We start from the raw sequence: 144,179 nt of genomic DNA on the forward strand, positions 1-144,179 counted from the left end.
CTATTTTTATTGTATGCCTAAAAAAATACTGCAGTCCTAAGTGAATGGAAGGGCTTCCCAGCAGGCACAGTGTTAAAGAATCAGTCTGCCAATGCAGGAGATGCAAGAGAGGTGCTTGATCCCTGGGTCAGGATGATCCCCTAGAGGAGGAAGTGGCAACCCACTCCAGCATTCTTTCCTGGAGAATTATATGAGCAGAGGAGCCTGGGGGCCATAGTCCCAGGGGTCGCAAAGGGTCAGACATGACTGAGCAAGTGCATCCACACATGCAAGCGAGAGGAAAACAACAAAGTGTAGTGCGAGGGTGCATGCAGAGAGAGGCACATGGATCTGTTACGCACGCCACTTGGTGACAACAATATAAAAAAAGCCTAAATAGTTAGTAGTTTTTCTTCCAGTTACCTCAAGACACACTTCACACTAAAACAGCTGCTTTAAGGTTGCTACGTCAACACGGCACACGTGTTCCCATACTGCTCCCCGCATTTGCCCACTGCCCGTGTCAGTTAAGAACGTCTTATGATGTAACAAGAAGCAACTAGCAGAGCTTCAGCAGGAGAGACGTTTCTGACCTTACATCACAAGAAGTCTGCAAGTAGATGCTTTCTGGTACTGACCGAGGCGCTCCGCCAAGCTGACAAGGAGCCAGCCTCTCACTGTGTTTCTTCTACCATCCTTGGCAGGCTGGCTGTCAATCCTCACGCTCATCACCTCATGGTCACAGGACGGCTGCCATAGTTCCACACATCATATCCTCATGCAAGGCGGGAATAAAGTGAAAAGGGCAGTAGTTAAGAGGTTGTTACAGCTGAATTAAGAACTGAACCATAACCAACCTAGTGGTAGCTGAGATGAAAGGCAACACATTTGAGACATGTTTAGAAGGTAAAATTGACATGACCGTGGTGGCAATGATGAGGAAGATGGACAGAGGTTTCTAGTTTGGGTGACTAGGTAGGTGATGGTGGTGGCGACTTCAGTGGAAGCAAAGGGTACAGAAAAAACAGATTTGGTATAAAAGAAGAATAATGACCTTGGTTTTTTTTTAGTTTGATCTACTCTAGGGCCATCAAGGTTATATAGATGTTTTATGGGAAACTTAAAACTGCATCCACGGCTCAGACAAGATGTGGCATTAACTATGTAATTATGTACTTGTCACACAGGTGATGCTGAAGCCATGGAGAGTGTGTAGAAAGGCGGTGGAGGGGAGGTGATGGAGCCACGGAGCTCTGCAGAGTGGAGAAGTAAAGGACACCCAAAAGCACGGTGTTAAGGAAAACCCCTCAGGGAGGACAGAGCTTCAAAGAGCAGGGAGAGACCTGCACTGTCCAGTGACCTAGAGATCAAGTAAGACCAGGGCTATGAAATATACCCGCTGTTTCTGGCAATGAGGTAATTGATGACCTCACTGAAAGCAGTTTATGGGAGGGAGGCACTGACTGTGCTTTATCGAGGTTTGAAGAGCCTTAGGAAATTAGGAAGTGGAGAAAATTCCCTCAGGAAACATGTTGCGAGGTGTGGCCATATGACTCATTCTGGCCCAGGAGTGATAAGATTGGTCTTACTGGGGGCCTGGAGATGAGATTTTCCTCTCTGTAAAAGGCAAGAGTGAGGACAGCCTGCAACTTCTGTTGTGCTTTTCTGTGTGAATATGTGATGGCTGGATCTGGGGCAGTGATCTTGTGGCCAGGAGGGGAGACATCATTAATACACTGAGGCTTAGCAGAGCAGTAGGATGGGATGAGCTTGGCCCTTGGCCTTCACTGAGCTGGTAAACTATCTCTGCAGCCACCTACCTCTCAACTTCATTTTAGATAAGAAAAATAAATCCTTGTTGCTTAAGCCACTTTTATTCTGCTTATAACTGGCATGTTGAACACACTGTTGATGAGATATAATAAAAAATGAACTCTATTATTGCTTCCCAACATCCCTGGAAACTATAAAGACTCGGGTTTGACCCCTGGGTCAGGACAATACCCTGGAGGAGGAAACGGCAATTCATTCCAGTATCCTTGCCTGGAGAATCCCTGATAGGCTGCTGCTGCTGCTGCTGCTAAGTCACTTCAGTCGTGTGCGACTCTGTGCGACCCCATAGACGGCAGCCCACCAGGCTCCGCCGTCCCTAGGATTCTCCAGGCAAGAACACTGGAGTGGGTTGCCAATTCCTTCTCCAATGCATGAAAGTGAAAAGTAAAAGTGAAGTTGTTCAGTCGTGTCCGACTCCTAGCGACCCCATGGACTGCAACCTACCCTGGTAGGCTCCAGTCCATCAAAACTGAGCGGCTAACACACACACACACTGGAAACTATGCACTGGGGATAATACCTCCCTGCTGCTGCTGCTGCTAAGTTGCTTCAGTTGTGTCCGACTCTGTGAAACCCCAGAGACGGCAGCCCACCAGGCTCCGCCGTCCCTGGGATTCTCCAGGCAAGAACACTGGAGTGGGTTGCCCTTTCCTTCTCCAATGCATGAAAGTGAAAAGTGAAAGTGAAGTCGCTCAGTCATGTCCGACCCTTAGCGACTCCATGGACTGCAGCCTACCAGGCTCCTCCGCCCATGGGATTTTCCAGGCAAGAGTACTGGAGTGGGGTGCCATTGCCCTACTCCTAGATAAAAGCTCTGGCAGACCCATTACTTTTGTCCTCACACTTAGGTAAAAGTATAAATTCTCCTCTAGCAGCAAACATGGTTGCAATTTTGTAATTAAAATGGTCCAAGACTAATAAACACACTGAACCTAATTTTGGATCAAATGTCGCCTCATCAGGCCTGGGTTAGGTTCAAAGCCCAAGGTGAAAAGAGCCGCAAGGCTGGATTCTTTCTGTCCATCTCATGCTCCTCCTCTTTCCCCTGGAGCTTACCTCTCACCTGCATGCTAGGGTGCATTTGACCCTTTAGGTCAGGGTCAGGGTACAGGGTCATGAACACTCAAGCCATGGGGTAGATCTTCCTTGACCAAGTCTTCTAGAAGCTGGCTGTGGCTCTACAGTCTCAGCAGAAGTGAAGGTGACATTCTCATGGGTGCTGCTGTGGGCTCTTAGAAGCTTCCCATCCTTGAGGATCATCATTCCCTGCAGCACCCTTGACTTGAGGGGATGCAAAAGGCAATGCCAAAGAATGCTCAAACTACCGCACAACTGCACTCATTTCACATGCTAGCAAAGTAATGCTCAAAATTCTCCAAGCCAGGCTTCAGCAGTACATGAACCATGAACTCCCAGATGTGCAAGCTGGAGTTAGAAAAGGCAGAGGAACCAGAGATCAAATTGCCAACGTTCGTTGGATCACAGAAAAAGCAAGAGAATTCCAGAAAAACATCTACTTCTGCTTCACTGACTACGCTAAAGCCTTTGACTGTGTGGCTCACTACAAACTGTGGAATATTCTTTAAGAGATGAGAATACCAGACCACCTTACCTGCCTCCTGAGAAATCTGTATGAAGGTCAAGAAGCAACAGTTAGAACCAGACATGGAACAATGGACTGGTTCCAAATTGGGAAAGGAGTATGTCAAGGTTGTATACTGTCACCCTGCTTATTTAACTTATATGCAGAGTGTATCATGAGAAATGCTGGGCTGGATGAAGCACAAGCTGGAATCAAGTTTGCTGGGAGAAATATCAATAACCTCAGATATGCAGATACCACTCTTATGGCAGAAAGCAAAGAGGAACTAGAGAGCCTTTTGATGAAAGTGAAAGAGGAGAGAGAAAAGCTGGTTTAGAACTCAACCTTCAAAAAACTAAGATCATGATATCCAGTCCCATCACTTCATAACAAATAGATGGGGAAACAAAGGAAACAATTTTCTTGGGCTCCAAAAGCACTGCAGATGGTAACTGCAGCCATGAAATTAAAAGAGCTTGCTTCTTGAAAGGAAAGCTATGACCAACCTAGATGGCATATTAAAAAGCAGAGACATTATGACTCAGCTGGTAAATAATCCGCCTGAAATGTGAGAGACCTGGGTTCAATCCCTGGGTTGGGGAGATCCCCTGGAGAAGGGAAGGGCTACCCACTCCAGTATTCTGGCCTGGAGAATTTCATGGACTGTATAGTCCATGGGGTCGCAAAGAGTCGGACACAACTGAGTGACTTTCACTTCACACCACATTATTTTGCAGACAAAGGTTTGTATAGTCAAAGCTATCATTTTTCCAGTAGTCATGTATGGATGGAGAATTGGACCATAAAGAAGGCTGAGTGTCAAAGAACTGATGCTTTTGAACTGTGGTGTTGGAGAAGACTCTTAAGAGTCCCTTGAACTACAAGGAGATCCAACCAGTCATTCCTAAAGGAAATCAATCCTAAATATTCATTGGAAGGACTGATGATGAAGCGGAAGCTCCAATACTTTGGCCACCTGATGCAAAGAACTGACTCATTGGAAAAGACCCTGATACTAGGAAAGATTGAAGGCAGGAGGAGAAGGGGACGACAGAGAATGACGTGGTTGGATGGCATCACTGACTTGATGGACGTGAGTTTGAGCAAGCTCTGGGAGTTGGTGATGGACAGGGAAGCCTGGCGTGCTGCAGTCCATGGGGTCGCAGAGTTGGACCTGACTGAGCGACTGGACTGAACCTGTCCTAGGGGCTCCTTCCTCAGCCAGAGGAAGGCTGTGCCCACCTCCAGCTTCCTTCTGCTGTGTTGCCCCCTGGCCCCACCCACTGGCTCAACCAAACTCATACCATGCAGATGTCTCTCCTGCGTGGCCCATGGGAAACCAGGCAACCCTGTGGCTGAACCCGACACAGCCCGTGTCTCCCGGGCAGCCACAGGCCGCTTCCCTGTCTCACCTGTCTATCAAAGCTCTCTTGGGGACCTGTTCTCAGGTGAGGGCAGCAGAACCCTCACCCTAGGCCATCTGAAGGCCTGAAATCTGAAGACAGAAATAATTTACAAATATTCTCCTTCTCGGACTTCCCTGCTGGCTCAGACAGTAAAGAATCTGCCTGCAAAGAGGGAGACCCAGGTTCGATCCCTGGATCAGAAAGGTCCCCTGGAGAAGGGAATGGCAACCCACTCCAGTATTCTTGCCTTGGAAATCCCATGGACAGAGGAGCCTGGCAGGCCACAGTCCATAAATAGTCCATAAGGAAAAGAGTCAGATACAACTGATCAACTAACACTTACACTTCTCTTTCTTGCCCCTGTCTCAATCGTTTTCTGTTCTCGAATCAGTGAGAGGCTCCTGATCACCTCCTTTGGAAGTTCTACACGAACGACTTGGCTTTAGAATTTCATCTTTTATATTCTGGTGGTTTCCTCAAAACTTTGGTTTAGCCGCCCACCGTGAATGCTTTTGCCGAGAAAAACAAACCTATGTTGTTTCAGTTCAGTAGTCTTATCACCAGGCATGCAAAGTAGCTCAACCACCTCAGCTGGCTTCATGGGTCTCCTGGCACAATAAAGTTTAAGTCGGTGATTTATAATAGTGAAAAATCAGAAGTGTCCAACCACAAGAAACTCAACAAATGAAACATGCATTTGATGGAAAATTATACAGCCTTTTCAAATGATACTTGGGAAGAATTGAAATATAGGAACATAGAAAAATGTTCATATTTTGTTAAATTATAGAAGAAAATTGACTTCCCTGGTGGCTCAGATGGTAAAGCGTCTGCCTACAATGCAGGAGACCCGGGTTCAATCCACATTCAATGGGTTGGGAAGATCTCCTGGAGAAGGAAATGGCAACCCACTCCAGTATTCTTGCATGGAAAATCCCATGGACGGAGGAGCCTGATAGGCTACAGTCCATGGGGTCGCAAAGAGTCAGATATGACTGAGCGACTTCACTTCACTTCATAGAGGAAAAAGACTAACAGAAAATATGTTAGAAAGATCAAAGTCCAGTTTGGTTGAAAAACCACCACATGCACATTATATATGCATAGAAAACAGCTGGGTGAATACACAAGATACACAGGTATCAGCCTCTGCCTCTGGGGAGGGTCCTGGGATGAAGGAGAAGGGGGGGGGGGTGTGACTTCGGAAGGTATCAATCAGATGCATATATTGCATTTTCAACCAAAGAAACTGATAGTGTAGTTTTTCTTTTTTTAAGTTTGATATTGTAGAGGGAAAAGGATAAAAATAGTTTTCTCTGAATGGAAGATTTAATAGAGATTTTTAAAAATATTTTTCTTCGTTTCTCCTGTATTGCCAAATCATCACGTGTTACTAAAATAAACAGGAAAGGGGACTTTCCTGGCCATCCAGTGGCTAAGATTCCATGCTCTCCATGCTCCCAATGCAGGGGGCCTGGGATCAATCCCTGGTCTAGGAACAGATCCCATAGGCCGCAACTAAGATCTAGCAGACACAAATAAATAAATATTTAAAACAGAAGGAAAGCCACACACCCACAGAAAAATGCCCTCCTTCTCTGTTGCCTGCCTTTCCCTCCCTGAACGGTTTTAAAGCCACAGGTAATAAGTGGGCAAAGATAGTTGGGCTCCATGGGGGGAGTGGATGGTCTCGAGCAGGGTGGTGGAGCTCGAGCTGGGTGGTGGAGCTCGAGCAGGGTGGTGGAGCTCGAGCAGGGGGATAGGACTTGGTGGGGGGACCCTGGGGAAGGCACTCAGAGCCAGGGAGGGGTGAGGAGGGTTTTCTGGTGTGTCAAAGTTGGAGCCGGGTGAGGGGGGCATCCACGCACTGAGATGACCTGGCCAGGGAGACCGAGATTGCAGTGGGGTGAGAAGGGCCGCTTGGCAGAGAGGCAGCCTGGTGCTGAGTGTCGACACCCAAAACCCACCCAAGGCGGGGAGAGGCAGGCAGCAGAGAGAAGGCACTGGCTACACATGGAAGCTGGCAAATGAGGAAGAATATTAGAGACAATGGAAGGCAGTGTTTCACTGTTGGAGCGGGGCTGCAGAGAGGAAGGCAATTTGAATGAATCCGTGGGGTTGGCCTGGGGTCAGAAGTATTGGCTTGCACTCATGGTTTTCAACATACAGCATCCGTGTGTGTGTATGTGTGTGCTCAGTTGCTTCTACCTCTTTGCGACCCCATGGACTGTGGCCCACCAGGGTCCTCTATCCACGGAATTTCCAGGCAAGAATACTGAAGTGGGTTGCCATTTCCTACTCCAGGGAATCTTCCCATCTCAGGGATCAAACACACATCCCTGTGTCTCTTGCACTGGCAGGCAGATTCTTTACCACTGAGCCACCTGGGACACCTTTTCAACATACAGAGAGATACAGAAATAAGCAGAGATCTAAATGTATATTTATGTGAATATATGTGTAAGCAAATATATATGCTGTCTAAGTTCAGTCTGCTATATTAAAATATCATAAACTGAGTGGTTTAAACAATAGCTTTCCCCCACCCCCATAGTTCCAGAAACTAGGAAGTCTGAGATCAAGGGTGCAGGTTTGACTCCTGGTGAGGGAGATTTGACTCCTGGTGAGGGCCCTCTTCCCGGCTTGCCCTGGGTTGGCCACCTCCTCGATGTGTGCTCACCTGGCCTTTCCTCAGTGCACCCTGCTCCTCTGCTTATAAAGCCTCTAATCCCATGGTGGGGAAACCACTCTAATGACCTCAGCACCTCCCAAAGGCCCCACCTCCAAATACCATCACATCGGGTTACGGCTTTAAAATATGAATTAGGGGGACACACACATTCGGTCCATGGCAGGTATATACACAGGTGTATATGTCTCATTCCATGTCACGTCCACATACCCATACACAAACACTGCGTCTATTCCCTACCTCTGTCCATTCAGAGGGCCAGGGAGTGATGACACCCCAATATCAGAGAGCAAAGCTAGCACCCAGATCTTGGCTTTTAAATACTGTTTTCCACTGAAAGGGGCCTGGATTCCTTGCCCAAACTGCCAGTTCCAGGTCTGGGATGAGGAAAGAACAAGATGAAGCTGGAACATCTTGTGCCAAAATGCAAAGGGTGCTCAAAGAATTGTGAGGACACGTCAAAGGGACACAAAGACAGCTCGAATGAGTTCCCGATAGTCAAGCAGGGGACAACATGCCCTTGAGATGAATAACTGTAACCTTTGTAACCTTTGAATAAAACAAAAAGCCATTAACCCCTACTGACAGAAGTAAATCAAAGAATAAATTGAAAGTTTTTGGAGAAAACAGGAGGCGCAAAGTAACTTCCCCTAAAATACTTGTTAATTACCAAGAGGAAAAAATATTTTTATAGTGGTGGAGCCTGGCAGACACCACCTTAATCGAGTGTTCAAAGCAAAAGCATCCGTAACGAGACACAACAAAACTGCAGCCCATCTGATAGGATGCAGTGAGAACACAGCGTCACTTCTGCGATATTCCTGCCAAAGATGGATATGCTAAATCTAATCATGAGGAAACACCAGCTTGGGGGACATAACACAAACAACTGTAATCTTCAAATGCGCCGAGATCAGGAAAGTCAGGGAAAGATTAAGGAACTGTTTCAGACAGGAGACAGAAAAAGAGAACTAAATGCAGCTCATGCTCCTGAACTGGATCCTCCGGCTGCAAAGGACAATACCAGGACAACTGGCGAAATGTGAATGGGGTCTGAGGACTGGACGCCAGTAACATCTCTATTTAATTTTCAGATTTTGATGGCTGCATGGTGGTGATAGAGGAGAATGTCCTTCCTTTCAGGAATCACACAGTAAAGTCTGAGCAGGTGACTGGATTTCACTCCCAAATGGTTCAGGAAAAATAAAATTCTTTGTACTAAACCTCCAACTTTTCTCCAAGTTAGTGATCATTTCAAATCTTTTTTAAAAAAAATCAATAAATTCAATTTACATATATGAGTTAAATATCCCTAAATACAGAATAGGGCTTCCCTGGTGGCTCAGAGGTAAAAAAAAAATCCGCCTGCAATGCAGGAGATATGGTTTGGTCCTTGGATCAGGACGATTCCCTGGAGAAGGAAATGGCAACCCACTCCGGTTTCTTGCCTGGAGGATCCTATAGACAAAGGAGCCTGGTGGGCTACAGTCGACGGGGGTCACCAAAGAATCGGACATGACTTAGTGACTGAACACAACGACGACAAAGACAGAATAGGTATGTTATACACTGCATGTTTGCTTTATTTGTGCATGAACAGAGCATAAGCAGCCATCTGTATACACAGCACGGGGGCCTAGAAGCAGACAGAGACCGCCTTATGCTGAGCCGGGGGTTGCGGCCCCTGGTCTGGAAAGCTGGGCCAGCCTCTGACGGCTTCCTGACTGCAGCTGGAGGCTGGGCCCCTCCCCAGAACATCTAGCTCTACCCCCCACCCTCCCACCTCTGCCAATTCTCAGAGAGCAGCTTCCAAACATCCTAGAAGATTCAGAAATCAGAAATTCACAATTGCTGACCTCAGAAATCATTGAAATCCCAAACATTCTTCTATTTGAGGATCCCCGGGGCATGTCCCAGACAGCCTCATACCCCTGATGGTGACACCTATTGTGACCTGAGGGTTCGGAGTCAGACAGAGGAGGTTCTATGCTCAAGTTTCTCTGAGTCTGTGCCTCAATCACTCCATGCATAAGATAAGAAGTTGGGGGGACTTCCCTGGAGGCCCAGTGTTTGGGACTTTGCCTCCCAATGCAGGGAGGGATGGGTACAAGTTCGATCCCTGGATGGGTAGCTAGGATCCCACATCTTGCAGCCAAGAGGCCAAAACGTAAAATAGAAGCAACGTTGTAACAGATTCAATAGAAGACTTTAAAGATGGTCCACATCAAAAAATTCTTAAAAAGACAAGAAGAGGGCTGTGGTGGGGATGAGGTAACATAATCCATAGGCCCCACGCCTTGTACCGGGTACATGACAAGCTCAGTGAACAGGAACTGTTTCCCTTTATCAGTTAAACATTCATGTTTCCTTTCCTGGACTCCAGAAATGTAGTCACCACTTCAGTAAAAGCTAGAAGTACCAAAAGCCAGTTGGGCTGGGCTCAGATGTGTGCTCTATTTTTAGCCACGTGAACTTGGGACCCTAGTGAGGTTTTATGAGACCTGCTTTATGGCTCCAGGCTTCCTTCTGGCACAGGGCGAGAGTGAGGTTACTGGCTAAGGTGACAGACCAGGGAAAGTCAAAGTGAAGGGAAGCTTTTCAGAAGCCACACTGTCCCAGTTAGAGGCCCTCATCCCTTGGCAAAGTGAGGGGTTTCTGGGAGGAGGCTTATGCAGACACTATTTTCCATACTCAGTAATATGTTGTTGTTTAGTTGCTAAGATATGTCTGACTCTTTGTAACCCCATGGACTACAGCCCACCAGGCTCCTCTGTCCATGGGATTTCCCAGGTAAGAATACTGGAGTGGGCTGCCATTCCCTTCTCCAAGGGACCTCAGGGATCAAAGCCACACCTCCTGCATTGGCAGGCAGACTCTTTATAACTGAGCCACCTCGGAAGCCCCAGCAATATGTTTTGAACACCAATTGTCTAAGAACGGCAGATAAAGAAGAAAGGAAACACCCAATGAGGGCAAGATGCTTCAGCCAAGAGGGAGCATCACAGTGGCAAATGACGTAGAAATTAAGTAAAGACACAAGCTGCAAAGTAGGCACCAGAAAAGCAAAGGGGTCACTGGTGACCCCACTGAGAGAAGTTGTCCATCAGTTTGGGGGCTGATACTAGTTTTTGGTGGATTAAGAAGCCTGGGGAGAGCAGAGTGGAGATTATTCCTTTAAGACACATGGTGAAGGGATGAGAAGGAGTAGTGATTGGAGCAAGGGAAGGATGCAAAAAAGTGGGTTCAGGACATTGGCAGTGTGGACAGTGGGGCAGGCTGAAGTGAGTGTGTGGAAAAGCAGGCACGGATGGCCCCGGACTTGATGACAGCAGAGCAAAGTCTCAGGAGAGGTGGGACGGGGAGAAGTGGGCACAGGTGGGTGGGTCATTGTGGATGAGCAGAGCAAAGAAGGGAAGAGGGGAGAACCACCGAGCAAGCCTAGGCCTGATAAGTAGGGGTCTGGGGGCTCTGGGGAGGGAGACCTACTGGGGAAGGGAGTGTCTTCCTCTGTACCGGCTGCAGTCGGGCACACCATGGCCCAGATGGTGAGGATGCTCCTGGTATCCCTGCCCCAGGATTCTAGGGAAGCGGTTTTATCAGCTGCACCCCTGGCTGCAGGTGCAGGGAGCAGCTGGCCTGACTCAGGGTTGTGCCCAAGCAGGGTGACAGGGGCAAGAGCCCGGGGTGAGGGTGCAGAGGCTGCCAGTGAGAAGCCCCTCAGGGATGTGAAGGAGCCAGTGGGGAGCTCTGTGTACGCTCTGAGCCCAGCATCCCGCAGAGGGGTTACTCACTGCTGACTCAGACCCAGGTGCTCATTTGCATGTTATTCATTTCAAGCCAAAAAAAAAAAAAAAAAAGAGCAAGAATACTAAGAGCATCTCATTCTCCCCCTTCCAAAAGAGCCAGCCCAGATCTCCCCAGTGCTCCTGTGCCTGTGCTGTCTCGCTGATGTAGAACTCTTTCCCCCTTGGAGGGCTCCCCTCAATCATGCCCACACCGCTGTCTGTGAAATTTGCAAAGTTCATTTCCTCTCCAAGGATACCAAGGTAAGTTTTCATTCTAAGTTAAATGCTCAGAGCATGGCCCTTACTACTACCAAATATTCCGGTTGTATCATTGTCTCCTCCCACTACAACGTCACCTCCATGAGGAGAGGGGCGTTGTTTCGTATCCCTGTTCCGAGAACAGTGCCTGATACACCGTAGGTGCTCAGAAAACACATTCGATGACTGAAGGCCCTGTTCCAAGCACTTTAACTACACCTTTCCACCCTGGGCATGTTCCAGTTGAGGACACGGAGATTCAGAGAGGCTAAACGTTTTCCCCAGGTTATTCAGATTGCAAGTACAAAGAAAGCCCCGCGTTTCAGGCTGGCCTGCCCACACGTCATGCAATCATTCAGAAGCTGCTTGATGAGTTTATTGGCCAACCACTCCTATGAAGCTGATTCATGCTAACCCAACTCTGACAAGAACATCCCTGACAAGAAAAAGCAAATGTGCTAATTTACATTCAAACAAAAATAAACTACCAAGGAGCTGAAATGCTCTGAGCAGTTGGGTGGCTCAGTCCAGCCCCAGTAGGACACGTGTTGTGGCTAAGGAAGGCAGAGGAACGTCCTCCAGCTTGGCCAGGAGCCAGCTCTGGGAACTGGACACCAGTTGCCCCACTGGGCTGACCGGTCAGGATCCTGCCTCCAGGAGGACCAGCGATACACTGCTGCGTGAGCTCTCCACTTGCAGGGAAAGCCAGCCTCCAGCCTCCTTGGGTCCTCCCAGGTTCTCATTTGGGGAGAAATGCTTGTTGAATAATGAGTGGAACTTCCCCCTTCCAACTCCATATATGGTTTTCGTCAACTCTTCAGTGACTGCTTCTCATTCATAAGGGGAAACCCTACATGTACCAGGAAGTCATACTGTTTAACAACTCTGACCCCACTGTCTAGGGAAGCCCATGTCTGTGAATCCAGGCCTCCACTTGGGTTCCTGCCAGTTTGAGTCACTGAGGGTGTTTATGTCCTGCCTATGGTTTGAATTTTGGGGATCTCTCTTATAATTCTCTGTTCCCTGCAGCTAAGAGGGCATGGGCTTCAAACCACAGGGGAGTATGAGACGGAAGAGCAACCAAAACAACTTCAGAGGGACTTCCCTGGTGGCCCAGTGGCTGAGACTCCACACTCCCAATGCAGGGGGCCCGGGTTCAATCCCTGGTTGGGGAACGAGATCCCACATGCTGCAAGGAAAGATCCCGCAGAACACAGCAAAGATCGAAGAGCCTGTGTGCCACAACTAAGACCCAGCTCAGCTAAAGAAATAAATAGATAAAAAGCAGTTTGGAAAGCAAATTTATAATGTGGGCGGTTGAGAATCAGAGAAGAATCTGGGCCTTTCCAGAAAGAGATTCTTTGGCAAATGGAGTCCCTTAACTGTTAGTGGAAACCAAGGCATGACTTTGCTCCTTTTCTACTACTTAGCAGTTATTTTCAAGCAGAACATTAAAAAAAAAAAAAAAAATTCCCAGTCCCTGGGCCAGAGCAATGTAACCACCACCAACACAGCTGTTAACACAGCTGACGCTCGTTGCGGTCAGCTGCTTTAGTCCAGTTAAAGGCCTGGCAGGGGAGAAATTCTGGCCGGCTCAGCAAGGAGAGGAATCCGAGAGTAGCACCATGGATGGTGGGTGGCAGATGTTAAGAACGCACAGGGCAGAAGCTAAGAGGGACCGCACCGTCTCAGAGCTGAGCAACAAGCTGATGGATACTTGGCCCAGCCAACAGCCCAGGAAGCTCAGGAAGCCGGGGAGGGTGTGGAAGTTTCTTTAGTTGATAGCTTTCCATTCTTTTCAACCACAAATTTGTCAGCCTATGTCTTTTCAAGGAGCAAGTATATCAGCTTCAGATAACCATCCTCACCATAGTATGGCCAAAGAGCAAAGGTGAAAATGCACAGTTTGCAACTGGGCTCCAGGAGAGTCATTTGCCTCGCAGAAGCTGGGAGCTTCCAAGTAACTGGATGCCAATCATTCAGTCCTTCTATTACAGCCCAGGGGGTGGTTAGGAGTGTAGGCTCAGAGTCACACACGCATGCAGCTGACTAACAGACCCACCATACCCATGATAAACTTCAGCCACTTGGAACCGGTTTCCTCAGTTGTTAAGCAAGGATAGAAGTGCCTATGTTCCTGGGTGTTGGTGCGATCATGTTTGATAGCGAATACAAACCATCTGGCACATAGTATGTGGTAGTCATGGTTTAGTCACTAAGTCCTATCTGACTCTTGCGACCCCATGGACTGAGGCCCACCAGGCTCCTCTGCCCATAAAATTCTCCAGGCAAGAATACTGCAGTGGGTAGCCACTCCCTTCTCTAAGGGATCTTCCCGATCCAGGGATTGAACCTGGGTCTCCTGCATCTCCGGTACTGCAGGAGGATTCTTAACTGCTGAGCCCCACCAGGGAAGCCCCAGCACATAGCATGGTACACAGTAAATGCTCAAAGAACCTTAGCTATCACTTCACTGCTATGCAAGTCCAGACGGCTGTTCCATATCGTCACAGACCTGCTGTGTCCCATAAATTCCTCCAGCTCATGGTCATACCTATCAGAAAGTAACTCTGTATGTACGGCAGCAGAGGCGATCTTACGGTTGGAAATTAACAAAAGCTATTATTACCAACTGCTATTACGGACTTAAGCTACTTGGTCAAGTTGTGACTATAGATATTCTCAACTGTCCATGATAACTTCTTCTATTAGGAGTCCAGGTATGATTCAAAAGCAGAAAGCACTGCTTTCCTAGGTAGCAATAGCTTTCATTATTAGCTATAATCCAACTAAACAAATTTTTTTTCCATCTCTCGTTTTAAGGAAATATAGACTTGGTGTTTTCCCTAAAGCAACACTTGGGAATATGCCAGATCAGTCCCACACTTAATATAATTATTTTAATTTTCTGTATGTACATCTTCAGACATCAAATCACAATGGGTGTGCAAAATAACAGCCCTAAGATTTCCAAGAATTCAGATATGCAAATAAACCAGGGCAGGGGAGAAGCTGATGCATTTACCAAAGTCTCCATCCTCTAAATGTTCTAGTTATCATGTTAGTGCAGGGTGGGTGCTGGAATAACCGGAGCAGAAATTGCTCATCACATCGAGCTGAGTGGAAGTAGATAAAAAGGCAGGAGAAGGCAAAGGCAAAGAGAGTCCCAGCTCCCTACTTCACTCGCTGTGACCTTGGTAAACTTGCATGTATCTGAGCTTCAGTTCCACCCACGTACCCGGGGTAGCGATGCCCATGGCATAGGACTGGCTCGGGTGAGTTTCAGTACTAGGAAAACAAAGCGCTTCGTCAGCAGCGAAGCACGGCACAAAAGAGGGACATCACTAAATGCACAGCTTCCGGCAGAGGGTCCGCTCATCCTGCGCCCACGCCCGCCCCGGCGACGCCCTCCTTGTCTTGCTCACTCCAGCCCGGGACGGCTCTGCCCTGTCCTCAGCATCCCACCACACCTCCGCCCACAACACCGGGGACAGCCCCTAGATTTCCAGGTGCTGTGACAAACCACCCTTCTCCCTGCCCCCAGGCTCAAGGAATGGGCACACAGACAACTCTCCCCAGAGTTGAAAGTAGTTGAAAGATTGATGGTCGGGGCGGGTCGGGGGGCGGGGAGGTAGAGGAGACTGGGAGGGATAAAGAGAGGATTTTTAGGGCAGTGAAACAATTCTGTATGGTACTATTAATGTAATTAATGGTGGATGCATGTATACAAGACTGAACCCTAATGTAAACTAGGGACTCTGGGTGATAATGATACATCAATGTAGGTTTGTCAAGTGTCACAAAAGCAGCCCCCAGTGGGCAGTGTTGACAGGAGGGGAGAGTGTGCATGTGTGGGAACAGAGGGGTGTATGGAAATTGTTATACCTTCCAATCAAGCTCTTTGTGAACCTAAAACTGCTCTAAAATAGTCTATTTTAAAAAATGATTCTATACACGCAAAGAGATCTGCTATTGAGATGGGATCTAGCTCTTTATTTAACATCAAAGCCAACATCAAGTGTTTATTTTAAAAAAAAATAATAGCCCCTGCTTTGAATGGGGTGAAGATCTACATAGAATTTATAACTAGGCTAACAGGAAACTATATGATATCCCATTAAGCAGAAATTCTGCAGCAGGCCTCACAATAAGCATTTCCAGTTTCTGCGCTCAGAGCCACTAACTACGGCCTAAAACACATTAAACAGAGAGCTTTGCTGAAACATTTCTCTAAGGACAAATGCAAGAGACATGCTTTAAATAAACCAAAGTTGCAACACATAAATCATTCCTAAAACAATCAAGATATGTTACGTTCAGCTTCTTATAAACAGAGAATTGCATTGACTTTAGAAAATTATAGATCTGCTTTATACCTTCTGGGTTACCACCGTGATTAAATGTACCTTTCTTTTCAGAAAAATGTCTTAACTACTTTTAATATAAATAGGCCAATTTCATTCTTTTCAGTGATTTATCTCTTTAGATCAACTCTTTCCTTAGCATATATGCTAAACTTCTTATAACACCTCTCGCCAGAGAAAGTCCTGAATTTTAAATAATGCCATTTCATCCTACCTCCCCAGTTCCTTAAAATTATGAAAAAAAAATATGCAAAATCAACCATTTAATCATACATGTTCATATTATTAGCAAGTATATTTAAGTGTTTTCCCAAACCAATACAACTGTATTTGGATTCAATGCAAAAATGTTCCATCTGACGCAAAATAACTTGGTATGTTAAAAACAAAGGAAAAGGACCTAAGTAAGTAGTTGCCTAAGAGAACTAGTTCCTCTCGCTATTACTGAACCCACAATTAAACCTGATCCACTAGAAGAATGGCAAGGCGAGAAACATACACAGTGGGGAAATACACTAATGAAAAGCAGAGTGACAGAGCAGGAGGAAGGCTAAAATCACACAGACGCTCACTGATAGGGAGGGAGGGGCAGTAACAGCATTCCGGGCTGTGATGGAGAGGGGAGGAATTCAGACTATCAACAGATCACAGCAACCGTAACAGCTAAACAACTGCACATGCTAGACACTTGGGACTGACCTTCACCGCTCCAAATCAGCAACGGAACATTTTTATTTCCTGCTTCATTGCTGGTTTCATCTTGGTGGGGAGCGGGGAACTGAATGGGAGGATGTTTTGTTTTGACTCAACCATACTCAAAATAAAAGCTGCAATAACCAACTCAAAACCCACAAGAGAGTATTCTTAGGTTTTTCTTTTGTCCTCAGCAGACATCATTATCCTGGTGATCATGAAAATAATATGTCACCAAAAAATCCAGCGCTAGAACCCAATGCCCAGTATCTTCAATCACTTAAGTTCATGGAGGGAGCAGGCACTTACCCATCGCACAGATGGCTTTCATCTCTAGGTATGCAGATGACGCTGACTGCCAGGGAAAGGTGGGGAAAAGGATTCGTTACCTTAAATGTAAATTGAATACCAAATTCCACAATATGTCATAGCAAGATCACTATTTTTATTGTATATTTATAACATTTTATTTAATCTCCTTAGGCAGTGAAAAGCAGCAGCGGCGGGAGAGTTTATTCTTTGAGAAGAGAATAATAAACTGCACAGAGTAAAAGTCTCCTTGGAGGATACCATCTTATTAAAAAGCTTCATGAACTTTCAACGAGACTTGAAAATAAATGCACTCTGTAGGTTGAGCACATCCAAGTGAAAACAAGGTTTCTGAAGTCTAATGAGAATCACTGGAAATAAGAATTCTTAAAAATAAAAATTCACCGTCAGGTGGAGTGACTTAGACCCTACAATATTTCAGAAAAGAGTCAGTTTCGAGCAGCTTCTGTTAACAGCTCCAGGTTGCAGGGGGACGAATCCTGTTGCTGCTAACTTCTCCATCTCTCTCACCGGGGAGGAGAGACACTGATCACACGTCTGGGAAGCATCAAAGCGAAGGTGCCAGGCTGAGCAACGGAGCGGAGTATGGGGGCGTGAGGAGCAGGCTCGAGCCTCCTTGGGTCCTCCCAGAGCTCTTATCTCAAGGGCCAGGGATTGATCTCCTTTCTAAACTACCAGTAGCATCCACACCCACCCCACCCCCTGGTTTGTCCAAAGTGGCCTCAGAAAGGTTCACAGAAATCAAGAGGACCCATCCAGGAGGCAGCTTGATTCAAGGGCGTAAGTTACATCCAGCCCTTACCCACATGGAGACGGAGGCCCGAGGACAACATGGAATGCTGCCCATGAAAACAGAACCAGACTCCTCTGGATCCAGAAGCTGTCTCCATCTCCTGGACTGGATGGATAGAGACCAGGGGAGAGTCTCGCAGTGAAAGGGGACAGAGCCATGAGAAGAGGTAGGACTGTAACTCCCTCTTCCCTGAATGCAAGGTACTTGAAGCCAAAGACTTCATGAAACAATGTTTATTGTTGTAAATAACTCAAGTCTGGAATTAGATGGTAGCCACAGTTGCTTACATGTGAATGGACTAAAACCACTGAATTGTAAACTTAAAAAAAAAATAAAAGCAAGCAAACTTGAGTTGTATACGTCTCACTCACACTGGACTTGTACCAGATGCTCGACGGTTCCGATCTCTCAAACCGTGGCCTATGCCACATTTTTGAAGATTTTCCTAAGAGCGTGCGTGCATGCAAAGTCACTTCAGTTGTGTCCGATTCTTTGCAATCCTATGGACTGTAGTCCGCCAGGCTTCTCTGTCCATGGGATTCTCCAGGAGAGAATACTGGGGTGGGTTGCCATGCCCTTCTCCAGGGGTTCTTCCTGACCCAGGGATCAAACCTGCATCTCCTGCAACTCCTGTACTGCAGGCAGATTCCTTTCTGCTGAGCCACCAGGGAAGCCCTATTTGCAAAAATATTGCACTTAAAATTTAAATCCAGGTCATCTGATGTTTTCTGGAAGATAACATACACTAACACTCTCCTTTTTGTCTTCAGATAACAAAACAGCTGGTGGGAGGAGGGGATGAACCAGTTTCCATTAACGTCTTCTAGAGCTTCTTTTTTGTGACAGAGAAACAGATTTAAAAGACAGTATCATCTTGGCTCAAGAGAGCAAATGACATCCCCCAAATTGGCCAAAGATGTTGACTTCTGCATGCTCCCACCTCAGCAGAGGGTGACCACTCCATCTACTCCCTTAGAACTTATCCTAAGAGACAGAGGGCAACCTTGGCTCGACACCGAATCTAATCTATTTTATTCTTGCAGGTCTTTCAGGGTCTGCCAAGGACCCTCTCAGTCTTCACGCAGGTCACCTGCACCCACTGGTCTAAATGCCACCGCCTTAAACCACATATTCTATTTTCTTCCCTTTTTCCCGTGTTCCCACTTCAGGGCACTTTAGCTTTAGAAAGTATGATCCTGCTATCCTTTCTTGAAGAGAGAGAGAAAAAAAAACAACTCGAAACGTGAGCAGCCTTTTTTATTTACTGAGTACACTTTGCCAGCCGTCACAGACTGAATAAAATGAATCACAGAAAATGAAACACATCCTGAGAGGGGCTGATCACAGTGAAAATTTGCTGGAACACAGATACAGTGCTTTCCGGACCTCAATTAAAGACACAGTTTGAAGAGGGACTGGGGAGCATCTCTATATGCCTGGAAGGTGGTGTGTTCAACAGTCAGTGAAGGTGGAATCAGGACTATGGCTCCCTGGGTGTAAGAAGGCAAGACCCGTTCAGAAATCCTCACGTCTCACCATTTAAGAGCAATGGAATGCCTAGGTTGACTCTTGATGGACTAACAGGTGAACTGCAAGATTCCCATGTGATAGTCACACACAGTTGGCCATGGTGGACACTGGGCACACGGGGGACCGACGGTCAGCAGCGGACAGTGGGACAGATTACACGGGATCTACTGTGCTGTCACAGGCCCCACAGGCTCACAGGGTCACCGTCTGAGCGTCTTCCCCTCCCCAAGTCCTGCCACATCTTCACTGCTTACAAGACTCGAGGGGAAATGTAACCCTAGCAACGGTGAAGCTCAATATTGACAGAGACTTAAGAGAGACTGAAAATCTCTCTTCTTCTGGGTCACTGATTACACCGCATGCTTGGCAACCAGAGGCTGACCGTGCTGAGCTGGGCAGGTGGGCAGGAGACCAGGACTGATTAAGGCAGTGAGCAAGGTGGGGAGAGCCTGGAAACAGATTCACAGAACCACGCACAGGGATCCAGCTGGCGAGTGCCACCGAATGATGAGAACTGTAGTTATTTACAACACACAGCCCCAGTCCTTGTATTTGTCCGTCGGCACAAATGTGCATTTTAAAGTTTGGTAGTATGCACAAAGTTTTCTTTAAAATAAAAACTTGAAAGGATGTGAGGACAGGAACCGGAGACTTCATCTTGGTATTATTATCCTTTCTATGGCACAGAGAATGTGGTCCCAGTTTTTACAAAATATCGCAAAGAGAGTCACAGCGAAGAAGGTGCCGAGGATGTGGAAGCGGCTTTTCATCATGGGCGAGATGAACTTGGCGATGGTGGACACGCACACCAAGATGACGGTCATGAAGGCGAGGACGACATTGATGCACTTGCCCAGCAGGACTTTGGCGTTCACCGTGTCCGTCTGCAGGGCTTGCTGCTCCTGCTGGTGGAGCTCCAGCTTTGAGATGCGAGTCTGACAGGACTCCAGGGCTTCCTGTGGGCGAGAGGGAGAGCGAGGATCAAACGCTGTCAGGGCAACATGGGAGCGTGAGCCAGGACGTGCACAGGGCCTCCCCGCTCAGGACGCTGCTGCTGGGGCAGCTTCACACCGACGCTGACCAGGACGTGCACAGGGCTGCCCCACTCAGGACGCTGGTGCTGGGACAGCTTCACACCGACGCTGACCAGGACCTACAGAGGGCCACCCTGCTCAGGACGCTGCTGCTGGGGCAGCTTCACACCGATGCTGATGATGACAATGGTGGTGATGACAGACAGAGCTGTCAGACAAGAATCCCAGGGCTCGCCTTATCCTGCTATTCATGGATAGAATGAGCATGTATCTACAACCATGAAATACCATGAATAAGGAATTTATGGGCAGGTATTTTGGTTTTTGGCTACACTGCACAGTATGTGGGATCTTAGTTCCCTGACCAGGGATTGAACCCATGCCCTACACTGGAGGCACAGGGTCTTAACCACTGGATCCCCAGGGAAGTGCCACGGTTAGGTATTTTGACTCTGCCTGTATTTAGAATAAAGTGCATAAAATACTGGCATCTGGTGAAACCCTCAGGGACAAACCAGAGGAGGGGGTGGGGTCCCGTTTTGCGACACAGGACTACCTCCAGCAATGGAGGACGTGGCATCTCCAATGGCTGGTCCTCACGCCACTGGTCAGAGTCTGCGCATCCGCTGCTGAGCAGTGGAGGACAGCGGGAGAGACAGGGCCGTGGACGCGGGGCTCCCGTGGATGCTCTCTGAGCGCCGCGTCCCCAGAGCCCTGCCCGAGGCCACGCCTTCTGCCTAGGTCTCGGCCCCGCCAAGCTTTCATTACTTGTACACCAGGTTCACCTCCAGCCCAGCTGTCTCTTCTGAGACCGAGCTGTGTGTCTACATGAGCCCCTGACATTTCCATCAGTGCTGCTGTTCACTCACTAAGTTGTGTCTGACTCTTTTGTGACCCCACAGGCTGTAACTCACCAAGCTCCTCTGTGCATGGGATTTCCTGGGCAAGAATACTGGAGTGGGGTGCAATTTCCTTCTCCAGGGGATCTTCCCGACCCAGGGACTGAACCCACGTCTCTTGCATCTCCTGCACTGGCAGGCAGGTTCCTCACCATTGAGCCACCAGGGAGGCCCTGACATCTCCGTCAGAGCTTCTCAGAAGCACCTCAGATGCAATGTGGCCAGTTCTGTATACATGTCCTCACCACCCTCACTCTTGCCATCAACCCTGTTTCCCCTCCAGTTCCTTTTCTCAGAAAACAGCACTTGGTGAGCCACATTCTCATATGAGAAGCATGAGGGGCATTCCCTGATCCAGCCCCACCCACACAACGTCTGGTATTTATCTTAACTGGTCCATTCCTCTCCCCTCCCACAGTAAACCCCCCACCTAAACCACCAGGGTCTCTGCCTGCAATAACTTTACACTCGTTTCTCTGCACATCCTCTCCATCCTCACCCTCATGAATCCACTTTCCACACAGCAGCCCAGGTGATCTCTGAAAGATGTGTCTCTGGTATGGCTCTTTCTCGTAGAACCTTTTAAATCTTTAACGTGGCCCAGGCCCAGCCACTCTCTCCTGCCAAGCTTACCAGAGTAGCCCGCTTCCTCCCCACCTTCACTGTGTTCTGGCCATCCTGGCTTTATAAAGTGCTGGAAAGGACCACGTTCAGGGCCTTTGCACATGCGCCGTGCTCTGCCCAAAAGGTCTGCCTCCCCACACACCACCCGGCTCCATCTTTCGGGCCCCATGTTGATGGTCACATCCTGAGGGAAGCCTTCCTGGACCCACCAGACTGTCAAGCCCTTCTCCGGGCCTCCCCGCTAACCAGGGGACCAGACCTGCTCTGTGCTGTGCATACCTCCGGCAGCAGGCACAAGCTGGCTGCACACTCCAGAGACCGAATGCCAGTAAGGGGACACGAGGCTTGAAAAGGGGAAGAAACATACACCTCCCAGGAGAAAAAGACCTAGGTGGAGGCAGTACCATGACCCAGTCTGGTTCACCAGCCTATTTTCTAACTCATTTCCCAATATATGTTTGCTCAATTAAAATCCAGTCATGTTCTCAGATTTTAAACAAGCATAATGGTGCCAACATTGATTTACTTTCCTTTTTGTGAACATACGCTATGGGCCAAGGGTTCTCTGTTACTATAGTAACTCTCATCATACAGGCTACAAACAAAGAAGGTAAAACTTCTTCGGATCCTCACAGTCTAAACAATGCTGACTTTCTACAGCAACAGGCAAAGGGCCCCCCAAATCATGTATTCTTTTCAAATGCTTAGGTCCACAGACAGCAACCTCTGTTTTAGGCATGGCATGGAACTAGTGATGGAACGGGACAAAAGATCACCATTTTAGGTAAATGCGTTCACCTGTGATTGGGGAGATGATTTACATATACAGAATAGATTGACTCTAGAAACTGCCTTAGAACTTCTGTCAAATTTTTAACCAAAAGAAAAGGTCAAGAAAATTAAGCAGTCAGCTGTAAGGAATTTTGTCACAGCACCCACTAAGAAATTAAATAGTGGGCCAAAATAAGTACTACACTTACTGGGGATAAGGACAAAGGACACGATTGTCTTTAAACTTTTCATTTCGAATTCAGGATTTAAAAAACTCTTTCTTGCTCTTTAAAACAGCAAGAAAAGCTTTGTAGCGTAACAGGCAACAATTACCCTCATCTATACTACTCCATCACCTTGTATAACCCTGCCTATAAGCACAGAAGAAACAAGAGGAAGCTGAGCAGGCCCAGTCACCAAAGCCCCAAGAAATATAGCTACTCATACATACTAAATAGAAAACTGACCAGCATCTGTTTTTTGTCTGATAATGTGTCAGGTAAAGATTTCAGTATTTTATCTATCTTATCCCATTTAATCCTTCTGACAGACTTCCGAGGCAGAGCTCGTTAATATTTCCATTTTACAGATGAGGAAGCTGAGGCACAGCACTGACTTGTGCAGGGTCACACAGGAAATGACAGGGGCAAGATTCTAACAAGAAAGGCCCTCCAGTCACTCGCACGGACATCCCCTTTGCACTTCTGGGCTACAGGTAAAACTAGAAAACGGTAAAATGAAATCTTCTGAATTTTTAAGCTCTCTCTGAAGTTCACCCCCGCCCTTATCTTACCCCTTTCATCTCTAAAGTATATTTCTTTAAAAAAAGAGTAACAATATAAACCCAAACAATCCCCTAAAGAAGCAAACCATATATAGTATTTAGATATAAGCCAGTGGAATCCCAGATGTATGCTAAACAGCATGCTCTAATAAAACAGACTGTGCTGTTTGCCTGGCAACATGTCACATTTAAACGGGTTCACATCTTTTACACCAGTCAGCAGTAAAGTTCAGTCTCCTAGCCCAGAGCAGAAATCCGCTTGGTGTCTTCTGCACCAAGGTCCTCAGAGGCAAACAAGGCTGATGCTTTCTTTGGCTCCCAGCATCGTCCAAGCAGACAACTGGCATTAGCACAGGCTCAGCCCTTGACAGGAAGGAACAAAACATGGACAGCTGAAACTCGGGACAGCTGAAACTCACACACTGTGGGAGAAATCTGTGTTTCAGCCCCTTGTGAAGTGGGGTTGGAGAAAATAACCACGCCTACAAAGAACATTTGTAAAACTGAAGCTGAGCATGACTTGGATAGTACTCTTTCTTTTCTTAAAAAAGGCAATCTATGGGAATGTAAATCACTGCAGCCACTGTGGAAAACAGCATAGAGGTTCCTCAAAAAATTACAATGAGAATTACCATATGATCCACAAATCCCACTTCTGAGTATATACTGGAAGGGCATGACATTACCATCTAGAAGAGAAATTCACACCCTCACATTTATTATAGCATTACTGACAATAGCCAATCCATGGCAACAACTCAAGTGTCCACTGATGGATCAGTAAAGAAAATGTGGTACCCATACACACACAGGCATACTATGCAGCCACGAGGAAGAAGAGAGCAATGCCATTTACAGCACAGAAGGACCTAACGGGTATTAACGCTAAGTGAAATGAGTCAGACAGCAAACACTGTAGAATCTAACAGGGGAAGGGAGGCAAAATGGGTGAAGAGGGTCAAAAGCACAAACTTTCAGTTATAAGATGAATAAACCCCGGGGAATGCAATGTACAGCTTGGTCACTATAGTTAACAATGTTGTATTGTATATATATATATATATTTTTTAATTTTAAAATCTTTAATTCTTACATGTGTTCCCAAACATGAACCCCCCTCCCACCTCCCTCCATTTGAAAGTTGCTCAGAGTAGACCTTCAAAGCTCTCATCACAAGAGAACAAATTTGTAACTATGTGAGGTGATGAATATTAATTTACTGTAGTGATATTTTTGCAATATGTACACATATGAAATCATTATGTTGTATACTTTAATACAGTTGTATGAAAATTATATCTGAATAAAAACTGGGGGTGCAGGGGAAGGAGGCCTTCTGGAACCCCCAAAAAGGAGCTCAAGAACCCTAGGGCCGCTTCACTACAGCGTTGTTGTTCACTTGCTCAGCTGTGTCTGACTCTTTTGCGATCCTATGGACTGTAGCCCATCAGGCTCCTCTGTCCACGGGATTTCCCAGGCAAGAATACTGGAGTGGGTTGCTATTTCTTCCTCTAGGGGCCTTCCTGAGCCAGGGATTGAACCCAGGTCTCCTGTGTTGCAGGCGGGTTCTTCACCGTCTGAGCCACCAGGGAAGCACCATGACAGCATCAGTCTCACATTATCACTAGAACACACCTTTGTTTATACTGATCCATTTTCCTCCATCCACTGGGATCCCATCCACGCCTTCAAAACCCACCTTCTCCAGGACTTCAATTCAGATTCATTACTCAAGGACTACTTGTAAGACCTTGAACAAGGTCTCTGGGCCTTGGTCTCTACATCTGAGAAATGGGGAGAGTAATCGGAGCTATCACAAACAGAAACAAATGGGCAGACAGACATCTCAAATGCTTCGCCAGTGCCTGCCACAGAGCATGTACTCAAGTGCTTGAAATTCCCACAAATACGAAAGCTATTATTTTACAGATGAGCAAAGAGACTTAAAGCTTGCTCAGGACCAGGTAGCTGGTAAACAGCTGGGATTGAAATCCAGGGTCTGATCACTCTGTGGCCCCCTGCCCCACAAGTCCATAGCTTGCTGGGCACCGCACCCCTGAATTTCTGAGGCTTTCAGAGCCTACAGTCATGTAACTTGGCCCTCGCTCATGTTGTCTTGAGCCCACTGCCAGCTGTGTTCCTCTTGATTTCTCACCTAAGCAAGAATGTTGGAGGCAAGGTTCGTCTCATGTTTTAAAATTTGTAAAAATGTGGTGATGGTGGGGAAAGTAGAGTATAGGTGATAGGCTTGGGGATAGATAAAAAATAATTGTTAACTAATTTAGGCAGAAAGCAAACAGACTATAGCTTAAAGTCTATAACAGGAGCTACTGGGGTCAACAGGGTAAAGATTAAATGTTTGCCCCTCATGCCAGAAATTCTTACAGGCTTGCATGTAATGTATCGGTTGGTTAAATGAATGAACGGCGGTAAGAGCCCGCGAGAGCTTGGTTTGTTAAATGAATGAACAGCAAGGAAGAGCCCGCATGGGCTCTGGTGGTTGGGGGGAAGGTACCTGGATGTCCCGCGAGCGCTCGTGGGCTTGGTAGGCCACCTTCTCCTCGATGCTGGCTAGCTCCTGCTTCAGGTTGGCCGTCTCGTGCTGATGCAGGTCCGTGAGGTCATGGAGCTGGTCCTCCAGTCGCTCGTACCTTTGTAAAGAGATGAATCGATTCTGAGCACGATGTTTCAAAAGTGTACAGACAGCACTTAGAGAATGACATCCTTTGTGCCTGCTGTCACCACTGCCCTGTGGCTTGTGCTCATCCAGGCAGACTGAGCTTCCAAGAGTACATCTGGCTGTAGGGGACATGCTTTTGGATAACGCTGAACTCTAGCTCCAGAAAGGACTGGTCTCTGAAGTCTTAACTCTGTCCTCACTACTGAGGGTTCATGCAAACCAAACTGGGTTTTTCTACGCACACCACACCAGCACCTTGCTGGCTGTGGGGACAACAGGGCAGACCCCATCGGCTCCTCATTTGGGCTGGTCAGGAGACGGGGCTGGCAAGAAGCCTGCTCAAGGCGAGGACCCACTGGCATGCTGGTGCCTCTCCCTCTTGTGACCCCTCAGTGCCTGGTGGCTCACCGCCATAGCTCTCATGCACCAGAGAGGCTATAAAGAAAGGACCAGTTTCTATGTGGGAGCCAATTCCACTGATTTCCCAGTGTACACGGTGATGGTGAATACAGGTCTTAGTTCTTAAGTGCCAATAAAAAAAAATTCAGCTTGTTACAAATTCAAGATGGCTTAACAGGTGGCAGTTCGAAAAGTTCAAATCTAAAGAAGCACAAAGATTCTTATTCCCAATGCCCAGTCCCCTCAGAGAAGGGGAATTTTGTCTTATATCTGAAAACTTATATAATATTTATTTTGAAACAGGAAGCACTATTTGGGGAAAATGCATTAGCCTGGATGACTTTTTGAGTAATGCCAGTTTTAGACACTTCATATAGGTCACTTGAAAAAATCATTTAACACTTTAACACAGATTTAATGATCACTCTCAGGTAGGACCCTGTAGCTGCTCAGTGTTGGGTGTTTGTAAGCAAGCCTTTTAAAGACCTCTTAACAGATGAATGAATAAAGAAGACGTGGTACACACTGACAATGGAATGCTACTCAACCATGAAGAAAGAACGACATGCTGACATTCGCAGGAGCACGGATGGACCTAGAGGTTATCACACTCAGTGAAATAAGTCAGACAGAGACAAACAGCGTGTGAGATCGCTTATCTGCGGAATCTTTAAAACAAAGACACAAATGAACTTATTTAAAAACCAGAAACAGACTCAGAGACTTAGAAAACAAATTGGTGATTGTCAAAGGGAAAGGGGAGGGAAGGGATAAATTAGAAGTCTGATACTAACATGGACACACTGCTATGTATAAAATAGGTAATAAGGACCTACTGTATGGCACAGGGAACTCTACGCAATACTCTGCAAAAGCCTAACTGGGGAAAGAAGCTGAAAAAGAACAGACACATATATACGTACAACAATCACTTTGCTGTACTCCTGAAACTCACACATCATAAATCAGCTATTCTCCAATATAAAATAAAGATCAAAAACAAAGCTCTCCTAAGGTAAGCAATGTAGTGAGAGACTAAACCAGGAGGACCACAGACATAACTATGCAACAACATGAGAACCAGAACTGTCTGAATGGATATTTGTGACTTGAAATAAAATTTGGACCCAAACGGAGGTGCATCCCAAACTACCTGAGTGTAATTAAAGTCAATATTATTTAGAAAACCTGTGACTCAAAAATAGTTCTTATGTGACAAAGAATCCAAAGCCAAAGATGTACACAGTTTAAAAAAAAAAATTGTTTCATAAAATAGCTGAAAAAGCCACATCTCTAAATTAACACTCATATAAATTCATATATCAGATATAAAACAACATGTAAACTAAATTTAAAATTTAAATCTTATAATATGTAACAGGCATTCACTGTTTCATCTATATTTTTAGAAGTTAACCTCACTTGACAAAAAAACCTGATGGGGGGATATTTTTACTGGGAAAATGGTGGAAAATCACTTCATATTTGGGCATGTACACTTTTTAAGCTAGAGGCACCAAAAAGCCAGCCATATATAACACTTGAATTTAAAAATTAGCTAATATAAATCCACAAGATTTGAATTTTTAATATTCCGTTTGAAAGGTTTTCATTTAGGGTGAAGGTTTATTAATAAGCAAAATGTAATCTCACAAAAAAAATACATTATGTAAAGACTTTGAGATTTATGTACCAAATAAAAGTTACCTTGCTGGACCATGAATTTGTTTTTTTACTTGACAGTTATTACGGGGGGAAACCAAATACAGATCTTGAAATTAGTATACTGAGATCTTGTAACAACTGTCTACCGAATCAGGAGCTCAATATGCATGTGAGTCATTGCCTATATGGTGACATTTTAACAGACCCACATGCATAACGTCTTTCTCTAAGCTGTCGGGCTTCAAGTCACAAATTACAATATTTAGAATTGCAAAGTACGGAAGGAACTCTCGGTTCCTAAATGCCTTTTGACCCACATTCACATTAAAAACAAAAATACAACCATTAGCATATCACTTTCAAACAATCTCTCCAACCTTAAAAACTCACGCTCCTAAGAGCAGAGCCTGAAATACCTGTATCTCTCCTCTTGCAGCGTCTGAGAGATGAAGCCGTACTCCCTCTTGAACTGCACCTTGAGGGCCTCGATGTCCTCAGCCAGCTGCGCCTGGGTGTCCTTGATCTCCCGGAGCTCCTCCAGGATGGCCGTGAGTTTGCTTGGGCCGTCCAGGGCGCCCGAGCCCCCAGCCGCGAACGACTGGTTCCCATTGCTGTCGGCGGAGCCGGACGTGCCGCTCGAGCACTCGTCGTCGCTGCCGTATTTGGGCTTGTTCACGATGGTGGCGCTGCCCCCGTAGGCCCTGGCGCTGGCCTCGGGCCGGAACTCCTCCAAGGAGTTCTTCAGGTGGGCAATGTTGTCAGCGCTGCCGAACTTATTCCGGATCAAGTTGGCGAACTCTCTGGACTTGTTGAAGACAAACACGGGTGGGGTGAGGGACACCCCGGGCATGCCCGACTTGCTGCTCTCCAGGCTGTGGGGGGCAGTGCGGGACTTGGCCTGGGCATCCTTCAGAGAGGGCGGGATATCCTTCAGCTGGTCCTTGGCAGTGTCCTTGGCGCTCCGGAGGGCCCCGTTCTGCTCGAGCTCCCGGAGCTTCCGGTGGTACTGATCTAACTTCTTCTGCAGCTGGGCGATGGAGTGAGCCGACTTCTGGTTCTTCTTCTCGAACACCTGCTTGATGCGGCCAGCCTGCTGCTTGTCCGCGCTGCTGACCAGCTTCAAATACTCTGCCACGTTCCCATCACGGGACGTTTGCTCGATTTTTATCTGCTCTGTGACCTTGAGGATTTTCTGTCTCAGGCTGTCCGCATTGAGTTTGACCTTGTGGAAGTCCAGGATGCCATCCGGTACATCGAAGTTGAGGTTGGTGTCTGACCCGCCTCTGCGGATGTTCAGGGGCAGGCTTAGGGTATTCATGTCATGACGTTCTACCTGGAGGAGACAGCGGGTAGGGGGGCGGGAAGCACTATTAGACTGGAAGTCCAAGAGAGGGTCACTGTGACCGACCCTGTACACACAACAACAGACATACTTTATGCCCCAGATTTTCAAACTGCAAGTATTCGCCAGGTAAAAACTCCTTTCTATCCTCTCAAGTTGAATGAAGGACAACCCAACTCCTTCCTGCACTCATGTACAGGGATGATGAGATTCAGCTCCACCAGGATATCCAATGTTCTGTCTGATTAGATAGTTTTAGTCTCTGTCTGATTAGATAGATTTGTTGCCAGGGTAGAAAATCCATCAATCAGTGATGTTATCAGTCCTCATGGTTTCCCAAAGTGCCCAGGTAAGTGGAATGCCTGCCGTGTCCCATTCACAGTGAATTTCACTTCACCATTGTGGGAAATGCACTCAATTCAGAACTCAATCATTTAACAGAAGGACAGAAAAATAAAAATAAAAAAGAAAGCAAAGTTCCAGTAGGTACATTCGTCAACACAAGAATCATTTTCTTAACGGAACCCTGAAACAGATGTGATAGAATAATATGGTACAAGAGTAACTGAGTAATACAACAGCAATGTTTAGATGTGGAAACAAATAACCCAAACCACAACCAAAATGATTAGAAACAACAACAGTGACAATACTATGTGAAACAGCTTTCTCCCTCCAGGGCCACCAGGGGAAAAGAACTGCATCACTAGATCCTGCTCTAAAAGGGACAGGCAAGTGGGATGCACATGGCAGGCATTGGATGATCACAGGGCTGGTCTTGTCTGGGCCTCACCATCACACCAGGCAAAGAACTTGTTACATCCATATAACACGTAGAAACAGACTTAAAGAGCCAGGATTCGAATCCAACACACCCTACCTCTGGTCCTCTTCACACGTCAGGACACTCTTGTCCCCAGAGACTAAACAGAGGTCTTGATAGCATCTGAACACAATCTCTGAACAAAAATCCTTAGGCTCTAAACTGAAGTACCTTACTTGTATAGCTGACAATCTTTTGATTAGAAGAATGACTTAGGAGTCTTGGGAGATGGCATGGGAATCAAGACAATGTTCAGCTCACGTTAGCTTTTTTTTTAAAACGGGAGAAGAGGCTGACACAGCTGAAAACTGCTTTGACAATAACAGACCTCATACTGACAAGTGACCCAGGCTCAAATGTGGACCGTTTCCAATACTTAGCATCAACACTCTGCCATGTGCAAAACCCTACCCAGTGCTTTCTCCATGGAGGGAGCCCAGTAGCCCAGGGGGACACAATCCCAGGTCAGTGGGTCAGTGGGCCTCCTTCACAACTTAAAAAAAGTTTCTTAACTTACTTCTTGGCCCCCTCTCTCCACACACGACTTGGCTGTAAGAGATCCTGGTTGCTTTCTTTGGCAGATGAGCATCACATGGGAAAGGCTGGAAGGAATTAAATGCCAGATCACTATAAGACTATAGAAAAGGATAAAGGAATGGTGACTGCACCTGGTCAAGGCAGAAGGATGGGTGTAGGAACTAAAGAAGGCACATAATGATCACCTTCAAGCCCTGAAGAGATGACCACAGGAAGTTCAAGGAAGCCAAGCACCTATGGCTCACCCCATGGATCCACACAGGAATAGGCTCAAATTACACACAAAGGATGCACTAAGCTGAGGAAATATTTACTTTGGGCAGACAGAGTTAATAACAGTATAACTGCGAGGTTAGAAATTCAGTTTCACTTAAGATAGCCCATCCGATCATGCTGCTCTACTTCTGAGAAAATCTCTATGCCTCTCTCATGCCTTTCAATTTATTTAATACAACCTGGCCACTGTTAAGGGCCCAGCTTATCCGTCAGGCCTCCACTATGCACCTGATGAATGCCAATCATCTTAAGTGAACCATATAAACCAAAGTTCCCAGAATGTGCATACATTTTCTATGGATTTCCTCATATGCACAGTATTTTCAATGGCAGCTACATGCCCACTTCTGCTTATCAAAATTCAGTATATTCTTTATAATCCATTTCAAATGCCACTTTTTTCCTCTGAAGCTTTTCCTAGTCCTGTCAGAAAGCTGCCTGTCCTCCCTGCGACCCTCCACAGTGCTCTTGCTTCACTTTACTCCGCCTCTGAGCACTCACCCACTCCTCCAGGGAAAAGGTGGTGTCGCAACTGCCCCCAGCTCTAGAGCAAGCTCTGTCCGTACTTCACAAGAGGCTGTCACTTACGAGTTTGCTGAACTAAAGTGACCTCATTCTTTATTCCGGAAGAATCTACACTGAAGTCATTTAAGACAGGGGTACCCAACCTCCAGGATCTAATGCCTGATGACCTGAGGTAGAGCTGATATAATAATAATAACAATACAATTAAAGTGCACAATAAATGTAATAAATGTAATGGGTTTGAATCATCCTGAAGCCATCCCCTACCCCCACCCCAGGCCTGGAAAGTGTCCTCTATCCTCTTCCATAAAACCGGTCCCTAGTGCCAAAAAGGATGGGGACCCCTGATTTAAGATATATTTGAAGGGACTTCCCTGGTGGCTAAGAACCAACTTTGCAATGCAAGGGACACAGGTTCAATCCCTGGTCAGGGAAATAAGACCCCACATACCATGGGGTAACCAAGCCCCTGGGCTACAACCACTGAGCTTGTGTACCCCAACAAACAGCCAGTTCAGCCAATAAATAAGTAAATAAAGCTATAAGATACATTTGAAGAGAAAAGAAAAATGGCCTTAGAAGTTCTGTCTAGACAGACCAACAATTTCAGGTAAAGACGTTTTCTTAATACCTAGGTAGTAATTTCTACATCATTTCAACCTGCTTCAACTGATCAGATTTTTCTAAGTATCAACGTGCAACATGAAGCACAAATAAAAACAAGGACTTCTAAACTTTAAGCTTAATTTACACACAGAAAAGAGTGTATTTGAAAAGAATAAAACTTGAATTTTCACAAACTCTAAACTTAGTGTAACCAGGACTCAGTTTAAAAGAAAAAACAAAACACACACACACACTAACACAAGCTCCCCTGTGCCCCCATCAGTCACAACGACATCATCCTCCCTCCAGAGGTAACCATGAGCCTCGCTCCTAACAGCACACATTCGTTCTGGCCAATATATCATGTGGTCCGCTTGTTGTTTTTGCTCCACATCGTGGGAGTCATAAGAACGAAGGCTCCTGTCACTCAGATAAAAGCAGATTAAGTTTTTTTTTTTTTTTTTTTAAAGAAAACAAAACCCTCCTTGACAGTCCCTGTTAAGAAGTCCACCACACCTTGGAGGATACAGGGGCTCTTAATCCTTACCTTACCAAACACAGCAAGAAGTCATCACCTGCTCCTCTTCCTGTAATTCTCAGCCCCACAGCAGCTGCCTATCCAGCTCTGGTGTCTCAGAGGACCGGCCTGGTTCCCTCACAAATGCTGGCCCCGGCTGGCCGCGTACACAGGAATGTTTGCACTCGGACGGCTGGCTGACTTCTGGCTCACTTTAAAGTTACAACAATGCCTGGCACATCCTTGAGAGTTCAGGTGGAGGATAGCAACCCTGTCTAAAGCTCAATGAATGACTCTTTCTGCTGGCTCACCAATCGTAGAAACTTCTGATGAGGGTGGAGAGCTGAAACTTGTGCTGGGCTGCAGCCCTCAGCCTTTTATAGCCCAGGCTCTGCGAGATAATTAAGAGTCAGCAAACCCATACAATCCCTGACCTCAAGCTGGGGCTGCAGGTACCGGCTGGAAGAAAGCTGAGTGAGTCCTCCAGCTACCATATCAGACTTGGCAGTGAGGTCATGGTACAAACGCAGCTGTTTCGGGGCTGGGTTCCAGGGAGGAGGATTAAGGTCCACAGCTGGCCCAGAGCCAATGAGCTTGGGGACCAGGTGGGTCAGGGCACATGCGCTCCGATGCTGGCACTGGCATTCACCAGCTGTGTGTTCTCAGCTGTATCTAATCACCTGTGTGGTCTTTGATTTCCTGATCTATAGAATGAGGAGACAGAACCAGACAACTCAGAGCCAACACTTCAAAACTCCCTGACGCGTCCTCCAAGCTATCTTGACTGTGAGAGGGCAACATGGGATAGTCAAAACCCTGGACTTGAAAGACAGACTGCTTTGGTTCCCACCTTGGCACCGTTCTTGTGAGCTGTGTGGCCCTGGAAAAATGACTTAGCCTCTCTGTGCTTCAGCTTCCTCTTCTGTAAAACGGAGACAGTGATTCTTTGAAGAGTTGTGAGGAATAAATGAGCTAATTCGCATGAAGCACTTAAAAGACTTCCCGGCACAGAAATTAACCATTTTGGTTTCAATAAGATGCCCTATTGTTTATCATCCCTATGTTATTTACAAACGTACCTATGTAAAACTAAAAGAAAAACAAGCTCCAAAGTGCTAACTAACAGTGGTTTTCTTTGTCCTGTGGGGTTATGAGGAGTCATTCTTTTTATGATGCTTCTGTATTTTCCAATCTTTAAAAAACAAGGAACCTGAATTACCATTTTGGTAGAAAAGACGCTGGTTTTAAAAATGACTGCTAAGCTTCAGTTCTCTTGGAGTGATCTGTCTATTATTACCTTACATGAAAGCAGTCCGCCAGCATTCTAGTGAAAAGCCATTCCTCATAATGTTTTCCTTCAGGCAGCAGTAACATGTCCACTGTCTCCTCAGTGTTCTGGAACAAAGGCTAACGAAAAGCTTTAAGCCCTGGACACACGTCAAAACCTGACACTGAATCATCTCTGCTCCAACCCAAGCCTCCAGCACAATTACCCCTGGGAGCTCACCTTCCTCACTGGGATGCCAGGCACATCTCAGTCATTACCAGTGTTGCTCAAACACATTGTTCAGGCTTCAAAAGAGGGCTGTTCCCCAGGACATCTCATGTGTACCCCCTAAAGCTCAGAGAGACATGAACAAAAGGAGCAGCATAGCCAAGCAGAGGCACATGATCCAAACCAAGAGGACTGGAAGGCAGAGTGTGGGCTCCCGTGGACGCAGACCAGCATGGACTTGAGGCAAGAGAGCCTGAGTCTCTAGGGTCACAGGGGGGCCAAAAGCTGCAGGGGCAGAGAGGTCAGAGCCAGGGCAACAAATAACAACCAGCACCTTAGTCCCAAGGCCAAATACGATGAACCTCTACTCGCAGAAAAGCTGCCTGAGCTCGGCCATATTAGGAAAGGGCCAGGTCCTGCAAACAGGCGGCCACTGCCCGGGGCCTGGCGTATTTCAGAGCACACACAAGGGTGGTTTTACAGACACACTCATAAGGGAGCTGCAGGTTCGGGATCCAAAGGTTCTCAGGGTCTCCGTGGCCGAGGTGTCCAAGCCAACACGGCTGACACTCTGTACTATTACTCATTTCAGCCAGAATCTAGCTTTCGGTGTAGCATCGGGGCTGTTTCTCTGGTGTGCTGGTCAGAATGTGCTAGGCTTTGCTGGCGTAACAACCAACATCAAAATTCTAGGGGCTTAAGAAAAAGGGAAAGGTCTCTCTCTCATGCATGCTAACAAGCCTGCTGTGAGTCCGCTGAGGGACCCGGGCTGTGGAGGAGGCCCTGCCTCAGGAATGCTGCTGGAGGCCATGGCGGGGCAGGGTACTCGGTGAACCGTCCCCTGGCTCCTGCAGCCTTCCCCAGAAGTCTCCTGGGCTTCCTGAACTCGATGCACTGGCCCTACCTAACTTCAATCCTGCTACATGCCCGGGAGGAAAAATACCATGCTAGTGATACATACCATATCTTATTGGCTAAAAACGCTGAGACCGGTTCTACTGTTATTACCCTTTTACAAATGAGAAACCTGGATGCTGAGAAGCAAATTGCCTAGTAAACAGCAGAACTAGGACTGAAATCCAGGCCGTCTGTCTCCAGAGCCTGTTTCCCTGACAATCATGATGGAGGGCTCTTATTACGAATCAGGCATTACGCTAAATTTGTTTATATATTCATATATTCTTCACAAATGTATGAACAGAATAATATACAAACACATAAATTGTGGTGCTGGAGAAGACTCTTGAGAGTCCCGTAGATTGCAAGGAGATCAAACCAGTCAATTCTAAAGGAAATCAACCCTGAATATTCATTGAAAGGATTGATGCTGAAGCTCCAGTACTTTGGCCACCTGATGCGAAGATTAGACTCATTGGAAAAGACCCTGATGCTGCGAGAGATTGAGGACAGGAGGAGGTGGCAACAGAGGATGAGATGGTTGGATGGCATCACCGACTCAGGAGACGTGAGTTTGAGCAAACTCCAGGAGATAGCAAAGGACCGGGAAACCTGGTGTGCTGCAGTCCGTAGGCACGCATGGAGTTGGACACAACTGAGCAAATGAACAACCAACCAACCCAATCACTGGACCCTGGACTCAAACACTTGCTTTTCTTGCCGACTAAGCCAATCTGTACTGGAAAAATAATTTTGAAGGTCAATAAGCATCCTTATCAAGATGTAATTACTACATCCATGGGGACACCTATACAGAACATTTAAGACCTATATTCGAGGAGGCCACTTCCCCTCCCATATGCTAGAAATGAAAAATCTGAAAGATGCTCACGTGGTATCCAAAAGGATATGTTATTAGTAAACTGTCTTAGGACAATGTTTGTTCTAATTTGTTCAGACAAAGAACACTTCCTTTCGCAGTTCAAATCTAACAATGGCACATTCTGTTCACGGTGTACAGAACGGGAATTGAGTCACCAGTTGTATCATAAAAGTTTAATTTCTCCCCACCTCTTCCTCTCAGTATCACTGACAAAAGAAAACCTGTAGCGTCAAAAGTTCTATTTCTTGATTGGCAGGTAAAGTAAATCTGGAATCAAGGATCATTTGGAACTGGGGCTGAAATACATGTCCTTTTGAGAGCTCAATCTTTTATTCACAGATCCTGCTAATTAACAGTGTAAGGGAGATTAGGCAAAGTGTTCAGAGATCTCAAAAATAAATTCTTCAAATATCTTCAAGCACTTACAAACACTTAATACTGTAATTAGAAATAATTATCTTCTTGTTAAGCCTCTACCAGGCAACAGTGGTAGGTAACCTACTTTGAGTTACATATACTAGAAAAATACTTATTTCTTCAAAAGAGCTTTCAATTAATGCAAACTAATTTCTTACCAAATTAGTCTGATCTGGTAAAGATTTACTGTATACTTTATAATTTATCTAGGAATTAAAGAGGGGGAGGCCAGATTTTAAAAGACTGTGCCTTGAAGAGCAGAAGAGGAAAGCTATGGTGATGAAAACCAATCTCTGCTGACAAGAGGAGGGAGTCTCTGGGGACCCCGTGCACCTCGAAAACAGGCAAGCTCAGGAAAGGGAAGTGAGCCCCTCACCTCCACCAAGAACTCAGCTTTCTCTTAGGAAGAGTTCACAGTTTCTTTTTTTTTTTTTTAAAGGATTTTTAAGCTTTATTTCACTGAGGTTAAGACTTCTCCTGATTAGGTTTCTTTTGTTCTAAAGTATCTTTTTTTCAGAGTAGCACTGACATATATATATGCTACCGTGTGCAAAACGGACCGCTCGCAGGAAGCTGCTGTGTAGCACAGGGCGCTCAGCACGGCGCTCTGTGCAGACCTAGAGGGTGAGACTGGGGGGCGGGGACAGACACGTACACATGGCTGATCACCACAACGTGCAGCAGAAACCACCACAGTTCCTTCTCGTGGGGAGACGTGGGATGGGGAGCTTTGCAGACGGGGAAACAGGAAGCCCCAGTTAACACAGAATAAACGTCACTGAGGCTTTCAGTTCCTGTACTCAGAACAAACGGAGGGAAGGGGTGAGTGGGAAGCCCCAGGTGCCAACCTAACAACTTCGGAGGGATTCAGGGATCTGTCCCCAGCATGGTTACTCCCGGTCCGTTCCGGGCAGCATCTGTCAGCAAAACAGATCCAGGAAAGGGACCTGAGCACTTATGTTTTGAGGGAGATGGGGGAGGACCATGTTCTGCTGCAGGAGAACCCCCCACCCCCAGGAACTGAGGGAGCAGAGGCAGCTCAGAAGAAGGCAGGTGCCAAGGTCCTGAGCCAGCAGGCAGAGCAGAGCGGTGGCCAGTGGCAGTCTGGGGCAGACAGCCTGGCTCCCGCTAGGCTGGGGCCCAGCCTTCTCCTTTTCCTGGAGCCTTTGTTCACTGCCTCCTCTTCTCAAAACACAGAGGGTGGGTGTTCTCGGGAGGGCCACGTACTTCAGCAAAGCTTCTGAACGCTAACTACAAAGCCAGCCGTGTCCTGGTGTCTTTCAGCACCTCCAATCTGAACAAGGTGAGACAGGGAAACGCATCTCCCTCTCAGACACACAATGATGGATAACTTAACACCAGGGGCAGTGACCTGCAGCAGAAGTTACTCTCAAGAGGGAAGAATCCTTGGAAATCTCATCTGGCCTAATGCCTGTTTTTAAAAGCAGCAGCCTGAGTATGTACCCAACTTACTTTTCATTGCAGTCTGCGCTCTCTTCATCCTAGGGGCCTACACGAAAGGGAAAGTAATTTGTCTTGGATTGATATGTATCACTGCTATACTTAAAACAGATAACCACTTGACTGGGGATCAGAAGGCTGGGTGACAATAACAGCTCTGCTCTTGAGTTGCTGTGTGACCCCCGTGGAAGCTTCAACTCAGGTACTTTAGTTGTATATCGATATCTGGACCACAGGTTCAATGGACCCATCTTACTCTATAATCTTATGAACTCAATTTAAAAAACTTTCAAATAAAGTACTTAAAAAAATTAAATAGATAACCAACAAGGACTTACTGTATACCACAGGGAACTTGCTCAATACTCTGTAATAACCTAAATGGGAAAAGAATCCGAAGAAGAAGAGATACATGTATGTGTATAACTGAATCACTCTGCTGTACACCTGATACTAACACAGTATTGCTAATCAACTATATTCCAACATAAATACATTTTTTAAAAGTACAGCTGCTTGGATCAATACATAAGGTAGATATAATAGTGAATATGATAGGGGTGTCTATCAGACACCAACCATCAAGTTTCCCTTTTTGCTAGGATACTAGGAAGTTTAGAATCAAATTCAGAGTAACTGTTAGATTTGTCAATGAGTCTATTTGCTTTTCCTTTTTTTTTTTTTTAACTTTTGGATATTATTGCTACTCTACCTATCATATTCTGACTCTTAGTGGAGAGAGGTAGGTGAACTTTAATGAATCTGGGTATGTCATCTTGCCAAGAGATGAACACTAGACTCTCACTCCCATATGTGACTGGGGGAATGCGGTTGAACACTGAGCTCACACACTGGCAGTCGCCTCTCTCCCCCTTCCCTAGGGCACCCAGAGAAAGCCACAGGAGTGTCACAACCTGGTCCAAGTCCTTTGAAAAGACACTATATTAAGACTGAGCCAGAAAACACACTCAGGCCCTAAAGCACCTTCCCCAAGGAAACCTAAGCCTTATAACTGAATTATTCCCTGCAGGCCAGGGGTTTAATTTGGTTTTGGTCTTATAACACATGCTGGAGGAGGGGCACAGGTCCTGGATGATCTGCATAGTATATAATTCTGTTTTAAATGAATCAGAACATTACTAGATATCAGACATGGCTTAGAAATAACATACTTAAATTTTGAGGAAGCAAAGGAAAACTAATCTATATTCATTTCTTTCCCTTTGGCAATACGGGAATTACTTCCTTTGAGCAATTTTATTTTTTCTAACATAAGCCAGCATTATTATCACCAAATAGCAATTGGGAATAAAAAGCTGCTTTTGGTTTCACAAAAATTATAAATAACATTACTTAAAAAAAAAAACTTTAATGTCCATGAAAAGTGCACTCAACCAACATTTTTCTATTTATGTAGTATGGAAAAACCATCTGACTGTGAAGTCACGTTGGACCTTCAAATGAGACAATCAAAATAAAAACTCTGACCTCCTTGGACTTAATACAATTACCTTTTTAAAAGATAAAGCAGATCATGTCCTTTTCAAAAAACTCTTCAAGATCCCTAAAGTGTGAAATCCTTAGCAAAGACTTTAAAATTCTTGATCAGAGTCCTCTCAGCCTACACTGCTAGCAGACTCATCCATAACGCAACTGTGAGCACATCCACGCACCGGCACTCAAGTGAGGATAAAGCCTGATACACACTCTCACTTGAATCCCCGCAGCTCCATGACGTAGGGGCCATGACCCATGCTTCACAGATCCAGAAGTGAGGAGCCATCACATAATTTGTGATTACAGCTAATAAGACACAGAACCAACACGTGTACCAAGGTCTAAAGCCTTTAGTGTCCACTGTACTCGGTCAATAGGCTCCTCAATGCTTCATGCACTGGTTCCTCGCCCTAGCACGACCTCTCACATTTCCATCCCAAGGTGTCTTCTGAGGTCTAATCCAAACACTGTCTCTCTCACACAGCCTCCCCCATGCTCCTTTACACTCTCCCCACAAGTACGCCCTTCAGGTGCATACTCTCCAGGTTGGGCAAGCGCGTGTTCTGTTCAGATGTTTTGGGAGAAACATCTGTTCTCCTGCTATCTTAAAGCCTGGAGGAGGAGGGAATGTCTCCTAAGCCACCTGCGTCCTGGCCCACATTCCTTCTTCAACAGGACCTTGTTATCTGCTGGGTGAATCAATGGTTGACACACAGCCAGCTGGGGCAGCCAGTCATCCCACATGCTCACATCCTCTCAGCTGCTTGCATCCGAGATCAAGAAGAACCTGCAGCTGAAGTGCTGCTGAACTGTCTTCAAGACAGACTGGACTGTGGACTGTTAATGGCTCTTGATTCATGTAAGAGGTCAAATATTCAAGAGACTAATGTGTCTCACGGCTCTTTGACGCTCCAAGCGGAATACAGGCGACCGATTATCAATTGATAGATACTAAGACCCTGTCCCATCACTCCATGGGAAATAGACGGGGAAACAGTGGAAACAGTGTCAGACTTTATTTTTGGGGGCTCCAAAATCACTGTAGATGGTGACTGCAGCCATGAAATTAAAAGACACTTACTCCTTGGAAGAAAAGTTATGACCAACCTAGATAGCATTTTCAAAAGCAGAGACATTTCTTTGCCAACTAAGGTCCGTCTAGTCAAGGCTATGGTTTTTCCTGGGGTCATGTATGGATGTGAGAGTTAGACTGTGAAGAAAGCTGAGCGCCGAAGAACTGATGCTTTTGAACTGTGGTGTTGGAGAAGACTCTTGAGAGTCCCTTGGACTGCAAGGAGATCCAACCAGTCCATTCTAATGGAGATCAGTCCTGGGTGTTCATTGGAAGGACTGGATGCTAAAGCTGAAACTCCAGTACTCTGGCCACCTCATGTGAAGAGCTGACTCACTGGAAAAGACCCTGATGCTGGGAGGGATTGGGGGCAGGAGGAGAAGAGGACGACGACAGAGGATGAGATGGCTGGATGGCATCACTGACTCGATGGACGGGAATCTGAGTGAACTCCGGGAGTTGGTGATGGACAGGGAGGCCTGGCGTGCTGCAATTCATGGGGTCGCAAAGAGTCGGACATGACTAAGAGACTGAACTGACTGACTGAAGACCCACAATGTGCAAGAGGTGTACTCTCTTCCTAAGTGACATTTCCCCTGAGGTTACCATCCTAACTGTCACAGAGAATTAGGTGTCTGCTCCTAACATATCCATGTCTCAACTCAATCCATCATTTGTGGTGGCATGTAAGGAAAGAGTCTTGTACTGCATTAAATGAAAACCTTCAAAAAATAATTTATTCAATGTGCCAGCAAGATTATCAAGACTATAGCTGATCCCTGAACAATGTGGATTTTAACTGGGCAGGTCCACTTGCACACAGTTTTTCAATTGATAGTATAGTACCACACAATCTGTGGCTGATCGAATCTGAAGATGCAGGGCAAAGAGGGGCAGAAATGAGAGGGGAGCACGGGGCTTGAGCACCCAAAAGTTTCAGTATCCAAGGTGGAGGGGGGCGGTCCTGGAACCAATGTCCCAGGGACACCAATGTCGACTGTAGCTCCTTGTCCCTTAGGAAGTCACAATTCAATAGAACTGGAACAAAAAAATAAAAGAGCCCTTCTTTCCTCCAAAGCCTAAGAAGGAAATGACTTGATTAAAGGCCAAAAGCAGGGTCCAAGAAAGAACAGAACCTTGGCAAAATAGTTCAAATTTATTTTTAAAAGTTCAGTTCAGTTCAGTTGCTCAGTCGTGTCCGACTCTTTGCGACCCCATGAATCGCAGCACGCCAGGCCTTCCTGTCCATCACCAACTCCTGGAGTTCACTCAGACTCATGTCCATCGAGTCAGTGATGCCATCCAGCCATCTCATCCTCGGTCGTCCCCTTCTCCTCCTGCCCCCAATCCCTCCCAGCATCAGAGTCTTTTCCAATGAGTCAATTCTTCGCATGAGGTGGCCAAAGTACCAGAGTTTCAGCTTTAGCATCATTCCTTCTAAAGAAATCCCAGGGCTGATCTCCTTCAGAATGGACTGGTTGGATCTCCTTGCAGTCTAAGGGACTCTCAAGAGTCTTCTCCCAACACCACAGTTCAAAAGGATCAATTCTTTGGTGCTCAGCCTTCTTCACAGTCCAACTCTCACATCCATACATGACCCCAGGAAAAACCATAGCCTTGACTAGACGGACCTTAGTCGGCAAAGTAATGTCTCTGCTTTTCAATATGCTATCTAGGTTGGTCATAACTTTTCTTCCAAGGAGTAAGCGTCTTTTAATTTCATGGCTGCAGTCACCATCTGCAGTGATTTTGGAGCCCCCCAAAATAAAGTCTGACACTGTTTGCACTGTTTCTCCATCTATTTCCCATGAAGTGATGGGACCGGATGCCATGATCTTTGTTTTCTGAATGTCGAGCTTTAAGCCAACTTTTTCACTCTCCTCTTTCACTTTCATCAAGAGGCTTTTTAGTTCCTCTTCACTTTCTGCCATAAGGGTGGTGTCATCTGCATATCTGAAGTTATTGCTATTTCTCCCGGCAATCTTGACTGCAGCTTAAGAACTTATGAAGCATCATATACTTTTCTAAATGCCTCACATAGATTATTGTATTTTTCCTTTCAAGAATCTGAGATCAGAACAACTATTTTCCATTTTACAGATGGGAAAAGGAACTGACTTTTCTGAAGTCATAAAGCTAGCATGTAGAAGAGCTTTCATTCCAGTTGGCTTCAAGGACTGGGCTCTAGTAATATTCCCACCTGCTACTGAGACCTACGGCATATACCAGACTTTCCTAGACATGAAAGTGTTTCCCATAATCCCTACAACCCCTAAGATTTTGTTTACTTAAGTCACTATGTTACTGTTAAATGTTACAAAGTAAAAAGTATGTATGGTAGAGAAACCAGAAGGGTGAATACTAACAGACGGATTTAGACAGTTCTTGGTGCCACAAGGCAATTACTGGAGATGTTCTGAATCCAACATTTAATAAGTAAGACAAAACAGTATGCTTAAATCCCAAGACACCATGGGTAATAAAAAATGTAGGTTGCTCCTGTTTCAACCATTAAAGATGATTCTCAATGCCAGGGAAACATGCCAGCTTGTGCATCAACTCCCCCTCCTGGCTAAAGCTCCAGTGGATGCTGCAGTCATTAAAGGCTGCGCTACCAAGAAGCAGTTCAGAGGGGGCTTCCTTCTCCCACAAACACAGCAGTTCACAAGCACCAGAGTCACATTTCATAGACAACTGTCCTCTAGGAACTTACTGGTTTGTAATCTCGGAGGAAGGAAACTGCAAAGAAATGAACTGTAGATTGTGATTTTTAAGATAAAGACTATACCATGACCCTTCTTAGAATCCAAGTCTATATTTGGTTTGTATTTCCAAACAGAGGCAACAGCCTTTCAGGGCCACTTATAACACTTGCAGCAACTAGCCAACTCAGATTCAGGGGAAAGCCCTGATTCCAAAGCTGCGTGTCCTAAACAGAGATTTAACTGTGTCAGAGTGGTGGCATAAATTAGTGGTTTAGAAGCAGAGATTCAGAACAGGACTATGTAGGTTCATATCCCAGCTCTGCCATACTAATTGTGTCCCCTTGGGCAAGTAGTTACTTACTCTCTCTATGCCTCAGGCTCCTCATCTGGAAAGGGGGAACAGGTATCGACTTCACAGGCTGACTGTGAGGATTAAATGAATTAATGTTTATAAACTGCTTGGAACAGGGCCTCATACAGAATAACTGCTGTCTAAGTGTAAGCTATCGTTTATTAAACACAACGTACCACAATGGGTACTCCCCTAGGTCAGGAAGATCCCCTGGAAGAGGAAATGGCAACCCATTCCAGAATACCTGCGGGGAAGTCCCAAGCACAGAGGAGCCTGGCAGGCTACAGCCTGCGGGGTTGCAAAGAGCTGGACACGATGGAGCACACACGCACACCCAACCCGCGGGAACTTCAGAAAAGTCCAGAACAAGCACAAAGCAAAGGTGCTGCTGTTGCCATGACTAGGCTCTTCCAGCAGAAGCTGATCACTGCCCCCACCCCATGGAATCTGCTTGTGTCTGCATCTAGCTGCACACAGAGAAGAGAAACGACAAGCAGGGTGTCAAACTCACACCAGGAGGTGCCTTAAGGATCGAGTGTCAATGAGCCTGAATAGTAAAGCTAAGACTTCTTTAAAAATGCCCGCATCACTCATTATTAAAGAAATATAAATCAAAACTACAATGAGGTATCACCTTATACCAGTCAGAATGGCCATCATTAAAAAAAAATCTACGAATAGTAAATGCTGGAGAGGGGGTGGAGAAAAGGGATCCCTCTTGCACTACTGGTGGGAATATAAACTGATACAGCCACTATGGAGAACAGTTTGAAGATTCCTTTAGAAACTAGCAATAAAAGTACCATATGACCCAACAATCCCACTATTAGACATACACCCTGGAGAAACCATAATTGAAGAAGACACATGCACCCCAATACTCACTGCAGCACTATTTTACAATAATTGGGACCTGGAAGCAACCTAGATGTCCATCAACAAATGAATGAAGAAGTTGTGCTGCCTATACACAACAGAATATTACTCAGCCGTAAAAAGGAAAGCATTTGACTCAGTTCTAATAAGAGGGATGAACCTAGAGCCTATTATACAGTGAAGTCAGTCAGAAAGAGAAAGACAAAAATCATGTATTAACTCATATATAGGAATCTAGGAAGATGGTACTGATGAACCCTTGTGCAGGGCCGCGGTGGAGACGCAGACATACAGAACAGACTTGTGGGGACGGTGGGGGAAGTGGGCCACGTTGAGAGAGGAGACTGGAACACACACATTGCCATATGTAAAATCAGACAGCCAGTGGAAGTTTAATCACGCAGGGGGCCCAAATCCGCTGCTCTGTGATAACCCAGAGGGGCAGGATGCGGTGGGAGGCGAGAGGGAGGTTCAAGAGGGAGGGGAGTATGTATACCTATGGCTAATCCATGTTGATATCCGGCAGAAACCAACACAATATGTAAAGCAATTATCCTCCAGTTAGCGGTGTATGGCAAAACCAACAGAGTATTATAAAGTAAAATAAAAATAAAAATTTAAAAAAAAGACCTGATGCAGCCAAATAAATATTAAAAATAAAAAAAATAAATACATTAAAAAATGCCAATCAAAAGCAGATGACCTAGTATATGAGTGATTTAATCTAACTTTTAAAAAGGTTCAGTTCAGCTCAGTTGCTCAGTCGTGTCTGACTCTTTGTGACCCCATGAATCGCAGCACACCAGGCCTCCCTGTCCATCACCATCTCCCGGACTTCACTTAGACTCACGTCCATCAAGTCTGTGATGCCATCCAGCCATCTCATCCTCCGTTGTCCTCTTCTCCTCCTGCCCCCAATCCCTCCCAGCATCAGAGTCTTTTCCAATGAGTCAACTCTTCGCATGAGGTGGCCAAAGTTCTGGAGTTTCAGCTTTAGCATCATTCCTTCCAAAGAAATCCCAGGGCTGATCTCCTTCAGAATGGACTGGTTGGATCTCCTTGCAGTCCAAGGGACTCTCAAGAGTCTTCTCCAACACCACAGTTCAAAAGCATCAATTCTTCGGCACTCAGCCTTCTTCACAGTCCAACTCTCACATCCATACATGACCCCAGGAAAAACCATAGCCTTGACTAGACGGACCTTAGTCAGCAAAGTAATGTCTCTGCTTTTGAAAATGCTATCTAGGTTGGTCATAACTTTCCTTCCAAGGAGTAAGCGTCTTTTAATTTCATGGCTGCAGTCACCATCTGCAGTGATTTTGGAGCCCAAAATAATAAAGTCTGACACTGTTTCTACTGTTTCCTCATCTATTTCCCATGAATTGATGGGACCAGATGCCATACAGTATCTTAAATGATTAAAATTTTAAAGCTCAATATCTGGTCCTTAATTTTTAAATAAATTCATTACTTTTCTATGTTGCTATTTTCGGTAAAACCAGAACTCTAAATTAAGACCTAAAGACAGATATCTAACATTTCCCATCTCTAAGTCTTTAAGCCAAACAAGAGGAAATTGTATTAGATGAGCTTATCTAATGATGATAATTTGCTACTTTTTCTAAAGAGCCTCCCAAATTACTTCTTGAGAGTATAATGTCATGGAAGCTTGTCTTTATAGATAAAGTGTGGAATTTTTTTTCAGCCAGGTTACAGTTAATTCTATGACCTTATCTATCAATGACAACATTCTCTAATTTTGCCTAGGTTCTCTCTCCTTCAACCCTTATTCAAATTGCCACCAAATTCTGTTATTTCTTTGTGCAGTAATTCCTCTCTAGATTGACACTTTCTTGCTATTTCTGGGTCTGTCTTGCTGATTGCAATCCCATCCCTACCTTACCCTACACAAAGGGCAATGGTCTAATTGGTTTTACTGCTTTCAACATTTTACTTTTTGAGTCCTGTCCATAGAGGGTCATCACGCTAATTTTCTAAGCTTCCACTTTCATCACATTATAACAAGATACTCAAGATGTACAATGGTTCTTCCTTTAATACAGAAATTAGGTTCTTCCTCCTCTTGGTACTTAATCTGAGTGTTTTTTCCCATTTCAACTCTTCATTGTCTTCCTCCTTTCTACCAACCACCCACCAGACAGATCCCGATGCCACTGTACACTGAACACATTTTTGTACTTTTTTAACCTTAATACTTATATCATTCCCAGTGGATACACCATTTCAAAAGTCTCTGTCTTACCCCAGTTCTACCACTCTTTCAAGATCTCTTCCATGAGGTCCATGTCCCATCCTTCCCGATTCATTTTGGCTCTTATTTATACGGTCCACTTGGTTCCTACTTGTTTTATCTTTCTTGCTGGATTTTTAGGTTACTAGGAGTATTCTATGGTTTTTCCTATGGTCATGCATGGATGTGAGAGTTGGACTGTGAAGAAGGCTGAGCGCCGAAGAATTGATGCGTTTGAACTGTGGTGTTGGAGAAGACTCTTGAGAGTCCCTTGGACTGCAAGGAGATCCAACCAGTCCATTCTGAAGGAGATCAGCCCTGGGATTTCTTTGGAAGGAATGATGCTGAAGCTGAAGCTCCAGTACTTTGGAGCTCTCCATTCGAAGAGTTGACTTATTGGAAAAGACTCTGATGCTAGGAGTGATTGGGGGCGGGAGGAGAAGGGGATGACCGAGGATGGGATGGCTGGATGGCATCACGAACTCGATGGACATGAGTCTGAGTGAACTCTGGGAGATGGTGATGGACAGGGAGGCCTGGCTTGCTGCGATTCATGGGGTCGCAAAGAGTTGGACACGACTGAGCGACTGCACTGAACTGAACTGAGGAGTATTCACTTTTCAGACGCCACACAATACTCAGCACAGAACTGGCAATATCACTGGGTAGCAAATACTTATTATAACCAACTTCCCTATGCTATAAAGCAATATATTCCTAATTCTGAATGAGACCACAGTAAGAAATACACATGTACCACGACATACATACATATGTGTGCATGTACACACACATACATAACCAAAACACAAATTTTATAAAACAAGTACTTATCTTTATATATGCAATGCAACTATATTTTTAAAAAACATGGCTAACACTTTCAAAACATTTAACATGACACCTGCATATTAGTAAATTATAATTAATTCTGTTAGACATGTTAATTTTATTATGTAGAAAAAGTCCTTGTTTTTAAATACATATCAGAAACAATATAACTTACTTTGAAAAAGATTACACACACACACACACACACACACACACACGAAGGAAATGTGAAAAATTTTAATTGCTGAATCTGATAAGATGGATGGGTGTTTGCTATACTCTTCCTTCTAGCTTCCCATCTAAAAATATAAAATGATAGTTGCTAGCCATTAAATCTATTTCATAACCAACTAATGGGTTTCTATCTTGTTTGAAAAAAGTGTGCTTTATAATTAAGAAAAAGACATAAACCACTTGTTTCTATGTTTACTAATTACATGTAAGGAGACTCTAACATACTGAAGGGAGCTTCCCCTGGTGGCTGGCTCAGTGGCAAACAATCCACCTGCCAGTCTACGGCGTCTCAAGTCAGACATGACTCAGTGATTAAACAACAACATACTGAAGAATGTTCTGTAGTTACTTCCTGGCCAGTAGGTCAATAAGGGATTTAATCTTCCACTGCTATGAGCCACTAATCTCTCCTTTAAAATCCTTTCTATGGAACTTTCTGTGAAACACAACTATCTTAGCAGGAAGGTATAAGATTAAGGACTAATTTTTTACTTGCAGAGATCACAGAATCAGAATTTACCTTAAGACTTCTCATCCTAAGAATAATCTTTGTGGTTTCCATCAAGGCTTGAAAAGAGTAACATCTGGGAATGTTCAAAAGGATGCACTGGAACTGAAACGTTCTAATAAACACGCACATTGGTTAAGACAGTCCCCTTTCTTTCCCTTTAAGCACTGGGTCTAGTAAAAGAGTAAGTTTCACAGTCAGTCAGTAACGCCTCAGTTTAACTGACCGGAAGAGGGAAGCATTATAGATGAGTGACAGAAATTTCCAGGTAACTAGAATTCTTACCATTTATGGGCCAATATATTAAGTCCTGCTGATTGCAGATTTCTAAATTACGAACTTCCCATGACTGCTTTCCTGTTGACTGAGATCACCCATATGACCAAGCCTGAACTGTGACACAGCATCCTGACCTCAGGAAGAAACCTGGTCTAGATCCACGTGGGACCTGGGGTCTAGTTAGCCCTCCAGTCTTAGGTCCCTCATTTGAGAAAATGAAGCGGCTGAACTCTGCAACCTCTATGCCTTTGCAGCTCTTCTTCTCCACAATTCTATTACTACTAGGTCTGTAAAGCTGGCTGCTCTCAGCACATACCAATTAACACACGTTGAATGTTTATACTTCCGCATAATGAATTTTACTCACCAAAATGAAAATCAAGCAAAAAGCAGTTAAAAATAATATGCAGCAAGGAAGAAAAACTAAGAAAGAAAAAGAACAGTTGTTAACATACCACATAAGTGGATCCCAATAACATCATTCTTAATGAAAGAAACTATAAACCAAGAAGGACATGCTCTGTGATTCCAGTGATTGGGATGTCAAACTGGTTATGCGTGTGGGGAAGCAGAGAGGACCCGCCAGAAGGTGGCACAGTGGGGTGCTAGATGCTGACCAGGCCGATGCAAGGGATAGTTACATGGTGCAACACAGGCAGAAGCCGTTCAACTGTACATTCAGATGAAAGCACGTTGCCACAAGTTACTCTTCAAAAGAGTAAAAAAAAATAAATGCAAAAAAAATCATAGAAAATGAAGATTACTGTCAAAATTACTATTTTATCTTTACAGGACCTAAAACATGGCAGGTATTCAATAAATGCATATTGACTAACATATGAAACTGTTCAATTCTAGCAGGAAAGGAATTTTCAGCGGTGTGTCCATTCACACTTTTGGTCAGCCCTTTCACATTTTTAATGTTTCTGAAATTTTCATGATACTCTCTTACAAATATTTGTTTTTAATACCCGGATAAAGAAGAGCAAATGTACCAAATACAGAAAAAGAGTCGAAATCCACGTGATACACTAGCTAGGCACTAATACTTAACGATGTAACTAAATACCTCAGATTTAAACGCAAAAATATTTTATCTTACATTCTGCAAAATGCAGTAAAATCCTAAATACCATGTTGATGCAGATTGAAAATGACCTGGTTCAGTACATGATAGTTATTTAGAAAGCCAGTTTTTCTCAAAGAGGCTGAGAAACCTCTTTGCACACCACACCAAGTACAACTAGGGCTTACTCATTTATAAGACCAAATTATTTTTATGACAGTTAACAGAATTGATTAATTTAGGTTCTAAGCCAGGCCCCCTAAGATACAGAACTCACACTCAAAAAATGTTTTCATGGGCATTTTTGTGAGCCACGCAGTATGCTAAAAGCGCTGGCGTCAGAAAGATGAAATGATAAACTCTACCCTAGGAGTTCACTGTTTAGGCTGGAGACACACAGAGCCACACAACTGTAGAAAAATGTAGTAGGTACTCTAAGAAATAAAAAAGTGGTAATACTGGACACAGAAGGCTTCAGTGAGGCATCTTCCAAGATGCTATCTGACCTGGGCTTGGAAGGGGAGGCTCAAAAATCAGCCGAGAGAGACCACAATGGGTCCACAGAGGCAGACTGCAGAATATTTAGGAAACAAAGTTTCTTCAGATGTCTAGAATTTATAACAACTAAATGGGTCATTCTAAGTCAGGCTAGGGCCGAAAAAAAAAAAGTGCAAGGCAAGAATTTCTAAAGGAAGGAGACATGAAATGCTGAAGAATACAGACAGTCTGTGCCAGGCTCTATGTAAACCATGTTAGACTTGATACTTCATCATGCAGGCAAGGTGAAGCTGGGATTTTTTAAGTGATTGGGAAATTTTTTTAATCATAAAAAATAAGATACTGAGAAATAGAGAAGCTGAAATGTCAAAAAGGGTAGGGGAAAAAAAATCAACCACGCTGCTGCTAAGTCTCTTCAGTCGTGTCCGACTCTGTGCGACCCCAGAGACGGTAGCCCACGAGGCTCCCCGGTCCCTGGAATTCTCCAGGCAAGAACACTGGAGTGGGTTGCCATTTCCTTCTCCAATGCATGAAAGTGAAAAGGGAAAGTGAAGTCGCCCATTCGTATAGCCCCACCCTAAAAACAGACGCTGCTCAGACTCTCAGTAATTTTTTTGAAACATAGAACTATGATTATACTTACTGTACATAAGGATTTCAGACTTGGTTCATGTACTGTTCACATTCACATAAGATTTATTCATGAATTTGTAAGACTCCATCAATACTGTGCCTGTATACTCACTGCACTGCATAGCAACACTACCGGGAAGCAGGGATCAGGCAACCAGATCTATTAAAAAAAAAATTATTTGAAGTTAAGGACAGCTGAATTCTCCCCTAAAATAACAGTGCCCATCACATGATGGGAAATCAGGCATTCTGCCTCAGAAACATGATTGGTGATTTATTCCATCTTTACTCATCTCTTTGCAAGGGATCTGAAATGCTAAACTAATTATCACAGCGGCTGGTGCTTTATCAGAGGGTTTTTTGACAGATTGCAAAGGACAAAATTTTACCTAGGATGAAAGAAAAGGCCAGAATTAAAAATGACTTCCCTGAAGGGTACAATTCCTTTTGTCTTTTATTTACAGACTGAAAAAAGAAATCCTTCAATGTATGCGTGTTACAAATTATATTCTCTTCACTGTAAGCCATGGTTACAAAAACATCTCAGATTCTTCTGCCTGCAGGAAGGCATCACAGTAACCCTGCTCTACAGTATCCATCTATTATGACTCAAATTCTGTAAGAAAAAAATATATAAAAAATCCAAATTAGATTAGTGAAAGAGGGGGGAAAAGGCTGTGAAGGATAGAAGGTAGTTTGGGAAATTTCGATGACAGATGCTTTCATTTCTCTTTACTGGGAACTGAAACCAAATCATAGGCCAGTACCTGGCTCAGAGCCCTAACTTTCCAACAAGACTGTAAAAACTCTGAGACAGGACACCTGCTCTGAGCTTATCACAGAACTGCTTTGTGCAGAATTACCATTGGAATACACATTAACTTTATACCCAAATGGAAGAATGCCTTTCTTAAAAGGCTTTATTCAAGCCTACTTCCCTAAGATATATGAATGGTGGGATATTCTCTTGCCTAATACTGGGAAAGCCCATGAACTTATTAAGACTCTAAAAGGGCGGCTAACTACACACGAATATTCCAAAGTAGTACACTTTATTAATCAGACTCAGTCCATCTACCTTATTCAGCATTCCAAAATGTTAGAGGACCATCTGTTCAAGATTTCACCAACTGAGAAAATTATGAAAACTCATTCAGCCCAAGATGTGATCCTGAATGTGATGAACTGAAACTTCTTTGATTTCTATAGTTGATGATACCTGTGATGTCATTCATTACTTCAGATGCTCATTTGACTCATGTTTTATTACTGAGGCCACTTTAAATATATCCATAAGGACCACAATTCCTGTGTCAGAGAAAATTTTGCTCAACCACTTTTTGTCCTAGATTAACATATAGTCAACAATTACTGAACATATTCTTCATACTACAGGACTGACTCAAAGTGCTCCTACCTAATCAGAGGGATGGGTGTATTTATTTTATTAAGGGGCATATCCTTCAAAGAAGCTGCACTTTATATATAAAAAGGGGGAAAGTGACAAACATAACTGGGCAAGGATTAAACGGCAGACTTGGGCATCATCATTTATTTACCACTAATATAGCATCTGTCATCAAAAGTTTCAATAAGTCTTGCCAAATGTTCTTGACCCAACCTAGGATATAATTATCTGAAAGTGTTCCAAATCACCTCTGAATTTCACACTGAACAAACAGTAGCCATTCAGGCTCGGGGGGAGGGGCTCATTGCTAAGTCTTTTCTCCCCCTTGCCTCACATATCACTAAGTTTCTTTTTTTATCTTCTAACACCTAACCCTTCCTTTCTCTCCGACATCTGATACTTGCTTGTCCAAGTCTTCTATACTGAACCTGCAACCATCTCTTTGCTCATCTCACTGTTTCTAGGCTGCCCCATCAGTGATCACCACAGGCTGTCTACAGCAGGGGTCCCCATCTTCCAGGATCTAACACCTGATGATCTGAGGTGGAGCTGATGTAATAATAATAGAAATGAAGGGCACAGTAAATGGCATGGGCTTAAATGACCCCCAAACCATCCCCTACAACCAGTCCATGGAAAGACTGTCTCCCGTGCAAGGGGTCCCTGGGGACCGATGCTACATTCGGTTAGAAAAGTCAAGGTCCTCCATGTCTTGACCCAAATCTGTCTCTCTCTAGACTTTGTACACCGGAGAAGGCGATGGCACCCCACTCCAGTACTCTTGCCTGGAAAATCCCATGGATGGAGGAGCCTAGTAGGCTGCAATCCATGGGGTCGCTGAGGGTCAGATACGACTAAGCGACTTCACTTTCACTTTTCACTTTCCTGCATTGGAGAAGGACATGGCCACCCACTCCAGTGTTCTTGCCTGGAGAATCCCAGGGATGGTGGAGCCTGGTGGACTGCCGTCTATGGGGTCGCACAGAGTCAGACACGACTGATGCGACTTAGCAGCAGCAGCAGACTTTGTACACACACCCTCTAACCTAGACCAAATGACTTGACTTAGTGATCTCTGACCAGGTCAACATGCCCAGATCACTTCTATTAACTCACTTCACCTGTGCTCAAGAGCACCCCCCAACGTGCTGACCAACCACCCCTTCCACCTCCACCATCTCCTTGGTGCCTGCCACATGCCCAACAGCATGACAGACGTTTGACGTTTCTAATCCTCACCTCAGTCCTACAAGTTATGGTTCATCTATCATGATGAGTATCAAAGAAATCAAAGACTTTGACAAATTCACAAATTGGTGCCAGATGAGCTCAAGCTCGGGGCTTAGTCCATAGCCTATATTCTTTCTAAAGCCTCAGGCTTCCTGGAATACCATCCCCAACTCTCTCCTTACTAAAACCTTGGGGTTCCTTCAGAGTCTGTTTCAATTTAACCTCTTCTACCCAAAGGTGCTTCTCATCACCTCCAGTCTAGTAAACAGTGCTTACTCAGAACCTCTGCTGCTCTTATTGTCTGAGTCTCTCTGGTTGCAGTAAATTCTTTACTACCTCTTATTATTAATTGCCTTATTTTCCCCCTTGTTCATAGGCCCACAGCCTCATGTTGCCTCTTGAACACAGAAGGCGCTCAACTGTCCTATAACTGAGTTGTTCTCTACATTGACAGCACGTCCTATGGGTAAAATTTGATACCAGCAGGATAATTTCAGTAACCAAATAAAAGATTCAATATGATGTCACAAACTAAGAAGATCAGCAGAGAGGGCTAATCTGAAGGCTTAAAAATGTTATCAAAGATCCAAGCTCTTTCCATTTTTTCATTATACCATCTTCAGAGCATCTGCAAGTTCTCTCATGGAGGCAAATGAGCTACTGTGGTTTTAAGAACCACATATAGATAATTTCCAGCTAAAGACAAGTACACTGCTCGTCTTTCATATTCTGTTAGGAAGGAAACTGTTTTCTAGAAACTCCTCAGCAGATTTCCCTTTGGACAGGACTGAGTCCCATGCCCCTGAGCTAGCTGCAAGGGAGGCTGTGGAAGCAGTACCTAACATTTTCAGCCTCTACTGTGCTGGCTCCGCCAGCCAGGGAGAAAGGGAAGAAGATGAGTATTTGGATAGACAACCGACGCTGTTAGAGAAATATCAATGCAATGATAAGCTCTGTATAATGAAAGCCCTTCACAGTTCAAATAGATGAATTATCTTAAGAAAGTTCTGCTAATCAGGTTATAACCAGCAATCCTGTTACAATAGGGTGTTGTTTGCACACTAGGAGAGATGAGAACTGGAATCTCCCAGATCTTTAGCCCATAGGTTGTAAATACACTCCTCTTCCTCACATCCTTAAATATCACAATCTCTTTCACCATCATGACCATCACAAAGAAGGAAAGACAAGCAGGGGGAAAAAAAAAAAATCATCAGGCCTTTTGAGCTTCCACACACTTCTCCAAACACACTAAAACATTAAGAAACACTTTTGAGAGATTTAAAGAACAGAAATGGAAATGAAAGTATTTCCAAGTCTCTGCCTCCCTGTCTTATTCTTTGCTTCTCCTAACAGGACAGTCTGCCTTGTACCACCACCATTACCACTACCCACAGCATTATCTGTTTCTAATTCTGGAATCAGCTTAGACATCCACCAATGGAGAACCACTTAAAAACCAGTACAATGAAGAACAATGCAGTTGCCAAAAGAGAGGTGGATCTGAACAGGCTACTGTGGGAAGCTGTCCAAGCTAAACTGTTAAGGGAGAAAGATACAGAGCTGCATCTGTAGTGCACACTCACTTGAGCTTTAAAAGAGGGGCAGTGGTGGGATTCATATAAATGGGAAACAAGTGTATTTTACTGGTAGAGAAATTTCCAGAAGGATGTCTTAGGAATTGTGGGTGGTAATTACTTCTGGGGAAATGGCAGAGAGAAAGCAAGGGAGCAGATAACACAAATCTTGGGATAACATCACCTCCTAGGAGAGGAGATTTGTGATACAGTGATATGAAATCAGGGAGAAGGTCAGAGGGTTAAGTCTGAATTTTTGCCCTGGGTTTTAGGTACAGGGGTGTCTCATGTTACTTTTTAAAATGGCATATCTCTGTGTGCAATATTTTACAATTTACAAACAGTTAAAAATAAGAACTACAGAACAAGTAGTGTTAGTCACTCAGTCGTGTCTGACTCTTTGTGACCCCATGGATTGTAGCCCACCAGACTCCTCTGTCCATGGGATTCTCCAGATAAGAATACTGGAGTGGCTTGCCATTTCCTTCTCCATAGAACAAATTACACAGTTAAAAAAAAAAAAAAAAACAACCCAGGTGTGAATGTTTAAGGCTTCCCAGGTGAGGCTAGTGGTAAAGAATCCGCCTGCCAATGCAGGAGACATAAGAGACACAGGTTCCATCCCTGGGTCAGAAAGATCCCCTGGAGGAGGGCATGGCCATTCACTCTAGCACTCTTGCCTGGAGAATCCCATGGACAGAGGAGCCTGGTGGGCTACAGTCCAGGAGGTCACACAGAGTCAGACACCACTGAAGCGACTTAGCACGCACTCACCCTTGAATAGGTACCTTGAATATGTTTATGTGATGAATAACAACCTCTTTTAATCCTATCGTTTTATCTCTGAATCTACACTTAACTATTTGGGTATTATCTTAAAATCTAAATTTGAGGCCCCACTTAAATTGTGACCTGGATTTAAAGGCCCTCAGGAGACCCCCTTCAACCGGGCCTGAGTTAATCTCCCTGGGGCATTATCCTCAGTGGCTCACATCCAGGAATTTGAAGGATAAAGCCCCATATTTCCCCCAGGCTACAGGTGGCTGCAAACAACTCAACTGTGTACTTTGGGTAATCCAACTGGACTCCTCAGTGGCTGGAGGAGGGGAACAGAGAGGAGGAAGAGCCTGGGTGGGAGTGGGCCAGCTAGGCTTCCGAGGGCTTCTGAAGAGCCCATCCACCAGCAGCAGCAGGCAAGGAGAGACCCACTCCTACGCCCCTTTGGAGCAGCCTCGCACAGACAGCAGCTACAGTTGTTTCACAAGCTGTGCTCCAGCAGTTCGGGTGGCCATTTCCCCCTTTCACTCCAACAGAAACCCTGCGTGTCAATCTCTGTCAACCACTGTGCTCACAATGCTATGAGACTATTAAAATGCTCTGTTGTTAGAATAGCTAGCCCTCCAGTTTTTTTTTTTATTAACAAATTTAATTTTCAAGATTCAAAGGATTAAGCAATGACTGCAAACTTCTCCAACTCTCCATACCCCTCACCCCCCAACCAAAGCTGTTTTAGCTTCTAAAGATTGGGCGTCATTACCAACAATAAGACCACAGTTGGGAACTTCCCTGTGGTCCAGTTGCTAAGATTCTGGGCTCCCAATGCAGAGGGCCCAGGTTCGATCTCTGTTCACGGAACTAGATTCCACAGGCTGCGACTCAAGAGTTTACAAACCGCAACTAAAAAATCCTGCATGCTGCAACTAAGACCCAGCACAGCCAAGTAAAATAAATAAAAGACTACTTTTGTGACATTCCAGGCAAATATCTAATTCAGAACTAACTGGGGGAAAATGATCTGAATTAATAAATGTGTTCAACATATGTTAATGTCCAAGAAATGAAAGAAAGTTTGTATTTATTTGCAGCGATAGCCCCACGGTTTTCTAGGACATAGATGCAAGAGCACAGCCACAAACTGAACATAGATTCCCCATGAGATTCAGCAGCTCTCAGAAGCAGAGCTCAGGTGAAACAGAACCGTCCCTGCTCCCCACCCACCGCCGTGGGGTGGCCGAGGGCGGCCAGAACAGCCCTGGTGCTTCAGGCCACAGCGCCTCCCCTCCGCTGCTTCCTCCCCCAACCACAGGCACCACACCACACACCCTCACGCAGTCACTTTCCTGCTGTCTCAAGTTTCAAGGGGCGATGTCCACTTGTCAACAGACCGAATGTTAAAAGACAAAGTCAGATGCCAACTCAGTAAGCTCAGACCCAGGATCACTTTCAGAATGACAGGGAAGGAGCAGGACTGGCTCTTTTCCAGCCAGTAGCCGGCACACTCATGCCTAGATGTTTGTTCACCTCCTAAATCACACACATTGGACTTACATTTTTAAAGGACCAAGCAGTAAAGAGTTCGGTGGTTCATAAGGAGTTGCGTCAGTTTAAGGATGTAGAAATCCACTGAGAAATTATGAAAGGTGCAGGGCAAGCAAAAAAAAACAACTATTAAAAGCCCCCAAACAACTTGTATCTCTCTTTCAAGCACCCACACAGCTCTACCGTACATCCTGACACAGCCTGGCTGAAACAGGAGCGCAGGGAAGAGACTTACCAAACACCACACCACACACCAGGGAGCAGAGACCTGGGTCGGCGGCCAGCTCACCCTCCTGCTCGGGAGGCATCTGAGCCTGGAAGGCAGGCAGGCTGGATACTGCAACAGTTCCTACCGTATGACTCACCCTGGACTTTGGAGATACTGCTCACATATCTCTGGGTATTCCCATGTTTGCCTCAGAGAAACTCCACGCCCTGCACCGTAACCAATACTACTGCCAGCCGTAATACACTGTATTCAGCCCACTGCTGACAAATGGGCTCTTTGTGCTGCTAGGAGAAAAGATACAGTTCGGTATTTTCAGAGAGAGGCAGACTAGAACAGAGACCTGTTATCACACCACTCTGGGGGTGCGAGAGGGATTTAGGGGGACGTTCGGACTGGCACTCCCGGTTTACAGACTAGGAAACGGGCTCAATTCAACCAACTTCAGTTGGGCAGAGCCAACACACACCAGCGATCTGAACACAGGAAACCCCAACAAGAACGGAGGCAGGGTGAGCAGCAAGTGGTCAGAGCGCAGAGGGAAGGGCAGTGAGCGGAGTTGGGAGAGCCTTCCTTCTGTTGCTTCACTCATGAGACAGACGCTCGCCAGTGCCTTGGCGTGTCAGGCGCAGCGAGGCGTGCTGCAGTTGCAGAGGGGGCTCCCCCACCCCTGAGCTAGAGACAAGGCCAACAACGGCAGTTGCTGATGAGCCATGGGAGGTTGTACATGGTGCTATAAGGCAGCATATGGGAGGGGCAGCCCAGAGGGAGACAGGCGGGGGAGGGCAGGAGAGGCGACAAGGCTGGTATAAGGCAGGAAGAAAGAGATCTGTCAGTCAAAAGGTGCTTCAGGTGGTGCGTTCTGAATCAGCCAGCCAGACAGCCCGTGAAGATGTGAAGGGTAGTGCGCGGCAAAGGTGGCAGGAGAGGAACTGGGTCAACAGACTGGGATCAGACGTTGAGGATTCCAGTTAAATCATGCTAAGGTGTTTGGATTTCATCTGAGAGGACAGGTGGCGGGAGTTAAAGGGATGAGGGTAATGAGCTCTCTGTTTCAGACAAGTCATTCTGAAAAAGCAGATGAGAAAAGGCATCCCAGTGGCAGGGATTGAAGCCCGCAGTAGTGACCCAAGGCAAGAGCTGGTAGCGGCGGGATGAAGGGGTGGTGCCGGGGAGAACAGAACAGTGTCTGGGGAATACACAGGCTGCTGCTGCTGCTAAGTCGCTTCAGTCGTGTCCGACTCTGTGCGACCCCAGAGATGGCAGCCTACCATTCTGTCCCTGGGATTCTCCAGGCGAGAACACTGGAGTGGGTTGCCATTTCCTTCTGCAAGGCATGAGAGTGAAAAGTGAAAGTGAAGTCGCTCAGTCGTGTCCGACTCTTTGCGACCCCATGGACTGCGGCCCACCAGGCTCCTCCGTCCATGGGATTTTCCAGGCAAGAATACTGGAGTGGGTGCCATTGCTTTCTCCGGGGGAATACAGAAGAGGCAGTGTCAAAAGGACGTGATACCCATCAGATGTGGGGGTGAACAGGGGAGTCAAGGAAAACCCCACTTGTTTCTTTCTGGTGGGCAACACATCATTCATGAGATAGGCAACTGAGGACAGGCAGGACGAGGCAGAGCTCTGCAGGGAATTCAGCATCAGACAAGACGAACTCGAGGTGCCTGCGAACATTTCAGCACAGGCATACAGAGGGATGCTCAAAGAGACAGGGGCTGAAGACAGAGAATGAGAGCCTGTGGGTGACACTGCCTTGGGGCAGCCCACTCACTCAGAGGATGTGCCTGGATTTAGGGTCAGGCAGACCTGGTCAAAACCCCACTCTGCCACTGAGTAGCTGACCCCCAGCAAGTAAATTAATTCTTCTGAGGCTGTAGTCTCATTTGAGGAAATTCCTCCTAGAATGTAATAAGAGCAGCAAAGAATCTGATGTCAGGTCAGACACAAATATTAAATATTTCTCTCTTGCCCTTCTTTAATCATGAATGGCTTTTGCTAATAACAAGTTGAGTACTAATCTCTGCCACAGATTACAAGTTGCCCTGTTGTCAGCCACTTGTCTTCGAATCCTTTTGACCTTCCTTGTATGAAGAGATTCTCAAATATCTGAACTGCTAGCTCAGGTCAGAATCAGTCTAAGAGACCAAGGGTGTTCTGCCCTTGACATTAAATAACTAATGCAAAGATCTCAAAATGGTTATATGGTTTATGTGGTACTGATTTAATTCTGTCTTGGGGGCGTGATGGGATGGGGGCAGAAAAGGGCACTGGGTGTTTGCAGAAGACAGAAAACTGTGTCAGTCTAATAAAGCCTCGTGAAAATAACAGGACTTTTATTTTTTTCGGAAAATTATACTGTAATATTTAAGAGGAAGAGTGTCCCCTGAAGTTGAAGAAAGTGAAAGTGAAGTCACTCAGTCGTGTCTGACTCTTTGGGACCCCATGGACTGTAGCCCACCAGGCTCCTCCCTCCATGGGATTCTCCAGGCAAGAGTACTGGAGTGGGTTGCCATTTCCTTCTCCAGGGGATCTTCCCGACCCAGGGATTGAACCCGGGTCTCCTGCATTCCAGACAGATGCTTTAACCTCTGAGCCACCAGGGAAGTCCATATGAAGTTAGCATTTACATAGCCTCTATCCTCTGCTTCAATTCAAATAAATGTCTTAAATGTTAAATAATGAACTCTAGCAAATGGGTCTTGTCTTAAACCTAACGTTAAGTCAATAGTATACTGTGTATGTAAGAAATACATAGTTTCTTTGTAAGGTTCATTTTGCTTTTTCTATTTATAACTCTTACAATGGACACTTAAAAACTACAGTAAAATTGAAAACTCACATTTGACCGCTAAGGCATACAGAATTCAGTTTTACATAGCCAAGCCTGTTCATTTTTTTCCCCTGGTTTTGCCTTCAAATCTGGGCGCTAATTTGTTTCACCCAGTTTTTATTGGCTGTCTTCCTAGCCTGAAAACCTAGCCTTGGTCCCTGGATATTTTATTGCATTTCCAACTTACTTGCTACAGTCTTACTTGATTGACCCTATTTCCTGATCCCTCCCTAGCTTCATATATTCCCATTCTTTCATCCACAGCCTAGCTTAACATACCTATTTCATGTTCTCTGTCTCAAAATAGCACCAAAAAATTCACAAAAGTTTCTAATATAAATTTGTTTTACAACCGCCTCAAAGCTCTCTTGTTGTTTGGCTTATTTAATTAGTCTGATTAAAGACAGAGAACGATCTAGTTCAGAGCTATGGTCTTTGGGACTTGATTCCTTCCCAGCTGCCTTCAACTTGGCCACAGGTGGTCCAGCTCAAGCATGATCAGTTTCAGAGAGCACTTTGGTCCCTCTGTGCTGAAGGAGAACACGTATCCTCTCCCCAGGATGCCTAACTCTAACCCGAGGTTCTCACGGACTGTCCGGATGTCTCCCTTTAAGCTCACACAACACACCTGGCCCACCCACGTTAGCCAATATCTGAGATTCTCACTCCTCAGTGACTTACAGATCCCCTCAAAGATGCCCCCTAGTTCTTCCCTGCCTTGAATGGACTTGAATTTCCCAGACTTGAATAAACTCAACTAATTTTCTATGTGTAGGAAGATACTCTCCTATCTTGCTGCCACCAGGAGACACAATGAAGGCAGAGAGACAACGGCAGATAGCGTCAGCCGGAATGGGATCTGCCGCTAAACCAGCACGGCCCCATGCTGCACACATCTGACTGAGAGACTGTGTGCTCAGTCGTGTCTGACTCTCTATGATCCCATGGACTGTAGCCTGTTAGGCTCCTCTGTCCATGGGATTCTCCAGGCAAGAATACTGGAATGGGCTGCCATTTCCTCCTCCAGGGGAGAAGCCTATGGGATGTACTTCTTTCCATTTAAACGTTACTCTGGGGCTTCCCTGGTGGCTCAGTGGCAAAGAATCTGCTTGCCAATGGAAGAGACACAGGTTTGATCCCTCATCTGGGAGGGGCCCACATGCTGCAGAGCAACTAAGCCCATGTGCCCCACCTGTTGAGCCCTACAGCCTGGGGGCCACAACTGCGGAGCCCAAAGGCTGAAGCTCGTGGGCCCTAACTCCATGCTCCACAAGAGAGGTCACCGCAATGGAAAGCCTGTGCACCGCGACTAGCGTAGCCCCTGCTCACCACAGCTGAAGAAAAGCTCGCACAGCAGTGAAGACCTAGTACAGCCAAAATACATAAATAAATAATTTTAAAAATACTTTGAAACACACACACATCTAACTACTACACGGTGATTCACATTAGAGGTGTTTGAAGAGCATCGCATCAGCACGACACTTCACCCAAACTGCCCTGTGGCATCCACTAACGGAGCAGGTCAGATCCAAGAAACACTTTACCGTAATCTCGAGCATGATTTTTCTCATCATCACATTCTGCTCCAGGGCTGCCTGACTCTTTTCTGAACCCTGACTTTCACCCGGTTCTGGGACCTTGTGTGACCCAAAGCTTTCTCCTTGCAAATTCAGGATTAGCTACTTGCTTTGCTAAGCCATTCTAATATACTCATCTCCCTCTAAAAACCTAAGATACCTTTTTAATTCTTCCCTTTCTCATGAAAGATCTCATTTCATTCCTTCAAGCAGAGACTCTGGAGACTCAGGTTTTGAGTAAACAAGGAGAGTTAGCTGCTTACTTGCTGCATCAGAACCAACTGGGGCAGGAAAGCCTTTTGAAAAGAAAAGATTTTCCTGATAAACAGGCACAACCCTCTAGAAGGACATTTTGTTCCCATTGATCCTTATTTAAAAGACATATGTCCTTTGACCCAACAATTTTGCTTTAAAAAATTTATCCATATATGGTTACCGAAAAAAAGATATACAAAAATACTCAGTACAGTATTAACAAGTCAAAAGAAACAGGGAAAAAGCACTCTAGAAGGAACTTAAATTGTATTATCAATAGGAGACTAGTTAAATAAGTGACAGACATGGAGGTTGTGTGCAGAGAACTTTTCTGTAAAGATACATAGGAGACGTAATAACACCTATCTCTAGGGATAAAGATGAGACATTGGAAAGAGATTCCATTTTCTAGCATCTGCCTTTTAGTGCTACGGATTTTTCCCCCTATGAACTTGCATTTTTTTGCGTGGACTGTAAATAGGAAAGCAAAGTGCACCTTCATAATTTTCACTTACCTTCATTTAACAATGTCATTCAATCTTTGTAAACAGGAAACAGAACGAGGAACAAACAGAAACTCTACATATTAAAATGTGTTTGCTCCAGCAGGTAATGATCTCATCATTACACATTAGAAACCCTTGTCTCAGAGTCTGAGAAGATCAGGCTTCTTTTCTCTAAAGTAGCTGCTGAATGTGCTACAAACTCTTCCACAATCTAGGTGGCTCAATTTAACCACCTCCCTTGTGCTAATAAATGTGTTCTGACACTTAAACTTAGGTTTATTCTGGAAATTGAGGGGAGATTGGGAGGAGCCCGCAACTTTTGTCAAAACCTCGAAAAAGGAAAAAAACCCTTCAACTTAAAAAAAAGACTGATGCTCAAGCTCCATATAGGACTTACTGAATCTTTGGGTCTGACAGTCCAATTCCTGTATCTTTTAACCAGTTCTCCAGGTAATTTCTACATGGCTGGTCCCACCTCATGCACAGCAGAAATAACCGTGTTTAGCAAACTCTATGTCTTATCTGAACAAAAGCACACACCATAGAGTAGAAAATTCTATAAACAAAGGTGTTCACTACTGCACCACTCCAAGATTTTAAAATTATTATATTTTTGAAACACTGATACAGAGTTTGGAGCTGACGCTGGCTGCAAGCAGAACCACTGGGCACTGCCATCAAAGCTTCTGGCTCATTTATTTTCTCAGATTGTGGCTGCAATCACCTGACCGCATGGCCTCCTTTCTCCTACCCACTCCCACCCTAGTCTCATGTCTGAATATAGTCTGACAACTACTGAGCTCATCTGGTATTTCCTGAACATCTGACTATAAGATCACCTGTGTGTGCTGTGCTTAGTCGCTCAGTCGTGTCTGACTCTTTGGGAACTTATGGACTATATCCCACCAGGCTCCTCTGTCCATGGGAACTGGGGCCCCTTCTATCCTTGTCCCACCCCAGACCTAGTGAATCAGAATCTCTAATAGAGTTTCTGGGTGTTAAACCAGTGACCCAGGTTACTCTAACAAACAGGGAAGTCTGGAAAACACCAATTCAGGTCTCACTCGTTTTAAGATAAGGAAGTCAAGATCTAAGCTGTTAAATAGGTTTTCCAAGGACTCACCAGCTGATCACTGACAGCTGGGACACCCGAAACCTGGTGAGCTAATTCTCGCCTCTTACACCTTGATTACTTGTTATTCTGTTTACCATGAGTATCCATGAAGTTTCTGATTCACCATGATGAGGCCCCACGTAAGTGACTAATGAAGTCTGAAGGCAGAGGGCATGTCACAACATGCCACTCGTTTAGAGAATAACATCACTGTAACGCTGTCCAACATCTAAGCTACCTGCACCTAAAGTTCTTTCACTTTCAGTATCAGCATGAGTGTGTGCGTGTGCATGTGTGTGTGTGCATACACCCAGTCATGTCCAACTCTTTGCAACTCCATGGACTGTAGCCCACCAGGCTCCTCTGTCCACGGGATTTTCCAGGCAAGAATCCTGGAGTGGGTTGCCATTTCCTTCTCCAGGGGACCTTCCCCACCCAGGGATCAAACCTAGTCTCCTGCATCTCCTGCACTGGCAGGCAGGGTCTTTACCACTAGCGCCACCTGGGAATTCCATCAGGATGAGGAGGCACACCAAGTGGAACATGTGATGGGAAAAGACATACAGTTCCACACATTTATAACCAGGTGGGGAAGATCAAAGTCCTCTGATCTCACTATTTCTTGCTCAGATGTTAGAACCTTTACCCAAAGAAATCTAATAACCACACACTTTCATTACAGCAACAGCCCACGCCTTGCTGTTGGGAGACAGAAGCGGACCGCTCCCACCGAGATTCCACAACCTTGCCCTGAAACCAGTATCTCTTAACCCATCGATGAGAAAAACCGATGGGAGACAAAACCCTCAGCTTGGAAAGCACACAGCAAGCTTTAATTCGGGGAGGGTTCCCTGGAGTTATAATTGCCTCTAATTGGCCCTCCCACACGGTCTCACAATTTACAGCTGTAATCAGTTCCACAAAGAATGTGTTAAATTTCTTTTCTACCTTTGAAATCAGAATCATTTCCGGTTAGGTTCTTACAACATTATAGTTTGGTTTTTTTTAATACTAAGATACAGAAAAGGATGAATGAGTGAATAAAAAGCAAAGATGCAGACAGATCTTTTGGAAATCATCACTGAACCCTCCGACTTAATGATAACCCAAAGGGGTTCAAATTTGTAACAGAGACTGATGCCAATTCGGGAAACCTTTCCGTTCCAGGGCACACGGTCCAAAAAAACACATTCATCTGGTCAGACATTTTCCATACTCTGATTTTTATCTTTCTTGGCATGCTCCACTCTCCTTTAATAAAGTCACAACCCGTTGTTGCCATGGAACCCAATCAGACTTGGAGCCTGTTACTATGACTTCCCTGCAGGTCTAAAAAAAGACCAAGTGACCAAAAAGAACAGCCCTTTCTTTAAAAAATAATAATAATAATTTATAAGGCAAAAAGACTCCAAAAAAGACCCAACCCTTCTACATCCACTGAAGTTTAAGCTCTTGTGCTGGCTAATTTGAACGCTGGAGCCAAAGCTAGCCAATGTTTTATAAAAATTTGTCAGCTGAGACATTCCCAAAAGATGGTTTTATAAATAAGTACCTGGCAAAGAGGATAAAAATGTTCTTAGGATTTCTTCCTTTTTTTCCCCCCTTCCAGGCAGTCTTTCTGAAATCTGAGTAGCTGTTTAGCAAACATGTGTCAATCAGCAGCTACCAAATTGCAATATTCATTTCCACCAATACTTAATTTTTGCCAAGAGCTCAAGATCTCTCTGTAAAGAAAAGATAAGCGAAACAGTACAATCCACCCTGTGTTCTCTCATCTCTGGAGCTGGACCAAAGCTGTAGAAAAAAATACCTGAGACAGACAGCAGAGCTACTTACGGAGCTACTTAAGGAAAGAGAATGAACGTGTTGAGTGCCTACCATGAGCTGTGCACTTCGAGGTCATCGTGAGAACCCAGCAACAGATGCATTTCCCTCTCTCTGTTTTGCAGCTAAGAGACCAAGACTCAGAGAGCTTAAAACAGTTTGCTCCAAGCTGCCATGCTAGAATGGTGTCTGGCGCCCAAAGCCAAAGCTATTCATTTGTTCAGCCAACATGAATTTCTGGCCTCACAGGTGCTTTTGCATTTTGTAATGTTTCTTATTCCTTACAACAGAGGACAGTAGAGACTGAAGCTTCTAAAGCCTGTCTGTAAAGAGGGCATGGCATCCATCTTTACTGGCACAAGGGGCCAGTTCTGGCTGTCCCCGCTTATCACAACCACATCTGAACAGCAGCAGCTAACTCTTGGGAGAATCATGAGTAGATGCCCTGGCCTCTTACCTGAGGTGACAGGGGGCCAGACACTCACTACTTCCCTCAAAAGGATGCCCGCTGACAAGGCCTTCCAACTCTGGACCCTGCAGAATAGAGAGGACCAGGAAGCTCTTGGTACCCGTTTTGGTGCAATTTCAGTGGCGAAGTAAAAGCCAAGTCAGGAAAACTCAACAACAATTATTCTATTCAATCCTGGTTGTGGATATCCAGCTTCAAGAAATGAAGAGGAAGGAGGAATGTGGTAAAGCATAGAAGTTAATTTCAAAGTTATACTATTACTCATACCAGCCTTTCGGCTAGATACTTTGTCTGTTTCCCTGTATAACGAAATACAACTGCTTTCATTAAAAGAAATTTCAAAAACCCAAACAAAACCACAATGAGATAGCACTTCGCACCCATTAGGACGATCACAATCAAAAGGCATAAAATAACAAGTGTTAGCAGCAACAGGGAGAATCAGAACCTTCATAACCTGCTGGTGGGAGCAAAAAAATGGTAGATGCTGTAGAAAACACCCAGTTGAGTTCAGTTCAGTCCAGTCGCTCAGTCGTGTCCGACTCTTTGCAACCCCATGAATCGCAGAACACCAGGCCTCCCTGTCCATCATCAACTCCCGGAGTTCACTCAGATTCCCGTCCATCGAGTCCGTGATGCCATCCAGCCATCTCAGCCTCTGTCATCCCCTTCTTCTCCTGCCCCCAATCCCTCCCAGCATCAAAGTCTTTCCCAATGAGTTAACTCTTCGCATGAGGTGGCCAAAGTACTGGAGTTTCAGCTTTAGCATCATTCCTTCCAAAGAAATCCCAGGGCTGATCTCCTTCAGAATGGACTGGTTGGATCTCCTTGCAGTCCAAGGGACTCTCAAGAGTCTTCTCCAACACCACAGTTCAAAAGCATCAATTCTTTGGCGCTCAGGCCTTCTTCACAGTCCAATTCTCACATCCATACATGACCACAGGAAAAACCATAGCCTTGACTAGATGGACCTTAGTCAGCAAAGTAATGTCTCTGCTTTTGAATATGCTATCTAGGTTGGTCATAACTTCTTCCAAGGAGTAAGCGTCTTTTAATTCATGGCTGCAGTCACCATCTGCAGTGATTTTGGAGCCCTAGATTTTGGAGCCCTGAAAAATAAAGTCTGACCCTGTTTCCACTGTTTCCCCATCTATTTCCCATGAAGTGATGGGACTGGATGCCATGATCTTCGTTTTCTGAATGTTGAGCTTTAAGCCAACTTTTTCACTCTCCTCTTTCACTTTCATCAAGAGGCTTTTTAGTTCCTCTTCACTTTCTGCCATAAGGGTGGTGTCATCTGCATATCTGAGGTTATTGATATTCCTCCCGGCAATCTTGATTCCAGCTTGTGTTTCTTCCAGCCCAGCGTTTCTCATGATGTACTCTGCATAGAAGTTAAATAAGCAGGGTGACAATATACAGCCTTGACGTACTCCTTTACCTATTTGGAAGCTGTCAATGGAACAAGGTTTGTGACATTGTACAGGAGACAGGGATCAAGACCATCCCCATGGAAATGAAATGCAAAAAAGCAAAATGGCTGTCTGGGGAGGCCTTACAAATAGCTGTGAAAAGAAGAGAAGCAAAAAGCAAAGGAGAAAAGGAAAGATATAAGCACCTGAATGCAGAGTTCCAAAGAACAGCAAGAAGAGATAGGAAAGCCTTCTTCAGTGATCAATGCAAAGAAATAGAGGGAAAGAACAGAATGGGAAAGAAGAGAGATCTCCTCAAGAAAATTAGAGATACCAAGGGAACATTTCATGCAAAGATGGGCTCGATAAAGGACAGAAATGATATGGACCTAACAGAAGCAGAAGATATTAAGAAGAGGTGGCAAGAATACACTGAAGAACTGTACAAAAAAGATCTTCACAACCCAGATAATCACGATGGTGTGATCACTCATCTAGAGCCAGACATCTTGGAATGTGAAGTCAAGTGGGCCTTAGAAAGCATCACTATGAACAAAGCTAGTGGAGGTGATGGAATTCCAGCTGAGCTATTTCAAATCTTGAAAGATGCTGCTGTGAAAGTGCTGCACTCAATATGCCAGCAAATTTGGAAAACTCAGCAGTGGCCACAGGACTGGAAAAGGTCAGTTTTCATTCCAATCCCAAAGAAAGGCAATGCCAAAGAATGCTCAAACTACTGCACAATTGCATTCATATCACATGCTAACAGAGTAATGCTCAAAATTCTCCAAGCCAGGCTTCAGCAATACATGAACAGTGAACTTCCTGATGTTCAAACTGGTTTTAGAAAAGGCAGAGGAACCAGAGATCAAATTGCCAACATCCGCTGGATCATGGAAAAAGCAAGAGAGTTCCAGAAAAACATCTATTTCTGCTTTATTGACTATGCCAAAGCCTTTGACTGTGTGGATCACAATAAACTGTGGAAAATTCTGAGAGAGATGGGAATACCAGACCACCTGACTTGCCTCTTGAGAAATCTGTATGCAGGTCAGGAAGCAACAGTTAGAAAACACTCTAGCAGTTCCTCAGAAGGTTAAATATAGAATTACCAGGGGCTTCTCCAGTGGTGCAGTGGCTAGGACTCGGTGCTCTTAAAGCAGAGGGCTGAGTTTCAACCCCTGATCAGGGAATTAGATCCCACATGCCACAACTAAGCCCTGGCGCAGCCAAATAAATATTTTTTAAAAGAATTAGCATATAACCCAGCAATTCTACTCTTAGGTATATATCCAAGAGGAACAAAAACTTATGCCTACACAAAAACTCATACACAAATGTGTATAGCAGCTTTAATTATAACAGCCCCCAAATGGAAAGTCCCAAATGTCCATCAGCTGACGAATGGATGATAAGGTGGTGTACATCCATGCAATGAACCACTATTTGGCAAAAGAAGTTAGGTACTGACACGTTACACCATGGAAGAACCCTGACAACAGTATGCTGATTGAAAGAAGCCAGAGACAAAGACTGCATGACAGAAACTCCACCCGTCTACAGAAAATGTCCAAAATAGGGCAAATCCAGAGACAAAAAAGTGAATTAGTGGCTGCCTTGGCCTCGAGTCGGGGAAGGGAGGAAATGGAGAATGACTGCTAATGGATACGGAGCTTCCTTCCGTTCTGGAATTGATTGCTGTGGTGGTGGTTTCACAACTGTGCGTATACAAAAATCATTAAACTGTACACTTACAAACGGGTGAATAGTATGTGAATTATATTTCAATAAAGCTTTTTTTTTTTTTTAAGGAAAAACCAACACAACTCTTTTTTGGTTTTTTGTTGTCCTATTAAATGAAAATTACCCAACTGACAAGACCACCCGACCTGGGACATGTGACTTTGTCTCTGCGGTCTCTGTGTTTTTAAAGAAACACAGCTCAAGCCGGAACCTGGAATTCTCTTCTGCTGCCCCATGAACAAAGGAATCTTGTGACTTTTTATTTGAGGGGGAAAAACCATGTAGATGAACCTCTCAGCCAGTGTTCAAACAAGGGAGTCAGACCCCATCTGCCGGACAGGCTAGGATCTATCCCATTCTCGCTGACTCTCTTTAAGTCCCCTCCTTCGGTTCTTTCCTTCACCCCAGCCGTGAGCCTTAACTGGTTCCTGAACACCTGCCATGCACAAAGTTTGATGCCAGGCAGTTTTCATCACCGCTGTTCTCAATCCCCAGTACAGAGGTATGCTCTTACTCTACAGGTGCGTGACAGGCTCAGGAAGATTATGCAAGGTGATGAGGGGTGCATGGCCGCAGACTGGCAGAGATGAGACTGGAACTTGAAACCAAACTCTGAGCTGCTTTTCTTATTTCTACGCCTGAGTTTTTCAAACTGGGTCCACAGGCATATTCTGGGGTTCCATGATTTTGCTATAAACAATTTAAAAGAATGTATTTAGACAGTGAAAAATATTAAAATTTGGAGGATCACAGAGACAACCATCTGCTAAACAAGTTAACTGGAAACTCTGGGGTTTCAAGGCTTTTTCCACTTCTGCTCATGTGAGGCCAGGTATCTGTACTCCTCTAGTTGCCACGGGTGGACAGGAAACGTGTCAGCTGTCTGTCTTGGTGTGCTGGGGCTGCCATAACAAGGGACCACAAAATGAGTGGCTTAAAACAACAGAAATGTATTGTCTCGCAGCACTGGAAGCCTGAAACCTGAGTGCTGGCAAGGCCATGCTCCTTCTGAAGGTGCTGGGGAAGGGCCTCTCCAGGCCTCTCTCCCAGCTTCTGGTCGCCCCATGCAGTCGTTGACTTGTAATTTCATCCAGTAATCCTGTCTTCACATCATCTTTTCTCTGTGCATGTCTGTCTCCCACTCCCCCATTTTATAAGAACACCAGTCACAGTGGATTAAGGCCCATCCTAACGACTTCCCTTCAACATGTGTGGATGAAGAATGTCACATGCGTAGTGGCCATCGAGCCATCAGTCAGTGCAGACACCTTCAACTGTGCACCCTGAGGGGATGAAAAACAGGATACTGGCCCCAGATGATTAAGGTGCTTATCAAAGGAATGATTTCAGTGAGCCCAGACTCCCGAAGCTTCCTGGAAGCCTGGCGCACAGCAGGTGCTCAATACACATGTGATGAATTAGGCTGAAAGCAGAATCATTACAAGCGTGACTCTTCTGCGTGGAAGTTGGCCTGACATCTCCCATATAAGATGCTGCTGAGCTGGTGAAAAGGACAGGGAGGAGACACTGGGTGGGAGGGGGTTGGAAGAAGCCCCCCTCAGGGACTACAGGGAGCTCATTCTTCAATCAGTGCCATGCCAAGATGCCTGAGTGACTCCTCTTCTCCAGCATGTGTTGAGATGTAGGTACCACCCAGCTGGGCGTGGTGCACATCAGGGCTGCTGTCCATCAAAGCTCTCAATCTCAAGGTGTGGTCCTGGGAGAAGGGGACACCTCAGACCATGAAGCTTGGAAAGTAAAGGGTAGCCTACTTTTCTGCCTTCTCCCAAAGTGCTAATCAATGGAAAGCTCTGCCTGGCCACTCAAGGAGGCCCTTATTCTCCCAAGTTAACCCCCATCTTTTCTCCCAAGGGCTCTGAAACCCCAGGTCCAGGAAGCTCATCAGAGCTCCTAAAAGAAAGCCACAGGGTTCAGTCCTCCAGGAATTCTCACAGCAAAGGTGGCCTCTGAACTTGCCTACAGAATGACTGGCAGGAGTGCGATATTATAAGCATCTCAGAGTCTGCTGAATCTAGACAGCGATGGATGGTGAAGACCCAAGCACAAGAAGACCGCTCAAGGCCAAACAGCAAATGCATTCAAGAGAAGGGAGAGGGAATACTCTTCACCAGGGAGGAGCCTGTGAAGGAATGCATAACGTCTCCCAAACTCCAAACTCAACCTCAGCAAACCCTTTGTGAAAGTCCTGGCCATGTGGATTAGACTGGGGTGGGAGTAGGGTTGGAAATGGGGGGGACACAGTATAATAATGGGAAAATCATTAAGTACTGACTTTATAAAATTCTAAGGCACTTTAAGGGTGCCTTTCATCTCGGAAATTCTACAAAGGAACCAAAATCATCACAAGCCTATTTCCAAAAAGCAAACAAAACCTCACTGAGAGATGGTACTATAATTTCTTGAGTTTGCGTCAGTCTGTTTTCTGTAGTTAGAAAAAAGGTGCCGGGTTTGGGTTATGAAGGCAGTGTTCCACTATAAAAACCTGCTGGTTGCTATGGCAACGAACATCTCTGGTCCTCCCTTTTCTGTAGCATCCTTCTTACATCTGAATCAAATCAAAGGACTATCTGTGATGGCCAGGGTTTAGTGCTTCCTCTGCAGGAGGATATAAAAATGCATATACATACATATGCTCATACCCAAAATACATCATCAAAGGGCTAACCAGGGCCTTCCCTCGGGGCTCAGTGGGAAAGAATCCTCCTGCCAGTGCAGGGGACACAGGTTTGATCCCTGGTCCAGGAATATCCCCCAGGACGGGGGAAAACTAGGCCCATGTGCCACAACTACCGAGCCTGTGTCCTAGAGCCCACGAGCCTTAAGTACAGAGCCCAAGCGCCACAACTACTGAAGCCCGCGTGCCTGCAGCCTGTGCTCCACAACAAGAGAAACTACTCCACTGAGAAACTTGAGCACTGCAACTGCAGAGCAGCCCCTGCTCACCGCAAATAGAGAAAGCCTGTGTGCAGCAACGAAGGGCTGGCACAGCCATACATATATAAATAAATCTTAAAAAAAAAAAAGAAAGGGGTGGGGAATCAGAGGTGAAGGGTACCACTTGTCCTCTCCTTACAAACATCTATCAGGAAATACCCAGGCAGGAGAGCGTGAATATGAAGGGAGGCGAGCTAGGAAGCCTTAGCAGTGGACACTTCTTCCCGCCTAGAGCATCTCAGGGTAGACTCTCGGTCAATTCTTTTCAGAAAGGCTCACATGAGGCCAGGGCTCCCTGGAGCACTGCCATTTTCTGTCTGCAAAACTGTGGACCTGAGCTCCTCCAAGGCAGTGCCCACATCTGAGTGGTCATAGGGCCCAGCACAGCGCCAGGCAGGTTCACAAAGAAGCACTTAGGACAATGAAGCGGGCTCTGGAATAAGGCAGCCACTCCTTACATTTTCTACGAAGATCTCAAGTTAGAACCCGTCCTGCTTCAACTTGTGCCTGCCTGAGAAGAAAGCCAGGGAACTCTAGATCCACGCTCTCGGGTGTACAGCTTGGGACCTGCAGGGGCCTGCAGTGCAGCGCTGCTACTGGTTTCCATCACTGCGGTCCTGAGTCTTGACCACTGACACTTCCCCAGACCTGGGGCAAAACAAAGAGTAAATGAGAAGTTACAGCACTAATGTGGTTTATCGTCTCCTTTCCAGGACTAAGGCTGCTCGTCACTTAGCTAGATTTAATTGCAAAACATGTCTGTTTTAGAAAAGCTACGAAAATACCAAAAAGCCGGTGGAAGAGAAATAGAGCTCCCATCGTTCTGCTTGTCCAGAGGTTGTGTGTGTGCATGCTTAGCTGCTCAGCCGTGTCCAACTCAGGTTCCTCTGTCCGCGGGGATTCTCCAGGCAAGAATACTGCTATGGGTTGCCATGCCCTCCTCCAGGAGATCTTCCGAACCCAGGTCTCCCGCACTGTGGGGGATTCTTCACCATCTGAGCCACCAAGGTAGCCCAAGAATACTAGAGTGAGTAGCCATCCCCTTCTCCAGGGGATCTTCTGACCCAGGGATCGAATCAGGGTCTCCTGCACTGCAGGCAGATTCTTTACCATCTGAGCCACCAGGCTGCCAGTGTCTGTATTTGAATTTCTGTGTCACTACCCTTCCAGGGATTGTGGCCGTTCGCCTAATGGTTAGAGGTAAAGGCTCGGGAAAGCAGACCAATATGGATTCAAGTTAGAGCCTTTCCACTTTTTACTGGTATAATCATGCTAGAGTCATTTGTCCCTGTTTGAGCCTCAGTTCTTCATGCATAAAATGAGGATAACTGCACTTATTTGCTTTCAGGCAAAATTAAAATGCATACAAACTCTGCTGCTAAGCTGCTAAGTCACTTCAGTCGTGTCCGACTCTGTGCGACCCCATAGACGGCAGCCCACCAGGCTCCCCCGTCCCTGAGATTCTCTAGGCAAGAACCCTGGAACAAATACTATTCAACATACACATAGAATCTAACATCACTATGAACATTTTCTATGACAAATATTAAAATATGGCTTTAAAAAATCACTCCTGTAAGTACAGTTATTTGACAAAGTTACTTAAAAATAGACAAAGTTACTTAAAAATAGATGGTACACTTAAAGATATTCTTTTTCCTCTGTCCCAGGAATGTCACTTCAAAGTATCTTTCCTAGAGAAACTCTCCCACAAATATACAGACCTTCTCAGAATCAGCCTGCCTGTCCAGCATTAGGAGTGGCTACAAACACACTCTGGTTTACTCATATACTAAATAATGTACATCAGTATAAATGGGAATGAAGCTGGATAAATTCATAAACATCATGTTCGGAAAAAATAGCCAGTTACAAAAGAGGTGCCATTTATATAAATATCTAATACAAAAAACAGTACTATAAATTGCTGACGGATTCTTTGGTTGGTTGGTTGGTTTTTATTTTCCAGAAGGAGAACTGAGCCTCTGACAGTCTTTATGGATTCTCCTCATGTGTAAAACCATTAAAAGGATGAAACACAACAAATTCAGGTTACGGAGACCTCTGAGAAACTAGAAAGGGAGAAGATGTCAAGGTACTGTGTCTGGAACCACTTATTTCTTAAAAAAAAAAAAAAATCTGAACACGTGTATACCTGTGGTGGATTCATGTTGATGTATGGCAAAACCAATTAAAAAAAAATCTGGTACAAGCATGGCAAAATATTAACATCTGTTAAATCTACGTGGTAGGTCTATGAGTGCCACAACTTAAAAAAAAAAAAGGTTGTAAGCTGCTGTTTCTGATGGGCCATTTCATTACCTTATCATTTTGGAATCTGATGTCACTGCATTTACTTCCATAGGACATTAACTGCAACCTTAAAATCAACAACCACAGTAGGCTTAGGAAAATTAATTTAAGAAAATTAAAATCTACTGAGGGTTTAATAAGCTAGCTGCCCTAGAAAAACATCCAGCCTCATTTTAACTTATTGTTTAAATAAACTAAGGAACAATTGTCCAATGGTAAAGAACCCACTTGCCAACGCTGGAGATGCAAGAGATGTGGGTTCAATCCCTGGGTCAGGAAGACCCCCTGGAGGAGGGTGCAGCAACCCACTCCAGTATTCTTGCCTGGAGAACCCCATGGACAGAGGCGCCTGGCGGGCTACATACAGTCCACAGGATCACAAAGAGTCGGACACAACTGAAACAATTTAGCACAGACCAGCACAGGGAACTAGATCCCACATGCCACCACTACGAGTTTGCACGTCACAACTAAAGATCCTGCATGCTGCCGCTGAGACCCAGAGCAGCCAAAGAGGGGGGAAATTATTTACCAACAAAGTAACTGTGATTTCTGAAACGTTCAAAGTATCAGAAAACATAATCTTTGTGTATAGATTTAATATCTCTCTCAACTGTATATGTATTATTCTTATTAAACAAATCAGCTATCATTAACATCACCCCAAATGTGCAACAAATAATTTTTAAAACTGAAGGCTGAGAAGGCATCAACATTAATTTAAAGGAAACCACATAAATATGTGATTATTTCATTCATCTCTTATTTGCCCAAAGAAAAGTTTCAAAAAATGTTTGTTGAAACAGCAAAACCATCTTTAAACAGCATAAAGCTGAAGAGCTCTCCTTTTAATTCTTTCTTTATAAATAGAGCCTAATTTGAGCCCTGAGTACTTAAAATCATTTTAAATTGCCAAAGTGCGATTATACAGAGTGAAGTAAGCCAGAAAGAAAAACACCAATACAGTATACTAACACATATATATGGAATTTAGAAAGATGGCAATGACGACCCTGTATGCAAGACAGCAAAAAAGACACAGAGGTGTATAACAGACTTTTGGACTCAGAGGAAGAGGGAGAGGGTGGGATGATTTGGGAGAATGGCATTGTAACATGTATACTATCATGTAAGAATCGAATCGCCAGTCTATGTCTGACACAGGATACAGCATGCTTGGGGCTGGTGCACGGGGATGACCCAGAGAGATGTTATGGGGAGGGAGGTGGGAGGGGGGTTCATGTTTGGGAACGCATGTACACCCGTGGTGGATTCATGTCAATGTATGGCAAAACCAATACAGTATTGTAAAGTAAAATAAAGTAAAAATTTAAATTAAAATAAATAAATAAATAAAATAAATTGCCAAAGTGCTAGTTAAGTTTCTCAACAGAATTCAATGCGCTCCCACCTACCCAAACAGTAGGAGCGTGTCTGGGTACTAAAACGGACAAAGATGTGGTATAAATAAGAGCCCTCACGGCTTCCACGGTGGTACAGTACATGAATGAGCCGCTTGAATGAAAGGAGACTCTCACTTTAATTTTGGCGCCCACATATCCAACAGATGATGCCAAGGCAGTGAGTACCTCTAAACTGCTCAGCACATGAGGTTAAACTTTGGCTGGCTCTATAAAAGAAGTATTACTTGATAATTTGCTTAAGTCAGGAGGTTTTGACAAGCACAGTGGCCTTTCCCAAATGAAAACACATGTAATAAAAGCATACTCGTTTCACCATCATAATACACTCGTGGGCCAGCTTACGAAACGTTAAGTGTGAATTTCTGGGTACAACAAACAGTTTCAACTTCCCTCTCTGTCAGACACATGCACTGTAACCCATGTGAACCTCTCGGTAATGAACTTTGGTGCATATAACAACTACTAAATATCTAGTGATATTTAGCAAGCCACAGGAGTAACTTACAAATATGAGTAATTAAGCCACATATAGCAACACCTTATTATCTACAAACACGAAATCTTGTTTTATTATGTTAACATGAGTCATAAACCAACTTAAATTCCTAGTACCAAGGATAGCACAAGGGAGCTATAGATGTTTCCTAAGGAGAGGACCAAGCTTTTCCTAAGCTTGAAAGTGGTCTGCTGAGAGTTATTCCTGTTCTTTCATCTCTGGAGCTAAGACGGTGGACCACAATGATTAAGGCAGTAAGAATACATATTCTTTATACTGTAACAGCTTTTGCAAACATATGAAAGGATAAATGAAAGTGAAAGTGTTAGTTGATCAGTCGTGTCTGACTCTTTGTGACCCCATGAACCGTAGCCCACCAGGCTCCTCTTGTCCATGGAATTCTCCAGGCAAGAATATTTCGAGTGGGTTGCCATTTCCTTCTCCAAGACTTTACATCAAATAGAATTTGTTGAGAGGTAACATCTAGTTCAAAAGGGTTGAAAGCAAATTTTTATTTTTAAATGACAAACTCTACCATCTCTTCTGTTTTACCCTTTGGTCTTTCCTTACCGTAAGTGATACTGGAACTATGCCTGTTGAAAGTTTCTAAACACATGAGCTAGAGTTCTCAAAATGCTCCCTTTGTGGGGAGGAGGAGGAGATGGGGAGGAAGGATATCACTCCAGAAAAAATGAACCAAAGCATAACCTTTGGTTCAATACATTTAAAACCAGAGAAAGAAATTCATGAAAATTAAACTATACATATGGACAGCAGTGTATTTTTAAAGAGAAGTAACTGCAAAAAATGGTGCAGGAATAACTATGGCATTTATGTGCAGACATCTTAAAGAGGATCAAATTCTAACTGGATCAAAGATTAAAATATATAAAAAGAAAAATCATACAATGTATTGTAAAACACCATGGTGTTTATGGTTTTTTAAAGAGTCATTTAAAAGGCTATTCTAAGAATGACACAAACCTTTAATAAGTGCTGAAATTTTTTAAATTTCTTCATGGCAAAGTCTGGTTAGCATATATTCCATGTTTGCTACATGCTACCTCTATAAATATGCGAGGTATCATTAAGTCAGTGTGGAAGGCAGAATTCTAAGAGAGACCCCAAGACTCCTACGCACTGGTGTATACACCTTGTATGATAACCTCTCCTTGTGTGTAAACAAGACCTGTGAGTAAGATGGGATTTTACCTCCATGATTAGGTTACATTATTTGTCAAGGGTAAAAGAATTTTGCAGATATAATTAAGGTCCCTAATCAGCTGACTTTAGTTCATCAAAAGGTGGAATAACTGAGTGGGCCTGGCCTATCAGGTCTCTAGAGGTGGTGCGACAGAGATACTTGTCTGCTGGCCTTGAAGAAACAAACTGCCACATTGTAGAGAGAGCCACGTGGCAGGAACAGCAGGCAGCTGGGCAGCCTGTGAGGGCGGAGGGCCTCAGTTCTACAACTGCAAAGAACTTAACTCCGTAAAGAACAGATGAGCTTAGAAAAGGATCCCAGGCCTCAGACAAGACTGTAATCCTGGCTGACACCTTGATTTTAGGCTGATGAAGCTTAACGAGAAGAGACGCAGGTAAGCTGGGCCTGAACTCTTAGCTCATGGAAACTGTGTGATGATAAATAGGTGTCGCTTTAAGTTGCTAGATTTGCAGGAATTTGTTACATGACAGGGGAAAATTAACAGGCAAAAATGACAAACAGAAAAAAAAAAAACGCAAAAAAACCTATTTAATAAGTAAAAACTCCTAACAATCAATGTGAGATTAACAACCCAATAAATAAATGACCAGAATATATAAATAGGTAATTCACAATAAAGAGAAATGTTTATAAGTGTATAAAAATATGATTAACACATTGTACTATAATCACATAACATGTAACCATTGGGAAAATCTAGGTGGTGGGAGAGGGTAAATGGACACCTTTGTACTACTTTCTGCAACTTCCTCTGCCTCTGAAATTATTTCAAAATATTTAAAAATACAGGTAATCTCATTTGTATCAGGAAAAATATAAATTAAAATGAGGTACCAGTTTTCACCTACCAGATTAGCAAGCATCAAAAAACCTTGCAATACACTATGCGTCAGAAAAATGTGAGCTGAGGCATGTTGATACATTGATGGTTACATAAACTCTAACAGTTTCACTCTCTACTGTACCTTCAGCTCCTAGTTTGACACAGGTAACAGCGTTCAATTTCACAATACCATAACTTAAAAGGCACATACCCTTTGATGAGCAAACCCACGTTTAAGAATTTAGCTTTCAAATGGAAGATCTGCTGGAGAAGGGATAGGCTACCCACTCCAGTATTCTTGGGCTTCCCTTGTGGCTCAGCTGGTAAAGAATCCGCCAGCAATGCAGGAGACCTGGGTTTGATCCCTGGGTTGGGAAGATCCCCTGGAGAAGGGAAAGGCTACCCACTCCAGTATTCTGGCCTAGAGAATTCCATGGACTATACAGTCCATGGGGTTGCAAAGAGTCGGTCACAACTGAGTGACTTTCATATATTCTTCACATGTGCAAAAAGAAGCATGCCCCAGTGTGGTGAGTGAGGTGCCTACAGTAATTAAAGACTGAAAGCAATACATGTTTCCTGTAATAAGGAAATGGTTAAATAAATTATGGACTACCCATAGACTGGAATCCTGTATAGCAATTATAACAAGTTCGATTAATCTGCATTGATAAAGATCAAGAGTAGAATATGTTTTCCAGCTTCTCAAGTCCCACTGAGCAATTTCACAGCATACCCACATTCACTTATTTGGTCAGTATTTACATGTCCCAAGTATGTATCATGCTCCATGTCTGGATAAAAAGGACGTAACTATCCCCATGTGAGAAGATGGAGCAAGCGCCCACAGGCAGAGAGGGGAGGCAGAGAGGGGAGGCAGAGAGGGGAGGCAGAGGAGCCCACAAAGAACAGAGACCAGGGCTCAAGGGACAAGAGGGCATAAAAGACATAGGTCAGATGAAGAGGCTCGGGTGACAGGCTGGGATTCTGTCCTCCTGAAGGATTTAAAGCAAAATCTTGACAAGACACTCAGTGAAGCACACAGTTACTGTAAAAACCAAGCAGGCGTCCAGCTGGAGAAGCTCAGGATCTGGAGACCATGTGTGATTTCATGAGAGATGTCTTAGGGCATCTCAACTTGAGCACTTCAGTAAGCTGCGTCACCCAGGCACAGCCCTGCACCGCATACCTGCTAAGACCTCCAGAACCCTGAGGACAGCATGAAGTCCTCTCGAAACATGCCATCTTGCGTACTGGAGCCAGAGGATATACTCAGCACATTGCCCTCGCTTGGAGACATATTTACAAGCAGATGTCTCAAGCACCTGGACATGCTTCCCTTAACCATGCTCCTTTATTAGTTCTGCATCCAACATTTAAGGATGGAGTCAAAGGAGCAAGCTATTCCGCTGCATTTCTACAACCCTCCTGTCTTCTGAGCTCTTAATGGCTGAAGCTTTCAAGCACCATCCCGGATGCCAACACACAGCCTGAACAGCTCTTACTGAATGGATCTTACATTTTCAGATAAATTAAAATCTATGCCAACTCGCGTTCAGTCTCAAATCGAGGCCACCTGTTCCAATTAGTGAGATTAAAATAGTATACTACTGACTATCTGAAGTCGAGTCCCAAGTCTTCTGGATTATCACAAAATCTTTACAAAAAAACAGAAAAAAAAAAAAAGGAGAGAATTTTGGTCCTAACACACAGTTGCACTCACAGGAGTAAATATATCCAGGTGATGAAATATAGCTTTCACTAAGGACAGACTTTATTTCTGGACAAGTGCTTACATCAAAATTTCTGAAAAAGGCTGCAGCTCAAGGCATCATTTAATTTCCTTACAACAAGCTTACAGATACAGCTTAATTAGATTCAACTTTACTTCAGAAAAACACAGAGCTTAAATTTCTTCTCCACCCATCTTTCTGTCCCTGCCTGAAATTCCCAAAGAACCTGCATCTTCTGGATGTTCCACTGTTTAGCCCCACGCCCTCCATTGTCTCAGTTTTTCTCAGGTCATCAGAAGACTAGAAAGACAGCCTGGAACACAGCTCTCAATTTCCCAACCTCTCCCAAGCATTCCTATCCCAACAAGCCTGCCTTCAACTCACCAGAGTGTGCTTTTGTTCATCCCAAACATTCAATTATTTAAATTTTTGCAATCCATGAGAAGAAGAAAAATCTCTTAGCATTTTCAAGACCAAAGGTCTTAACTGTTTCATAAAGGAAGAGAAATGATGACACATCAAGGCTAGTGTTTTCCTGAATGATTCTGAATCATTTTAGGTGGACAAAATTGAAAGCATTAAATACACACAGAATCAGAGAGAGTGAGCGAGTTCCTTGAAAACAATCCTCAACCCAACACAGCTGTTTGAGGCTGGGAGAGAGTCTGGGTTCTGCGCTAACAGCCCCTTTACCAAGCTCCCACGTTTGCTCATCCCCGTTTTTATCTGGTGCAGAGGCCTCAGAGGCCCAGACAATATTCACCTAGAGTAGTTAACACTGCTGCTGTTTTTTTAGTTGCTCAGTTGTGTCTGACTCTTTGCGACCCCATAGACTGTAGTCCCCCAGGCTCCTCTGTCCTTGGGATTCTCCAGGCAAGAATACTGGAGTGGGCTGCCATTTCCTTCTCCAGGGGATCTTCCCAACCCAGGGATCGAACCCGCATCTCCAGCACTGGCGGGTGGATTCTTTACCACTGAGCTCCCAGGGAAGCCCAAACTGATTTAGAAATATTAAATAAATTAAGTTGCTGGTGGTCTGCGTAGGAGGTGTGGGAATGAGTGAGGTTTGGGGAACTCTGCACTAGACAGAGGATGACTCAGTGTCAGAACAACCCACACTGTGATGGGTCTGCCAACCCCACTTCTCACGGTCATTCACACAAGCAGGCAGGGGGAGGAGCGGCGTCCCAGGTTGACTCCAGACTCTGAACCCTTCGCTCCAACCCTTAAATCTGGAAGCAAACTGAGGGAGTGGTGTTGGGGATGAAGAGGAAAAGGTGGTTGAGAAAATTTAGGAAGCAAACCACTGGATGTGGTGGGTAAGGGGGCTGACTGAGTGGGCTTCCCCGGCATCCAGTTTGGGGACTGTGGGAAAAGTATTCATCAGGAATTGGGGGCGGGGGTGTGAGAAAACAAATTAAGTTTGGCACACAGACTGTGAGGTGCCCGTGGGACATCTGCATAGAAACATGAGCTCACAAATATGAGAGAGAAAGCTGCTCGGGCGTGTCCGACTCTGTGACCCCATGAACTGGAGCCCACCGGGCTCCTCTGTCCATGGGATTTTCCAGGCAAGAATACTGGAGTGGGTTGCCATTTTCTTTCCCAAGGGATCTTCCCAACCAGGGACTGAAACTGGGTCTCCTGCATTGCAGGCAGACTCTTTACCACCTGAGCCACCAGGGAAAGGGTAGAAACATACTATGTAATAAAGCCACACCTAGGTTGAGCTCTCAGGTCAGCTCATGAGGCAGGAAGTACACACACTTTCACGCAGGGAGGCGTGCCCCTCAGGACAGACATGCCAGCTCCCAGAAGGTGACAGACCCCACCCCTGGCTTCCCCCAGGGTGCCAGCGCACGACTGTTTCTTAGGCTAAGAAGCTGATGATGTTGCTGGCTTGTGTTCAGGGGCTGTGTTGTATGGAAATTATATATGCCAAAGACAAAGGGTGCTGGAAGATGCTCTCAAAAGAGACTCACGGGAATGGAGCGCTTCAGAGGTGACAGAAGACCGAGGCTGAAATTCTAAGTTAAATCCGCACGTGATGTATTCTATGACTTTTGCATCTGGTACATGTTTTTTCCCAATACCCTTTCCCAACAGGTAGGAGGTCAAGACAAAGATGAACTCACATCACAAAACTTGATTTTGGGGGAAAAAAAAAAAAAAAAAAGGACCATAAAAGGGACCTCAGAAAAGATTTTTTTAAAAAATTTTCATCACACCCCACAGCATGTGGGACATTAGTTTCCTGCCCAGAGATTGAACCTGTGCCCCTGCAATGGAAGGCAAAGTCTTAACCACTGAACCATACAGGAAGCCCCAGAAAAGAGAATTTTAAAACAGTCACAGCAGATCTAATACAGCTAAGTAGTTTAATATATGAATTGTTACCCCTCCTATTCACTCCAACCCCACCAGAAATCTGGAAATAAATTCAGAAGCATAATGGCCTACCACTAAATTATTCAAATTCACTTTTTTTTACCCCCAAATCACAAAATTTTAAATCTGTTCATTAGTTAATTCTCTACGGAAAATAATTTTTTTTATCAAGTTCAATTTTGAGATGTTTATCACATAACTTAGCAATTAGTATGGTATTTAAAGCGCTTTAAGGACTTCCCTGGTGGCTCAGACGGTAAAAGCGTCTGCCTACAATGTAGGAGTCCTGGGTTCGATCCCTGGGTCGAGAAGATCCCTCTGGAGAAGGAAATGGCAACCTACTCCAGTACTCTTGCCTGGAAAATCCCCTGGATGGACGGAGGAGCCTGGTAGGCTAAAGTCCATGGGGTCACAAAGAGTTGGACACAACTGAGCGACTTCACTTTACTTTGAAGTGTTTTAAGTAGCTTTCTTTTAAGTAAGTCTCTTCTAAGACAGGAGCTGGTACAGTGCTTAGTCCTTAAATCAGTTTGTATTCATTCTATCTGGTTACAGTCTGGTTGGATTTATTCTTGCGAAGTATAAATAGAATGATGTGGAGTTAAATGTCTGAATTCTCTTCCAGTGCTAACACGGTGAAATCTTTAAGTCTAACTTTCCAACCTCTGCCTTAAGGGTTAGAAGGATATGCCCGCCCAGTGAAGCTTGAGTCTTACAAAGAGATCCTGTGAGGCCAGAAAGTGACTCAACTATCACAAGAAACCACCCTTGTTTTGTCCTTCCACTGTTCATCCTTCAGAGAAAACACACCAGGAAGAATATGACTCTTCAACAATGTCTTTAAGTTGTAAGCTTATTCAACAGCCTTGAAGATGTCCCCAACTACTGTCAAAATTCTTACGCCCTAGGCATTATAAGAAGCTTATAAACGATCACTCTAAATTGTTCATCCACCGAATGCTTACTGGGAACAACCACCCACCTGCAGAGTACCAGCAATGTGCAATTTCCTAACAATCTCGAGTGTGCAGTCTGGCGGGCCCCCAGCAGAGGTGGAGCACATTCATCCCCAAGCCCTGAGCAGGTTTCTTAAGACAGAACTGCTCTTCTGCACTCAGCTCAGAGGCAGAAGACTGGGAAGTGGCTAAAATGCCAGCTCTGGAATTAGATCTGGATTCGTCAAACCCAAGCGCCATTATTTCCCAACAGCCACAGGCCTTGGACAAATCACTTAACCCACCTGGGCTTTAACTCCCCCATCTGTAAAACATAAGTATAAATAGGATATCATGAGGATTAAGGAGTGTATTTGAATTGTTTACTATTGGCACCTGGTATATAGTAAGGAACTGGTTCAGTTCAGTTCAGTCGCTCAGTCGTGTCCGACTCTGCAACCCCATGAACTGCAGCACACCAGGCCTCCCTGTCCATCACCAACTCCCGGAGTTCACTCAGACTCACGTCCACTGAGTTGGTGATGCCATCCAGCCATCTCATCCTCTGTCATCCCCTTCTCCTCCTGCCCCCAATCCCTCCCAGCATCAGAGTCTTTTCCAATGAGTCAACTCTCTTTGCATGAGGTGGCCAAAGTACTGGAGTTTCAGCTTCAGCATCATTCCTTCCAAAGAAATCCCAGGGCTGATCTCCTTCAGAATGGACTGGTTGGATCTCCCTGCAGTCCAAGGGACTCTCAAGAGTCTTCTCCAACACCACAGTTCAAAAGCATCAATTCTTTGGCACTCAGCCTTCTTCACAGTCCAACTCTCACATCCATAAATGACTACTGGAAAAACCACAGCCTTGACTAGACGGACCTTTGTTGGCAAAGTAATGTCTCTGCTTTTCAATACGCTATCTAGGTTGGTCATAACTTCTCTTCCAAGGAGTAACCATCTGCAGTGATTTTGGAGCCCCAAAAAATAAAGTCTGACACTGTTTCCCCATCTGTTTGCCATGAAGTGATGGAACCAGATGGGAACTGGTACCTATTGGCTATTATCACTGTTGCTGCATTCTTCTCTTTATTTACGTTCAATTTTTGCCTTCTTATAGAGGAATAATCGACACAGACACTACATTCTCCTTCAAGCAGCATCGCCCTCTCGCAAGTCAGTGGAAGCAGCTGGATTATGCATAGATCATATATCCCCATGTTCCTTTTCTGAGGAATGTGAAGTCCTCACTCTGATTCACAGTACAGTGATTCATGGTTCTCTTCTCTCTCACCACTCCCCCCTCACCACGCTCCACTGAAAACACGAAAACACAATTAAACAAAGAAATGGCAGGGCTGAAACAAAGTCAAGCTGGGCTTGACTTAGCAGCCTCTCCTAAGTCAAGACCTGGGCAATTTCCACCCAGAAGCACGAGGCTCATTTCTGACCTTAACGGCAGACCTGGAAATTTAGGCAGTGGGTCTGAAGCAAACACATCCTGTGATCCAACTTGGTAGCAGCTGTCTTGGTGTTCCACAGCGGATGTGACAAGCGGGCGTGTTGCTGGAGGCTGGCAATTCGTTTTCCTCTAAAGGGAGAACCAGTGAGCCCACAGCAAAGCATTGCTCAAAAAACACAACACATCAATCCATTCATGCTATACTGAAGACAGTTACAACTCACACATTCATCTACCGACCATCCCTTTAATTAACTCTTTAGAAGAAAACAAATCACTGATTAAAAATTGTACTCACAGACCACTCACTCAAGTTACCCCTTCACCAGGTCAGTGTCACCTACAGAAGTCTGTTTCCACTCGCTCTGGTTTCTGTTCAGGAAGTAAGCATGTAATCATCAACTTATTACATCATTGCCCAACCATTTTCACAGTGAGAAGGGCTCTGACATCTTCCTCTCCCTGACTGCCTCTGGCCGTTACTCATCGTGCAGTTCTGGATCTATTTCCAAACCTCAGAAGGTTTAAAGATGTACTACAGGTGGCAACTATGCCGGACACAGGTTTTACTTCAGACACTAGAGACTTGTACTTACTATCATCACTTCCTCCTATAGTATTTCCTGGGGCTACAAGGATAAAAAAGATACATTCACTAGATACTAAATTTCCAGAGCGGCCAGACTTTCATCACCCATATCTTGCTGATGCCTAGAACAGCAGCGAGCACAGAGAAGGGGCTCAGAAATATTTGCTGAATGAAGCCTCGTGCTCTCCCAGCACCAGTGTCTATCGTTCATAAACATGTAAGCAATCAATTGATGAGGAATGTGCAATGGAGGAAGGTACCACATGCTAAAAATCCAAGAAAAGTCTCTATATTATTCACAAAATCAGCAGTCTTTCCATTCTCAAGTTTATGAATATGTGTTTCAGATCAGTCGCTCAGTCATGTCCGACTCTTTGCAACCCCGTGGACTCCAGCACGCCAGGCTTCCCTGCCCATCACCAACTCCTGCTTGCTCAAACTCATGTCTTACACAGCAATAACAAAAACTGGATACCATCTATTGAGTCTTACTGTGTACCTGACATTTTATAGACATGACTCATTTATTACTAACAACACCTCAACGGTGTGGAAGAGGAAGCTAAGGCCTAAGATAACTGTAAGGTCCAAGGTCGAGTGCTTAGTAAGCAGCCCTAACTAGCAGAGGATCTGTCTTCTGCGGGCTAGCCGCATGAAAGCGGTTCTGCAGACGGAACAGTCTGGTCTGTGCAGGCAGGATGGAATAGAAGTTGATGACATCCGAGAGTAATGAGGAAGCTAAAGCACCAGCTATCTCCTCCTGAGGTCATAAGTGGCTAAACCAAGGTGGGATGTCTGGGGAACACGAGAAGAAGGAAAGGAATCCAGAAGAATGTCAGAGATCCAGGGGCATGGCTGACAGACTAGAGATGAGGGGAAGGCAGGCACTCCAGACAACTAGCGGTGCTGATCAGTGGACCAACAGCATAAGGAAAAAAAATTATTTACCTCACACATGGAGAAAACCAGCTACTACTGAGTATATACAACCACTGTTTTTACAAATTCTCTTACTGAAGACTCACAATCACTCCCCAAACTGGGGATTACTATGACCTTTTATGCATGGGCAACTGGAGGCTTGGAAAGGTTAGAGCCTGCCCAGCAGTCACCCTGTTGGGAAGTGTGAAGAGCCAGCTAAGATCCAAGTCTTCTGCTTCCAGAGACCCAGCTGTCGACACTAGACCCTAGTGGCTGAAGATGGCTTTTTAGGACACTTAAAATTAGAACTGACAAAAATTTGATTCATACATAATTAATAAAAACCAGTTACTATATAGAAAGCGGACTCCCTATATTCTTAAATAGATAATAGGCTTTAACTATCTAGGACATGAAAAAAAAGTAAGATTCTAATTATGTACGTTCTTTCTTTTAAAATAAAGGGATATAATGTGCAGCGAGTTTTAACATGTACCATTTCTGAGTTTTACCCAGATGAAATTTAAAAACGTGAATGACCCTGACTTGTCAGCTTAGAGACAATCACAGAATTCATCAGTTACATTTTCACCAAGGGGGGTGGGGGGGAGGAATTTAGGTTAATCCACCTGGCTGTAAAAATAGACTTGTGCACTGTTAAAATAGTACACTGCCTCATTATTATTCTAGTCTCAAAGGCTTAAACAAGCTCAGCAAGCAAGATGTCTATTTTCCCTGCTCTCTCAACAGGGTATCAATTTTGAACACAGAAAGTGACCATTCGGTAAACAAGACCTTGATCTCACTGAGTCTTGGCCCCCACCCGGGGGAAACTTCTTATCTCTGAAAGGTTAATCAACTCCTCACACACACCTCCATTTCTCATAATGTTTTTAGGGGAGCTAATTTACCAAATAAGTCCACGAAAAGGTTCTTTTTAAATCCTATGTTAGAACCTTACTGTATGGCACAGGGAACTCTACTCTATGCCCTCTGGTGACCTAAATGGGAAGGAAATCCAAAAGAGAGAGGATATAGGTAAACGTATAGTCAATTCACTTTGCTGCACAGCAGAAACTAACACAACACTGTAAAGCAACTGTACTCCCATCGAAAAATAAATAAATGAACCCTATACTAGACGATTTATTATCAAGGCAAAGGTGACATCAAGAAATTAAGTATCAGTGTTCCTTGAGGTTACCCTCAGCATCACATACTTGCTGAGTGTAAAGAAAATGTGTTTTTATAGCTACATTCAAATGAGTACCACAAAACAGGAGTTAAAATCATCTAATGGGATGCTTTCTGCATGGGAAAATTGCTTCTGCCTGGCCTGCATTATAGCAGTCTTATGGCAGCCTTCAGGACAGATCAAAATTATATCAGCCCCATCTGAGTAAAGGTCTCTGCCGTAGAACTTGTGATCACAGCGCACTGAAGTTCTAGCCTTCCTCAATTTGATTTTGTCCAGTGCTTACAAGATTTCATTTGCCCTATATAAGCTAATTTAGAATAATCAGTATATATATGTCTAACACAGTTTTAATATATGGTCTATATAAAAACCAGGTGTCTCCATGTAGTACTTTAACACGGTCAACAGAATTTTAAATAAAATAAGAAACCCCCTTCACAAACAGTTCCCCTACTTTAACAGGAAAGATGGGTGTGGGAATGGAACAGCAGCAGATACAGCAGAGATAAAGTCTGTCGCTGATTTACACATCTGCTTTGCCACTTTCCATCTCAGTAGTTAAGCTAAAAAGAGCTGAGTTTTGGAAAGTTCCGTGTGCTTTTGCCAAATTGCTTAAATGGTTCACAATGAGCCATCCCTCCCTCAAAGATTACTAATCCTGCTGTTTACACGAAGATTATCACAGTTGTGACAAGAGAAACCCAGCTTCCACACTTTTTTCAAACCTGAAATGTCTTCCGTCGACTACAACACTATGGACCACACATCCTCCTGACTACAAGGTCATCAGAAAAAGAGCTTCATCTTCCTTTGCAGTTAACAGTGTATTAGTCAGCAGCCATCTCTCAACAAACGTCTAACTTTGGGTAACCAAAGATTTTTTATTGTCAATATTTTCTTACAAATGCAGTTTCTAGTTATTTTCACTACAAACTGTTACGGAACTTTTAAGAAAGTGCAGAAAAAGAGAGGGAGAATTCTTTTGTGGGGAGGGGAGAGCGGGCTGGATGCTGGAGATAAGTATTACTCCACTAAATGTACTTAGTCCGAAAAAATTAAATCATTTTGTTAAACTGATTAACAGATGCGAGCACGATCCTACCTCCTGAACTTTAAGCAGAGGCTGGCACTCAACGACTAAGATCGTGCAAGAGAGCAGTTAGCGCAAAGAACACCTCAGGCAATCCTTGCCCGAACAAATGCCAGGCGGAGGAGGTGCAGTTCTAAACGGCAGTTCAATCAGTCAAGCGGAGAGCCAAGTGTTCAACCTGGACGATCAAACATCCCTAAAAGAGCAAAGCGACCCCCGAGGCAGGTGAGGCTTCCTCTCTCCGGAGGGACCGGCCCGCAGGCTGAGGCCTCCCTCCCTGTTCGAGCATTACATGGTTCGTCTCCGCTGCTCACTCTGAAAAGCTATTTTCGCCCACAGCCAAAATCAGCAACAGCAAATTACACAGCAAACAATGGAGAGGGCGCCTGCTCCTCACGACTAGAAACTCTGTACAGGCAGCGCGCAAGACCGACTTTTCACTGGGGCAAAGCCCGGAGGAGCGGCCGCGAGAAACCGGGAAGCGGGGTCTGCCGCCTGTCCACGCTCCGGCCGCGCACAGCCCCGAGCCCGAAAGCCCCGACGGCTGGGGAGGCGCGGCGGCTGCACTTGAGTTTAGGAAGCTGGGAGGCCGAACGCCCGGGACACGACCACGCGGGCGGCGGGATCCCCTCGCGTCTGGCCCCGCGCGGCGAGCGCTCCCTGGCGGAGAGGGCGGCGGAGCGCCGGTCGTCGAGGAGACCCTGGCGCGGCGGGACAGACGAACTGCGGTGGGCCTGGGCTTGGCGCTGCTCCCACCCCGGAGGGGAACTGCAGGTCTCGGAACCGCGCGGGCCGAGCTCCCACGCCCCTCTTCCCATCCCCGTCAGCCCGAAAGGTGCAGGGAAGTCCCGGCTCCGAGCCGCAGGGAAGGGAGGGAGGGAGCCGGCGAAACGCGCAGGGCGAGGTGGTCCCCGCGGGAGCCCACGCCCACCCAACCTCGCCCCTGGGAGGGCGCCCCCACCGCCACAACGACCGCGACCCTCACCCTTCTCTTGTAGTGGTGGTGCCGGCCCGGGTCGGAATAGGTCCGGTCCACGGTAAGCGCCGTGTCGCTGCCCGGCATCTCGGCGCTGGCGCCGGGAACTTTCCCGGGGTCCAGTGCCGCCGCGCCGCGAGCTGCCGGCGTGCTCTGGCTCGGGCTCGGGCTCGCCCGGGGGAGCCTCGGCCAGGGGGCGGTGCGGGCTCCCGCAGCTGCTGCCAACACCCGCGCGGCCGCCCTGCGCCGCCGCCACTGCCGCTGCCGCGGAGTGGGGAGGGCGGGGGAGGCGGGGCCGGGACGCGAGTCTCCGCCCCCTCCCGTCTCTGCCGCGCCCCCTGCGCGCCCCGCCCTCCAGAGACCCTCTCCAGGTGCCTCGGCTCTGCCTCCCTCGCTTGCTTACACTGGATGACACCTCCTTCCACACTGCCCTCTTTTCACTCAAGAGATGAGTGGCATCTCCACTATTTGTTGACTTACCTGATGAAAGATGGATTTTGGTCAAGATGTTGAGGTATGCCTTTAATGCTTCCTTTCACGTCACTCGTATTCAACATGCACTTATGGGACATCGTGCTAGGCCCTGGGGTAGGGATCAGAATTCTTTTTTTGTGTCTGAGGTCTTTTTTTTTTTTTTTTTTAAGTGCTCATGTTTTTCTTCTGATTCCACTGAACAAAGACTACACTTCCCCTTAAACAACCATCTATAATGTTACGTATTTTTATTTTGCAAGTCTGGCTCAGCTTTATGTTGGAAACTACTTGAAAATCAAGATACATCTTTTCATTTTAGTATTCCCTATTTCGAGTGAAGAGTTCCTCCCCACAAGAAATATGGAGTCTAGAGGAGACAGTGAAAACACTTCGTCTGGTTATAGACAGTGTACCAGTGGGCGAATGAGTTGAAATACTGAAAGTGCAGCTGCTCCAGAGAAGAGTTCGAGTTAGACCTTACCAGCCCAGAAGGAGGAGGATTGTGATCCTCTCCTTCAAAGGGCTGAGGGGGAAGGGAAGTGCAGGCAGAAGAAAAATCCTGAGCATAAAAATAAAGGTGCATGCTAAGTCACGTCCAACTCTGGGCAACCCCTATGGACTGTAGACCGCCAGGCTCCTCTGTCCATGGGATTCTCCAGGCAAGAATACTGGAGTGGGTTGCCATGCCTTCCTCCAGGGGATCTTCCCCACCCATAGATGGAACTCGCATCTCTTACCTCTACGTACATTGGCAGATGGGTTCTTTACCCCTAACGCCACCTGGGAAGCCCAAAAACAAAGGTACATTTGGAAAACCTCAAGCCATCAGTTTAGGGAGTCTCTTCAGGAACAGAAAGACTGGATGGAAAAAGTAGGCGGCGACCATGTGGTGCAGGGCTCTACTTCAAGGCTAATTAGTTCAGCCCTATTGTTGGATACTGGGAGAGCTGCTGGAGGGTTGTAAAAGGGGACAAGACAATATCAGGATGGAAGGTAAAGAAGAAGAAATATCTAATAGCTGTGAGATGCACTGATTAAAGATGGGTAAGGGACACTGGCTAGAAGGCTACCGCAAAAATTGAGAACAGCTTCAGTGTCCTTCAGAAGGAGATTGAGTAAATTACAATATAGACATCCAGCTAAGTGCTGCTGCTGCTGCTAAGTTACATCAGTCGTGTCCAACTCTGTGAGACCCCATAGACGGCAGCCCACCAGGCTCCCCCGTCCCTGGGATTCTCCAGGCAAGAACACTGGAGTGGGTTGCCATTGCCTTCTCCAGTGTTGCTGCTGCTGCTAAGTCACTTCAGTCGTGTCCGACTCTGTGCAACCCCATAGACAGCAGCCCACCAGGCTCCCCCGTCCCTGGGATTCTCCAGGCAAGAACACTGGAGTGGGTTGCCATTTCCTTCTCCAATGCATGAAAGTGAAAAGTGAAAGTGAAGTCACTCAGTCGTGTCCGACCCTCAGTGACCCCATGGACTGCAGCCCACCAGGCTCCTCCATCCATGGGATTTCCCAGGCAAGAGTACTGGAGTGGGTTGCCATTGCCTTCTCCAGTGTTAGGTACTTGTAATAGAATGGCAGCTCTCAATGTATAGCTACAGAAATATCTCTAACATATCTGGTTAGTAAAAAGCAATGTGCAGAATAATATATATATAGTATTCCACCATTTATATAAAAACTATATATATATATATGGTTAAATATGCATAGCATATTTTGGGGAGAATTAACATGAAACTAGAGAAATAGACAAGAAACTGATGGCAGGAGACAGGAACTAGGTAGCTAGAAGGAACGGATGAAGGTTTATTTCTCACCGTATATGCTTTTTGAACTTGAAAGCTTGAATTGTGTGCATATATTGACTATTTAAAAACTGAAATAAAACATATCTTTTATTGGAGCAGGGTTTGGGGGAGAATGGATACATACACATGTATGGCTGAGTCCCTTCACTGTTTACCTGAAACCATCATAACATTGTTAACTGGCCTTACCCCAATATAAAATAAAAAGTTCTAAAAAAGGCAAAGATTTCTAAATACATATATATATATATTTTAACAAAGAGGACAAATTTATCAAAACTAACTTAAGAAATGGGAAACTCCATAGAGTCCTAAAATCATTCAAAAATTAAATCAACATTTTAAAATACTCCCCATATATGAAACAACTCCACCAGTCCCAGAGGGTTTTTCAGGTGAGTTATTCCAAAGCAGAGAAGAGAGCTTTCAAATGTGAATGTGTGCATGATCTTAGCTAGGGCGGCCACAGAAGGCCTCCATGATAAGGTAACATCTGAGAAGAGATCTAGGAAGAAGGGGAGCTAGCCACGTAGATGTCTGAGACTGCTGATGGAAGAAATAGCAAGTGTTGATGTAAAGTCCCCAAAGCAGGAACACTTGGGAGTGTTCAGGAAGAGCAAGGAGGCCAGTGTTGCCTGGAACAACAGTCGATGAAATTAGAAACATTTCAAAGGACCAGGTCGTATAGGGCAATTTAGACCATTTTAGGAACTTTGAGTTTAATTCTGAGAAAGATGGGAATATCTGAAATTTTCTAAGCAAATGCTCTGTCTTTTCACTTGGGAGGGAAAAAAAAAACTGATCCCTACCTCAAGGCATACAAAAAATCAGTATCAGACAGATTAAAGACCTAAAGGAGAAAATGCAATTTTTAAAACTGCTGAAAGAAAGTGGAAGAATATCATTGTGATCTCAAGTCATAAAAAGTAGTTCACAAAAAACATAAACCATAAAGATTCAACTACACTGTTTTAATTTTTCTGCTCATGAAAAAAAAAATAAAGTGAAAAGATAAGCCACAAACAAAATGAGCTAAAAATAATCAATATAGATGAATTTCATCAACAATACTGAGAAACAAAAGAAAGCAAACCACATAAAACTGCCTGTTGTGAGATTCTATTCAAGTAAAGTTGAAATAGGAAGAATAAATGGCATTTTTAGGAGAACAAAGATATATAGCTAAGCTATTAAGAAAAGTTAAGAGCATGATATACACAAATTTCAGGAGAGTATTTACCTCTAGCATGGAGATAAAGAAGGATTCAAGAGGAAAGGGAAACAAGATTATAAATAATGCCATATTTACTGAATGGCTATTGTTATACTAGATATGTTTTCATGCCTACACATAGACACAATATTTCATAATTTAAAATTCTAAAGATAACAAAGACTCAAAAGATAGATGTGATGATGGCATCCTTAATCCTGGATTTAAGTCACCAGTGGAGTACCTACTTATAAACACAAATGTAATGAGCACCGAAGAATTGATGCTTTTGAGCTGTGGTGTTGTAGAAGACTCTTGAGAGTCCCTTGCACTGCAAGGAGATCCAACCAGTCCATTCTAAAGGAAATCAGTCCTGGGTGTTCACTGGAAGCACTGATGTTGAAACAAACTCACTACTTTGGCCACCTGATGCGAAGAGCTGACTCATTTGAAAAGACCCTGATACTGGGAAAGCTTGAGGGCAGGAGGAGAAGGGGACAACAGAGGATGAGATGGTTGGATGGCATCACTGACTCAATGCACATGTGTCTGGGTAAACTCTGGGAGTTGGTGATGGACAGGGAGGCCTGGAGTGCTGCGGTTCATGGAGTCGCAAAGAGTTGGACACGACTGAGCAACTGAACTGAACTGAATAACAATTTACAAATATAAATCTTGATATAAAGGCAAGACAGTCTGTTGTTATTGTCTTTATGCCAATGTAATCTTATAAAGATCCATTCTGAAATCGGTAAGAGTCTGTCTCTGGGTTTTTCCCCCTCATTTGCCTGATGCCTCATTTTTTCAGGTACCTAGGACTGTAGAAATTATATTGATCAGGTGTATGCATGTACATGTGTGTGTAACTGTATCTGTGTGTAACTTTAGAGAGGCCAGACCTAAGTAAGGTCTCTGACAAGCCAAGATTGGGCTTTGGTTAGTGTGACAGCAGGCAGCTATTTTCCATTTCTATTACTGTCTTGGTGTTGCTTAGAAGAACTCCATTCTGGTAAGAAACGCTGATCCTCCACAAAAAGAATGAATTAAAACTATATTAGGCTCACTTCAATTTCAATTAACAGAGGATGTTCTTTTTTAGATCATTTTATTTCATAAGCCAGTTGCCCAAAAGCTGCTCTACTGGGCACTCATACAAAATAATGTTTTAAAAAGCCCAAATTAAATAGCACAAGAGCAAGCTCCCCAGAAAAGAAAGAAAACAAGCCATGTGGATCACCATTGGCTCTCTTTTTTGGAATTAGGACCCATGGGGAAGATAGACCATGTGCCTTCTTTTGCAGGCAATGCCTAAGGTTTTGTCAGACTCAGGGAGAGAGAGAGAGAGGACACACATTTTTTCTTCAACATAAGAATTATCTGTGCCTCTGATAACAGCCTCCAAAAGCCTCTCTCTGCAAAAGGTAATTAAAATTTTTTTTAAAAAACCGCACCTTTAAAGTAGAAAATGCAATCAGAACAATACAGAAGATAAAGGTACAAAATCTAGGGTGTAAAGTAAGAATTTACTTCCAAACTGTAAGGCACAATAACGCAGCATGTTCTCAGCAGGAAAGAAGTGAATTGGGTCATTCCAGCCATAATAGTGTAAAATAGTGAGAAAAGGCTTCGCAAAAGAGATAGGATTGTACTGGATTCTCATAGTACGTATTTGTTGTTTCTGCCTGCCACAGCATCCAGCCTCTTATTCTCAAAATATTAACAGTACCTGGATTTTTCTTTTGGGATCCACCCCATCCCCACCCTCAATTCAAGTAATTTAGGTGAGACTGACCACACCAGACCTCTGCCTCCAGGAAGAGGCACGTGATCCAGACTTGGCCAATCAGAGTTGCTTCAACTTGCGGAGAAAGAGGCTCATGACCCAGTCAGAGCCAATCAGAGTCTCCCCTGAGACTTCTGCTGTAACTACTGGGAAAGAACTGAGCCCATCAAGTTGGCACTAGGTTCAGCCGGTAGAATATAAGCCTGCTGCTGTGGTGGGCATTCCTGCTATATGTTGTAGACATACAAACACAACTTCCTTTCCGAGGGAAACAGCCATGAAAGGGGAAAGACTCATCGCTGAATTGTTGGAGCACCGAATCCAGCTTTTTCCACTATCTACTGCCACACGACAGCTCACCCTAAGATATACTGGCTTACAACTACCATTCATTTGCTTATGAATCTGCATTTTGAGCAACTCTGCGCAGTTTGTCTTTTCTCTGCTCCTTGTGATACTGGCTGGAGCTGGAGTATCCAAGATGGCTTCACTCACCTATCAGCACCAAGAGGAATGGGGATGGCTGGAATACCTGGGGCTGGCCAGGCCTCCATCTCAATTTGTATATGTTTATATATTTAAACAAAATATTTTTATATTTCATAGTCTCCTTTCTTCACGGGCTCCCCTCTCTCTATTGGAATAGTTGGACTTATTTACATGGTGAGTGGTTTTCAAGAGATCAAAACCAAATGATGCCAAACCTCTTAAGGCATAGCCTGGAGTTGGCGGGGCACCGCTTCTGTCACATTCTATTGGGTTAGAATGAGTCAAAAGCCTAGACCAGGCTCAAGGGGAGGAGAAGTAGCATCCACTCTTGACTGGAGTAGTACACACACAGAGGGATGGGAGAATTGTTGGATGCCATCATGGCAGGCGATCCACCACATCAGATGTGGCTAGGTCCTCCCCTCCTTTCTGGTTATAAGAGGCAAGGCATTTCTCTTTGTTACTTAAACCAGTTTTTAGAACCCTAATACAACATTTCATGCTGGGTCTAGATAGACAGGACAGTGAGAAGGGCGGCATTGCAAGAGAAAGCAGGACCTAAGGACAACACACACAGAAGAAGAGTGAGCAGAGAATTCTGGTGTGGACACAGTTTTTATCAGGCCACTAGTTGAGCCTTCCTTGGTCAGCCCACTCCAGATGACCTCCTAGACCCTTGAACTAATTACAGTCCATACCTCTTGTTTGAACACAAAAGTTATCTTATCACATTATTTAAATATTTTGTGTGGTGTTTTGTATGGGCCCTCCCCCAACTAGATTATAGGTTACCTGAAGGAAAAAATGATGCCTTCTAGGTAAGTGTGTACAGTTCTGGTTCCTAACATAGTATCACATATTCAATGCATACTTGCTGAGTGAATGGATAGATTCAACATTTATCAAATGCCCAGTTATTTTCTCAGCACTAGGGTTTTAAAAATGAGTAAGAGGTAAGCAAAAGGTAGCTTTTGCCCTCCAGGGGTTGGAATGAACAATATTATAAGGATGAAAATGGGCTGAACAATGAGTGTTACTAATTTTCATATACTAAGTAGTTACTGAAATTGTGAACTCTGCGATTGCTTATTGAGCATCTTTGATGTGATGGGCTCTGTTCCTGGTGCTAAGGATATAAAAATGAATAAGAGGGATGTCCCTGGTGGTCCGGTGGTTAAGTATCTGCCTTTCAATAGAGGGGACACAAGTTTGATCCTTGGTCTGGGAACTAATACATGTGCCGAGTGGCAACTAAGGTCGTGCACCACAGCTACTGAGCCCATGCACCTAGAACCTGGGCTCCACGATAAGAGAAGCCTCTGCAGTGAGAGGCCCGCATACCGTAACTTGAGAGAAACCCCCACTCGCCGCAACTAGAGAAAGCCTGTGTGCAGCAAGAAAGACCCAGTGTAGCCAAAAATAAATAAATAATTTTTTTTAATTAAAAAAAAAAGAGGATGACATGGTCCAATCCTCAAAGGCTATCCCATTTAGACAAGGAGACAGACTTCAAAAAAAAAAAAAAGGTTACTATGAATGCAAAGATAGTTATATCCTTGGTACCGTGGTGGGGCAAAGGGAAAAAGTCGTCTCCTGGTGAAACTCAGTTCCTTAGTTATGTTAGGCTTCATGTCACTAGCAGGGAGAAGGAAATAAATATAAAGGAAAGTGTGACTTTAAAGATGAAAATGTAAGCCTCTTATAAAGTAAAGGAAAATGTATTTCCTTTCATATAATATTTTTATTTAATAGTAGAAGGAAATTTCCTTCTCCAGGGAAAATATGTAAGACAAAAAGTACAGCAAGCTTTTCTCCTAAGGATTTAAGGACAGAGAGTGGAAAGAGAATAAATCAGATTTTTAAAATTTATTCGAATAGCTTAATGTGAATACATGCTGATATATATTAAAATATATATATATATATAACTTGTTTATATCCCAGACCAGAAGCTTCCAGGGTTGATACAAATATAAATCTCTAATTTTAACTACCTGATTTACAGCCAACTGGAAATGACCACTTTTAATGTTTATACTTAATTTTCAAGATAGCGTGTTCTATATAACTGTAAGAAAACAATTGCTGCTATTTATTTAGCATTAGCAATCATCTGGCACAGAAACCCATAACTTCCACTTGGCAAGATTTTGATAAAAACAGGAAAGTAGAAAGATTCAAACTTTGCAGGCTTGTGAACTTGCTTCTAAGTTTCCTTTTTTTTTTCCATTTAACAATGTCATGCTACTGATTTCTCAAGACCAATGAAATCTTTTTTCAATGTTTTAATTGACTGATGATTCCTTTACAATGTTAGTTTGATTTCTGTCATACATCAACATGAATTAGCCATAGGTGTACATATGTCCTCTGCCTCTTGAATCTCCCTCCCACCTCCTGCCCATTCTCACCTCTCTGTGGTATTACAGAGCCCCCGTTGGAGTTCCCTGAGTCATACAGCAAATTCCCATTGGCTATCTACTTACGTACGTTAGTGTGCATGTATGCATGCTACTCTTTCCACGCATCTTGCCCTCTCCCTCGTCTCCCTCACCCTTATCCATACGTCTGTTTTCTGTGACCTTGTCTTCATTGCTAACAACGATGAATCTTAAAGAGGATTCTACATGGAGATTTCAAGTGTCCAAGAAACTGATCCCTAACATTTATCTTCCCTGAAGATATGAAGCTACATTAAGAAGTACAAAAATGTATTTTACCTCATCAAAATTAAAAACTTTTGCTTTGTAAAAACCTTGTTAACAGGATGAAAGGACAGAATACAGATGGGGAGAAATATTTGCAAAACCACAAATGCAACAAATTAGCTGGATTAGTATCCAGAATATATAAAGAACTCTCAAAACTCAGCAGTAAAAAAAATAAACAATTCAACTGGATTAAAAAAAGGCAGAGGAACCAGAAGTCAAATTGCCAACATCCGTTGGATCATAGAAAAAGCAAGAGAATTCCAGGAAAGCACCTATTTCTGCTTCATTGACTACACTAAAGCCTTTGATTCTGTGGATCACAACAAACTGTGGAAAATTCTTCAAGAGATGGGAATACCAGACCACCTTACCTGCCTCCTGAGAAATCTATATGTGGGTCAAGAAGCAACAGTGAGAACCGGACATGGAACAACAGATTGGTTCTAAATTGGGACAGGAGTCTGTCAAGGCTGTATATTGTCACCCTGCTTATTTAACTTCTATGCAGAGTACATCATGCAAAATGTTGGGCTGGACGAAACACAAGCTGGAATTAAGATTGCAGGGAGAAATATCAGTAACCTCAGATATGCAGATGACACCACCCTTATGGCAGAAAGTAAAGAGAAACTATAAAGAGCCTCTTGATGAAAGTGAAAGAGGAGAGTGAAATAGTTGGCTTAAAACTCAACATTCAGAAAACTAAGATCATGGCATCTGGTCCCATCACTTCATGGCAAATAGATGGGGAAGCAATGGAAACAGTGAGAAACTTTATTTTCCTGGGCTCCAAAATCACTGCAGAAGGTAACTGCAGCCATGAAATTAAAAGACGCTTGCTCCTTGGAAGAAAAGCTATGACCAACCTACACAGAATATTAAAAAGCAGAGACATTACTTTGCCAGCAAAGGTCCATCTAGTCAAAGCTATGGTTTCTCCAGTAGTCATGTATGGATGTGAGAGTTGGACCATAAAGAAAGATGAGCACCGAAGAACTGATGCTTTTGAACTGTGGTGTTGAAGACTCTTGAGAGTTCCTTAGACTGCAAGGAGATCAAACCAGTCATTCCTAAAGGAAATCAGTCCTGAATATTCATTGGAAGGACTGATGCTGAAGCTGAGGCTCCAATACTTTGGCCACCTGATGTGAAGAACTGACTCACTGAAAAGATCCTGATGCTGGGAAAGATTGAGGGCAGGAGGAGAAGGGGACAACAGAGGATGAGATAGTTGGATGACATCACCAACTCGATGGACATGAGTTTGAGCAAGCTCTGAGAGTTGGTGATGGACAGAGAAGCCTGGCGTGCTGCAGTCCATGGGGTCACAAAGAGTCAGACATGACTGAGTGACTAAACTGAACTGAAAAATGGGCAAAAGACATGAATAGATATTTCATCAAGGAAGATATACAGATAGCAGGTCACATATGAAGAGATGTTCAGTGTTATTAGCCATTCAGTTCAGCTCAGTTCAGCCGCTCAGTCGTGTCCGACTCTTTGCGACCCCATGAATCGCAGCACGCCAGGCCTGCCTGTCCATCACCAACTCCTGGAGTTCACTCAGACTCACATCCATCGAGTCAGTGATGCCATCCAGCCATCTCATCTTCTGTCGTCTCCTTCTCCTCCTGCCCCCAATCCCTCCCAGCATCAGAGTCTTTTCCAATGAGTCAGCTCTTTGCATGAGGTGGCCAAAGTACTGGAGTTTCAGCTTCAGCATCATTCCTTCCAAAAGAACACCCAGGGCTGATCTCCCTCAGAATGGACTGGTTGGATCTCCTTGCAGTCCAAGGAACTCTTAAGAGTCTTCAACACCACAGTTCAAAAGCATCAGGAAATGCAAATTAAAACCTCAGTTGAGACATCACAACATACCTATGAGAACCTATCAGATTGGTAATAATAAAAAATACTGATAGCACTAAATTCTGGCAAAGATATGGAGAAACTAAATAATTCATACATTTCTGGCAGGAATGTAAAATGGTACAATCTCTCTGGAAAATAATTTGGCATTTTTCTATAAAACTAAATATGCAAATACCATATGACTCAGCAATTACACTCTTAAGTCATTTATCCCAGGGAGAAGAAAACATATGTTCACATTAAAACCTACACAAAAATGTTCATAGTAGCTTTATTCATAAAAGCCCCAAACTAGAAATGGCCCGGGATGGCCTTCAGCAGATAAATGGTTCAACACACTGTGGGACATCCATACTATGAAATGCTACTTAGCAAGAAAATGGTATTCACAAATGATATACAACAACTTGGGTAAGTGCTCGGGGAATTATGCTGAATGAGAAAAGCTAATCTTCCAAAGGTTATATGCCACATGATGATTTCATTCATGTAGCATTCTTGAAATGACAAAATCATAGAAATGGAAACAAGATTGGTGATTGCCAAGGATTAGGAACTGGGTGGGGAGGAAGGGGGATGCAGGAGGAAGTGAATAGAGTGATAAAAGGGCAACACCAGGGATCCTGTGATGATGGAAGTCTTCTGTATCTTGACTGTAGTGGCACAGTACTCATTCATGTGATAGAACTGCAGAGAACTAAACACACACACACGCACACAGAGAATTGTCCCTCAGTATCTGGGGCATTGGTTCCCGGACCCACTGCAGATACCAAAACGCACAGATGCTCCCTTAGTCAACCCTCAATATCCATAGTTCCACATCCTCAGATTTAACCAACTGCAGGTACAGTATGGAATGTGTTCACTGAAAAAATATCTGTGTATTAGTCGACCCACGCAGCTCAAATCTGTGTTGTTCAATGATCAATTACACAAGCAAAATGGGAAAAAAATCTGATTAAGGTTGTGAATTGTTTCAGTGCTACCATGTTATTTGTAGTACTACTTCTACACAAGATGTTACTTTTGAGGAAATTAGGTAAAAGGTACCCGGGATCTCTCCGTATTTTTCCTATAACTACATGTGACTGTATAGTGATCTCAAAATGAAAACGTTACTGTAAAATGTATTTTAGGACTTCCCCAGTGGGTAAGAATCCGCCTGCTAGTGCAGGGTTCGATTCCTGGTCCAGGAAGATTCCACATGCCCCAGAGCAATTAAGCCCATGTGCCATGACCGCTAAGCCTGTGCACACCTAGCACCCATGCCCACGCGGCAGGAGACACCACCACGGTGCACTGCAACAAAGAGCGGCCTCCACTCACCACAACCGGAAAGTCCATGAGCGGCAGCAAGGGCCCAGCACAACCAAAAACACATTGTTTTAAAAATAAATAATACAAAATGTATTTTAAATGTAGGTGCAATTGGGATAATTTTCACAGGAAAGTCTTTGGGTTTGCAGAAAGGGGAACAACACAGCAAGTGGGAGTGGGTGGTTCAGTTCAGTTCAGTCCAGTCGCTCAGTCGTGTCCGACTCTTTGCGACCCCATGAATCGCAGCACACCAGGCCTCCCTGTCCATCACCAACTCCCGGAGTTCACCCAAACCCATGTCTATCGAGTTGGTGATGCCATCCAGCCATCTCATCCTCCTGCCCCCAATACCTCCCAGCATCAGAGTCTTTTCCAATGAGTCAACTCTTCGCATGAGGTGGCCAAAGTACTGGAGTTTCAGCTTTAGCATCATTCCTTCCAAAGAAATCCCAGGACTGATCTCCTTTAGAATGGACTGGTTGGATCTCCTTGCAGTCCAAGGGACCCTCAAGAGTCTTCTCAAACACCACAGCTCAAAAGCATCAATTCTTTGGTGCTCAGCTTTCTTCACAGTCCAACTCTCACATCCATATATGACCCCAGGAAAAACCATAGCCTTGACTAGACGGACCTTTGTTGGCAAAGTAATGTCTCTGCTTTTGAATATGCTATCTAGGTTGGTCATAACTTTCCTTCCAAGGAGTAAGCGTCTTTTAATTTCATGGCTGCAATCACCATCTGCAGTGATTTTGGAGCCCCCTCAAAAAAGTCTGACACTGTTTCCACTGTTTCCCCATCTATTTCCCATGAAGTGATGGGACCAGTTGCCATGATCTTAGTTTTCTGTATGTTGAGCTTTAAGCCAACTTTCAGAGAAGGCAATGGCACCCCACTCCAGTACTCTTGCCTGGAAAATCCCATGGACGGAGAAGCCTGGTGGGCTGCAGTCCATGGGGTCGCGAAGAGTTGGACACGACTGAGCGACTTCACTTTCAGTTTTTACTTTCATGCATTGGAGAAGGAAATGGCAACCCACTCCAGTGTTCTTGCCTGGAGAATCCCAGGGACGGCGGAGCCTGGTGGGCTGCCGTCTATGGGGTCGCATAGAATCGGATACGACTGAAGCAACTTAGTAGTAGCAGCAGCAGCAAGCCAACTTTTTCATTCTCCTCTTTCACTTTCATCAAGAGGCTTTTTAGTTCCTCTTCACTCTCTGCCATAAGGGTGGTGTCATCTGCATATCTGAGGTTATTGATATTTCTCCCGGCGGAGTGGGTGGTAAAGAGAATTTTTTCTCTGGAGGAGTGGTAAGAGCAGAGTTCCTCCAGGTTTTGGCCCCTTACCACACCACAGGAGGGGACCAGCTGTAGAGATCGGCAAGTAAGGGCCAGACCATAGGTGGTGTCCATGAATGAGCTCGCCAACAGCAGCCCCCAGTTGCAGTGACACTGTGTCTGAAGCTCTAGTCAACTCTGAAGACTTTGAGGCCAGGGGCTAGTCCTTTATCCTGAGCCAGCCAGTGCTCTGCATTTTAACAGAAGCCGTCATTCTATGTTTTTGTTTGAATAAATGACTGACAATTAAGAACAACAGACCAAACAGACCGAACAACAACATTTTCAGTAAAATGCAAAAATTCATATTCTCTACATTGAATAGAGAATTTTACTGTTCTGCTGAGGAGTTCCCATATTGGTTTGAGTCTCTGAATTACATTCTGTAACACACAGATGATAACATGAGTGCTATGTTATTTCTAACCTCTTGACCTCCCGTTTACTAGGAAAGTGTTGCATTGTCTGACCACCGTTTATGACTCTTGGCTGTCTGCTCCTGCAGTTTCCTAGAAGCCACAACAATGACAGAAAACAAACCTAGATGCAAATGCCTTACTTTGTATTCAGCACAAAGTGTTCCTTTTGGTTAAGTCTTTAACTAGAGTCATGACGCTCAAGGTTCCTACTTCCCTTCACCACAGAGGCAGCAGCGTTCTGATTTCTAGCTGACTTCATGCTATGCATGACCAGCCAAGGAGAGTCATTTCTCATCAAACACATACTGAGCCTGAAGGCTGAGCTAGCTTCACTTCAGGAACACAGTGTCTGTGAATTCACTTTGCACTTTATCAATTCACTTTGCAAGATAAGGATGGTGGGAGATGAAACTGCCAGAGAAATCTGATGTGACGTCTAAACAAGTCCCAGTGCAACCAAAAGGGAGGATGCTGCTTGCTGATGCCTTCCTTGTCCACTCCAATTCACACTCAACGTATCCCTTCTCTGAATTCTGATAGCATCTGTTGCTTCTATCAATCAGTCGATAAACCTTTAAGTAGAAACGTTCTTCTGCTGTTGCAGGGAGGCAGTACCATACACACTGGAGATAGGCACACTGCCTGGATTCTAATCTTGATGTTACTACCCATTTAGCTATAAAGCCTTGGTTCTCTCATTCGTAAGCCAAGAATAATAAAAGAATCTACCTCATTATTGCTAAGGATTAAAAGACATATGAAAAACATTTCAAAATGATGGCTCAATAAATGTCTACAGACAGCAAACGAAACCTAAAATCTGTCTTCACATGACACATTTTTCTCCTGATCAGTAAGACTTCAATGACCGGCCTTATCCTGGAAAGTATCCTATTAAGGAAGAGGTGCACTCCAATGTCATACCTTATCTTCACAAATTAAGAAGGAGTAGGAGCCTGTGGCCAAGCTCTGGACCAAGAAAGGTAAACTTCTCTTCACATTAACCTTTGATTCCCTTCATCTTCAAGGTACCTGCTCCCACATATAACACAGAGTTGGGTTTTTTTTTTTTTGGCTTGTACACTTTGATCAAGTAATTCCACTTCTAGGACTCTATCTTAAAACATACTACGCAGGAAAAGTTTTGTAGATGAAGACTGCCCATCACAGTGGTTTATCATTCTGCAAAGTTCAGAGCAATCTAAAGGACTGTTTGTGAAACAGTTGTTTATTTTTTATAAAGATAAAAGGTTGATACAAATTATGATAGTGCTACAGAAAGAGAGTATACCTATTTCAAATTATACTTAGGAAGAATGTGTAAGCATATGGGGAAATGCTTATATAATAATATTATACAAAAAATCAGGATAACCCTAATTTGTCAGATTCACAAAAATTTAAAATGTATTCTAGTTTAGCACTGGCAATGACCTGGAGCAGCAGGAACTCTTACATATTGGAGGTGGGAACATAAACAGGTACAACCCCTCTGAAGCACCATCTGGCATTGTTTCATAAAGCTGAGGCCATGCCTATCCTATGAGTCAACCTCTCCACTCATCAGTATGTATCCTGGAGCAGCAGTCCCCAAACTTTAGGGCACCAGGGACTGATTTCATGATTTCCTGGGAGACAATTTTTCCATGGACCAGAGGTTATGGGGATGGTTTTGGAATGCTTCAAGTACATTCCATTTGTTGTGCACTTTATTTCTAATCCAGTGCCATTGCTGATCTGACAGGAGGTATCAGCCTGGAAGTTGGGGACCCCTTTCCTAGAGACTAGTCAACCAGAACAGAAAGACAAGGATGTTCAACATGGTAAGAGTCCCCAGCAGGAAATAACCCAACTGTCATCAACAACAAATGGGTAAATTGTAGAAGTTGTATTTGGGAATTATATTTTCCAATTAATGTCTGTCATCTGTTGCTGAAAATCAAATGCATGACAATGCTAACTACAGCCTATTTCTCATTATCTTAACTAATTTTTACGAAGTTGTAAAAATTGGCTTTTTGGTTGTAGGTAGCCAAACTGATGGACCCAGAGTCAAACAAAATGCCCAGTATAAAGTATCATAAACGCTAATTCTCCCTGCCCTACCCCAAATGTTCAGAGCAAAATGATTAGCAGAAGCCCTGAAACATGTTGCTACTGAAGAGTAAGGAAGAAAATCTTCCTCTGCTGCTTCTGTGTCTTCCTATGGCATCTGTCCAGGACTCTGTACAGAGTCAGTAACAGATGATCGTTATTATTGTCTTCTGGATAATATGGAGTAGGAGCAGCCTACTCCATCTGCACTGGAATTTTAAATACATCAGCTCTGAGTTATGCCAAACCCCTTCCCTGCCCCCATCTCTGTGACAGTACATGCTATCATTTTTTCATTTTGCTGAGTGGCAACTGGGTCTCTAAATAAGTTATCTGACCAAGGGTATTCAGCTAATAAATGGCAAAAGTGGAGTCCAAATTCCAGGCCTATTTGAAATCAAAGCCCACTTAGGTATATATCCTTGGACAATTTATTTAACCTTTCTAGGCCCCAGTTTCCTCACCTGTAGAGTGGGGATAACTGCAACCATTAACATCACACCCAGTTACTGTCTCTTAACCAAAGACCTATACTGGCATTGCTAAGACAAGGAACAAGGAAGAACCTCAAGGCATCTGGAAACTCCACGGATGCCTGGCGCCTCACTTGACATGCAGTTCATATGAAGCTGCTCCCCACCTCCCGCTTGATTTTTTCCTGCACCTCTTGAAGAGTTTAATGAACAGCAGCACTGTTAATAGGCCCATGGAGATGATTTCTATTTTCTAAGCTTCTTGTTTCCTGTTCTCTCCTTGAAAGAAAATGAGCTGAGCTTTTAAAATTCAAAATTACGTCATTAGGACTTTATCTGAAGGCTCCTTGTAAATCTTTTTTTTTTTTTTTAATCATTTCCAAGCGCTTTTAGCTTTCCAGTTTTTCATTTCAAAATGCAAAATGAGAACTCAATTCTCAGATCACTGTGGAAGGGAAGGCTAAATTTCCTACCAGTATTTAGAAGTATTCACCATCCTAGCTGACATTGTTGAAAGGTATTCTACAGTTCTATTATTTCTTATTGCTTCTTGCCAGATCAGCTGTGGCTGATGCACTCCCAGCCAGTATTTCTGACATTCCATTGAGGGAATGTCTTTCACAAAAGAAAAAAAAAAAAAAACTGCTACCCTAGGCACAAGATTTAAAATAGCTAACAAAGCATCATGGAGGGTACCCAGCTGGTAGCCACCCCTGCTTATGAGCATGAACATGCACTTAACATGCGCACACACACACATGAATTATCAGAAGTTACCAAAAATGCAACAGGGTTTGGTCATTTGGAGTTAAAAACAATAATAACCCTTTCAACTGTGAAAAGGGACTCTTGGAGGTAATAAGAGGAAAAACAAACAAACATGATAAAAGACAAAATAGTTTATAAAGCTTGATTTGGAATTTCTGTTCCCAAAGAAGAAGAAAATCCATAAATATCACTGTGGGCTCCTGACGCTCATAATTGTAAAACTGTTCTCTAGACACAGCTCCAGAGAAGGTGATGGCACCCCACTCCAGTACTCTTGCCTGGAAAATCCCATAGACCGGAGGAGCCTGGGAGGCTGCAGTTCATGGGGTCGCAAAGAGTCGGACACGACAGAGCGACTTCACTTTGACTTTTCACTTTTATGCATTGGAGAAGGAAATGGCAACCCACTCCAGTGTTCTTGCCTGGAGAATCCCAGCGACGGCGGAGCCTGGTGGGCTGCTGTCTATGGGGTCACACAGAATCGGACACGACTGAAGCGACTTAGCAGCAGCAGCAGACACAGCTCTACTGAGATGAAGTTTTTCCCAAGCTTGGTTAGTTCCATCTGATCCTTTTACAAGTGGAATTACATTTTGTCAATTCAAAAATGGCATAATGTCTTAGATATAAGCCATTAGAATACAGGTTATCAATTAGAATGTATATTATTCATAAAATTCCAGTGCACAAGCACCTACTTAAATTATTGTGTTTAAAATATTTTTCCTCATTGAGATAAAGATTAACTGCATAATAAATGACTGTCTAATGCTGCAGTGTCCAACACAACAGACACTAGCCACATGTGGCCCGTGAGCACTTGAAATGTGCCTACTGGGACTGAGGAGCCGAATTTTTAATTTAATTTTAATTAAATTGCATTTTGAAGATTTAGTACCCCCAAATGCAAAATATTCATTAATATTTTTGGTACTGACTACATGTTAACATAAACAACAAAGGCCATTTTTATTTAGTTGCCAAAATGTGAAAACACAGAGGTTGACCAGTATTCTCTAAATCTCATTATAGAAAATATGAGACAGATATAAACATACTATTATTTATGCATACCTCTTTCTCCTCAAATGATCTCTCAGGTCAAAATTAATCTTCCTTCCCTGCTAGCATGTTATGTATAATTTTAGTACCGTATTTATGACAGTCTAATATTTTTATTGACCACATCAGGCAGCTTGCAGGATTTAAATTCCCCTATCAGGGATTGAACTCAGGCCCAAGGCGGTGAAAGTATGAAGCCTTAAACCACTGGACTGCCAGGTAATTCCTGACAGTCTAATTTATATTAAATAAACTGTGCATGTCTACCACACCCTCCCTGCTGCTGCTGCTAAGTCACTTTAGTCATGTCCGACTCTGTGCGACCCCATAGACAGCAGCCCACCAGGCTCTCCTGTCCCTGCAATTCTCCAGGCAAGAACACTGGAGTGGGTTGCCATTTCCTCCTCCAATGCATGAAAGTGAAAAGTGAAAGTGAAGCCACTCAGTTGTGTCCGACCTTCAGCGACCCCATGGACTACAGCCTACCAGGCTCCTCCATCCATGGGATTTTCCAGGCAAGAGTACTGGAGTAGGGTGCCAACTAGACGGTAATTGTTTTGAAATAGGAGGACTAACTTGCTCATTCTAAAAATCTGCCACTCCCCACTGTGGTTCTTACAATGGAAATCCTTTCATAAATGTTTGAGAACTTGAATACAGTGTATACAAGTTTTTTTTTTTTTTAAGTTCATTGTTCTATAAAAGAAAGCCTAAAACTAATAATGAGGAATTCTATGCTCATGGAAGGAAAGATGCAATATCAACTAAATGACAAGTTCCCCTAAATCAGTTGATAAATGAAACAGAAACTGATTAGTTACCATGACCAGGAATAAGACCAATAGAGAGAGCTCAGAAATAGAGTCAAGCACATTTAGTAGCATAATCTGTGATAGAGGCAGCATTGTAAATCAGCGGGGAAAGGAAAATACTGGTAGTTCACATGGAGAAAAGGAAAACTCCACTAGATTCACACCAAAATAAAAAAATTCAGGTGCAACTCACCTCTGAAAATTATATCATATTTTCTACTATTGATGATTCATTGAGATTTCCAAGTGGACTATGTAACATAAATTACACACTGTGAACACACCGTCCCTACCCAATGGTAATAGAAAGAAACAGAAATGAGTACTTTTAAGGGCTTATTTTAAAGATGCCCACACAACAGGGTACATAAAACACATTTTTTCTTCTTTAATGTACTGAACCAAGCCAGAAGTCACTGCGGCTGAAGGTCAAAATTTCAGAACTGAGGTAGAGGCCAGTGAATCCACGGAGGGACTCAGTTACTGTGCAAAGTACTTCTAAGGGCTTCTTTGAAGTTAACTCCATAAAGCTGGAACCAAATCCAGCTGCACAGTGACAGCGCTCCACTCTGTGAAACAGCGCCTCTTGACTCAGCCCCATCTGGGCTGTTTCACTGAGGCAAAGCTCAGTGTGACCCTCACTCACCCAGATCTAAGCCAGTTACTCTCAGTGTAACCCCACGCGTTAGACACTCAGAGGAGAGGCAGTGCGATCCTGCATGTCGCAGGGTTTGCTTACACTTTCTGCAGTTCTGAGCAAGTGGTGGAATTTCTTCCCTGACTTCCAGGGAGACCAAAACCCCAAAACCAGGCTTGGAAAGAAAAGAGTGTTTCGAACACATTGCCTATCAATACCGCATGTGCCCAGATCATCTCCCACGTGAGTTTATTTCCTGCTCGAAAGCCTGTTTTCTAGATCTCATAGCTTCGATTCTCCTGAGCGGTCTTGTAGCGACCTTGTAACACAGATGTGATATTGCTATCACCATTGGTATTAGTTTGTGGGGCTGTCATGACAAAATACCTTCAATGATAGAGTGGCTTCAATAGTAGAAACATATCTTCTCCCAGTTCTGGAAGTCCAAGATCAAAGGACCAACAGGGATTGTTTTCTCTGGGGCCAATCTCCTTGGCTTGCACATGGCAGCCCCCTTGACGCTTTGCCTTTTTCCTTGGTCATCACCCCGTGCCCTTGTGTCCTTGGTGTCTCAGTGTGATCAAAGATCCTCTTCTTACAAGGACACCAGTCAGACTGAAATAGGGCCCAACTCAACAGCCTCATTTTAACTTAATCATCTTAACTTAAAGACCCCCTTTTCCAACACAGTGATGTTCTCAAGTATAAAAGAGTAGGGCTTCGACATGTGAATTTTAGGGGGACACAATGCAGCCCCCAACACCACTTATGTGATGATTAATTTGCCAAATACATGTAAACAGCCATGCTGTGAGGCTGGGAGGAAGAGCAGCTGAGAAGTGGAAGAGAAGGGGTCTCTAAGCCCACAGAGAAACTCCATGACCTGTAGGGGGTGGGGGGTAGGGAATGCCGGATTTCTTTTGTAGAAAACTGCTCATTTTGAATAGGTACTCTCTTAAACTCCTACTTAAATTTCACATAGACTTAGGTAAAAGATTTCATGCAAAGAGATAACTAAAGAGGTGTGTGTGTGTGTGTGTGTGTGTGTGTGAGAGAGAGTCGCTCAGTCATGTCCACCTCTTTGTGACCCCATGGACTGTAGCCCACCAGGCTCCTCTGTCCATGGAATTCTCCAGGCAAAAATACTAGAGTGGATAGCCATTCCTTTCTGAAGGAGATCTTCCCAAACCAGGGGTAAAACCCGGATTTGCTGCCTTGCAGGTAGATTCTTCGGAGAAGGCAATGGCACCCCACTCCAGTACTCTTGCCTGGAAAAATCCCATGGACAGAGGAGCCTGGTAGGCTGCAGTCCACGGGGTCGCTAAGAGTCAGACATGACTGAGCGACTTCACTTTCACTTTTCACTTTCATGCATTGGAGAAGGAAATGGCAACCCACTCCAGTGTTCTTGCCTGGAGAATCCCAGGGACGGGGGAGCCTGGTGGGCTGCTGCCTATGGGGTCGCACAGAGTTGGACACGACTGAAGCAACTTAGCAGCAGCAGGTAGATTCTTTACTGTCTGAGCCACCATGAAAGCCCACTACAGAAGTAATGGTCCATTAATTGCCTCTAACAGCTCCTGCAAAATACCTAGCCTTTTCTCCAATTCTCAATGTGTCATCTCTCTGCATAAAACATATGTGTAGGGCCTAGTGATAAACGGGCAGAAAAGGAGAGTGTGGGGAGAGAAACAGAAGAGATGGGGGAAAAGGAAAACCAGTGAACTGATATTTTTAAGGAAAGTTCAGTAAGAAAAATAAAATACACTTGAGAGGTAAGACCATGCTGTAACTGGCACTTCTCTGAGTGAAAGAAACGCTAGGGCAGGATGGGCCAAGAGAGTTTCGGATGTGAAAAAGAAGTAATAGGATGGAAAAAGAAGTATGAAGCTGTTATAAAGCTCAGCGATTCATTTTTTTATTTTTATTTTTACTTTATTTTACTTTGCAATACTGTATTGGTTTTGCCATACATTGACATGAATCCACCACGGGTGTACATGCGTTCCCAAACATGAACCCCCCTCCCACCTCCCTCCCCATAACATCTCTCTGGGTCATCCCCGTGCACCAGCCCCAAGCGTGCTATATCCTTCGTCGGACATAGACTGGCGATTCGATTCTTACATGATAGTATACATGTTACAATGCCATTCTCCCAAATCATCCCACCCTCTCCCTCTCCCTCTGAGTCCAAAAGTCCGTTATACACAGCTGTGTCTTTTTTCCTGTCTTGCATACAGGGTTGTCATTGCCATCTTTCTAAATTCCATATATATATGTTAATATACTGTACTGGTGTTTTTCTTTCTGGCTTACTTCACTCTGTATAATCGGCTCCAGTTTCATCCATCTCATCAGAACTGATTCAAATGAATTCTTTTTAATGGCTGAGTAATACTCCATTGTGTATATATACCACAGCTTTCTTATCCATTCATCTGCTGATGGACATCTAGGTTGTTTCCATGTCCTGGCTATTATAAACAGTGCTGCGATGAACACTGGGGTACATGTGTCTCTTTCAATTCTGGTTTCCTCGGTGTGTATGCCCAGCAGTGGGATTGCTGGGTCATAAGGTAGTTCTATTTGCAATTTTTTAAGGAATCTCCACACTGTTCTCCAAAGTGGCTGTACTAGTTTGCATTCCCACCAACAGTGTAGGAGGGTTCCCTTTTCTCCGCACCCTCTCCAGCATTTATTGCTTGCAGATTTTTGGATCGCAGCCATTCTGACTGGTGTGAAGTGGTACCTCATTGTGGTTTTGATTTGCATTTCTCTAATAATGAGTGATGTTGAGCATCTTTTCATGTGTCTGTTAGCCCATCCGTATGTCTTCTTTGGAGAAATGTCTATTTAGTTCTCTGGCCCATTTTTTGATTGGGTCGTTTATTTTTCTGGAATTGAGCTGCATAAGTTGCTTGTATATTTTTGAGATTAATTGTTTGTCAGTTGCTTCATTTGCTATTATTTTCTCCCATTCAGAAGGCTGTCTTTCCACCTTGCTTATAGTTTCCTTTGTTGTGCAGAAGCTTTTAATTTTAATTAGATCCCATTTGTTTATTTTTGCTTTTATTTCCAGAATTCTGGGAGGTGGATCATAGAGGATCCTGCTGTGATTTATGTCGGAGAGCGTTTCAGTAATTCATTTTTGAAATGAGATGTGATCTACTTAAAAGGACCTGGGAGACAAGGAAAGCATGGAGGTATGAGGAGATGATGCCATAGCAACTGCTGGGAGTGGGGATAAAAGGAAGTTCTGCTGTTGCTGGGTCAAATGAAGAGTGGGTTTTTCAGGTCAAATAAACAGAACGGAATCTGAGGTTAGCAAAGTACTCTATAGTTCCAGACTCTGGTGTTAAAAATCTATACCGTGCCTAAGTAAAAAATATCTTTTAAAGAGCTCTGGCTAAAGATGGGGTTTTATAATTACATATTGATTTATATTGGATTTCTTGGTCTACTGCAGAGTTTGGAATCTCTCCAGGAGTACTTCCCTGCCAATTTCTAGGTAGCTTATAGCAATTTCCAAGTACCTCTGAATATACATTTTCAACAGATGGGATTATTAAATGCTTAGTGCAAACAATGATCCATAGATGTGTTGCCACCCACCAGGAGACAAAGCAGATCTTCTCTCTGCTCCACTCTCATTTCAATAAATATTTACATCCTTCCATTACTCACTTCAAGACTGCAGGATATGGAATTTCATTGCTCTTTTAAGGTGAATGCAAGAGCTTATTGGTGCTTTCCAAATTTTCCAATTAACTTGCTCTCAGAAAAATTTACTTTTGGCTCAAAGAACAGATCCAGTTCATGGTCTGTAGACACTTTCATTTACAGATCAGTCATAATTCTCAGCATGGTGCCAATATTCTTTTCCAAGTAGGAACTCTTTTTTTTTTTTTAATATTTTACTTTTAAAACCTAGAATTCTGCAACTTTTCAGAATGTTCCAGAGTGTGTGGTCTAGCCTTGTTTTTTAGATGAGGAAACTGAGCCACAGATATGTAAAATGACCCACTAAATCAGTAAGATGGTTGGAGGAAAGGGTGGGAGAAAAGAGAGAAGAGAGACTGTGGGCAGGTCCAGAGCCAGGTCCATGTCCATGCACTTTCGCACACACACACACACCCCACAGCATCCTTGTCACAGTCCCAGGACAGAGGGACTGAGAGACTGAGGCTGAGAGATGTTAGGAAACCTGCCCACTGGACTGATTTAAACCCAAGTCTGTCTGACACCACACACCAACCCTTCCCTATTTCCCTACACTTTCAAAGAAAATAAACAGACCAAGTTATATTAAGTTCAAAGCTGATATTTACAATGGCATTATATAAAACTTCTCAAAACCTTGGGTTTATTCCTTACTGTTCAGTCTCTGATTTTTACCAGTTTAAACTTTGGCAGCATAATTGACATTTACTTAAGAAAGTGTGAATTTACTACATATTTAATCTTCCCTGGTGGCTCAGCTGGTAAAGAATCTGCCTGTAATGAAGGAGACCCGGGTTTTATCCCTGGGTTGGGAAGATCCCCTGGAGAAGGGAAAAGCTACCCACTCCAGTATTCTGGCCTGGAGAATTCCATGGGGTTGCAAAGAGTCGGACATGACTGAGCAACTTTCACTTTCTAAGAATGTATGAATTAATACATGCTGCTGCTGCTAAGTCGCTTCAGTTGTGTCTGACTGTGCGACCCCATAGACGGCAGCCCACCAGGCTCCTCCATCCCTGGGATTCTCCAGGCAAGAACACTGGAGTGGACTGCCATTGCCTTCTCTGGAATTAATACATATTTAGGTATAAATCAAGTGAAATCCCAGCTGTCTGGCCTTAAAGAATCAGTGATAAAAAATTCATAATCTTTTGAAGGGTTATTTGAATTATTTGAGGGAAATACAATGCAGACCCTTTAGCATGTCTTACCTAAATTGGAAATTTACCGAGTATGTCTTACGTGTGTGTGTGTGTGCGCGCGTGCACATGTGCGTGTGCGTGTGTGTGTGTACTCAGTTGCATTGGACTCTTTGCCACCCCATGGACTGTAGCCTGACAGGCTCCTCTGTCTATGGGATTTTCCTGACAAAAATACTGGAGTGGGCTACCATTTCCTTCTTCATATCTTTCATACCCATCACCTAATGTTCATGTTGAGAGGCACAAAAAGGTACAAGAAATCAGCTAACAACTGATGCAAACTCAAGGCCGTGATGGGTGTGTGCTTAGCCACGTCCGACTCTTTGTGACCCTATGAACTGTAGCCCGCCAGGCTCCTATGTCCATGAATTCTCCAGGCCAGAATATGGGAGTGGGTCTCCATTTCCTCCTCCAGGGGATCTTCCTGACCCAGGAATCGAGCCCACGTCTCCCATGTCTCCTGCCCTGGCGGCTGGATTATTTATCACTGAGCCACCTGGCTACCTGGCACCAGAAACCAAGCCAAGAAGTGGGGTAGAATGTACATTTAAAATACATCCAGCATATTTAAATGTGAAAGCTTGTTAGAATTTTGTATTTGTTTCACAGAACTTACAGTCTTCTTGGGAATCGTTTCATCAAACCAAGGACTGGTGCTCAATTTCTCTGGCCCTGTTAATTAGATCGGTTTTATTTGGCAGAGAGAATAAATAATTTGTATTTATTTAAAGCAGTTTGGTAGCTACATAGCTACAACTCAACACTGTTGGACCACAGGGCTAATGAGACCTGATGCTTCACTCCTGTTGACTCAAAGGGCCGTCACCACAAAGGTCATCCTTAAATCTTCATTTGGTAAATCTGAACTGCATGAGTGATTAGGTAAGAGTGTGGCCTATTACTGTAATAAAACAACCCACAGGGCACGCATTGGGTTGGCCAAAAAGTTTGTTCATAACAGCTTCTGGAAAAACCCAAACGAACTTTTTGGCCAACCCAATACTATTACTACTTTAGGAGCCAATGGCATAATGTTAGTTTTTAACAGACAGCAAGTAACATTCATTAGCAGACTTTTTGTGTCCTTCTGCTCACATTTAATGCATGAGGTTAGAGCCTAACGTTAAAGCTATTTTAACACCCAATCTTCTTTTAGATCACTTTGAAAAATCTAAGTTTGCCTTGGGTCATCCTCAGTAGAATGGAAATTGGGAAGGCAATGAATTGCTTTTGTTTTTATGTCACCATGTCCATAATGAGGCAATGTTTTTAAAAAGAAAACAATCAAAAAGTTCAAGGCACAATACCCTTGTAACTTTGTGCTCTTTTGTAACCCAAAGTGATAATACTGACAAGCCTGGTAATTATGCTTTCTAAATCTCAGATAGCCTTCTCTCAGTTGCCAAAAGTGCATTCAGTAAATTACATCTACTTCTGTCAGTATTTAAATTCCCATTTGTATCCCAGTAGAAACACACATTTCCTGAAGAAAAGAAGGAAGCTGACATCTTTAAGCTTGGATTAAGTCTTTTTAAGATGGAAACAACTTTTGGCAGGATCTGAGTTCTTCCTACTTCAATGGAAATTGGAAACTTGTCCCTTATTTCATGAACATTACTATACAAATTATAAAACATACTGGTACCACAACAACCAACTCCACAGAGTATATACGTAGCTTTTGATGGTAACCTGAGCAGGGGGGAAGGCAAAAAAACCCTTTGTTTACAAATTGAAGTATAGCTGATGTAAGATAGTATATAAGTTACAGGTGTATAGTGATTCCCAATTTTTAAAGATTATACTCCACTTATGTTACTATAAAATAATGACTATATTTCCCTTGTTATAAAACATATTCTTTTTTGCTTTGTTTTTCTTTTACAACATATTCTTATAATTTATTTTATACATAATAGTTTGTACTTCTTACTTACCTACCCCTAAACTGCCCCTCCTCCTCCCCTTTCCAAAAGTCACTTAATTTTGAACCTGAGGGTTTGTGAGGATACTTTCTATTTTCACTATCCCAGACTTCCCTAGACCTTTCACTCAGGGAGAACATGTGATGCCGATTCATTCAAGTCTAGAGTGTGAGGAACATTTTACTGGGTTAGGCATATAAAGTCAGTACAGTTGGTGAAACAGGAACAAGCAACATGAAACCTCAAATCAGGCTGATAAATAGTCTCAGGATTATCCCAGGTTTCTTGCTCTCTGGGTTCACTACCTCCCTTGGAAAATCTATTTCCATTTTTTTAAGAGATTCAGACAACCAAATTAACGAGTGGTCATTGCAACCTTCACTTGGAAAACACTCTGTTTTATGAAACATCCTGACATTCATAGCAAAACCGAGGCAAACCGGCCAGTTGGTATTTCGAGGAGGCCCACTGTGTGTCAAGTTTTGACCAGGTTGTAGGGTGACAGCTGCAGAATGAGATCCCCAACTGCCCCTGGCTGAACGCAGCAAAGCACAGATGGTGAAGACCAACACAGCACACTGTGGGCTCCAGGGAAGAAACAGGTGTGTTGGTGCCTTATGGCCCGCAGACCTGTTAGGGGAAGCACACTGATCGAAACCGCCCACCCTGGCCAGGCACCATAGTTGCATAAGTTGTTTTAGGACAAGTTTTCCTGATAAGGAACACGAAACTAATAAGCCACCACCAACCAGAAGAGTTCAGGAAAGGTCAAAAGGAGACACCACGTTTCCGACTACAACCCAGAATCCTTTTCTCTGGCATCCATCTTGGCTGAACAAGGCGTGCACCAGCAGGAAGAACTCTGAGTCAGAATGATTGGCTAAGGACAACTTGGAAACTAATCCCATCACCATAAAACACGTAGCAGAGCAGTTCTCCTGGGTTCCCTTACCCTACACTTCTCCACCCAGGTGCCCTTTCTCAATAAAATCTTTGCTTTGTCAGCACATGTGTCTCCTCGGACAATTCATTTCTGAGTGTTAGACAAGAGCCCAGTTTTGGGCCCTGGAAGGGGTCCCCCTTCCTGCAACAGACCTAATCAAGTCTGGAGCTGAGAAGGATTCTCTACTAAAGAGACTCTTAAGTTGAAGCCTAAAGAAAGAACAGCTGTTGAGCTGGTGCAGAAAGGATAGAGAAAGACAGCTGAGGGGAAGAGCGGTGTACACTTGGGAAATGGAGATAAATATAACAGCTGGAAAAAGTAAGTGATGAAGCTGAAGAGAAGGTAAGAGCCACACCATACAGAGTCTGGTGGGCCAGAAGAGGGAATCTAGAATTGATTGCCAGGGCAATTAGAAACCACTGATCCGTTCCAAGCAGAGAAGTCATATGATCCGATTGTTATTATTGTTTGTGGTCATTTTAGGTCACTCTGGCTGCAGTTAGGGTGGAAGTAGAGAATCTAGTTTCTTTCTTCTGATAAAACTGAACATGCATAGGTACCACACCCACTCCTCCTTCTAATTTAAAAAACCCTCCAATTAAGTAGGAGGGTCCTCTGAGCAGCAGGATGCAGGCACAAAACCATTATTCAGTGTTAATAAGCTTCCTGTGGTCAAGGGAAACTGTTACAATTCATATCTGGGGTTTGCCCAGATATGATATTAAAGAAAAGCATTCTTTATTCTGGGAAGTAGCTTTCTGATCACGCAAATGTCAGTGGGATACCCACTGTCCTTCAGTAGCTCTCCAAGCCAGTAATGTAATCCAAAAGCAAATGCTCTGATGTTATTAAGTGTCCTTTAATAAATGAAAAGGCTGTTCTACTGTGAGAAAGACATATCTTTACAGAAAAACTCTGCTCCTCATAGAGTTCTGCATTTTTGTGGAGAATATCATGTAACAACCCCAGGACTTTCCTGGTGGTCCAGCGGTTAAGAATCTGCACTTCCACCCCAGGGAGCACGGGGTTGTCCTCCCTAGTCAGGGAACTAAGATCCCACATGCCACGTGGCATGACCAGATAAATTAAAACAAACGAAACAGTTACCAGCTAGGAGGCTACCGCTCTGCTCAGTTTAGTCCCTCAGTCATGTCCGACTCTTTGCGACCCCATGGACTGCAGCACGCCAGGCCTCCCTGTCCATCACCAACTCCCAGAGCTTGTTCAAACTCATGTGCATTGAGTCGGTGATACCATCCAACCACCTCATCCTCTATGGACCCCCTTCTCCTCCTACCTTCAATCTTTCCTAGCATCAGGGTCTTTTCCAATGAGTCGGCTCTTTGCATCAGGCAGCCAAAGTATTGGAGCTTCAGCATCAGTCCTTCCAATGAATATTCAGGACTGATTTCCTTTAGGATTGATTGGTTTGATGTCCTTGCAGGCCAAGGGACTCTCAAGAGTCTTCTCACTGCTCTGCTAGGCTTGTAGTAAAGAGACCAGGGGAGAGGTGCTGTGGAATACAAACAAGAAGACGTGCTGATTCCTGATGTAATGTGCTAGGGAGGGACGCTCCAAGGAGGGCTCTTGACGGCTGGTTGTGTGGGGATGCCATTCACTGACCAGTGTGACCCAAGAGGAGCCAGAGGGGGTGTGGAGGAGCGTGAGTATATTCAGATGCACTCAGTGGCGACCAAGTGCCAGTACAGGTAAACAAATAAGTAGGACTGGGGGTCAGAAGACAGGGAGGAGTGAAAGAACCGAGGGTGGGAGTTGCAGGCACATCAGTGCTCTCTGAAGCCAAGCATGGTCTAGGAGAGAGAGCAGGATGGGAGGGGAAGGGTCACCTACAGACCCAGAGTAAGCCTGGACCATCCCAACAGCCTCCCCTGCAGCCCCTTGGCTCCACCCTTGTCCCCAGTAGTCTATTCTCCACAGAGAATCTAGGGTGATTATTTTAAAATTAAAGTCATTATTCTACTCAAAGCCCTCCAATGACCTCTAAGTTCACTTGAAATAAAGCCAAGTCCTTACAGTGCCTGGAAAATGTCTCAAGATCTACCCTGCCCCTCTCCTCACCACAGACCACTTCTCTGACTTCATCTGCACATCCATCCCTCTCCTGCTGGGCTCACTCTGCTCCAGCCTCACTGATTTCTTGCGGCTTCTCAAATGGACCAAGTACTCCCCTGCCCCAGGGCCTTTGCACTGGCTATTGCTTTTGCCTGAATGGTCTTCTAAATATTCTACATGTATTACTTCCTACTTCCTGAGGTCTCTAGTCAAAAATCAGCCAATCGGTCAGGACTTCCCTGAGTATGCTATCCTAAATTGCAGCATTCATCCATTCCCCTTTCCCTACTGAAACTCAGTAATATCTGATATATGTCCACTAGACATATGGTTCATTATATATAATATAGTGTTATACAATACAGTAGTATATATTATATACATTTACTATGTGTCAGTTGTCATCTGATACAGTATGTGTTAATTTCTAGAATTTCCCAGCCCCAAGCATAACCCCATGAAACCAGCAACTTAATTCTGTTCACCGCTGCATCCCTAGAACCAAGAAAATTTCCTGGCATGAAATACGCCCTTGCTAAATTATTTGTGGAATGAACAAATCCCAACATTTCATGACACCATAGAAGAGCAGAAGGGATTGAGGATGTAAGAGGAAAACAAGAAAAGAGTGTCACTAAAACCAAAGACGAGTGCGCTGAGAAAAGCAAGAGTTACCACTTCTTGTTGCTTATCGCTATCTTGGGTTCAGAAGATCCCCTGGAGGAGGGCAGGACAACCCACTCCAATATTCTTGCCTGGAGAATCCCATGGACAGAGGAGCCTGGTGAGCTACAGTCTATACGGTTGCAGAGAGCTGGACACGACTGAAGTGGCTTAACACCCACACACATTGCTGCAGCAGACACTGTGCTCACCATTGCATGAACCATCTCATTTAGACCTGGCTACAATCCTAAGAGGAAGTTAAGTCATTTCCCAAGGTTACCATGTGCACTACATCCTGCTAAGAGAGGAATTAAATCGAGTCCTAAAAACTGCCCACTGAACTGATTCACGTGGAGACCACTGGTGACTTTCACAAAAATCTGGCAGCTTCCGGACTGGAGAAGAGTGAGAGGTGAGAGGAAGGGGAGGAAACGAGGACGGGGAAGCAGCCACAATTTTTAGAGTATACTCCACTTATAATCATAAAATGTTGGCTATATTCCTTGTGCTGTACGATATATCCTTGTAGCTTACTTTATGCACAGTAGTTCATACCTCTCACTCCCTTACCCCTATCTTGCCCCTTCTCACTTCCCTCTCCCCACTGGTAATCACTAGTTTGTTTTCTACATCTGTGAATCTGCTTCTAGTTTACTGTATTTGTTAGATTCCACACATATGTGATATCATACAGTATTTGTCCTCCTCCAACTGATTTCACACAGCATAATACCCTCCAAGTCCTTCCACATTGCTACAAATTTCATCTTTTTTATGACTGAGTAGTATTCTGGTGTGTTGTGTGACTTAGCAGCAGCAGCAGTGTTCCAGTGTGTTTGTATACGTGTGTGTGTGTGTGTGTGTGTGTGTATTCTCTCTCTCTCTCTTCAATACTTCCTAAATGAGGCTTACTTAGGGCAAGATCATACATGACTACAGCCTAGTACCAACTCCCCAACTGGGGCCATTTCTTACAAAGACATGGAGACATGGTCATCTCCAATTAAAGGGACAGAGAACAGAACCACAAAGGCTTTACTTTTACAATTTAAAACATCAAGTCCTGCTCTTTAGTTATCACTGTATGTTACAAATATATATGTGTGTGTATATACACACACACACTCTCCTTTATCCATTCATCTGTTGATGGACATTTAGATTGTTTCCATATCTTGACTATTATAAATAATGCTGGTATGAACACTGGGGTGTATGTATCTTTTGAGTTAGTGTTTTTAGTGTTTTCAGATATATACCCAGGAGTGGGTATATGGGACTTCTATTTTTAGTTTTTTGTGAAACCTCCATACTGTTTTCCACAGTGGCTGCACTAATTTACAATCAAGGTAGGTTTTATTTTAGGTGACAACGAAATAATGTGAATTTCTAAAACCCAACCCCTTTCAGAGTTTTGCTTAGCCACTCTGTGGGAGCAATAAGCACAGATAAGGTATTTGTTTTCCATGTTTCCTGCTCCAAAGAAATTCAGATTTTTTGCTTACAAATTTGGTTTTTAAAAGTCCTTGGCTAGGCATAAAACTTGCATCCCACATCCTACAAGATGGAAAAATCTACAGAAAAGATGGGTAATTGGGTCAACATGACAAAGAAACAAAAAGAAGACCTACTCCAGTTCTCTCGGAAAGCTGAAAATTCAGAGCTTTAGAAAAATACTATTTTGTGACAACCTGGAACACAGGCCCCACACTGTACATGGGGGAAGAAAGCCTAGCTGGCTAGTTCTTCTGGGCGAGCCACTGCTGCGCTCTGCCACCTTGTCCAATCTGTCCAATGTCAGTGTCAGAGTGATGTTTATTATGGCTCCCCTGGTTCTGGGCAGAATCAGAGGAGGAGGAGCCAGAAAAAGTGCTTTATGCAAACACAACCCTATTTCTTGTGATTGAAGGTGAGTAAGCATTAAAAGGGGGCTTCCCCGGTGGCTCAGCGGTAAAGAATCTGCCTGCAGTGCAGAAGACCCAGTTCAGTCCCTCGGTAGGGAAGATCCCCTGGAGGAGGGCATGGCACTCTAGCACTCTTGCCTACCTAGAGAATCCCATGGACAGAGGAGCCTGGCACCTGCAGTCCACAGAGTCGCACAGAGTCGACTGAGGCGCCTAAGCAGCAGCAAGCATTAAAAGATACTTCTAATAATGTATGCAAGCTGACAGCAACTGGTTGGATATGTGTACAAACATTCACCAACTGATTCGAGGGAACAAAAAAACTTCAGTGATTGCTTAACAATTACACATGTCGTTTATTTAGAAACACCTGCATACTTACTGTTAATTCCTACCACTGGTGCTGTGGAAGCCGACTGACAATGAGGTTAAGCCAGGCCTAAGCTTAAAGTGCTGTCTGCTCTCAGAAAATGCAGAGTGTGACATACTTACTTTCAGTTTGCTCTGAATCTGACAGTGTAACAATTCTGTACCCAAATCCTGGCACACACTAAATGCATTACTAACCAAAGAAAAACCAGTACAGCCAGTCTAATTATAGACCAGACAGGCTTTAAGCCTCTCTTCAGTAGTTCCTAATTGAGGCTTACTTAGGGCAAGATCATACATGACTGCAGCCTGGTACCTACTCCCCAACTGGGGCCATTTCTTATGGAGACACGGAGACATAGCCATCTCCAGTTAAAGGGACAGAGAACAGAACCACAAGGGCTTTTCTTCTAAAATTTAAAACATCAAGTCCTTCCCTTTAGCTATCACTGTACATTACAAATATTGAAAATGTTGAATGGGGGCAGAGGTGGTGAATTAACTGTTACAGAGACCAAAAGCATCAGGTGTTTCACTTATGTAACATTCTGGGCTCCCAGAACCTCCGAGTAGGAGTGAATCAATCCCACACCCAAGCAGATAACAGTTAAATCACCCTCTCACACAGTTCTTCCCGGCATCCTCCTCTATCTCTGCAAAACAAGATTGGTTCTCCTTCCTCTCCCTGACCCCAGGGCCTAGGTCCTCAGCTGCCCAATGACAGTAACACTTGAATCACACCATCTTCTGGGCTGCTGCGGCTGTAGTTAGCAACAGCCAAGGAGGGGCTGGAAAGAGCATAACTTTGATGATGCACTTGTGACTTCGACAAGAGTTGCCTCCGGGCTTCCGCAGTGGCTCAGCGGTAAAGAATCTGCCTGCCAATGCAGGAGATGCGTGTTTGATCCCTGGTCTGGGAAGATCTCACATGCCACGGGGCAACTGAGCTCATTTGCCGCAACTATTGAGGTTGTACTCCAGGGCCCGTGAGCTGCAAATACTGAGCCTGTGCACCTAGAGCCTGCGCTCCACAACAAAAGAAGCCGCCGCAATCAGAAGCCCACTCCCCGCAACGAAGAGTGGCTCCCGCTAGCCGCAACAAAGACCCGGCGCAACCAAAAGTAAACAACCTTTTTAATATTAAAAAAGAGTTGCCTCCTAAGGCTCCTGGGAATTCTCCCTGCCGCCAAGTCAGCCCTGGCTAAGATTACGAGTATGCTTATGCGTGCGTGCTCAGTTGTATCCAACTCTTTGCAACCCTCTGAACTGTAGCCCACCAGGCTCCTCTGTCCATGGAATTTTCCAGGCAAGAATAATGGAGTGGGTTGTCACTGCTTCCTCCAGGGGACCGTCCCGACCCTGGAATCAAACCCAGGTCTCCTGCAGGTCCTGCATTGCAAGTGGGTTTCTTTACCACTGAGTCACCTGGGAAGCACCAGGACCATGAGTATTATCAACGACAAAAAAAAGCGAGGAGGAGGTGGGAGAGGAGGAGTGGGAGGATGGGAAGGGGGAGAAGAGGGCCAGGAGAGGGAGAGGAAGAAAAAGGCAGTGCAATCCTTCTTTACTGGGTGTTTGGCACCCAAAACTGAAACTGGACTTCCCAACACAGGAGTCGAACTGGGGTCTCCTGCATTATAGGCAGATTCTTTACCAACTGAGCTATCAGGGAATCCCTGAAATTGGACTAGGAAGTAAATATGATTGAAACCAAGTCCCCCTAAGACTAACATACCAAGTTGATGAATAATCTCTCTCCAAAACTTCATTCCCATTCTTGTCCTCTCTGACCTCAATTCTGTGCTAACTGAACACTAATCAACCAGAATCAGATGACCAAGATTGCTGTTGTTGACAACAGTGTTAATGTACTAAAATTGTTTGTATAGATGAGAATTGCTTTTATAGATGTCACCTTCAACGCACAAACTCAGGTTGTTTCTCCAGGGCATGATGAGCTCACAGATTCCGCATGAGCCAAGGCCAGAGAATCATAAACCAAAGACATCCTGACTCTAGAAACCACAGTTAAGAAACATCACAGAAATGTCACAAGATGGTGATGCCCAGTTTCTCTGTTCTCCTTTAAAGAGACTCCTAAACTCAAAGACCACATTGGAGCAGATCTCCTCCTCCCGTACTCGGCGCCCTGCAAGAAATCCTCACTTCGCTGCAGGCTCCCACTGCCAGATTTTGGTTTTCTGCACCACAGGCACGCAAGCCCTTTGCTTGGTCACATGATGATGTCAGCATGGGAAACCTTCCACAAATACCAGGCTTTCCCTCCTCCCTTTCTGCAGCTGGCCCACGCTCCACGCCTTGGTCAGCCTGCATTGCTCACCATTCCCTACACATGCTGCCTGTCCCATCTCCATGCTGTTTTTTTTTGCTGATGGCGTAACCTCTCCTCATGGCAAACAGAAGGGGAAAAAGTGGAAATAGTGACAGATTTTCTTGGACTCCAGAATCACTGAGGATGGTGACTGAAGCCATGAAATTAAAAGATGCTTGCTCCTTGGAAGGAAAGCTATGACCAACCTAGACAGCATATTAAAAAGCAGAGACATTACTTTGCCAACAAAGGTCTGTATAGTCAAAGCTAAGTGTTTTCCAGTAGTCATGTATGGACGTGAGAGCTGGACCATAAAGAAGGTTGAACACTGAAGAACTGATACTTTCGAACTGTGGTGCTGGAGAAGACTCTTCAGAGTCCCTGGATAGCAAGGAGATCAATTATAAAGGAAACCAACCTTGAATATTCATTGGAAGGAAGTTCCAGTACTTTGGCCACCTAATACAAAGAGCCGACTCATTGGGAAAAACCCTGATGGTGGGAAACAAGACTGAAGGCAAAAAGAGAAGGGGGCGGCAGAGGACGAGGTAGTCAGATAGCATCACTGAATCAATGGACACGAGTTTGAGCAAAGTCTGGGAGATGGTGAAGGACAGGGAAGCCTGGCGTGCTGCAGTCCCTGGGGTTGTAAAGATTGGGATAAGACTTAGGCACTAAACGACAACAACAACCCCTCCTCTCTCACAGGAACCCCACCCTTCCAGGCCCAGATCAAATGCTCCTTCCCAAAGAAGTCTTCCTCAATTACCAGAAGCAATAACTTCTTCATCTCACCCCAATAATCTTCTGTCTACAACAGTAGGTAAAGTTGGTAATAAGATTAGCACATGCTATGGGACAAGAATCACGTGACACAGTTGATAGTTTTTTTCCCTCTAATCCTCACAGTGACCTCCATGTGGACACATCATTACTGTTCCCTTCTGTAGATGAGAAAACCGAGGCTGAGAAATGTTAGGTATTTTAGAAGGGCAGTGAGGGCAGTGGGCTGGAGTAGCTTGACTCCAGAGCTCACACGCTCTCCCGCATGCTGCCTTGTACTGTAATATACACGTGTCCCATCTGCTCTGTGAATTTTGAGGTCGTATATCTTCAGCTATCCCATTATACTAACTCAAGGCCTGGCTCAAAGTGGGTGCTTGAATTTGAGCAAAAGTAACTTGGTGTTGTTTTATGCATTTCTAGATAGATCACTATGCCTGATTTTTCCAGGCATATGATCTCTCTCTCTCTATTTCAACCAGCAAAAAGGCTTTAGGACAAGTAAAGAATGGCAATTGTAATTGGCCATCCAAGGTCAGGAATCCAAGACCCAGGAAGTAGGAGAAATCTGATCCTTAAAACATTCAAGAAGCATCAAAAGGGCCCACAGGACACGGGCACCACTGTTTCCTAATTTTGGTGACCAGATATCGGAGACATGTAAGAACTGCCTTTGTGCGCATCAGATAGATCACTTCGAATGGTGAGTTCTGGGAGGGTCTTTCTTTTCAGGTGAGTTTATTATAAATGTATGTCTGCTGCAGTCAGCATTCCTTTCGGTTCTCTGTTTTCAGTCTCATGGAGAATGATAAACTCTCGTTGAGAGCATAAGGCAAGGCGGCTCACACAGCAGGTGGGCTTTCCTGCTAAGTGGACTTGGTCTCAATGTCCTGTGGAGGAGGAAAGTTTCCCACAACTCTCTTAGGGTCCCTCTCGTTGCTGTTATTTAGTCCCTCAGGCGTGACCAACTCTTTTGTGACCCCATGGACTACATTGCCACGTTCCTCTGTCCATTGGATTTCCCAGGCAAGAATACTGGAGGGGTAAGCCATTTCCTTCTCCAGGGGATCTTCCCAACCCAGGGATAGAACCTGTGTTTTCTGCATTGCAGTCAGATTATTATTATTATTATTATTTTATTAAAGGATAATTGCTTTACAGAATTTTGTGGTTTTCTGTCATACATCATCAAGAATCAGTGCAGGCAGGGTCCCTGACTGGGCCTGAAAAGTAACTGACAGGAGAAAAGCATACAGCTTGATTTAACACAAGATACTTCGTATGGAAATGAAGACCCCAGGAAGCAGTTAAGCCTGTGTACTCTTACGCAAGGTTTGATGGAGAATGCACAGTGGTGAAGGAGTATGACAGGTTAAGGAACATGAAGTAACTGCAATAAACTGGGGGAAACCAGCAAAGCTTGTTTGTTCAGATTCTCTCCAAGTACCTTTGTCTTGGAGATAAGGATGCTCCTTTGCTCAGCGTGTAGGAAGGACACCTCTCACAGAAGGGTTTTATGATCTGTGTTGGGAGAAGGGAGAGGAAAGGTCAGAGTGACCTTCCTGCCTGTATTGTTCATTCAGCTTAAAATATTCATACACCAAGGGTCCCATTGGGGCAGTATGTCCTGAACCCCTTCACTCCCAAATCTGCCCCATTTTTGTCATGTAAGACTTCACATTTGAGCCTGGGTCTGCTTGTCTGATAATCAGCACCCCTTCATCCATAAAATGACTGGAGGACAGAATGCAATAATGCATATAAAGTCCACAGTACACTGTACTCAGAAAGTGCTAGCTCTAATTATTTAGTGATTACTATTACTAATATCAGAGGTCTTCCTTGGTGGCTCAATGGTAAAGAATCCACCTGCCAACCAGGGGATTCGATCTCTGGTCTGGGAAGATCCCCTGGAGAAGGAAGTGGCAACCCGCTCCAATATTCTTGGCTGGAGAACCCCATAGAGTTTGGCAGGCTACAGTTCACGGGGTCACAAAGAGTCAGACTTGACTTAGTGACTGAACAACAACAATTACTAATATTAAACGGCCACTGTTGGGAATCATGGTGTTTATAGCTCACAGGAAAACTTCTCTCATCTGAAAATTTCCTCACTGAAGTTTATTGGTTAGTGCTATTTTAATCTGGTCTGCAGAGCCAACGGTGAATACAGATACCCACACCTCTCAACATAAAGAAGGAGGGGAGATAAACTGTAGAGGGACCATCTAATAATTAAAGCTGCTTGAAATCTGAGACTGTGAGCGCTCCCTCTTTCCTACCCAACAGAAGATGTCTCCCCTATGGATGTTGCCCTTTGTCCAACCTCAGTTCCCTAAGATCCTACTTCTAAGAGCCTAGCCACATTCCCTAGTGACTTACAATGATGATTCCTAAAATTTAGAGGCCATAAGAATCATTGAAGGTGTTTAACAAATGCAGATTCTCAGGCCCACTACAAGGGATTATGATTTAATAAAGAGCATCCCAGGTGATTTCAATATCAGGGGTTCTGGGTGCCATACTCTGCAATGCCTGGGCAGTGACTGACACCTTAGAAATACTTAACATGTGTAAGTTTATTTCCTGTATCAGAAAAAGACTGAAAATCTTCTTTTAATTTTCTAACCCTCTATCTGCATTTTAAAAAACAATGCTCATTTTCAACCTAATCCTTGGATTCTACAATAAGGGGTGTGTCTTCTAGTTATAACTTATTAGTTATTGTCTATTATTGTCTATTAGGTATGCTGAGTAGTTTTAAAGTCTCCTTTAACTTAGTGTTGTTGATGAAACACACTGAAAAGTTCTTCCATTGTTCCTTCCCAAAGTTGTAGATTAGTGTATTATTTTAAGACAGGCCAAGATCATGACATTGATTATCAGTGTCAGTTCAGTTGCCTAGTTGTGTCTAACTCTTTGTGACCCCATGAACTGCAGCATGCCAGGACTCCCTGTCCATCACCAACTCCCGGAGTTCACTCAAACTCATGTCCATCAAGTCGGTGATGCCATCCAGCCATCTCATCCTCTGTTGTCCCCTTCTCCTCCTGCCCCAATCCCTCCCAGCATCAGAGTCCTTTCCAATGAGTCAACTCTTCGCATAAGGTGGCCACAGTATTGGAGTTTCAGTTTTAGCATCATTCCTTCCAAAGAACACCCAGGGCTTATCTCCTTTAGAATGGACTGGTTGGATCTCCTTGCAGTCCAAGGGACTCTCAACAGTCTTCTCCAACACCACAGTTCCAAAGCATCAATTCTTTGGCGCTCAGCTTTCTTCACAGTCTAACTCTCACATCAATACATGACCACAGGAAAAACCATAGCCTTGACTGGACGGACCTTTGTTGGCAAAGTAATGTCTCTGCTTTTGAATATGGTATCTAGGTTGGTCATAACTTTTCTTCCAAGGAGTAAGCGTCTTTTAATTTCATGGCTGCAATCACCATCTGCAGTGATTTTGGAGCCCAGAAAAATAAAGTCTGACACTGTTTCCACTGTTTCCCCATCTATTTCCCATGAAGTGTTGGGACCAGATGCCATGATTTTTGTTTTCTGAATGTTGAGCTTTAAGCCAACTTTTTCACTCTATTCTTTCACTTTCATCAAGAGGCTTTTGAGTTCCTCTTCACTTTCTGCCATAAGGGTGGTGTCATCTGCATATCTGAGGTTATTGACATTTTTCCCAGCAATCTTGATTCCAGCCTGTGCTTCCTCCAGCCCAGCGTTTCTCATGATGTACTCTGCATATAAGTTAAATAAGCAGGGTGACAATATACAGCCTTGATGTACTCCTTTCCCGATTTGGAACCAGTTTGTTGTTCCATGTCCAGTTTTAACTGTTGCTTCCTGACCTGAATACAGGTTTCTCAAGAGGCCGGTCAGGTGGTCTGGTATTCCCATCTCTTTCAGAATTGTCCACAGTTTATTGACATTGATTATAATATATATAATAAATAATTTGTAAAATTACATGTTATATAGTTATACAAGTTTTATATATATATATATATATACACACATATATATAAAATCAATCATCAGAGGTCTGGAACAGAGGACATCAGGAGAGAATGCAGTTGCAAATACCAGACCTGCCTCAGAATTGACCAGTGAGAGTATTCATTTCTTTCCCGTGACTCTGGTGACTGGGGACAGCACAGTATCAATACTTAAAACCAATAAGACCATAAACTCTAGGGGCAGACTGCGTGAGTGTCAAATCCAGCTTCTATACTCACTTTACTATGTGATTCTAGGCAAGTTATCTAACGGCTCTGTGCCTGAATTTCTTCATCTATGAAATGGGAGGTTGGAAGAACAGAGTTGGTTCATAGTATTACTATTATTGGATGCTATTATTGCATGGTCAAGCCAAAGACACTCGGTCCCAGAACTTTGGCTGAGTATACTTCTCCTAGAGTCACTAAACTGGTAAACATATGAGAGCCGCCAGGGGCCACCTGTGGAGAAAGTCTTCCTGAGACTGAGTTTCCCACAGGAGAGAGAGAGCTGAGAGGCAGAGCAGTCATTGCTGGGGTTTGTTATTGCTTGAGACCAGAACCTAGTCATGCCTGGACATCCAGGGGAGGGCTTTTCAATGACCTGGTCTATGAACTCCGTTTTCTCTGTTTGAGTTGGGAGTTGGTGCTTCCCTGATAGCTCAGTTGGTAAAGAACCACCTGCAACGCAGGAGACCTCGGTTCGATTCCTGGGTCAGGAAGATCTGCTAGAGAAGGGATAGGCTAACCACTCCAGTATTCTGGGCTTCCCTAGTGGTTCAGCTGGTAAAGAATCTGCCTGCAATGCAGGAGACCTGGGTTCGATCCCTGGGTTGGGAAGATCCCCTGGAGAAGGGAAAGGCTACCCACTCCAGTATTCTGGCCTTGAGAATTCCATGGACTGTATAGTCCATGGGGTCACAAAGAGTGGAACATGACTGAGCAACTTTCACTTCACTTCACTTCCTATTACCTGCAAAAAGAGAATTTTGACCTGGTTTTATTGAGACATAATTCAGAATACAATTCACTCAATTAAAGCATACAACTCCTTCAGCGGTTTTTAGTACATTTCCAGAGTTGTGCAACCATCACTATGATGTAGGAGTTTTGATCCAAAACTCCTCAGAAATGGCTCAGGAGGCATGAGGTGTAGAAGGTGGTGGGGACAGACTTGTGCACATCTGCTTGCCAAAGCATCACAATTTTGAAACTACCTTTAAAGTTGGAATCATCAACTTTTTTTTTTTTCAACTTTTTGATTTGAAAGTGGCTTCCAGCTCAGCACAGCATAATGGAAAAGGAAATGAACTTGACTTAGAACCCTTAGTTTCTTTATTATTATTATTATTTGTTAAGGTCTATATTGAATTTGTTACAGTATTGCTTGGGCTTCCCTGGTGGCTAAGAGAGTAAAGAATCCACCAGCAATGTGGGGGATCTGGGTTCAATCCCTTGGTTGGGAAGATCCCCTGGAGGAGACCATGGCAACCCACTCCAGTATTCTTGCCTGGAGAAACCCATGGACAGAGGAGCCTGGCGGGCTACCATCCATGGGATCATAAAGAATCAGACATGCCTGAACCACTAAGCACAGCACAGTATTGCTTGTTTTATATTTGGGGGCTTTTTGGCCTCAAGGGATGTGGGATCTTAGCTTCTCAACCAGGAATTAAATCCATACCTGCTGCATTGGTAGGCAAAGTCCCAACCACCGGACCACCAGGAAATTCTCTAGAACTCCTAGTTTCTTTCGAGGGAAATTATAAAATCCCTATGATCCCTTCATACTCTACACAGTTCTATGCTTTTAGTTAAATCCTGTCAGGTTCTTGACAAAAATGAAAACCAAAGAGGGTAAGCCAACTGCTCAAAGTCGACAGAGGTATTTACTGTTTAGATACCTTCATGGATACAGTTCAGTTTTCTGCTGCTAGTTTCTAATAGTTCTTACTTTTTCTGCAGGATTTCATACTCAAGATCCAGTTCAATCTCTTGAAATGCTTGGAGGTTAAGAAAGTCTTTGAAATACTAATCAAATAGTCATCCATTCATTCTAGAAATACATTGTGATTAAGGATATTCCCCAAACTTATGTTCAATCTCAGTGTATTTCTCTTCAGATATCATTCTACCTATAGAGGAAAATGAATATACTTTCTTTAAAGCAAAATATGATAGTTAATTGCAAAAATATTTGATAGTATTTAATATGTTAGGTAGATAACAGGCTGGCAAGTTTCTACACATGGTTTGCAGGATCAGGAGGTTTCATTACAAAGTCCTGTTGGGGATAAGACTGATGGTTAAGGGAATAACTGCATTCTTCATCTATTAACAACAAAAATAAAAAGATTTGATAACCAAACTGAAAATTTAGAATAGTTTCACTTCTAACATCTCGTGAGGCTTTAGATGAATTACCAAAGGCATAAAGAACTCTGGCTGTTATTAATCTTAAATCTGCCTATCTGGGCACAAAAGAAGTCTATATACAGGCGTTTGAAATGTTTAGAAACACACTTCCTGGAAGAACCTGAGAGTCTAGATCTGGCCAACAAAAGGTAATCCAGTCTGGGACAGGATGCACGGTACTTAGCCATATTCAAGGTCAGAAAGGCATTTGCTTTATCTGAGCTATCCTGTGAAAACACAATTAGAACACCCAGGGAAGTATCACCATCGGGGATACTATTTGTGATCATCATTGTTTTTAGTGCATGTTTTTCTCCTCTGTGAATCTAGACAAAATTAGTTGAACCCTGTAAAAAGAGTACTGGATGTTTTATTTAAGCTACAAGCAAGAGGTGGTAAAATATTTAATCTGAGTGGTGAGACCTTTGTATGGGCTTCAAGGGGTAAATAGTGAGAGAGGAACACAGTCCATAATTCCATCACCCTGCTACACCTACCACAGGGGTGTTACTCCATGTCTATTTACTTTTCTCCTAAGCAGTCATTATATACACTTGCAACTGAGAGGAGAAAAAGCTCTAAGATGTCCTGCCAAGTTCTGCCTTTACCGAACTATCCTCTTTCCCAGCACATACATTCTCTTCCTTCAAAACCAACAAGCCCTATCCCATCACCCTTGCTACGGTGGTTAATACAAGCCCAGGCTCTCCAGGGATGCAGGCAAGTAAGCATCCCCACCAGGCTGCTACCCTCATACACTTCTGACAGCCCAGCACCCCAAAGCTCTCCACTCTGTCCTCTGTCCGTAGTCTTCCAGCAGCAAATTCCTCTCTGTCCTCCAACTTCGAACATTTTCTTCACTTCCCTGTTCTAATTGAAACCTGTGGTCACTGCTTGCCCTACTGTTTTCTCTCGCATTTTCACTGTGCTAAGGCCTGAGACCACCTCCACAGCTGGCCTCCTCCGTGTCAGTGATCTTCCTTTCTCTCTACACTCCCACCTTTTAAAAGTTGTCATTAGACTCAACGACAGGCAGCTCCTTGCTGCAGTTATCAAGAGAAGGCCACCCCTTACCACCGCCCACCCCCATTCCTTTTGGTTTTCCTTCGGCTGTACTGAATGGCTTGGGGGATCTTAGTTCCTCAACCAGGGATTGAACCAGGGCCCTGGGCAGTGAAGCGTGGAGTCCAACCACTGGACTGCCAGGGAATTCCCCATCCACTCTCATTCCTTAATGATTTTAGTCCCTGACTCACTGTTACCTTTGCTAACATTACTTACATTATAAAATACTTCCTGATTTCAAAATCCACAGGGGAGCCTCCCAATACTGCTGGCCTCTAGGTTCCTTGACCACTTTCCCATCTAATGTCTTGTCCTCCGCACTACTGCGGCTTCCCCCATAGTCATGCTCCAGACCATGTCACTGCCGAACCCCACGGCCGCCCTCCTCCATCTCCAGCATCCCACCACCACTTGCTTGACTTCCGGCTTACTCCCTTTAGTTCCCTCGCAGTCCAAGGAGACCTATGAGGCACTGATCTTACCATCTTTTCACATTAATAATATCCTGCATTATCTCCACTCAGCTTCTTCGGACAGCTTATTATTCACGTACGTATACCTCCAACTCCTTGCCTCTCCTTCCCATCCTAATATTCATGCAGCAAAACCTCTGCCTTGTCTCACTTACTCTGTGCCTGCATCAGTGCAGCTCAACACGGCTGGAGAAAAACATACCCATGTGGCTGCTCTCATCTTAAATCCATGACCAGAAACCAGGATTGCCATCTGATAATCCTGCCATCTGGTCCCTCTGCCCTCCCTCTCTCCTAGACGGTTAATTCATACCCCTCTTTCCTCAAACTTCCAACGCCTGCACCTCCTCCATCCTCACTCTTGGCTCATGATTTTGCTTTCCATGTCTCTTGGGAAAAAAAAAAAAAAGGTAGCAATCAGAAGAGAACTTCCACAATCTCCCCACTGCATCGACCCACCAGGTGCACCTGCGCCCGTTCACACACCTGCTTTCCCTCCTGTCACAGGTGAGCTGTCTGTGATCCTGCGGCCAAGCTCCTCTTCCCGCTCTACACCGCAGAACTCCTTCCCTACTCAGGGCATATCGCCGGCGATTCTCCCCTCTTTCTCGCATCATCATATTTTCTCCCTCGGGGATCCTTTACAAAAGCACACAAACATGTTGTAATTTTTTCATCCTTAAAAATCCCTCTCTTGACCACATCTCGGTGAAACCTAAGTCAGACCTTGTCCATTCTGCTCAAAACCCCTTAGGCTCCCACCCTACTTAGAGAAAGGCCAACAGCTACCAAAGACCTCCACAGGTGCTCCACCCACTCCACCCTCTGTGCCTCAGCCCAGCCGGCATTTCCATTCCTCCAAGCACACTCACTGGGCATGCTTTCTCAGGCCTTTGTGCATGCGGCCCCCTCAGACTGAACAATCATTCACGCCTTCACCAGAGAGGCTCTGTTGGCCTCCCTGCGTAAAACTGCAATGCAACCATATCCCCAACGTGCCCTATCTCTTCACTGCTTTATTTTCCTTCTTTGCATGTATTGATATCTAACATATAGTGTGCCTACTTGTTGGGTTTATTGACTGTTTCCTCCAGTCAATATTCACAGAGCTGGAATAGAAACTCTGTAAGAGCAAGAAATTTTTTTTGGTTTACTTTGTTGACTGCCAATGTTTCCTCAGCACCACAGGGCCTGGCTCACAGCAGGTGTTCAATAACCATCAGTTGGTTGAATGAATGGTTAAAATTAAAGATGTAAGAATAAGATTTATCATTTTAAAGTTTTCATAATCATGTTTATTTACGGTTCTTCTATAGCCTCTGCAGTAGAGTGGAGAGGACCTGGAAAGACCTAAAAGTGAATCTGGCTCCCCCACTTCTATAGCCTCTGAATCAAACGTAAGGACCTTCATTTTATCATGTTCTCCTGTAAACATGTCCCTGCCTTTCAAACAGAATTTGATTTCAGAATGAGAAAAGTCAAAATTCTGGAGCACCTTCAGTAATTCTTTTCCTGCTTTCATTTCAGTTTATACTGAGTTTGGTTTGAAAGGAGGTGGCTTTTGCGTCTGTCTTGGAGAGCAGAGAAAATCTTGGGAGGACTTGAGAAAGAATATCTGGGAGCAGAAAGCATCAATCAGAGCTTAGAAAGAAACCCATTCAGAGGGTAAGGGGGAAAAATACTGACCCTGGAAAGAAACGGTAGAATCAGTCATATCACCTGAGAATACGGTTCTCTGGGTCCGAAGAACACTGTGGCCCAAAGCTGCTTCCAAGATCAAAGGAAAAGTGGAATTCCACAGCAGAAATAAAGATTTTAGCCAGGATTAAAAGTACAAATGAAAACAAAACCACAACAGGGTTTGAAGGTGGTGCCAGTGGTAAAGAATCTGCCTGCAATGCAAGAGACCCCCCAGCTGGATCCTTGGGTAGGGGAAGATCTTTCCACTCCAGTATTCTTGCCTTGAGAAGGCAGTGGCACCCCACTCTTGCCTGGAAAATCCCATAGATGGAGGAGCCTGGTGGGCTGCAGTCCATGGGGTTGCCAAGAGTCGGACAAGACTGAATGACTTCACTTTCACTTTTCACTTTCTTGCATTGGAGAAGGAAATGGCAACCCACTCCGGTGTTCTTGCCTAGAGAATCCCAGGGACGGGGGAGCCGGGTGGGCTGCTGTCTATGGGGTCGCACAGAGTTGGACACGACTGAAGTGACTTAGCAGCAGCATTCTTGCCTGGGAGAACCCCATGGACAGAAGAGCCTGGCGGGCTACAGTCCATAGCGTTGCAGAGTCAAGCAACTAAAGCGACTATTAGTACTTAACACACACACAAGTACAAATAAAACCACAACAGGGGGACAGCGAGCTCAGGAGCTGGAAAGACCTCAAAGTGAATCTGGCTCCCCCACTTCCCAGCGCTGGGAGGGAGCTCCAAGCCGGTGGGGGCTGGGGGGAGTGGGAGGGGCTGATGGATTTTGGCTCCTCCCCCACCCCAACCCCCACTGAGTCCCCAGAGCCCAGCACCGGGTAAGAGGCCTGGATACTGAACAAGCAATGCTTGGCGTGAACAAATGCCGAACTCAGGGGACGACCTTCTCAATTCAAGCTGCCTCTACAGGTGAGCCAGACTTCACAGAATTTGCTTGGTTTTTTCCGTCACTTTGCTGCCCCCTCTCATCGTCTGCTTAACCCACTCTCAGAATAATCTTCCCATTTGTTGTTTGTGTCTCCGCTCCACAATGGAACCAGCGTCCACGACGTCAGTCCCTCAGCTACCAAACATTAATTTCCATTTAAAAACATGGCATTGTAACATGTATACTATCATGTAAGAATCGAATCGCCAGTCTGTGTCCGACGCAGGATACAGCACGCTTGGGGCTGGTGCACGGGAATGACCCAGAGAGATGTTATGGGGAGGGAGGTGGGAGGGGGGTTCATGTTTGGGAACGCATGTACAGCCGTGGTGGATTCAAGTCAATGTATGGCAAAACCAATACAGTATTGTAAAGTAAAATAAACTAAAAATAAAAATTAAAATAAAAAATAAAAACAAAGTGTTTTAGCAAAGAAATGGGGATGCGGGAGGCACGGTGCAGTGTCTGGGCTCCACTTATTAGTCCAGGCTGACAGAGTTTTCATCAGGTTCTTGTTTTTCTCCTCTGCAGGAAAGCTTATTTCCATAGAAGGATATCCCCTCTTTGTGTTCATTCTTCATTCACAGTTTTAGTGTTTACTTTTGCTTTTCGTCTTTGCACAATCCTTGCAGTTTCAAGAATCTGAAGAGACTCTGGATGGGAATGCCTTACCCTTCCCTGAAAATACCTCGGGTGCCTGCCAGTAGGAGCTGACACATTTCCCTGGTATTCCTTTCCCATCTCTGTAAGGCAAAAGGGTGCTAGTAAATCATGTGGACAAGCCTCAGATAAGCTGGTATTTGTTTGTGGGGTATTTTTCAAGCCTGGGGCCAAGACTGCAACAATAAGTTCCTTTCAGTAGAGTTCCTGGAGAGAGGGTTCCAGATGTACTCTGGACTACATAACCACTGACCTGTTCAGAAGTCCAGCAAAGTTGAGGAGGAGGAAGGCTTCAAAGCCCACTGCTCAGAGAGCAGCTGTGCCCACTGAAGCAAGAGGCTGCTCTCCCCAACAGTTGGGGCGCCGGGAGGGGGTCAGGGAGGTGGGAATCGCTTGGTAAACACAGGAGCAGCAGAAGTGACAGCCTGGGGGCAGCCCCAGCAGAATCTATCTCATGAATGAGGGCAGAGGCCTCTTCTCGTTTTGTTCACAACGTCTCCAGCATCTAACTATGTGCCCAAGTTATAATTACTGTTCAGTAAATATTTATGGGATGCATGAATGAAGGAGGCAGAAAGGCTGGGCACCACAAAAATCCTTTTGAATAAAAAGGGGAGTTTTGGAAGGGGTGAGATCTGCTCTTGTCATGTGAAGTTTTCCTAGGAGATGTTTATAATTCTACTGAAACCCCAGGTTGCTGTGGCCTGGAGAATAAAATGAGTCATTAAAGTTTTTTTTTTTCTGCTATATATGACAAACCAAAAAGGGGGGGGGGCTTCAATCAAAAATTATGGGACCTATTGTGAGCCAAATATAGTAGTAGACAGGAGATGAAAAACTAAGATAAAGACTCCTGGACACGGAGCTATATCTGTGTGCTGTTATGTATGTGTATACAGAAATATACAGTTACTATTTATTAGCACTTGCCTCATTTCAGACACCATTTAATTCATCTAATACCAGTAAGATGTTGTAGCACTGTTATTTCCATTTGATAGATACAGAAATTGAGGCCAAGAAGTTTTTAAAAAGGCTAAATATAAAGCAACCGTGACAATAAAGTGCTTCTTCCTTTCCCCAATGAAAAAATGACCCTCTTGCAAAGATTCTTGGCTAACTGAAGTAAGAAAGCTTTTAAAAATGATAGTACACAATTTCTGATATGCACTGTTCAAAATGAGGAACCACCAAAGTCACTGACTTAATCCTTCCTTTGGCCAGAAGAAGAAAAGACAGAAATAAATTTTCGAGGATCTCTTTCTTGAAAAAACTTTATGTAATCTTGTGTTAGTCGCTCAGTCATGTCCAATTCTTTGTGACCCCGTGGACTGTAGCCCACCAGGCACCTCTGTCCATGGCATTTCCCCAGCAAGAATACTGGAGTGGGTTGCCATTTCCTTTTCCAGGGGATCTTCCCGACTCAGGGATCCAACCCCTCTCCCACACGGCAGGCAGATTCTTTACCATCTGAGCCACCACAGTTCCTAATTTGTATAATGTTATACCATGACAATTAATTGGCAGGTAATGTTATTTCCATTGGAGATACTAAATTTTAGAAAATCTGGGTGTTTCCCAGTGGGTTTCTTAGAGACAACTCTAAAAAGACATTTCATGGTTACTAAAAACAGAGTAGGATTTTATTATGGGAATGTTTTCAGCCTTCAACTTTATTCAACAGCTTTCTCTTCCACACGGCCTTACCGTTTAGCTCCCAGTCTCTGTACTTACATTAACACCCTCTCTTACATGCTTAGGGTTTTTTTAACCAGCAATTGCTGAAAAGGAAAACTGCTATTTCAGGCCACAGACAAGATTTCATTTGCTGAATCTAAGTCAGAAGAATAGAAAGTAAATTTAAGGCCAAACCAAAGAATATGAGAATAAATAGATTTTAGGAATAAACATAAAATTTATAGTATGTTTCTTCCAGGGAGGTGAATAATATATGATTAATATCTATTATATTTTCATCTATCAATCAGTTTGATTCAGTGTATACATTGCAAATGTCTTCATCATTACTACAGCTACTTTTTGAGTCAACTAACACAGTTCCTGTAGTCTTTACTGTGTCTGTCTGGTTTCCTTAGTAGAAACACACATGACTATAAATATAGGCCTTTTCCTCACCTTGTTGTTCAAATAGCTGCACATTATTACAAAGCATATTTACCAATATGCTCTGGAAACACTGGATTGTTTCCAAATGCTCAATATTACAAAGGGCACTGAAACAAACATCCTTGTGGATAAACATGTACATCTGTTCTTAATGATGTCTATAGGATTTTACTAGGTCATAAAGCCAAGCAGGACCCCGTGGGATCTTCCTGGGGAAAGGCCTCTCATCGCACCTCCCCGTGTCCCTAGCCTTTTCCCTGTTAAAAAAAGAAAAAAAAGCCTTTAGCCTCCTAGGCTCAGAAAAGTTACAGAATCAGAATAAACCAAAGGAAGTCAAACAAGACCAAATTATGACAGTTTAACTAAAAAACAAAATCAAGGATCTTTAGTTCCTCCTCAAGGGCTATAGATAATATCTTGAGCCATATCTTTGAGTTGTTTTATAGATACTAAAACCCAGGCCAGGTGGAAGAAATTAACTGCATGCTGACCAACAGCATGCAGACCCCAGATTGGTTAAAATCAGAAAAGTTGATGATCAATATTTCCAAAACATCACCCTGTTACCTCACTATTAACCACTATTGTGGTTAGAGAATTGAACACAATCTGATCATCCATCTCATGAGCCTCTCACACTGTCTTTAAAAACCCTTTCCAGAAAGCCATTGCAGTGTTTAGCTCTTTTGAGCATGAGCTTCCCAAGAATACCTCCCCATCCCCACCTGGCACAAGAGATTTTCTTTTTTTTAATCACCATCAGTTAACTTTACCTGTCTCTGAACTTCATACAGGGCTTCCCAAGTGGCTCAGTGGTAAAGAATTTGTCTGCCAGTGCAGGGGCCTCAGGTTCAATCCCTGGGTCAGGAAGATCCCCTGGAGGAGGAACTGGCAACCCCCTCCAGTGTTCTTGCCGGGAAGAATCCCATGGACAGAGGAGCCTGGCAGGCTACAGTCCCTGGGGTCACAGAGTCGGACATGACTGAGCGACCGAGCATGACTTCATACAAGTACTCCTCTCATGCCTGGCCTCTTTCACCCAGCGGAACACCTTTGAGATGCAGTCCTGCTTTTCAATGTGTCATTGGACTCTTTTGAAAATTAGTTCATAATTTTCATTGCTATGAAATATTTTACTACATGAAAGTGCCACAGTTCATTCTATCCATTTCCCTGCTGATGTCCATGTGGGTGACTAGCTTGGAGCGATTAGAAATAAGGCTGCTATCAACACCACTGTTCATGTTTTTTGGTGGTAAAAGGAGGGCAGAACAGGCCACCGGAAAATGTGCCACCTCGCCATGTGGGTCATTTTGAGCTGAAGGCAAACAAGATCCAGCAACAGGAAAAGGTTTTTACTTCTCCCTTAACTGCCTAAAAGTAGAAAGGGGGACTGTCCTAAGAACAGAGTCATTACCAACTTCATTAGACTTAATCTGCAATGCAGGACAAACATTTGTTTACCAAATGCTTGCCTTTCTTTCTTACAGTTCTGTGTGCGTTCCTCTCCTCTGAAGCTCCAGATTCCTGTCCCTTTCCTTATCTCAGGATAGGGAACAAGCCTAACTGCATGGCTGCCTTTGATTCTCATATCTTGTGGGATTCAGGTATGTAATTAAATTCATTTTTCTCCCATTAATTTGTCTTTTTATTATGGAGCGTCTCAGCTAAGAACCCAGAAAATTATTTTTCCCTTCCCTTCCAGTGAACACATGCAGTCATTTTTCTTATAAGTTTATTTAGGAGTGGGGCTGCTGTTCAATGGCTAGGTATAGGCATGACTTTAGTGAAAACTGCTGATTCTACAAACTGACTGAACCAATTTACATTCCCACAAGTAATATAAGATTAGTTCCAGTTATTCCACACCGTTACCGACATGCTGTCTAAACGTGAAGATATTTGATAGATACGACATGACGGAGTCTTACACATTCCATTTATATTACAATAATTTATTCTGGACTTTTCACCATTAGAACATAGAGTACAATAACAAAGGAGGGTTTAGACAGTTGTTTCAAGTAGTTGATTCGTGGTAGAAACTGTCTGTACTATTACAATCATTATTATCCTGGTCAACATGTCTGAGACCTTCTAACATACAAAAAGGTCAGAGAAAAACCCCTATAACCTTTCAAGTCAAGCTGTTAACCTCCCAAATGAACCTCTAAGACATGACAGTCCATAATCAGCCACATAATTAGCAAACTAAAGTCAAAGGCACTTTTATCTCAAATCAAAATGAAAGAGATTTATGTCCAATTACTAATGTATCTGATGCTCATCATAATAAAACTTATCTCCATGAGAAATCTCACAAAATGAACTGACTTTGACTAGGTGAAGCCTCACACATCTCTGAGAAAAGTATCTTACTATGTCCAGCTTATGAAAAAATGAACTGAGACTTTGAAGAGTTCTGGCTCAGATGGTGAACAGGCTTCACAGGCTCTGTGGATATACCAGTCCAATTCTTTGTCCTCCAATTAAATCATGGCCACAGACTCTCCCACGTGTGCACTTATAAAAAGTAACTTGTAACTGTCGACCTGGTGGCTCTATCTGTTACACAGCTGGGGCCAAGAACGTTGGAACCCACACAAATGCCAAGAAGTGTGAGAAACTGAGCCTGCGATCCTCCTCCCCATGTCCCAGTCAGCCCAGGGGCGGGATTGGCGTTGAGGGTCTTCCAGCTGCCCCTCAAGGACCTTCCCTGGGAGCTCAGCCCACACAGGCTGCAGCAAGAACCTGCAGGCAGGCTCGCTGTGGGGGAACATTGGCTGGAAGGGGAAAATAAGAGTGAGGCTGGGAGAGTCATTACACCAGTCTCTCTCTGCGGCTCCCTGTAAGCTGGATGCATCTTTCGACCAGAAGGCATAGCTCTGGTCAGGCAGCCCCCTGCACATGGTCTCTCGTCCTTGGTTCTGGTGACCACTCCCTTCCTCTTCAGCTCTAGGGCTGCTATCAGCCTGAAGTAGCCCTGCACATGCCCTGTGTTTTCTCTCTGCCTTTATAAGGAGTTTCTTTATTAATTCTCTTCAACTTATCTGGTTTATGTGTGTCATCTATGTCCCATTTGGAATCTAGCTAATACTATAGTCTTGTCAAAGACCCAACCTAAAGCCTTCACAGTAAATGAAAAAGGACACTATTAGACACATCCTAAGGGACATACCTAACCTTAGGAGGCCTGGAGGAAGAACAAGAGTGACTGGGCTTTACCCACCCACCTATAAACAAGCCGCCTACAAAGGGCTGGTGGCTCCCTCAACATGCAGTCAGCACCTGTGATGCGCAGGCCTGGTGCAGGGACTTTCACACACATTAAAATCATGTGCTGTGTAGCTTTGAGCAGACTTGTAACCTCTTGGCATCCCAGTTTTTCATCTCTAAAATGAGAAAAATAATAGGACCCACCTTGTAGGGTTATTGAGAGAACTACACGAGAGAATACTGTCAAGTGCCCAACAGGACATAATACATGTTCAATCAGTTCAGTTCAGTTCATTTCAGTCTCTCAGTCATGTCCGACTCTTTGTGACCCCATGAATCGCAGCATGCCAGGCCTCCCTGTCCATCACCAACTCCCGGAGTTCACTCAGACTCACGTCCATTGAGTCAGTGTTAGCTATTAATAATAATGATTTTGAGGAGACAATAGTTATGAAGACGAATAAGCAACTCTTAAAACAATCTTCTGAGGTAGGTATTTCCCTCATTTTAAAGAGCAGTAAACTTGGGCCTCGTGAACTACACCACAAAGAAGAGGCAGAAGAGAGATTAATCTGGGGCTGCTTCTCGAGGATGGAAAAGACCACACTGATCTGTTGACTGTGCTTTCTATGTAAGAATGAATTCTTTAATGAGTCCAAAAGACAACTAACCTGTTAGCCAACTAAAACAGAAATACTTTCATCCCTCGGATTGGTTCCAGGAGCTCTGTATATACCAAAATCCAAGGATGCTCACGTCCCTTATAGAAAACAGCTTAGTACCATCAGCCCCCACTTATTCACAGATGTGAAACTTGAGAATACTGGGGGGCCAACTGTATATTTATTGGAAAAAAATGCATATAAGTGGACTTCTGCAGTTTAAATCAAGGGTCAACTGTACATACATGTAGACATGACACACACTGAAAACTAAAATAAAAACTATTATTTTTTAAATCAAGTACCCTGATTTTTTTTGAGTCTTTAATTATGAATCAAATATCTCACACCTACTGAATTCACTTGTGCAAAAAGAATAGGTTGATGCCTTCTCAAAGTGTTCTGTGAAGAGCTATGGCACCAGAAGTCTTAGACCTTCATCTGAAGATAAAGGTTTCCTTTAGGGAGCTATAGTGAAGCTACAATTTTACAACTGCATAAAGTTGGAAAAAACACTTTTGTGAAAGTGATGACATTCTTTAAAATTGGTCAGCATCATGTCATTGTTCATACAACATTTAATTAATCCTAAAGAAGTATTAGGGCTTCCCAGGTAGCTCAGCTGGTAAAGAATCTGCCAGCAATGCAATAGACCCCGGTTCAATTCCTGGGTTGGGAAATTCCCCTGGAGAAGGGATAGGCTACCCACTCCAGTATTCTTGGGCTTCTCTGGTGGCTCAGATGGTAAAGAATCTGCCTGCAGGGCGGGAGACCAGGGTTCAATCGCTGGGTTGGGAAGATCCCCTGGAGGAGGGCATGGCAACCCACTCCAGTATTCTTGCTGCAGAATCCCCATGGACAGAGGAGCCTGGCGGGCTAGAGTCCATGGGGTTGCAAAGAGTCAGATATGACTGAGCAAATAAGCACAGCACAAAGAAGTATTATTGCCTTCATGTTTCAAAAATCATACACAATATCTATTTAGGATCTTAAAATCTTCTGTCATTTTATAGATACCTTCTTTCTACATCTGTTGAAAGTGAAGTGAAAGTGTTAGTGACTCAGTCATGTCTGACTCTTTGTGAACCCATGGATAGAGGAGGCTGGCGGCCTGAACCCATGGACTACAGCCTGCCAGGCTCCTCTGTCCATGGAATTCTCCAGGCAAGAATACTGGCGTGGACAGCCATTCCCTTCTCCAAGGGACCTTCCTAATCGAAGGATCAAACCTGGGTCTCCTGCGTTGCTGACAGATTCTTTATCATGTGAGCCACAAGGGAAACATCCTACATCTGTTTAAGGCCAATAATAAAACATTTAAGAATCTTCTGTTATCCTCCTCTAAACAAAAATTAATTAAAATTTTTAAGAAAGGAGAGAAATTGATTTGAATCCTGTTGACACTGAATCTGTATCTATTCCACCATCACCACATCACACTCCCCTCTGCACCCCCCACTCCCACCCCACGTTGCCACAATTCACAGACTACATAAATGATAACACAGGGGTGGCCCATTGCTCTCACATTCTTCTCCCCAAATAAGTAATGGAAGATGGTCCTCCTTCTAGCCGGTCCCCAGAAATTCTCCTAACATGCTATCACAAGAAGCCATTAACAGTCATCAGATTTGACTTGTGACATGAACCTCATCTGCTCTCTCTGAAGGAAAACATCAATTCAGATGAACAGGGCAAAATCAGATTCAACAAGGAATACTCCATAGAATAGGAACTTTGCTATGTTCACTCCGGTTATCTCCAGGGCCTAGAACAATGCTTGGGTCATAGGAAAGAAAAAGAAAGTGAAGTCACTGAGTTGTATCTGACTCTGTGACCCCATAGACTATAGCCTACCAGGTTCCTCCGTCCATGGGATTTTCCAGACAAGAATACTGGAGTGGGTTGCCATTTCCTTCTCCAGGAGATCTTCCCAACCCAGGGATGGAACCCAGGTCTCCTGCATTGTAGGCAGATGCCTTACTGTCTGACATCAGGGAAGTCCTGGGACATAGGAAGTGCT

General features: G+C 44.2%; 1 protein-coding gene across 3 annotated transcripts; it reads right to left on the bottom strand.

The window, feature by feature from the left end:
• Window positions 1-19,057: 19,057 nt before the first annotated feature.
• TMCC3 (transmembrane and coiled-coil domain family 3) lies at window positions 19,058-89,829 on the bottom strand. Of its 3 annotated transcripts, none has more exons than XM_068970568.1 (4): window positions 89,716-89,829; window positions 28,518-29,434; window positions 25,873-26,008; window positions 19,058-20,201 (listed from the first exon to the last, which is right to left on the bottom strand). In XM_068970568.1, the coding sequence occupies exons 1-4, from the start codon at window positions 89,791-89,793 to the stop codon at window positions 19,899-19,901; spliced, it is 1,434 nt and encodes a 477-aa protein (XP_068826669.1). In that variant the 5' UTR covers window positions 89,794-89,829; the 3' UTR covers window positions 19,058-19,898. The 3 variants fall into 3 exon arrangements, with proteins under 3 accessions (XP_068826669.1, XP_068826671.1, XP_068826670.1); XM_068970570.1 differs by lacking the exon at window positions 89,716-89,829 and adding an exon at window positions 50,693-50,777; XM_068970569.1 differs by lacking the exon at window positions 89,716-89,829 and adding an exon at window positions 30,784-30,864.
• Window positions 89,830-144,179: the final 54,350 nt, after the last annotated feature.

This window comes from Capricornis sumatraensis, chromosome 4 (genome assembly GCF_032405125.1).
Source record: "Capricornis sumatraensis isolate serow.1 chromosome 4, serow.2, whole genome shotgun sequence".
Classification (NCBI taxonomy): Eukaryota; Metazoa; Chordata; class Mammalia; order Artiodactyla; family Bovidae; genus Capricornis; species Capricornis sumatraensis.

Coding starts and splice junctions, on each gene's coding strand:
- TMCC3 (XM_068970568.1), bottom strand. CDS start 89,793: ATGCCGGGCAGCGACACGGCGCTTACCGTGGACCGGACCTATTCCGAC. Junction 29,435..89,715: donor ACCACCACTACAAGAGAAGG/GTGAGGGTCGCG, acceptor TGTCTCCTCCAG/GTAGAACGTCATGACATGAA. Junction 26,009..28,517: donor CTGCAAGAGGAGAGATACAG/GTATTTCAGGCT, acceptor CTCTTTACAAAG/GTACGAGCGACTGGAGGACC.